This window comes from Scylla paramamosain, chromosome 43, assembly GCF_035594125.1.
Source record: "Scylla paramamosain isolate STU-SP2022 chromosome 43, ASM3559412v1, whole genome shotgun sequence".
In the NCBI taxonomy this organism is placed as follows: domain Eukaryota; kingdom Metazoa; phylum Arthropoda; class Malacostraca; order Decapoda; family Portunidae; genus Scylla; species Scylla paramamosain.
In genome coordinates, this window is record NC_087193.1 from 10,604,784 (window position 1) to 10,709,783 (window position 105,000).

The 105,000-nt window shown below is 41.5% G+C and overlaps 9 protein-coding genes and 2 non-coding genes across 21 annotated transcripts in view; 4 read left to right on the forward strand and 7 right to left on the reverse strand.

Annotated features, from left to right (window-relative positions):
* Nucleotides 1-4,749, reverse strand: part of LOC135093561 (uncharacterized) — a 5,232-nt gene extending 483 nt beyond the window's left edge. Inside the window, exons 1-2 of one of the 2 annotated variants that reach the window (XM_063992920.1) lie at nucleotides 4,590-4,749; nucleotides 1-2,826 (exon numbers count right to left, since the gene is read on the reverse strand). The exon at nucleotides 1-2,826 is cut by the window's left edge and continues 483 nt beyond it. In XM_063992920.1, coding sequence (XP_063848990.1) covers nucleotides 532-2,814 — 2,283 coding nt within the window. In that variant the 5' untranslated portion in view covers nucleotides 2,815-2,826; nucleotides 4,590-4,749 and the 3' untranslated portion in view covers nucleotides 1-531. Of the gene's footprint in view, nucleotides 2,827-4,113; nucleotides 4,494-4,589 lie in introns of those variants that run through there. The other variant, XM_063992922.1, reaches the window with a different exon arrangement.
* Nucleotides 4,750-5,470: 721 nt separating this feature from the next.
* Nucleotides 5,471-15,242, reverse strand: LOC135093748 (ELMO domain-containing protein 3-like). The gene is made up of 8 exons (XM_063993329.1): nucleotides 15,053-15,242; nucleotides 13,717-13,826; nucleotides 13,128-13,380; nucleotides 12,481-12,604; nucleotides 12,145-12,266; nucleotides 11,376-11,584; nucleotides 11,039-11,166; nucleotides 5,471-10,502 (listed from the first exon to the last, which is right to left on the reverse strand). The coding sequence occupies exons 2-8, from the start codon at nucleotides 13,824-13,826 to the stop codon at nucleotides 10,402-10,404; spliced, it is 1,047 nt and encodes a 348-aa protein (XP_063849399.1). The 5' UTR covers nucleotides 15,053-15,242; the 3' UTR covers nucleotides 5,471-10,401.
* A 588-nt stretch (nucleotides 15,243-15,830) lies between these two features.
* On the forward strand, nucleotides 15,831-17,985 carry LOC135093749 (small ribosomal subunit protein bS18m-like). Its single transcript, XM_063993330.1, has 4 exons — nucleotides 15,831-15,985; nucleotides 16,399-16,511; nucleotides 17,204-17,411; nucleotides 17,580-17,985. The coding sequence occupies exons 1-4, from the start codon at nucleotides 15,895-15,897 to the stop codon at nucleotides 17,669-17,671; spliced, it is 504 nt and encodes a 167-aa protein (XP_063849400.1). The 5' UTR covers nucleotides 15,831-15,894; the 3' UTR covers nucleotides 17,672-17,985.
* LOC135093751 (ADP-ribosylation factor-like protein 16) lies at nucleotides 17,983-27,581 on the reverse strand. Of its 7 annotated transcripts, XM_063993333.1 has the most exons (5): nucleotides 27,567-27,581; nucleotides 26,789-26,939; nucleotides 25,407-25,603; nucleotides 25,154-25,302; nucleotides 17,983-18,440 (listed from the first exon to the last, which is right to left on the reverse strand). In XM_063993333.1, the coding sequence occupies exons 3-5, from the start codon at nucleotides 25,573-25,575 to the stop codon at nucleotides 18,258-18,260; spliced, it is 501 nt and encodes a 166-aa protein (XP_063849403.1). In that variant the 5' UTR covers nucleotides 25,576-25,603; nucleotides 26,789-26,939; nucleotides 27,567-27,581; the 3' UTR covers nucleotides 17,983-18,257. The 7 variants fall into 7 exon arrangements, with proteins under 7 accessions (XP_063849403.1, XP_063849408.1, XP_063849406.1 ...); XM_063993338.1 differs by lacking the exon at nucleotides 27,567-27,581 and having other exon boundaries at nucleotides 25,407-25,582; nucleotides 26,789-27,525; XM_063993336.1 differs by lacking the exons at nucleotides 26,789-26,939; nucleotides 27,567-27,581 and adding an exon at nucleotides 26,477-26,521.
* Nucleotides 18,781-24,857, reverse strand: LOC135093747 (peroxisomal ATPase PEX1-like). Of its 2 annotated transcripts, none has more exons than XM_063993328.1 (5): nucleotides 21,889-24,857; nucleotides 21,344-21,582; nucleotides 21,022-21,086; nucleotides 20,452-20,657; nucleotides 18,781-20,105 (listed from the first exon to the last, which is right to left on the reverse strand). In XM_063993328.1, the coding sequence occupies exons 1-5, from the start codon at nucleotides 24,392-24,394 to the stop codon at nucleotides 19,387-19,389; spliced, it is 3,735 nt and encodes a 1,244-aa protein (XP_063849398.1). In that variant the 5' UTR covers nucleotides 24,395-24,857; the 3' UTR covers nucleotides 18,781-19,386. The 2 variants fall into 2 exon arrangements, with proteins under 2 accessions (XP_063849398.1, XP_063849397.1); XM_063993327.1 differs by having other exon boundaries at nucleotides 21,344-21,597.
* Nucleotides 27,582-33,374: 5,793 nt separating the features above from the next.
* Nucleotides 33,375-76,957, forward strand: LOC135093752 (alkaline phosphatase-like). 3 transcript variants are annotated; one of them, XM_063993340.1, is made up of 13 exons: nucleotides 33,375-33,841; nucleotides 48,142-48,249; nucleotides 50,136-50,356; nucleotides 52,540-52,732; nucleotides 58,052-58,206; nucleotides 58,575-58,773; nucleotides 62,838-62,971; nucleotides 66,751-66,852; nucleotides 71,072-71,168; nucleotides 71,271-71,368; nucleotides 73,330-73,453; nucleotides 74,411-74,751; nucleotides 75,416-76,957. In XM_063993340.1, the coding sequence occupies exons 2-13, from the start codon at nucleotides 48,153-48,155 to the stop codon at nucleotides 75,515-75,517; spliced, it is 1,863 nt and encodes a 620-aa protein (XP_063849410.1). In that variant the 5' UTR covers nucleotides 33,375-33,841; nucleotides 48,142-48,152; the 3' UTR covers nucleotides 75,518-76,957. The 3 variants fall into 3 exon arrangements, with proteins under 3 accessions (XP_063849410.1, XP_063849409.1, XP_063849411.1); XM_063993339.1 differs by lacking the exon at nucleotides 33,375-33,841 and adding an exon at nucleotides 34,794-34,904; XM_063993341.1 differs by lacking the exon at nucleotides 33,375-33,841 and adding an exon at nucleotides 44,325-44,561.
* On the reverse strand, nucleotides 33,731-33,810 carry Trnav-cac (transfer RNA valine (anticodon CAC)). The gene has a single exon. It is a non-coding gene; the product is annotated as a tRNA-Val (tRNA).
* Nucleotides 76,958-77,584: 627 nt separating the features above from the next.
* On the reverse strand, nucleotides 77,585-82,343 carry LOC135093754 (uncharacterized). The gene is made up of 3 exons (XM_063993343.1): nucleotides 82,207-82,343; nucleotides 78,966-79,293; nucleotides 77,585-78,384 (listed from the first exon to the last, which is right to left on the reverse strand). The coding sequence occupies exons 1-3, from the start codon at nucleotides 82,210-82,212 to the stop codon at nucleotides 78,224-78,226; spliced, it is 495 nt and encodes a 164-aa protein (XP_063849413.1). The 5' UTR covers nucleotides 82,213-82,343; the 3' UTR covers nucleotides 77,585-78,223.
* Nucleotides 82,344-82,563: 220 nt separating this feature from the next.
* On the forward strand, nucleotides 82,564-94,252 carry LOC135093753 (WD repeat-containing protein 86-like). The gene is made up of 10 exons (XM_063993342.1): nucleotides 82,564-82,895; nucleotides 84,927-85,715; nucleotides 86,016-86,222; nucleotides 88,065-88,186; nucleotides 88,686-88,831; nucleotides 89,515-89,754; nucleotides 90,103-90,228; nucleotides 91,172-91,346; nucleotides 91,685-91,874; nucleotides 92,565-94,252. The coding sequence occupies exons 3-10, from the start codon at nucleotides 86,017-86,019 to the stop codon at nucleotides 92,602-92,604; spliced, it is 1,245 nt and encodes a 414-aa protein (XP_063849412.1). The 5' UTR covers nucleotides 82,564-82,895; nucleotides 84,927-85,715; nucleotide 86,016; the 3' UTR covers nucleotides 92,605-94,252.
* Trnak-uuu (transfer RNA lysine (anticodon UUU)) lies at nucleotides 86,719-86,791 on the forward strand. Its single transcript has one exon. It is a non-coding gene; the product is annotated as a tRNA-Lys (tRNA).
* Nucleotides 94,253-97,164: 2,912 nt separating the features above from the next.
* On the reverse strand, nucleotides 97,165-100,782 carry LOC135093755 (keratin, type I cytoskeletal 9-like). Its single transcript, XM_063993345.1, has 3 exons — nucleotides 100,564-100,782; nucleotides 98,448-99,847; nucleotides 97,165-97,902 (listed from the first exon to the last, which is right to left on the reverse strand). The coding sequence occupies exons 1-3, from the start codon at nucleotides 100,613-100,615 to the stop codon at nucleotides 97,654-97,656; spliced, it is 1,701 nt and encodes a 566-aa protein (XP_063849415.1). The 5' UTR covers nucleotides 100,616-100,782; the 3' UTR covers nucleotides 97,165-97,653.
* Between the last annotated feature and the right edge of the window lie 4,218 nt (nucleotides 100,783-105,000).

Below are 105,000 nucleotides of genomic sequence, written 5' to 3' on the forward strand. Positions count from 1 at the left end.
GTAGTCACGTGATACAGGTAGATAGGTGCGAGATGACTGGATAGATGGGTGGATGGAAGGACGATAGACAGAGGGGGTTTGTATGCAGTGGTTGGTATACAGAATAGATCAGGTGAGGTAGAGAATGTGTGTGTGCAAGAGAGACAGCACAGGCAGGGTTAATACAAGAGGCCTGGGGGCGGACTCGATGGGTGTCCTCAGCAGGGAGGATGGATCACCTGTCTCGTGATGAGCAAGAGAGGACGAGGCGCAACACTCACTGGGAATCCAGCACACCGAGAAAACACTGCAGCTACTGGCATATCAATAAGGATTACTTGAAACTGAAAGAAAATAAATAAGGATAAACGTCTCCGTCCCAGTGGACATACCACCGCACAACGGAAAACTCTCCCTATGCACCGAGCGGACGCTTCCTGTTGTGGCGAAATGTAGGAGACTTAGGCGGTGTTCCCTGCTCTGTGACACGGACGATCCTGGTGGGAAGGAAGCAGCTTCACCGGAACAGTGATAGGCTCAGAAGATGGATTGCTAGCTGTGCCTGGTACCCTGGGAGAGAGTGATCGACGACAAGGGGACTTCAACAGCAGGGCTGATCTGGAAGCACAATAACAGGCTCCCTGGTGCCAGCCGCAACATGGCAGGGGGATTAGTGATGCAGCAGTCATCCCCATCGTCCGACTTCACTGCTAGAGGCAACAATCGGTCAGACAGTAGCTCCTGGAAGGCCTCCCAATAGGTACAGTCCAGGAGTACCTTCACACTCACTGCAGCGCTGCTTGCCGCCAGCCTTCGCCAAATGCGGTACAAGGTGTGATCCAGGATGACAGCAGCAGTGGCCCACACCACAACGGACTTGCTGACCACGTCACAGGTAGTGCGCTCATCCCACGCTCTTTGGCCCTGGCCAGGATGCACATCCGTCACAAAGCGAATGCGTTTGGTCTCTGACGCGTTCTTCACGGGCTGCTTCACCATGATCCGCTGGCAGTGGGCTTCTATCGTGTAACTGGGAGCCATCCCTGCAGTAGTCATTACCATCGTGGAGGCAGAGCGCCAATCCACTTCTGAGAACAAATTTACGTTGGTGAACTCTTGCAAAGCGTCCTCCAAGGCTATGCGGCCCGGCTCTGCCCCATGCACCACCACGTCCACCTCCTCGGGATGACCGCAACAGTTTCCACTCATATCAGATAGAATGGTTGGTAAAGGTATTTGTGTGGACTCATCGTCAGCAGAAATGACCACCCACTGCACACCAAATGGGAGTTCGTCAGGCAGAAGGTCGAAGTCCTGCGTCTCAGGTAAGAGCCAGCCCAGCAGGAGGTCCCCCCGTTTTCTATACAGCTCAAGAGCGGCCTTCACAAAGTCCTCTGCCTCAGAAGTGGAGTTACTAGGTTGATGCAAGCGGAGGTGCATGGGGCGTTGATCTTGCTCCTTGGAGCAGGCAGTCGGGGCCTTGAGTAAACTGGACATGACAGGGCCTGCAGCTGAACAGACTACAGCCTGTGCCAGTAAATCAACAGTCAGTTCTTCCATACATACAACTACGTCTCGTGCAGACCAGCAAGGTGTTTGCTGCACAGCACGGCGGCTGCAACTTAGAAGCACCTGCACAATAAATCGTCTGCCAGGGACACATGCTCTTGCCTGCACCAGTAGCTGGAGCATACGAGCGTCCTCTGTCTCAGGATTCTCTGCCTCATGATCACTGAAGAGGACGACAGCATCATGCTGGCGTGCATTGCTGTACCGTTTGTTATCTGTTCCAGGTAGTAGGTTGGTCAGGTCCTGCTGTAGGTCAGTGCACGATACCACTTTAATGGGCAGCAGACCGGTGAGCTGGAGGTAACAGGGTGTCAACTCAGCAGACGTCAACACAATCACCTCCACATCACTGCCATTATCTCTGCTGACAGCCCTCAGCAGACGGGTCAGGTTTTTGGGATCACTCTCGCTCAGCACAATGATGCGTGGACGGCTCGACTCTGGCGGCGGATAGCGGGCCTCGCGGAAATACTCCTTCATTGCAACACTCATCCTACCAGCGACTGCAACATACCACACAACACCCGCCACCACAGCGATGGTTGCCACCACCTTACCAGCGCTGGTGGAGGGTGTTATCTCTCCGTAGCCAACAGTGGACACGGTCACAACTGTCCAGTACTCGTAGCTCCAGAATGAGCGGATGGGCTGCAGTGTGCCTTGTGCTGTGCTGTGGGTGCCATACAGGGTGTCGTGCTCCTCAGCCACCTGCAGTGCACCGGCCACCACCAGCGTCGCCAGCACTACACCAAACCCTGTACGCACCAGGATGTTCAGGCGACTCCAAGCCATCAGACACTCTGGGTGGAAAAACCTAATCAGCGTCAGGAATGTGAAGGCGTACAGGTTGAGACCCTTGTTTAGGGCGAAGCACGCCTGTGTGAAGAGCCACACGTCCACCACTGTGGCCATCAGCTGGGGCTGGTAAGTGACACAAAAGTTTATCCCAAGGCGCACCATGAAACACAGGTTCACCAAAAAGGTCACCCATTGCAAGCCACTCCAGGGGTCACAAGTCACCAGGCCATGTCGCTCTTTATGGGCATCTGCCAGGAAGGCCACAGCACCCACCAAAGTGAATGCTGGCACCAGCCGAGCCAGATGAGCATGACAGCAGTAGGAGATTGGCATGAGCACATGAACGTTGGTGAGGATCAGGCCTAAGCCATACAGCACACCGTACACCCCTAGGCCCGTCAGCAGCCCGATCTGCCACGCCTCCTGCACTTGATATGGGGATGCCTCACAGAACTTCACATTCTCCATGTCTTGCCAACACTAAAATAAAGAAAATGTGGAAAATTCATGTTCTCATAAAGTCTGCTGAAGTTCATCTGCGTTGTATTGTACTAATTGTATTCACCCAAACATATTTCCTTACACAAAAAAATAAATAATAATAATAATAATGATAATAATAATAATAATAATTCTTAAAGTCTACCATATGCTATCACATGCCATATATGAATTAAAAAATCCTTATAATATATACATATGTGATACCTTGAACATGATGCATCATTCAAACACTCTCACATGGAAGCACTCATTAGTAGATCAGCAGGCTAGCCTCTCTATCACAACACTCACCACCGCTCACCATCAGTTACCATCGTTCACTACAGCCAAAGCACCCTGAGGCTTGATGACCTGAAGACGGTCCACTTTTCATTCATATATTAATGTTTTGTCCCTTACTGCATCTATGATCCTACACCTCTATTCTTCCTTGATTTCACTTACTTTTCTCTTAGGTTTTTTTATTTATTCATATTTTTTTTTTACTAATGGAGATCAAGCCAGATTGTTCACAGCATTCATGCATACATACTCATTTAATTCCTTCCACAAAAGTAACTTGCAACCATCAACAGCACACGTCATGTTTGCCACTAGCAAGTTTTGTAACATTCACACACCTACGAGGCTACAGTAATATGATGTTTGGCATACCAGAAGAGTCAGCTGTAAAAATTAAGCACTACATACTGTCATACTAGAAAAGCGAGTATTTAAAGTGTTTCATTATTCGTATTACAGTGACATATACTTTGATATAAACAATGACACACACACACACACACACACACACACACACACACACACAAAACGGAGTACTTGTAATTGTATTTGGGGTCGTGGTATTGTAATGTAGTCATATTCGTAATCTAGTGCAAAACAATGTACTCAAACACAAGCCTGTATTCTGAACTGACACAATTTTTTTTTTTTTTTCTTTCTTTTGGCTGTAGTACACAAAAGTTGCCATTAGTTGCTCGATACACCAATACGTTCTTTCCTCCTAAATTCGTGTATTATATTTAAGGACTTGAAACCAGCACGAGACACTGGAAGAATTAGTCAGGAATGATAGATCAGACACACTGGGTCAAGTCAACACCAGCACAGACCGTACAAGAGAAGGAAAGTGAATCTTCCTATCTGGCATAACAGACGAGCGTAGTCCAGAAGGTGCCAGACACTGATATTTCTACAATACGTACTTACATCCACTCATAAATAATGGAATATATTTATGTCAACAAAAATGCAAATGCTTACCTATTATTGTCCTCTACAAACTGACAGTACAGCAATTGTTGGTGACTCTCTATTTCCTTAGGTACACCAGTATGTCCACTCCCACCTTTGCATCAGCTGTTAGATGTAAACACAAGTCGACTTTTTTTTTCACTGGTATGTAATCAGCTAGGCTATATAAAGCCCTCTGGAGGAAGTCTTTTTGTTATCTGGTTACTTTGGGGTGGCGTCTCCACCACGATCTTCAGGTCTTCAGTTTCAAAAATTATTTTTTGCTGCGGGCACAAGTCGACGCAAGAGCCCTCATGTATTGTACGGAGTAACGAACCAGAGTCTTTTCTACTTTTACCGTCTTTGTTTTATACCGTCTCTGAACACCAAGCAAGATGCGTTCCTGATCAACACTATATACTCCCTTCCCCTCATCTCCCATCACCACTATTCGCCGTTCACTCTCCACATCACCACCATACATGCTGCACATACTCATTATTCACCTGGTATGGCGTGGAGTCCCGTAAATTGGAGAAAGACCCGTTGCCGTAAACTGGAGAAAGACACAAAATAACACCAGTAACTCCACCTGAAAGTCTCGACTACTCTGCTTGGCAATGGCGGCCGTCGTGCATCACGCTCCGAGCGTCGTACGCGCTCATGCTAACTAGTTTCAAAATAAACTTGAATTATCTTTAAAAAGAATGTTAGAATATAAGTGAAAATATAAAAAATGTCCCTGATGCCAAATATAGATTTCAAAATACATTATAATTACTTAATAATAACAGTAGTAGTAGTAGTAGTAATAATAATAATAATAATAATAATAAAATAATAATAATAATAATAATAATAATAATAATCCCCCAGACTATAAGTGAAACCATAAAAGGAAAATCTGATGCTATCTACAGAAATAAGTTAATTTCTTCTCTGGAGGATGAATAACATGCATGTACCTACTATAGTGTTAAGATAATGGAAAGCTTGAATAACTCTTCACTAATACATTTACGTACCAAATTACGAGCATGTCATCTCAGTAAGCATGAAATTTAACCTGTAGTAGTTTTATAATGCTAATTGATATGCTTTCTTTGTGGTTGTTATTTATTTCTATGGTATCCTTGTTCCAGTGACTACTTTCAATATTCCTGAAGTTAGGAAAGTTTTATGATGATCTGTACATGGCTTGAACCGTAAATGACACATTTCTACCAGGGTGAATGCAATGATATGCTTCTTTTCTTTGCAATACACACACATCCAATGAAAAACAAATAAATAGGTAAGTAAATAAGAGAATAAATGAAATAATGAAATGATCACAGAAGCTATGTCAAGTACTGCCTTCATACAAGAGGAGTAAATCAAACACATGTATTGTGCCTGTGTTTTAATATACAAAGATGAAAATTGACCGATTATACAGGGTGAGCGAGAGGGTTTGAGCAGCTGCCTCCCTCCCAGGCAGTGCTGCAGTGCTTGCCTGGCCGGCCCACACACCACCACACCACCACCACACTGCTGCGGGGCATGACAGTGGCAACCAACACATCACACAGGGCTATACTAACCATCTTCCCCCTCTAACCATTTACTTCAATTCTAACTTTTTAATCTTTACACTCGATCATATTTTTTACAACTACATTCCAGAATTTAATGCATCAACAGGTAAGACCAAGTGTGGAGGCAGAGGGCAGTGAGGAATGGTGTGTGGGCACCCCAGCCAGCCCTGCCGTGGACCAGGGAGGAAGGGCAGGGCAGGGAGGGGTGGAGGGCCAGCCTGTACCACTAAGCTACTGTGGGTAAGTCTTGTCCAACACTTGTCTTGGGGTCACTAGGGGTAGTGTTGGTCATTGCACAGGTCACGTCCCCATCACACATAGCGGGGCGCATACACACTCACACCCACATCCAAACACACACACACACACACCCACACACACACACACACACACACACACACACACACACACAACACTGCCACAGTGTCTCACCACAAGGGTGGATGTCTTTTCTTTCTGCAACAAACATCACATCATTAATACTAAAATAAAACGAAAGAAGTGCACAGGCTAAAAAGCTCTTACAAGTTGACCTAAGAGAAGTACACACCTCTTGTACTAAGTACAAATTCGTCAACACATAAAGCTAGCTAAGAAGCGTGTAGTCAACACTACAGTGGAACTTTGGTATGGGAACAAAGGGAGGCGACCATACTACACACACACACACACACACACACACACACACACACACACACACACACACACACACACACACACACACACACACACACACACACACACACACACACACAGGTGGTGCAGCAGCTGACACACACCTTTAGCCATATGTAACAACCAGACACTAACACTTTAATGAAATACAAACACACTTGAAATCATCAAAACATAATTTCACTTTGGACACAAATTCATAAATATAGTGGGAAATTTCTCCAATTAGCAATCTTAATTCTTTAAGAGACATAAATGAATAGAACTTAATGGAATACTCACAAACAGGTCATAGTCACAACACTGAAGGTAATACAGCACATTTATCTAACACTTTAATTATAGAAATGCTTCATCTCAGCACCTGGATGTCATCACAGACATTTGGAACCTATAACACACACACACACACACACACACACACACACACACACACACACACACACACACACACAAATAAAGATCATTCTCATAAGTATTACAAAAAAAATAAATATAAAACAAGTTTGAGCTATAACAAAGATGAAACAAGACAAAATAGCTCACAATAAAACTTCTCCTTGCACAATACAGTTCATGAGCCAGCAGTGGTAGTGAGAGGGAGGCTCACAGGACTCCAAACACAGACACACTGGAGGAGGAAAGACACTCGATCACAGGACAAAACATTATGCTGTCTGGTGAACCTCAATGACACAGATAAAAAATAAATAAATAAATAGATAAAAAATATATATATAAACTGATTAAATAAACATTGTTGCATACCTAAACTTTTCAACATACTGTAATCTCCCTCAAGCAAGTTTCCCACCAGGCCAACACAACATCCTTTCCTATTATGCAACAATCACCAGACATAAAAAATATAGTACATCAATATTGCAACACGTACAATGACAGCGTCCCGAGAAAGACTCGTGCCCAATGAGTAACCTTCACAACAATAGTGTAGTAAATATTGTACAAACATCAACCCATTTATATTGCAAACATTTATCACGATATATGTATCAGTCCGACCTCTTCTGCTCACAGCTGGAGTAAATTTTTCGGTTTGAATATTCACCGACGTCCTTTGAGTAACTTGTTGTGTCTTTAAGTGAATGTCTTCCTTTGATTTAGTGACGTTTATTTAGTCTTCCTTGGCAGATACTTGAGGGATGCATGGACAGTGACAAGCAATGAAAGCAGAGAACATTTTTTGGTGGGAGGATAAAAGAAAAGGAATAATGAAGGAAAGGTATCATCAACATTTACCTACAAACTCCTTCTTCCTATGACTATGAGATCTTTCGCTATCTCTTAACTAATTGTCTTCGTTTCACAAATTCATTTTTTCTCGTCTTCAGTGAGCATGAGCAGAGGAGGTTAGAGAACGATTACAACTAAGAAGAGAAACATCTGGGGTCTTTTTTAACACTAGTATGCTTAATCTACAACCTTCCAGAACTCAAGATTTCCAAGTTCACAACACCACTAAGGCCAGGTCCAAACCACCACATACAAAATAGATCATCTGATCTTCTCACAACTGATACCTGCATGAAAATGACAACACAATACAATACACCTACTGCAAAAATAAAATACTGAAAAAAAAGATAATAATAACCATAGTAATAATTTAATTCACAAAGCAATTCACAAAAATATATATATATCATCAACTTCCCTTAATAAATATGACGATACTTTTTTTTTACACACATATAGTACTGACAACAGAAACCCTTATCTGACAAGAGAAACAAGACACACACAAAGCCAAGAGAGCCTGAACCTTGACCACCTCAGTGATGCTCCGCGCCGGGAACTTAAAACTAATGCGATTGTTTTTGGTTGAGACACTAGAAAAAGAAAAGCAGCCATTTGCACTAAAAATGGAGACAGGACCTTGACGTAACAGCATAGGTCTGTCCATCCACACAGATTGTACATAAGATACGTTCCTGTTGCGAAAATCAGCAATTGGTTAAGTTGTACCATGATGGGGTTGGGGCAAGGGAGGATGGTCGGGAGAAGGATGCGATAACACGTAAAATACCCCTAAAGAATTGCAGCACACACCCTAACACAACAAAAGGCAAAGGTCTGCGTGACAACATGCCTACAGGAAGCTGGGGAAGGAATGGGAAAGACGTGGGGCTTCAACCTGGGGACACAAAACAGAAATGATTGCCTCACGTATACTGACGGATCCCACAGACTGCTAAGAACATGCCACGAGGAGCCAAGAGGTGCTGCCAGGCTGCTGAGGAACCATAGAGGACACAAGCTACTACAAGGCAACTAACAGACCACACAGGATCGAGTGATGCTGACACACTGACACACCAGATGGGGATGAAACACTACAGCTGACAGTAACAGACCACAGGTAAGGTTATTGGCTAACCTGAAGTCTGGGTTTTCTTTGCCTGCCAGTGAGTTTGTTGGCATGCAACAGTACAAGGCTTGGTGCAGGGTGGTGTTTGGGTTTTCTGAAGCATAACACATGGTGATTGACACTGTATAGTTGTGTAGTAAGCATTTTCTTTACTTGAGCAACAAGGTTATTTGCTAAAAGATGATAAAAAGTCAGTGAAAAATATCGGCATGTCTTAGAAAAGTGCCACAAAATCTGCGAAGGCAAGTGCAAAAGTGCATGATGAGTGAAAAATGCTGGTAAGTACCTTAGAAACACACCACAGAATGCATGGCGAAGATCAATGAAAATGCTGCTTATCACGTAATTGCACAAAAAATGCACAAAAGGTATACATGGAGATAATGTGCCTATGAATATAAACAACAGCTTTGCAGGATGTATACACCGGATGTGTGTGTGTATGAATGTGAACGACCACAGCAGTCAAGTGGGAATACGAGGTAAATATGCACCAATATATAGAAACAACCATAATTTTATAAGGTATACATGGGAAGCATGTTTACAAATGTTATGTGTAAACAACGACAGTTTTAGTGTAGACATGCACAAGGAAAAAGAGTAAGGATGTAAACAGCAGTAGTTTTCAAGATGACAAAGAGAGGAGACTGCACACCCAACATACACATTTCTGAAGATAAGAACCATGAGAAGATTAATATTACTTCACAGCACTCTCCCATATTTCTCTACAGGCACAAAAATAAAAGGCTGTGACACACTCAACACAGCAGCGAATATGGTAAACAATCCTGCACAGCGTAGAAACAACACTCCTGATAAGATTGCACATGCAAGTACTAATGTGTCTGCCAGCACCCACTTTTCATCACCTGGTCCCATGTATTAGCAACAGCTGGCACTCTACAGCAGTCCAGTAAGTAAACGTACTGATCACATGATAAACCTCAAATATACATACATATTATATATATATATATAGACTCTTCAACTCTCAACCTCTATCATATAAAGCCTTCTTTTTTATTTAATCTTATGAAAGTGCTCAGGTCAATCACTGCCTTATGTAATCACACTAATAATCTGGTTCCTGTAACCTAGTCCTGTGCCAATGCAGATATGTCCATTTTGCATCCATCTGGATAGAGTAAGATCTGTGTTTCCCTTCCTACCTATTCTAATACTATTTGACAGGGGGCGCCGAGGCCCCGCCCTGCGCGCCCCCACATGCACTGGAGACACTACCTGCACCCTGTGTACTCAAGTGGGACAATGAGGAAAACAAACATTACAACAAAAACGAGGAGTCAGATACAAAACACTAATTCACCTTCTCAGACTATTAGTTTGCATGCTATTTGTCATGTTTTCCTTGTAAACTATACCTGAAAACTTCCTACGACTGCATTCTAAATGCAAGACTTAAGGCATTTCCCGTACCAGTCTTTCCAACAAAGGTTACCTGGTAAAAATCACAAATGCCATGCAATCACCTGACAAGAACTCACTGTACTTATAAGTGGAAAAATAATATCTATGCACTCCTCAGAGACTCACGTTGGCGAGGGAATAAGACACTGGCAGCCCACGCAACAAAGGACCACACCCACACTGCCCTCCAACACCCCCGTGCAATGAGATCCGTCCCTGGGGTGAGGGGCACCAGCGTGGCCCTCACACCAGCTGGCCCTCCTCTGCGTGGGAATATTTACGTAGCTGAACCTGGAGCTTCTGCAGGACTGTCTTCACGTTACGCTTGCAGTATGCCTCGGCATCTGGCGGAGGAGGAGGCGTCAACATCTCTTCCAACTGAGTGAACAATTGTCTTTCCCCAAATACACAAGTTGGCAAACAAGAAAAACGGAAAGGGAAAATTAACTAAACTAGAAGAAATAGGATATGGAAGTTAAAAGTTGCAAGGTTTCAAAGACTTCAAAAGTGCACAGTAAAACTGGGAAGACAACAATGGAAGTGTTAAATGGATGGAAGTACCTGCAAATTTACTTGATGGTGCAGAGAATCCAAATATTTCCTTTACCCTAATTCATTTATCTACATACCAGGCCAGCAATCCCACACAGGGTAGCCCAAAGCACCACACACTCATACACACATCATTTAAACACTAAGTGCCATCAGCCGCTGGTGGAAAGTGACATTCTCATGGGCCACAGTACAGGGGCTGAGACTACAGCCACTGTATCCATTGCATGTCATAAAAGGCGACTAAAGGAGACAGAGATAGCTAGGAACCCCCTCTCTGTATGGTATCCTATGAAGACAAAGCAAAACATACATACAAGACACACACCTTTAATGATGAAGCCAGAATCCTTTATTGTCTTGGACTCAGTTTTCCAGATCCAGAAGATGTGGAAGAGGACAGCAGTGAAGAACTGGTTGAGGACGTGTCGTACATTGCCTCGGCTGTTGCACTCCCTAGAAGCATCACCGTGAATTAGCAACAATGTACGTACCCAGTGCCAGTGACAGGAATGGTTGCCATATTGTAAAATACACTATGAAATTAGAAAAAACACCAATGAAAATATCCCATGTTTGACTTGGAAACTGAGCAGCAAACACACTGTATTATTTATCATGAAAAGCAACCCATGTTTAACTAAAGAACCAAGTAGCAGACACACTTATTGAGGTATCCTTCCCGCAGCGTCTGCAGGGAAATGCGAGTCACATTGATGGAGAGCACCATGAGGGGGAACTGAGAGTGGTGGTCATGACTCAGCCGGAACACATCACGGGCCAGCGGCAGCAGCGACTCATGGGTGAGGAGGTAGAGTGCTTGGACCAACCCCAGCAGCCCTACACCCCGCAGGTCCGTGGCCGGATCAACCCCCTGGTGGTGATGGTGGGGGTCAGGTGTGGTGAGGTGAGGTGATGGGATGGAGGTGTTGTGTAAATGCAGATAAAAATTGGGAGTGATAAATAGGGATGATGAGGAAGGCAGAGAATTAAGAGAAGAGGAAACCATTAAATTACAACAGGGTAAGATGAAGTACAGACAAATGCTATTATGTGATGTATAGATAGAATAATGGTATGATACAACAAGGTGAGGTAAAGTAAGGTTAAGTTAGGTATAACAAGAAAAATAATGTAAAGATATAGTAAAAATTAGAAAAAAACACAATGATGAAAATATAAGTGGATGCAGTAAGTGACAAAGCTTTCTATATAACCTTTCATCACATTCTCAGCATTCTCAGCCACCAAAACATGAAGGAACATACAAAGAATTCACATCTATGACAGGATAAAAATAACAACACACAAAATAAGGCACAGGAATCACACACATCCCAGTCATGGATTAGAAATAGGCAACATTACAGATTTTGATTAGATAAGCATAGGATTCACTCAGTCCAGCCATGTACACCACTCCATGTCACTCACCTGGAAGCCAATCACATCCCAGTGGCTACCATACCGAGGACAGTCAATTTTGGTGCCAGTGAGGACCTTGTACACTGTCTGCAGGATCTGAAGGTGGATGGGCTCGCTGTTGTCGAACTGACCTGGAGGAAGAGAGATGACGAAAAGTGATAACTGTTTCTGGTTTTAAAGGTTTCATAAAAGACATTCTACTTTATTTACACAGCTTAAGTTTCCCTTCTTTCAATCTGTGGGGAAACTTGTGACTGTTTCTGGTCTTATAGCTTTCATACAAAGCATTCTACTTCATCTGCACAACTTAGACTCCCTTCCCTTCAGTCTGTGGCTTAGACTTACACTGGGCAATGGCAAAGAGTAGATTCCGCTCGTCCACCAGCTCTGCCTTCAGTTTCTTGGGCCCAAACAGTGAGCGGAAGAGCCCGTTGACACCCCTCTGCTCCAGCGTGGGCTTGATGGAACCCTGCAGGAAGACACTAGTAATGAGGCACATGTGACACTTTCTAGTTTTTTTTCTATATGCAAACACTGCATAAGTTTCACAGATATGTTTTAGTTGTTATGAACATTTAATCCTTGCACGTGCTGATGTGTTTATGTAATGAGATAAAAACAGATGTGAAAACCATCCCAATAATTTCAGTTGCTTTAAAAAGGGATTATCAAAATGCCTATGGAGTTACAATGCCCAACTATTTTTACTTTATGAATGTTTGACTCTTGACAGCAAGTTGAGGAGATTTTGCTGTTTCTTCCAATTCTTGTGCTCATTAATAACAGCTTTTTTTTTGAGAGATATGAAAGTAAATTATCCTCTAATTTCAGATATCCCTTCCGACCTCTCTTTTCAAACTAGCACCTCAGTGGGCTTTTTTTTCTTTTTGCTCTTTTTGTTGCTCTCAGCCACTGCCCCTCTTGCATTGATACGTAAATATAAATACACAATCAATACAACTCAAAAACTGCTGTCAAGCCCAGCGACTCACCATGACGTGACTCATATCCTGACGCATGAAGTAGTCCCACACCTCATCAAAGTCAGTGTGTGGGGTGACTCTGACGGTGGGGGGCAGCACTGGCGGGGGCTTGGAGGGGGTCTTGGCAGGGGAGGAGGAGGAGCTGTCGATGTACTTCTTGGGACTTTTGTGGTAGTTCTCCTTGTGGGGGGAGCGGAGGATTGGTTCCACGCACTGCACGGCATCCCACTCCTCCTGTGCCGCGGCGAACTCCTCATCGTGACTGTAGTGCAAGAGATTTTTTTCATAATTAACTAAGCACATATCTATTAAGAATACATACATCTTCATAATACCTAAGCTTTCATTTTTTCAATCTGGTTGATTTTTTCATATGAATTAACTAAGCGTATATCTGTATTTGTACACATTTTTGCATATATATCAAATGATCATCTTCCGAATTCCTTTTTCTTATTTCTTGTCTAACTGATCCCCTTTATTCACAGATACAGAACAGATTCAATCAAATAAGGAGACTCCACATAACTTCACTGTCACATCCACTAGAAGATTCCACATAATACTCCACAGTCACATTCACCTGGCCGCCACTCACCTCAGTCTCCTGTCGGTACGAGTCGCTCCATGGTCCTGGTTCTTGCGGTTCCTCTCGGCTACGTCCACAAACTCAGACAGCGGCTCCTTCTGCTGCAGAGTTTCTAGCATCTGTTTGAAAATGGTGAAGTTATTGCTATTTTTCTTAACTCCATTACTGTCATTTATTTGGTACCATAATCGTTAATATTTTCGTAACATAACCACAGCATTTTGGCATTAAAATTCCTGCCTTCACTTAAGTTCTTGTGTTATGTATCATCTATCTTATTTATTTTTTTTATCATTATTTTCATTATCTCAGCCTGTGATGCTGGGAGGCTATTCAGCTGTAACTCTTCTATTTCAGGGCTTGCTTGGTCATCACCTTCTGCTTTATGGAGGCTTAGAAGACTGGCCCCTGCTTGTCATGGTGCAGGCAGACTTACAGAGCAACATGAGGCTTCAAAACACTTATCCTACAATTCTGGATGGCTGGTTTGACCTTTCATTTGAGGCTGACACCTCAATGGGGCTTTTTTTTTGCAGTTTTTGTTACCCTTCGTCAGTGCTGCTCTTACATAAAAAATAAATAAGTAAATTGTCTCATGCCTTGCCACATCCCCAGAGCTCCTCAGTGCATGCATCACCACAGGGTTTATAGGAAACATGTGGGTGTTCTTTGGCCACCTGGCAATTACTTTAAATATGGCTAGTTTCTGCCAGGACTGTAACTCAGATCACCAGGATTATCCCGCCCAATCACTGACCACTCAGCCACCACCACTCAAGTCTGATTATACTTATTCAAGCATTTTGGTATCTATTTCCAGCCAGAACCAGCATCCATGGCCAAAAACAAGTGAGGAATGCAAAATTTTAGGGGAAGACTAATAAAAGTTAATCCTCCCATTATAAAATACCACGATACATACGTAAATAAATAAAGTTAATCCGAGTACTGCCTATTTTGGTGTGATGAGAATGATAGCCATAACTAAACGACCTAAGAAATATTTCATTCTATCACATATCATACTCCTGCAGAAAATCATCATTCCTGCATACGTAGCCAATAATTACCCTGAAATGATAGACTGTAGCATGGTATTAGTCACTCCAGGACCTAAAACACGACACTTCCCCTACCCTTCCTTCAAACACGACACTTCTCACTCCCCTTTCCTCCAGCATGCATTGGGGGTTCCATGTCTGGGTGTTTCCTCCCTACCCCTCACATCAATACCTGAATAACTCCTATCATCAATACAACACACAAGGCCCAGCAGTCACCGCCCCTCCACCAGCACCTCCACACCCTCTCCATTGCTCCATACACGTCAATCTGCCTCACTCACCTCGCCTCACGTTCTCTCAGGCGTCGCTATTAATTCCATAGTGCCATGTTCGGCTCCTCCGGCCCCTGCGAGGAGGAAACAGGGCGGAAGAAGGGAGCAGTGGGAGTAAATAAGGTCTTAAAGTCACTCCACCACCAGCGTCTAGTTAAATGAACTCCCACCGACACTCTGCAATGCAAGAATAATTTATAGATTCCTGGCCTGCTTCTGTTTCCATTGCGCCAAGATGGTTATTTACGCGTTGTATTGTCGAGAATTTTAGTTTATTATCATTGGTTGCTCATAATGTAATCGGGGGTTGGGGAAATTTAGCGGGTTAGTAAATATTTGATTAGGGAGTTTTGCCGTCTGGTTAGCTTTGTTTTGGTCCGCTTTGTCAAATGAAAAACTAAAGTCATGTATTTAAAACTCATTTAAAATTGCCATAATGTGCAACAGTAATATGTAATTATAGTGGGTGTTTCATGTGTTATATACGAGCATTCACCGCCAGGCATAAGAGTGAGGGATTATTATTACAGACATGTTTGCTGGCCATTTTTTGAACTCACGGGCAGTAATTTGTGATATTACCGCTTCCATTATTGCACTGCTAACAGAAACTGGATATGTTCCTAAAAATGGAGAAGAAATGGACTTTGTGGACAGAAATTTGAACTTAGAATAATTCGTAATGTCAACATCTCTAATGAACATTTCGCCAGTATATCTATTACTTTATCAAAGTATATATATCACGATTTCTTCTTTTTTCCTGTCTTTATATAAGACTTGAGTGGTTAGGTGAGGAGAAATAGTTTAATTCTTTATATTCATACCTTGCACTTTCTTTGTGTTCAGCCATGGCGCTTACCTGTGGCAGACGAATTTTTGTATTGGCCAAGAATTCCTTACTGAGCCATCCTGCCTACCTGCGGCTGCCTGGTGCTGTGTGTGAGTGATCTTTGTAGTGCTGTGTGTGCTGTGGGAGAGTGGGGCGAGGTTTTCAAAGCTGTAATGAGGTGTATGTGACTCTGGCCGGTCAGGCAAGTGAGGGGCACGTGAAATGTCAAGATTTCCCAATAAGATCTGTGGGAACTACACTGCTCTACATAAATCCTGTTACCCGCTTCCATATTTATCTGTTGTGTGTTTGGCATCTCTCTCTCTCTCTCTCTCTCTCTCTCTCTCTCTCTCTCTCTCTCTCTCTCTCTCTCTCTCTCTCTCTCTCTCTCTCTCTCTCTCTCTCTCTCTCTCTCTCTTAACGTAGCCCTTGGATGGAAACTCTAACGTTATTTCAATATTGTAAAAAAAAAAAAAAAAACACTAATCCCAGCCCTTTTCCCTGCTCTCCTCACACCTTGCAGACTCGGGCCGCGCCTCCTGCAGCACCGGCGGGGGACAGGATGGGCCACACACCCCTGAAGACGTGATGAGCTTTGATGCTGAGAAGTTGGAGGAGCTACTCAAAGATGACATAGTTAGTTTATATTGTCAAACTTGGTACTTTTTTTTTTTTTTATGTAAGTACTGGTCAAGGGCAACAAAAAAAAATTAAAAAAAAGCCAATTGAGGTGCTAGTCCCAAAAGGAAGGTCAAAAGGATCATACATAATTGGAGGATAAGTTTCTTGAATCGTCCTTGAAAGAGCCGGAGTCACTGGAAGGAGGGATTACAAAAGCAGGCACAGGGAGTTCCGCAGTGTTGCGTTCCTGTGTTTCCGTGGCATTACTTGTTTTGTGGATTGATGTGTTTGGTAAATTATTGCTTTTTTTTTTTGTTTATTTAAATGATTCATGTTTTTTTTTCCTTTTTCTTTTTTTTTATCTGCCACTTTGTGTTCTTTGTTAGTGGAAGGTGGATAAAAATTTCAGTCTTTTACTGGCATTGTGGAATCTGAATCTCTCTCTCATCACTTACATTAGCACTAAACACTATAGAGTCTTTCACTTCCTTTCAGTCTTTCCATCTTGACTCTCGTCCAAAACTATGACACACTCTCTCTCTCCGTCAGCCTTTAGACAATTAAATATTTCTCTTCCTTTCTGCCTTTATTTCTCTTCTCTTGCTCACTTTCACACCTTCAGCCAGTAGACAGAATATTCCACTTCCATTCTGTCTTTCCTTCTCTCTTCACCCAGCTCCTGACACACCTCCTTCTCTCCCCTTCAGCCTGTGGACATGTCAAACCCATATCAGAAAGAGAAGGTGCAGTGTCTCCTCTGTAAGTACGATGTTAAACTGGACTACAAAAACGTGCGGCTGCTGTCTCAATTTGTCTCCCCCTACACGGGCAAGATGTATGGCAGGAACATCACTCGGCTGTGCAGGAAGAGGCAGGAGGAGCTGAAGAGCACAATAGCAAAGAGCAAGAAAGCAGGTGAGTGGATGGAAAGGATGGATGGTATAAGGAAGGATAGGTTTGGATGGAGAAGCGATTAAACCTCGTAAAATGTATGAATAAATCAAATACACAAATGAAGGTTGCTCTTTCTATTCAAGTTTTTTGCAATTACAGTTTCTTCTATTTTATCTTTTTTTCCCCCAGGCTACATGGCGGTGATGCTCAAGAGTGTGGAGTTTCTGAAGGACCCCAAGCTGTTTGATCCGAACAACCCCATCAGGCCACACAACTTCTAGCCCCCTTGATGCTGTATTCCACCCACCTCCATCCCAATACTATGCCTATTTCTCATCCCAGCCTGAGGATCCTCTTTCACCTGGGCCCTGTTTCCTTATTCCTACCATCATTATTCTCTATCTTAACTTCTTCGTCCTTATCCCATCCAACTTTTCTTATTTCTCTATTCTCATTACCACTACCACTGTCACTACTTCCTGTCCTGTTCCCTTCTTCCCCTCCCATGGGTTGTACATAAGTGTTTTGTATGCCATAAAACCCCATTGTGTGTAGAATCTGCCACAGGAATTTTATAATAAAAGTTGATATATTGTCTGGTAGTTTATTTTGTTAGCAGCAGAAATTAAGTGTTTGAGATACAGAAAAGATAATGTTTCAGGCAGATAACAGTGTTTACTATGTTATGACACACACACACACACACAGGCATTCCCTAAGAGTAGACTAAAATCACATTTAAGTCTCTTAATGGCACAGACACACACAAATGAACAGGAACAATGCAAGACTCATCACACACCACACACCCACCACAATGAAGCCACAAGGACAGACACTCGTCTCATCATCTCTACTTTTCACTCCTCACTTCTCCCCCGTGATCCACTTAAGGAGTGGCCGCAGACCCTTGCCAGCAAGAGCACTGACTTCAAAGGTGACAAGCTTCTGCGGCACCTTTTCCTGCAGTGTGTCATAGCGCATGACAGCCAGCAGTTCATTAGTACCCCGGCTCATGGCTCCATCAATCTTGTTGAGCACAATGGCCACCTGAAGAGAGGGAAAGTTGATGGTGAGAGAGAGAGAGAATTTTAGGTAAATATGATAAAAAGAACAGGATTTACTTTGATATGTAATTGTAAAATAATCTTAAAAAGTTGTGTTACTTTCACAAGTGTGTCAATCACAACCTTCAAGTAAGATGAGATTGAGGTAATTATTGAATGCATATGATTCAGCCTTCTCTTACATGAAGCCTGTTATGTTTTTTTGCACTGTACCAAGTTCAATACTTGCCATCTTCAAGTGTGGAGGAGCAGACAGTGTGGTCAAAGTTCAGTGATAATACAACATTCATGAGTCAATTGACTTGAGGCAAAAATACCAAACATTTCATGATTTGTTTATTTAAACATTCACATCCCACTACCACCGACCAATTCGCTATTACTGAGGAAGCTGCTTTAGAAATTAGTGAAAATAATTAATGTGCTAAGGCTTGAGGGAAAGCAGAAAGCCAGTGCAGAAAATGAAAAAGTGAAGACAGCAAGACATATTCATATACATATCAGACTGACCCAACCCTTACACAGAGTAGCCAGGATGAGACACCAGGTCTTCCCTCACTACAGGTGTAAGAGAACACATAACACACCTCTTAACAATAATGCAGGAACAACAGTTTTGAGCACATGTTAAAGTTTTGTAAACGATTCAATAACAACAGAGAAAACCACTCATCTTAACACCTAACACGTACAAAAACAGATGACAGCACCGAGTTAATAATGTCTTAAATATAAAATCTTTGTGACCCTCAAAAAGTAACACGAAGATATATATGATTATATATTCTATAAAATTATCTCTCCTATTGTCTTTGTGATTTTGGCATATTAAGAATCCAAGTTTATAATACACATTGCACAAGTCCTGAGGCAAGTGAACCCCACACCAGCATCCAGCAGGGAGTTCTCAATCTGCAGACACTCTCACATCACGCCAGTGTTGCTCTCTTCCCTGGTGATGGCTGGCCAAAATTTCCCTCTCTAGATTTATTGAAGCTCCTGTACAGCTGTTCATATTTCTGTCTCTCGGCTGGGGTGACTGAGGGCCTCACCTCCCTAAGTGCGGCAAGAATGTGTCTCTGATAAACCCTGAAGTCTGGGTTCTCAGGGTCTGGAGATGAGGGCTGTGGCTTCCTGACTGTTCTGGAGGGAGGTGAGTTCCCTTTGGCCTCCCTGGAAACTGTCCACTCTTCCCTGGCATTCTTTGGTGAGGCAGAGCCCCCCCGCTCCTTATACACCACTTTCTCTCCCTTCCCTTCAAACACCACCTCCTTGATGCTGTTGTAGGAGTCAGCAGCTGAAAGTTCCCCTTCAGCTTGCATGCAATAGTCCCTCTCTGCTTCCATTAACTCATTCTCCTCTCCAAGGTCTGAGTCTCCTTCAGCACCCGACTCCTGTGCATCCTGCCTCGGCTCACTGGGGATGATACCCTCGTACAGACTGTCCCCCAGGGCCTCTTGACCCACCAGCACCTGGGCGGAGGAGAGGAGGCCCTGCAGATCGGCCCCGGTGAAGCTGTCTGTGAGGTCGGCTATCTCACACCAGGCAACCTCCTCCCCAAGCTCCATGTCTTGGCTCAGGACCTGCAGGATCTCCACCCTGTCACTGTGTGTTGGTATGGGACAGAACACACACTTGTCCAGGCGTCCTTCAGAGAGAGAATAAGTAAAGAAATCTGAAATATTTGTCATATGTCTACATCAACACATATTCAACATAGTTATGAATAAAAATAAAACAGTCATATCCTTTGTCTTGATACACTAATGAAGACTTGACACAACTAAAAATACAGAAGAGCATTAAGTAGAAAAACCTGAAATCTTTAATTGTTCCCCAGTTTCAAAGTTAATCAACAGATGATTCTGAAGGAAGGCAACAAATTCATAAATCCCACTTCATCTACACAACCACACAAAGATAAGCAAACAAATATAGATACTCCAGTACATCCAGCAACACCACACACGCAAGTGACACTACTGCTGCCTCACCTGGCCTAAGCAGTGCTGGGTCAATGAGGTCAGGTCTGGAGGTGGCCGCCAGCACATACACCCCTGACAGGCCCTCCACCCCATCCATCTGTGTGAGGAGCTGGTTCACCACCCGGTCTGTCACCCCAGTGCTGTCGTGGCCTCGTCTTGGTGCGATGGACTCAAACTCGTCAAAGAAGAGGATGCAAGGCTTGGCACTGGCGGCCCTGAGGGAGGAGATGAGGGGTGGAACTGTTAAGGTTGACAGGTGGAAGGGACTCATGTGGGAAATGTTATCGACCAACTAATTTAAGTGAACTAGTAAGTGGAAAATGTAATGTCAAATAAGAATAAAACAATAAAACTTAAATGGGACAGGAAACTTAGTTGATGTCTTTTTTTTTTATTTATTTCTTTTATGCTAGAAGGACACCAGCCAAGGGAAACAAAAATCTAGCACTGGTTTCCATCAATATTACTTTTTTGTAATTTGCTGTTATGAAAAGTTTTTATTTTCATCTTGGGCAATTTGTAATGTTCTTTCATATTTGAGTTTTATGTCTTATGTTTTATCTTTACTACTTTGCATACCTCTCAAAGGCATCCCTGACAGCTTCCTCACTTGCTCCAATATACTTGGAAAGCAGCTCTGGTCCCTGCATGAGTGAAGGCAAATGTCACAGTTAATATACAGAAAGCTGTGCATCAGACAACCTGCTACAAGTCATCTTATGCCACACAGTCAGTACATTCATGCTTGCAGCCTGGCAGTCAAAATTCAATCCCAGAGCAGAAATAGACAGCAACTGTAATCCAGCAGCTCAACCTTCTTGTGTGAATAACCTGCTACAGTTCCTAACATCCAGGCCTTCCCTCTTCCCTGTCTTTCTCTCACATCAAGCAGCAGACTCACCTTGACAGTAATGAAGTTAAGGTGACACTCGGCAGCAATGGAGTGAGCCAGCAGCGTCTTGCCAGAGCCTGGAGGGCCATACAGCAGCACCCCAGACCTCAGGCGCAGCTTTACTTTGCTGAAGAGGATCGGGTGGGCGGCAGGCCAGGTCAAGGTCTCCTCCAGCACAGTCCGGGCCTCTGCCAGCCCCCCCACTCCCAGCCTTCCTGCCCTACTGCTTTTCTCAGACAGACTCAGGCCTGTCAAGGAGTAAACTGGAGGTGAATGATGGACTATGCTCACTACCTTCAGAATCTTTTAAGTTACATTTTCAAGGTGAATTTAAGTGTAATACTGGACACAGTAAAATAACAGAGGGAATTCATCAGGATAGTCTTTACCTTTTATGAAAAATTACTATGACAATGGAAAAATTTATTTGTGCCTTACAAAATTATGTCTATACTATTCTACTTGATACAAATAACCTTCGTTCTTATTTTGTATATGAAAACCAATGATAATAATAATGATAACAAGCATGACACAGGTGCCTGCAGCCTCACCTCTCAGTGCCAGTGGTGTGTATCCTTCCAGTGCTGCTTCCAGGTCACCATCCAGCACCTGTCCTTCCTCCCTCCTGGATGTAGTCTGGCCTGGCCATTCTCTCTCACCACTACCTGCTGGGGCCACTTGGAAGCCTCGGTCAGCCACCTCTCTTGCACCAAGCCTCCACCTGTCACATACACTCAGATATGTCCGCAGCGCCACGTGGCTCAGGTCAGGAAGAGTAAAATTTTCTGTTCGTTTGGCGAGTAACTTGTTTTGAAATGCCAGGCACTTCGAGATGTCACTGTGGCCTTGTGTTGGTCCATCAGTGCCTTGTGTGCCTGTGTGTGGTGGCTCATGCCCAAAATGCCTGGCAAGATGGGAGGCAAGCATGGCACTGAAGGCTGCAACTCTGCCGTCAGGACCAAGGGGAGGGATGCTGAGGGTGCAGGGGAAGTAGTGGCACCCTTGAGGGCTCACCACTAGTGGATGGACACCTGACCTGTTCAAGCACGAGGCTACGACCAAAACACTGCCACTCACTCCATTCTCATCATGCGAAGACCCACCCAGGAACTCCATCAGCTGGTTCAGGAGGAGCTTGAGCACTGTGACCAATTGCATAGAGTGGCTATGGAGGGGCCCAGAGTCCTGCTGGTCCTCAGAGGTAGATGGCACCAGGCTGTCGAGGTCGTCAAGGAACACAACAGCTGGTCTCCGGAAGATGGCTTCTCTGAACACCAACTGCAGCTTCTTCTCTATAGTCTCAGCTTTCTTCCCCCTGAGCACCTTGAGGCTGGTCATGCTGCAGTGGACGTGGTGAGGATGCCGGGAAAGACTCACTATGAGGGATTCCAGGAGACTTGTTTTCCCTGAGCCTTTGCTGCCCTGAAGAAGAGCAAACTGAGGCCCAATACTTGACCAGTTGCTCAGGGAAAAGAGGATGTGCTCCCTAAGTTTCACCAAGACTTCTTGGTCCCCAACGTAAGGATGCCTGGCGTGGAAACAGGGTCTCAATTCATGTGTTGAGGCCAGGATGTGAGGGATGTCTGGGTGCTGCTTCAGTGGGGTGACATCAAGCAGCACGACAGACTCCCTGGAGAGCTTAAGAGGTACGCTATCTCTTGTTCTCAACAGCACGTCAATTCTGCCGTCATCCGTTTCAACTTCCAGCAGCACATTCTCATTGATGACAACAGGACATTCATCAGTTAGGTCTTTCAGCACTGTCTTGATCTTGTGCAGGAGTGTTGGTGAGCGTGACGCATCGCTGTTGCTGGTGATGGCCAGCACGTCAACACACACTGGAGAAGTCTTAGTGGTGACTTCTGAAGTCTGTATCTCAACAACACTGAAATCACTCAGCTTCATGAATCGTCTCCATACATTTGGGATGATGCAATTGCCGTCTTTCACAGCATCACTTATTTCCTTGAAGTGTGGCCCATGTAAGCTTTTTTCAGCAAGGTAATTCTCCCAAACAACAACTGTACACACAAAATTATCTGAGGATTCTCTTGAGGGCTTCTCCTGCTTCTTTTCATTATTAGGCTTCTTCTCTTCTTTGCTCTGGCCTTCTGCAAGATCCTTAGGGGACTTGATGACACGAATGCCAGCAATAAAACTCACTGTGTCACCATACACAGTCCCGGAGACACTGTGTTGACTTATTATCACCAAAGATGGATGGTGCGTGAGGCTTCCTAATGAGTCTATCAGCTCATCCGGCAACCCCACCACTCGTGCACCCAGACGAACATCCTCCCTGATGGGGAAATCATTCTGAGTGGCCCTTCTGTCCCTCAGCTTCCCCATCATGAACTCCAGGATTAGTGTTAGTACATCCCTTGAATGCTCCTCCACCTTACTTTCCTCATTAGTTTCTCCCTTATGAAATTCTTCCTCTAGTGCATTTTCCGCTGAAGGCATCTCAGATGGGACAAAGTTAATGGCCGTGTGGGTCGGGGAGTAGTCACCCTCAGAGGGCGGCAGCACCTCCACCTGGCTCATGGGGTGGAGGGTGAGCTGGGACACAGGAGGCTCTAGACCAATGACCTGGAGGGTGACACAAGCACCACCCTCCAGCCACAGGGGAACACGCTGCCCCAGGCCCATTACACGCACCTGGCTCAGAAACGCTACCTGTGCCAGTTCAGCATTCAGCGCCAGAATTTCCCACTGGTCCAGGGAGCCAACCTTCACACTCACACTGGAGCACTGCGGCGGCACGGCAACCTGCACCAACACCCCGGAGGCCCCATCACTCATGCCGTTCTCCCTCAGCAACTCCCTGCTCACATACACCTCCTCACATATCCCCGCATCACTGATTGAGTGGCCATGACTGTGCACCTCCCCAGCCCAGGACAACAGCAGCCTGTTCTTCTCTGCATCCACAAGACTGAAGGTTGGGGTTTGTACAGGCGTGACCAGGACAGCCAAGGAGCGGGGCAGGGAGAGAAAACAGTGGCGGGCAGAGCTCTCCCTGACCACCACTGGCCGAGAAAATCCTCCCACTGGCATTGTTCCACCAGTAGTTCCAGACAGACTTGCACTAAATGACTGGACTCTTCACTTTCATTCCCTCACAGCCATTCATAATCTCACACACTGTTCTGGTGGACTAATTCAAATTCACTGTCAATAACTTCACAAATTAGTCACTGTTTTCTTTGCAACACTAGGTATAAAATTCCAGCCCTTGATTTGATAGGCAGGATACACTAACCTTACACTGGCTTGACTCTCCAGATTTTCAGCACTCCACAATAAAGTCAATTTCTATCCACCACTAAGTAAAGAAAGCCAGTCACTCTAGATACACCAACTTTACACTGGCTTGCACCAAATTCATTTTACTGTTATTGGGATTAAGATATTTGAGGATGGCTTATATAAGTTGTTCAAAAACTTATAGAGTGATATTATTAATCAATAACTCTCAATACAGCAATTGTGTGCAGTGCAAGAAGCAGCCATAATCACACAGTGCGCTGAAAAAGAGAACACAAAATTGAAGAATCTAGTGAATAAAGACAGAATTCATTTACTGGGTGCATGAAACAACACTGTGCTACAAAGACCAAACATGCAATTCATAGAAAAAAATAGCAATAACAAAAACAAAACACAATACGATAATAATCCTACACAAATCTCCAAAGCCAAAAATAAGAATCAGACTGTGCATCAATAAAATTTCCACAAGGTGTAAATCAAGTTTTAAACAATAATACTAAAGCCTTCACATTACCAGCATGAAACCTGGCCACTGTGGCTCACCTGTGATGCCCTCAGCCTTGGGTGTGACAGGAGGTCCATCAGCAGCAGTGTTGCCTCTCCCAGCTGTGTCATGTTCACAGCATCAATGACATACATGACTTTGGGCACACCTCCAAAATAGCTGTGCCAGATGGGTGCCATGCTCCCCCCTGCAAGATGGAAACCGGATTTGTGGTGCATTTTTTCCCCAGTTACTGTCTTGTGAGTGATAAGATAAAAAATGGGATAGTTTTCATGGAGCTGTAATGCTTACCCAGCTCTCTGATGCTAATGGGAGGCAGTTCAGGGCCCTGAGTGATAGTGGTGATGTTCATGCCAACTGTGGGCACTGTGGTCAGGTTGATGTCTGGTTTCGTTAGGTTGGCAAGCCTCCGCAGCAGCAGTGTCTTGCCTGTGCCTTCTGGACCAATGCACAGCAGCATCTTCCAGCTGTGTGATATTTGTGGGAGCCTGAGATATGAGACACTCGCTTAATAAACCAAAGAATTGCTTCCAAGTGGACAAAATCTAAAGAAAATTATGTATAAGGTGCTGGTGTGGTATGCAAGAGTCAGAAACATTAAATCCGGCCTTAAAAAAAATACAAAATTGCCTCCAAGAGGACAAAATCTGATAAAAATTGTGTGTAAGGCTGTATGCGACATTGCAGAGTTAGAAAGAATAACAAAGGCAACAGCACTCCCATATCTCAGAATATTTGCCAGCTCCTGTTAGTTTTTCTGTCAATGAAATGATGTTACTGATGACACTGTCAGGAAGCACGAATAAAGTGGGTAGTGTGAAGCAGACCTTGCATGGCAGTAAAGAAATAGCTACAAGTCTGTCATAAGGGTGTTAGGAGATTGTATTGACTTGAAGGATGCTCCCTAGAAATCATAGGTACACGCTTTTGATAAGAAACACTTAAATTACTATCTGAATACGTCAAATTTATCACCAAAACAGAGGATGAAGTAAACCGAAAATTTACCCCCCCCCAAAAAAAAAAAAAAATCACGTGAAAGCATCTATAAATCTGCAAATATGCTGAAAATGACAAAATTGGTTCGCATAATCCTTTTAATACTACACAAAGGAGACGAACCATACATATTCACAATCAGGCAGTGTCAGGATGTACAGGTTCACCAAACACCGTAATAACCACAGACAAACTAACCTATATACTCACACACTCAGACAGCAAACCTCGAGGCACTAAAGATCTATAAAAGTCCCTGTGCTGGTGAAAGGAGAGAGAGGAGCGAGAAGAGCGAGAGGAGAGCAGGAGAAAGCCAAGCACAAGAGTAAAACGGCACCAGTCTTGAAGCTACAATGACCTACCAGTTACTAGGCAACTCAACACTAACTAGGCACAGGGCTGCCAACTTGATTTTGCGGATAGTACCAAATCGGAGCATCAAAACGTACCAAATCTGAACAAAACGTACCAAATGTAAAATACACTAGGATATATACTCGTGTATATATATATATATATATATATATATATATATATATATATATATATATATATATATATATATATATATATATATATATATATATATATATATATATATATATATATATATATATATATATATATATATATATATATATATAAACGTATAATAAGAAACATTATTTTCTTACCTTGACTAAAGCTGTAAATCCTCGTCCCCTCTTGTGTTTTCCACATTTGTTCTGCCATATTTAACAGCACTCGCAATTTTTCAGTCTGGGCACACAACATTAGCAATAAACCCTGGCAAATTATCCATTACTGAGACAGGTAAGTTATGTTCTGCAATGAAGGCGCACATCTTAAACTCTGAGGCTACGACTTGTTTTTCAAAACTTGCTGATACACTCGGTTGAAAAAAAAAATTGGTGACTTTCTTAGGCTGGTTACTTGCAATCATTTTTCTTGTGCTTCTCAGTTAAGCGGTGCCTTTCTAGTAATGTTATGCTGCCGGATAATTCACTGTCACATGCAGTGCAGAATGCCTTATTTGGGTTTTTCTTACTCTGAATCATCCATGGTGAAAATTTGGGGTCACTTAACAGTTTCAACTGAAATTTATGATCATATTTGACTTTCTTCTTTGGAGTCTGAGGACCCTCATCATCACTGTCAGTCAAGTGGTCTTACTTGTCTTACATCACTCATGTTTGTATCATGTCATTAACCCCGGATAAAAAAAAAAAAGAATGAATAAATAATATTCGTAACCGTAATGTATGAAATTATCGCGTAGAGCCCATGGCCACTAACACACATAGCTTACTCATCTTTCCCTACATATTAAAATTAATAAAAACATATGCAAACGCCTATGGCTACATTTGTTTCTGGTAAGCTGGTATTAGTATAATACTGTCCTGAATAAAAGCAAACTGTCTACATAATTTGATCCTTCACCGTAATTACAAAACAAACGTGGTTTCACATCACTTTAACGACACACGCTACAAGAGCCTTAAGATAGGGTGATAGAACACCAGACCACTATACGTGTTACACTAGACAGACACTGATGAGTGATGACGGGTAACACTTGCTTCAAATGAAGGGGAAACATACTTGCCAGATACGACAGGATAGCTGGCGCAGCGTAATTATTGACGATTTGATCCCAGCCCGTGGTTTAACTACAATTAAGAGCTTCACCCCATAATAAAGCCAAGAATGTCCCCAACCAAATTAGGTGAAAAATTCTATTGTAAACTACGTGTGAGCAATACAAGAGCTAATTATCTCTTTAATCACGAATCAGTAACCGCATCATTTGAGCCCACCCTTTCCCCTACACGTATGAACGTGTAGGGGAAAGGGTGGTAATATGGAACAGTCAATATCTCGCCTAATCTGCTTTCCATCTGCTGTTAACTAAGTCAACCATATCTATTACTTCCACTTGATGTTACCAGAGTAGGCTGATGAACGAGATATAGGCCTGCTTTATATATATTGGCAACCCTGACTAGGCAACTTCACCGTGTTTATTTGGTTCGTTACCATGGAGACCACGCCGCGCCTCATTTGTGTGGTTTGAACTTCATTTTCATAGTGTTTTAATGTGATTTCTTTTGAGGCCTAGCTATATCAGAAGAAAGGTATGGGAGAGCAAAGTGACAGAGAGAGAGAGAGAGAGAGAGAGAGAGAGAGAGAGAGAGAGAGAGAGAGAGAGAGAATCCCAGCTCGTTTTTATTTATTTATTTATTTATTTGTTTATTTGTTTATTTATCTTTTATTCAAGTAGGACAATATTATATTAAAAAGAAAGATGCAGTTACCTAAAACATCTAAAGTGCGTACAGGTTTCTCGTCTCAGTTCGTTGTTGACCTTTGTGAGGCAATAACAGCACCACGTCTCTGCTAAACTGCCAGTTGTGGAGAATTTTTTTTTTTTTTTTTATGTAGGAGGGACACTGGCCAAGGGCAACAAAAATCTAATAAAAAAAAAATGCCCACTGAAATGCCAGTCCCGTAAAAGAATCAAAGCAGTGGTCAAAAATTGATGAATAAGTGTCTTGAAACCTCCCTCTTGAAGGAATTCAAGTCATGGGAAGGTGGAAATACAGAAGCAGGCAGGGAGTTCCAGAGTTTACCAGAGAAAGGGATGAATGATTGAGAATACTGGTCAACTCTTGCGTTAGAGAGGTGGACAGAATAAGGGTGAGAGAAAGAAGAAAGTCTTGTGCAACGAGGCCGCGGAAGGAGGGGAGGCATGCAGTTAGCAAGATCAGAAGAGCAGTTAGCATGAAAATAGCGGTAGAAGACAGCTAGATATGCAACATTGCGGCGGTGAAAGAGAGGCTGAAGACAGTCAGTTAGAGGAGAGGAGTTGATGAGACGAAAAGCTTTTGATTCCACCCTGTCTAGAAGAGCAGTATGAGTGGAACCTCCCCAGACATGTGAAGCATACTCCATACATGGACGGATAAGGCCCTTGTACAGAGTTAGCAGCTGGGGGGGATGAGAAAAACTGGCGGAGACGTCTCAGAACAGCTAACTTCATAGAAGCTGTTTTAGCTAGAGATGAGATGTGAAGTTTCCAGTTCAGATTATAAGTAAAGGACAGACCGAGGATGTTCAGTGTAGAAGAGGGGGACAGTTGAGTGTCATTGAAGAAGAGGGGATAGTTGTCTGGAAGGTTGTGTCGAGTTGATAGATGGAAGAATTGAGTTTTTGAAGCATTGAACAATACCAAGTTTGCTCTGCCCCAATCAGAAATTTTAGAAAGATCAGAAGTCAAGCGTTCTTTTAATAGGTGGCATGAAGTAGTCAGAGGGTGGAGGAGAGGGAGGAACAAGCCCAGAATCGTCCAAGGTAGAGTTTTTAGCAAAGATTTGAGCGAAGAGTTCAGCTTTAGAAATAGATGTGATAGCAGTGGTGCCATCTGGTTGAAATAGAGGAGGGAAAGAAGAAGAAGCAAAGTTATTGGAGATATTTTTGGCTAGATGCCAGAAATCACGAGGGGAGTTAGATCTTGAAAGGTTTTGACATTTTCTGTTAATGAAGGAGTTTTTGGCTAATTGGAGAACAGACTTGGCATGGTTCCGGGCAGAAATATAAAGAGGAAATGACGAGAGGATCTAAGTTTTCCCCAAAATTTCTACTTATTTATTTATTTATTTATTTTTTTTTTACCCTTCCTATAATGCCGAGGCAGGGAGGATGAGGGACAGGGAAAGATGAAGGTAAGAGTTTATTTCATAGTTAGCTGTATGTGTTGTAGATATGTGGTGTAGAAGGCCTCTTTTTGTTGTTGTTGTTGTTTGTTTGTTCGTTGGTTCGTTTGTTTGTTGTTACTGCTTATGTTTGTTCATGTAAAATGTCTACTGGTATTTTAGTATTGCTATGTTAAATGTTGTCTTTGTTGTTGTTGTTGTTGTTGCTCTTCTTCTTCATCTGTTCCTCCTCCTCGTCGTCCTCCTCTTCCTCCTCCTCCTCTTCCTCTTCCTCCTCTTTCTCCTCCATCAAATTACACAAGAGACCATAACGTCTTTAGTTTTCAGATGCTTTGAATACACAATCGCTTTTCTTTAGTTACCCCTTTTATCTCCATTTTCTCTCACTCTTTCAGACAAATCGAGTCTTTCACCTGGAGATTATATATATTTTTTTTCCTCAGTCTTCATATTCCTCGCTGGGAGTTATTACCTCACCAGTATAAGGAAGTGTCATAGCTGAAAAATCGACTTAAAGAAAATGAGGTTGGCGTGTAGTGAACCAGGTAACAGCAGAGATTTATGGGTAACTTAAGTAAATAGTTCAATGCTGGAAACTGTCAAATAATCTAAAGGAAGGGAATACTTTACAGAATTATTCTCAGATGCTTGGAAAACAGCAGAATCTAACCTAGATGAAGGGGAAACGTGATAAAATAATGTGGCCGGTGAATGGAAACAGAAATTTATGGATGACTTTGAAAAAAAAAAAATGGTGAGTGGAAATACCATATAATTATAAAATTAACTAAAAGAAGAGAAGATTTGAGCAGACAATTATGTTTATAAAACACTAGAACCTTATCGAAATAGAAGGGAAACATAAGGAAATTATATATTTGGCGAAATAGAAGGGAAACTTAAGGAAATTATATATTTGGCAGCAGAGAACAGCAGAAATTTATGGATAATTTAAGAAAAACATCTGGTAACTGGAACTGTCACAGAGTAACTTAAGGAGGTGAAAACTTGCGCAGATTATCATAATGGTGCTTATAAAACACTTATCGAAATGAAGGGGAAACTTAGGAAAATAATATAGGATGCAACAGGAAACAGCATAAATGTAGGGGTAACTTAAAGTAAATCATTCAGTGGCTGGAAACACACAAAGGTAGCAAAAAGAAGGGAGGACTTAACCAGGTTATATAACACTTATAAAACAGAAGAATAACAATGCGTAAGGTGAATGAAATGTGTCTAGAGGAAGGATATACTAATAAATAAATAAATAATTAAATAAATGTATGCGCTGACTGGAAACACCAAAACCCTACGGAGATACATAAGACGATGCATAGTGCTTAGAAAACATGGAAACTTAACAACACAATACATACAAAGCCTTAAAAACTGATACTTAACAAAACAATACATACAATGCCTGGAAAAACAATGGAATACCTAACAAAACACTGTAAACATAGTCTGGAAAAGCTAGAATTTCAACAAGACAATACATACAGTGCCTGAAACACTCATACGTAAAAAACATTGCATACAGGGCCTCAAGGAAAATTGGATACGTTGTTATTTTTAAGCTGTAACGTTCCTAGTCCTGTGATTGGCTTCTTTGTGGTCTAAGAGTCCTTCAGCCTTTAAGGTCACTCGTGTAAAGGTGTCTGTCTATCCAGTCCCTCAAGTTAATCAGCTCCTTTTGTCCCCAGTAGTGGTAAAGACGAGTGATAAATGAACAGCGTGACTCGTTAATATGTTAATTTGGTTGTTGGAATTATTGATTTATCTTTTATTTTGATGTGTTATTTTTTCCCCCTTTTTTTTTTTTAATTGGTGAATTTTTTTTATGGTTTTCTTTGTTAGCAGAATGGCGTTTACTTGCATGATTCTTCCAATTATTTACTATAGAGCCATAATCCTCTCAGCACACTTCTACGGTGATATATGAATGGTGGAAAAATAAATGAACTGGCTAATTAACTAAAATATAATATAACACAAAATTCGCTGTCAATGTGAAACAAGTATATGCATTTCAATACCTTAGTGAAAGACACGATCTTTTTATTGCCTTATTACCTCATGTTCTTTACCTGTGAAAGGATCCGGCGGGTCATCAAAGGCTCACATCCTCAGAAGTTACAGTCTAACCTCAATTTTAGGTCCCTAGTGAAAGTTACCGGGATTTCCAAGTATGTTAATGAGTCAAGCGGTAGTTTAAAACAAGTATTCTGCCTCGACTGTAGGGAGAAAAAAAAAAAGAAAAGAAAAAGAAAAAAATTGCTAGAAACCTATTAGTCTACTCTGTCGCCCTGAAAATAGTTGTTGGAATGGTGAGCGCACATCATCAAGGCGATCGTTTGTGGAATTTCTTCATCTCCAGAATCAGAGGCAAAAATATTAGATTCTATCCTGACTGTAAACTCATCCCAAGTCTGCCAATAAGGGGGTAAATTTGTCTCTAATTACGATTGTGGTATGACATTTATTGGAGTGAGTTTTTGTGTTCTAGTCAGAAATATCAATGATTTTTTTTCTTATCTTGCACCGTTTATGACAGCAAGATCATTGAACTCGTGTTGATTTCTGCCTCTCAACACTTGTCAGACACGCAGTACATGCTAACTGTCTTTGTTCTGGTATTCACACACGTCGGGACACAAGTGACTACCATTTGACATCACACCTTTTTCTCAAATACTGGCGACGTGAGACCAATGATTACAAATAAATAAATAAATTAATTAATAGATTAAATAAAATAAAATTTTTTTTTTTTTCGTTGATTTTTATTGAGATAACTTTAACCAAGGTTACGCACACGCTATGGGCCTTGACTTTAACGAATGATAAGATGCAAGAGTTGCATTATCCAATCCAGAGAGAAAGAAAGAGAGAGAGAGAAATAAAAGAGAGAAAGATAATAAAAGAAAAAGAAAATGACGGACACTGGTCCTTACCTGCGACGCTTGACCAGAGGGAGACCCCCGGGTCCCTCTATTGTTTCAACTCTGCTTTGTTTCGTTTCATAGTGGTTTGGCCGAAGCCGGGTTTGGGGATCATGGGTTTGCACCCTTCAGCTACACGCCGCGGCAGGTGCCAGGCCGCCACCCCGAGAGGCGGGACACGACCCCCGGCTAACACCCGGTACCCATTTGCTGCTGGGTGAACAGGGGCGCGGGTGTGAGGAGATCGCCCATCTTTCTCCGCTCCGCCCGGGAATCGAACCTGGGATCTTTCGGCTGTGAACCGAGCGTGCTAACCACTGCACTACGGAGTACCCATTACCTGACAGCACACCTTCCCGTACAGATGAGTGCTGGCCTCCTGGTCTTTACCGCTCTGGCTGCTTCCCTGTGGCTCTCCATTACAGTCTTTTACTATGAAAATTGAAAGACACTATAACATTATGAGTTTGGTGTGTGTACGTGTGTGTGTTGAATTTACTCTCGAATTGCTGTCACAAGAAGCTTCAAGAAGCTGCTAGAACTTGACTCGGCTCTGCCTTTTTAGATCAAGTGAAGAGAAAAAGCAAAATTATAAAGCAAAATGATGGTTATAAAGCAAAATGATGGTTTGTCCTGGTCCTTGCCGCGGCGGGGCCGGAGAGAGATCCCCGATCTCTCCAGAACTGACATGTAACTTTCCAGTCACCGTGTCGCACAGAGTACATATTTCTTTGCTCAGAGGCTTTCTCAAGTGGGGCCGTGAGGCCAGCGGGTGAGTACTAGGTTTGACCCTTTCCTCGGGGTTGGGGACCTGGGTGCCTTGCGGCGACCCTTTAGCTCCACCACGGAAGTGCCAGACCACCATCCCGAGAAGCGAGGCACGACCCCCGACTGATACCCGGTACCCATTCACTGCTGGGTGGACAGGGGCGCGGGTGTGAGGAGACCGCCCGTCTGTCTCCGCTCCGCCCGGGGATCGAACCCGGGATCTCTCGGTCGTGAACCGAGTGTGCTAACCACTGCACTACGGAGTACCCGATACCTTCCACCACACCTTTCCCGCCAGGTGAGTCACCGCCTCTCCCTCTGGGAGCAGCATCCTTTGATCTGCTGATGTCACAGAGAATCGCGCGGCACATCAAAAAGTGACCACCACTTCATACTCCCCAAGCACTCTCGCCCTCTTCTCGTCCATGTGAGGTAGCGGCCGTTGCTCGTAGACGCGAAAAAAAAAGAAAAAAAAAGAAAAAATAATATATATATATATATATATATATATATATATATATATATATATATATATATATATATATATATATATATATATATATATATATATATATATATATATATATATATATACACATACACATAATTGAATGTGGTGTGCTGTGGACATTTTGTTGTGGGGAGTATTCTGGCGCCCCTCGCCCCTCACTGGACAGCTAAACAATGCGATACAGTCCACCTTCGTCCTCATATTGTCAATTGGTTTTGTGGCTGGAAATGTACGGTACACTAAAATTGAATAAGATCAAAGGTGGATAATGTGGAGAGAAATAAGAAAAACAAAACAATGGCATTCTGGTCTTTACCGCGGAGGTTAGAGAGAGAATAGTAGTAGTAGTAGTAATAGTAGTAGTAATAGTAGTAATAGTAGTAGTGGTAGTAGTAGTAGCAAGAATATAAACATAAATGCTACAAGTAACAATGACCTCAACATTATAAGAGCGAACTCCCCCTCCCCACCGCCCCCCCCCAAAAAAAAAGAGAGAAAAAAAAAACAGCAGGTAAATCCCAGTAAAATCACTTCCTTATAAGAACAAAACAAAGTAAAAACTAAAAACCAGAAAAGGAAGACCAAACTCGCCTAGCACCTCAAATCAACACAAATACAACACGAAACACAAAATAACCAACCCGTCAAGTCACCGCGTGGCTTGAAACTGAACCTGAGATGAAGCAACTGAACAAACTATTACAACTATGAATGTCTGACGTAAAACAGCCACTCCTGCAACCGACCCGGCGGTGAAGTGTGGGCTATATGGCACGAGGGCGGTGGGGCAGCGAGTCAGTGTGCGTGTGAGCCTCGAAGTGGAAGGTGGTTTGTTGTCGGCCGCTTCAAGGTGAGTGACTGAGTGAAATCTCCCATCTCCTTATACAGTTTCAATTTTTATGCGCGCTGAGTGCAAAATGGAGTGCTAAGGAGATGTATTGCGTGTGTTACTGTTACTATTACACGTTATCATAGTGGGTAATACATCTTAATGGGTTTTAATTTATATCATTAACGTTAAATCACTCGTCCCTTTAACTAATATCTATTTTCATGAGTGCAAAGTGAAATGCCAAGGGGATGTACTGCGTGTGTCACTACTGCACGTTGTCATGGTAGGTAATGCATCTTATTGGGTCTTGATAAGGTGAAAGAGTTAAATCCCTCGTCCATTTAAATAGTATCTTCCCGAGCGATGAGTGCAAGATTCAGTACACGCGTTACTATTACTTCACGGTATCATAGTAAGTAATGCATTTTATTGATTTATTTTAACTCTTTCACTGTAATATGCAACAATCTATAACACCAAAAGCACTGCACACAATCTTGCCAGCCATCTACAGATAATAATAAAAAAAAAGACTACCAAGATATTATATTTTCCATTGCCAAGGTAGCAAAATATTTAAAGGTGACTGTGGAACAAAGGAAATGCCTAAGAGTTTGTAACCGACTGAAGAAAGCTGTGCCGAAAAGCAGTGAAAGGTCCATTGTTATTATTATTATTATTGTTGAATGAGTGAGTTAAAATCTTTGTCCCCTGAATACCGAGTAAACTAATTAATTACACGTGTTATTGTCACTATTAAACATTGTCATAGCACATAATGCATTTTTTTTTCCTTTTTCTCATTTTTATCCATGTGTGTTATTATTCTCGTTTATATTGTCCAACGTGGGATTGTGAGAGCAGCTGAGTTAAGGAGCAAGACAAATTGGATTTTTATATTTATGTGCACGTCTGATAAGGCATTTGTTTGGGTGCAGGGACACGTGTGCAGTGGGGGAAGGAGGAGAGGGAAATAGGACTGTGAGGTGTATGAAAGAGGGAAATTCGTGTGGAAGGTGTGGAAAGAGGTGAGGATGCATTATTGTGAAAGGAGGGAGAAAATAAAAAAAAAAAAAACTCCGTAAATATGCAGACAGGCAAAGAACAACAGCAGCAAATTGACACTGTACCTCCAGCCTCCCTTAACTCTTTTACTGTTATTTGCCACACCTTGCAAACATATTTTTTATATATATATATATTTTTTTTTTCTTTTCGTTCTTCAATGGCCATCGCTGGATAGTATACAAACTACACACTGGGAAGCTTTTTGATTTCCTCGTTTTTCTTTTCTTTTCCGTAGGTGTTTGGAAAAATCGTGTATTTGTGCCTTTAGTATAGAGAAATGTTAGACACTGCAATGAAAAAAAAATAAAGAAGGCACGTGGACAAGGACGAGAAGACACTGGACATGAATAAAGACGAAGTAGAGAGAGAAAAAAAAAAAAAAGAAGAGACAGAGAAGTGAAGAGGTAATGGAACTTGTAGTGAACGATAAAAAAAAAAAAAAAAAACTGTAGACTTAGAGTGATCATAATACCGTCTTGTTCTACTAGATTACCTTGTAGACAGGTGACGGTGGGGTGAGATAGGGAGGGGACGGGATAGAGGCATAGAGACAGTGGTGGGAGGCACACTGGGGGAGCTAGTGGAGGTGGTGGTGGTGGTGGTGGTGGATCTTGATAGAAAATAAGGAAGGGTAGAAATGAGGAAGAGAATTTTAATGTAAGGATGTTTTGCGTGAATAAATGGAGGGATAATGAATGGATAATGGAGGAAAGGGCGAAATGAATGATGGGAGATTTGAATGACTGAAGAAAAGTAATAGGAAGAACTAAAGAAAGTAAATAGTAAGAATGAATAAAGTAAGAAAACTGGATTAAGTGAAACAAATTAAAAAAAAGATAGAATAAGGAATAATATGAAAGGAAAGGAGAAACGGAGGAAATTATAATAGGAATTTCTTAATGACAGATCGAAGGAAACAGGAAGAAAGAACAAAAGAAGGGAAAGAAGGAATTCAAGGAAATAAATACAAAGAAGGGAAATAATTAAGAAACGAAGAAGACAATTATTATTATTATTATTATTATTATTATTATTATTATTATTATTATTATTATTATTATTATTATCATTATTATCACCATTTTACAATTCACTATATCTAGATTCGTTTTATATTTCATTATTTATTTTACTTATTTGCTACTTTATTGATTTTTTGTCCATCATTCACTACATCAAACATTATCCTTTTAGTTTTCCCTCACTCAGCTGTGGTGTTTCCTTCTCTTCCCATGAAAGTGCAAACCAACACCATTTTTTTCCCTCTCACTCGTAGAAACAAGTCAGTAAATACAAGGGGGAAAAATTGTAACCCGATAAACGAAAGACCAAAAATGAGGAAATTAATCGGTAGAAGTTGTTGTTGTTGTTGTTGTTGTTGTTGTTGTTGTTGTACTTATTCTTCTTTTCCTTCTCCTCCTCCTCCTAATGCTGCCGCTCTTCTTATTGTTCCTCTTTTTTCCTTCTTTTTTTTTCATTGTTTCTGTTTTCATTTCTTTTCTGTTGGTAATGTGGCAATATGCTGCTGTGGTGGTGGTGGTGGTGGTGGTGAGTATTGCTATAGTGTGCTCCTGGTTTTGTAGTGAGAGTGTTGTGGTTTGGTTGTAATATTAGAAGTAGTAACGGTAATAGTAGTAGTAATAGTAGTAGTAGTAGTAGTAGTAGTAGTAGTAGTGTGACATGAAAATTTTTACGGGATAGAGTTTCGAAATTGGATTAATATGAAAAATTTGAGCTGGAAACTTAAAATTTCATCATGCATTTCTTCCAGAGAGAGAGAGAGAGAGAGAGAGAGAGAGAGAGAGACATGGGGGCGGAGAGAAAAGCAAAAAAAAAAAAAAAAGAGAAAAAACGAAAAAAAAAAAGTTCAAATGGCCCTGATCCTGCCTTTCGTGACCTGCTTCAGCCTGACCTTCGCCGGCCTGCATTACAAGTGTGTGCTCCTCCCTCTGGGCTTTCATTGTGACCTTCTATTCAGCCTGTAACCTTCTCAGCCTGTAACCTTCCAGCTTGTAACCTTCCAGCCTGTAACCTTCCCAGCCTGTAACCTTCCATGAGCCAGTAACTCATCTATTACATCCTACCATCCAACCTGTACAGCCTTCCAGTGAGCTCCATCCACTCACCCTGTAACCATCCCAGCCTGTAACCACCCCAGCCTGTAACCATCCCCTCTCATGCCCTTCCACCTTCTCCCACCCATTTAAAGAAGACTGACCAACCTGCTTGTACCTATCTACCTGTTTGCTCGTTGCCCACCTGGTCACCTACTCACCTGTTAACTTACTCACCTGTTCTCGTATATTACACAAGTGAGTGACCTGATTGACTGGTATTGAATGTGGTTTCGTTCTTTTGTCTGTGTGTGTGTGTGTGTGTGTGTGTGTGTGGTCAGGTTTTGTACCGTTTGTTTTTTTTGTCTTATGGTTTGATTTGATGTTTGTTTCTCGTTTTCTTTGGTTTATTTATTTGTTTATTTATTAGTGCAGACGAAAGTGAATAATGTGATCTGATTTCTTTTTTTAAATTTCATTGTTTTTTTCTGATTTATTTACTTTCGGTGACTTTCTCTTCCACTCTCTCTCTCTCTCTCTCTCTCTCTCTCTCTCTCTCTCTCTCTCTCTCTCTCTCTCTCTCTCTCTCTCTCTCTCTCTCTCCTTGCTGTTGTTCTTTTATTATTATTATTATTATTATTATTATTATTATTATCATTATTATTATTATTATTATTATTATTAGTAGTAGTAGTAGTAGTAGTAGTAGTAGTAATAATAGTATCATCCACCACCACCACAACCACCACAACCACCACCACCACCACCACCACCACCACCACCACCACCACTGTGACCCTCGGCATTACCTCTCTTATTTTCACCTCGCCCTTATCTTTTTACCGCATCGGCATCTTTCTTAAATATCATAAAAAGCGAAGGACACTAACAAAGGTCTGATTTTCTACCTCTCTCTCTCTCTCTCTCTCTCTCTCTCTGCTGTTCTTTCGTTCCTTCTCTAATTCTCTATCTTCCTTTTTGCCTTTCTTCCTTTCCCTCTCCCCGTATTTCCTTTCTTCTTCTTTTCTTCCTTCGTTTCTTTTGTCTATTTTCTTTCTTTCCTTTCTTTCTTCTTTTCCCGGTTCTTTCCTTCCTTCTTTTCTTCTTCCTTTCTTTCTTTTCTTTTTTATTCTCTATCTCTCTTCCTACGTTTCTTTCTCCTTTCTGTTTTCTTTTTGCTTCCCTCCTTTTTTTCCCTTCTATAATTCCCTATTTCTCTCCTTCCTCCCTCTCTATATTTTTCATCTCCCATCTTTCCTCCTTTCCTTCCTACTCTTCCATCTACCTCATTCCTTTCCTCCACTTCTTATTCCCATTTCCTCCTAACCTTCCTACCTATCTACTTTCCCGTGCAGTTCTCCCATTTCCTCCCTAACCTTCCCTTCCTCCCTCTCCTTCCCGGTGTGTCCTTCCCTGCTTCGCTAACCAGAGCAAGTCGGGTAGGCCAATAGTTGCTCAAGGGCTCAAGGGCCAAGGTTCAACCCCTCCTGACCTTTGTCGTCTGCTGTCACTGCCCTCACAAACTTTAACTGGTAGTATGCAGGGAAGAGCCGGAAGCGTGGTATAGTACTGGTGGTGGTGGTGCTGGTGGTGGTGGGGTGGTGGTGGTGGTGGTAGTAGGAGGAGAACGGATGACAAAATGAAGAATAAGCAGTAGCAGGACCCTAGTATGCAGGACCCTGGAACGCTAGCGAGTCAAAATCTCTTTCTCATTGCTCCTCCTTCCCCTTCTTCAACACACACACACATATCTGGGAGGGAGTGCTAATCCCTTTTAATGATACCTCACCACCACCACCACCACCACCACCAGGACAACTTGGCAACATGGGAAAAAATATTTGCCACGTCATAGAATTTATACAAATAGTAGTTATAATCCTTAACATAGACATTCATTGTACTATGCAACTTCCTTTATTATATACATAGTACGTAACATATACCTTTCAAGTAGCACACGGATGGGAAACAAAAGAGAGGGGCCCATGTACAAAGGTTGATCTGGCAGGATGGCTAGAGATAAGCCGCCATACTAGCCCCACCTTGAAGACTAATTATAGATAGATAGATTGATAGGTAGATACAATGAGAAAAATGGGATAATACCGCTGGAGAGAAAGAAGATAAAAAAGAAGAAAGATGAAAAAGAAAAAGAAGAAAGATAGAAAAAAGAAGAAGAAAGATAAAAAAAGAAGAGAAATAAAGAAGAAGAAGAAGAAACATTACATCACCACAAAACCGAGACCAAAACCACTTTCCCTAGTAACTTTTTTGCCAGCAGCAGTGACCCTTAGCTAACTTGGCAACTGGGTCTGAAGACGGCCACAGCGAGGCCTCTAGGGAACTCCACCCAGACACACGTGGCAGTGGCGGCCATCAGCTGGGCTATCTGTGTGAGTTTACTTGTATCGAAGGTGTAAGAAGTTGGAAGGACAGGAGGAAAGGGTAGAAAAATTAGCGATGGACGAAAGGGAAGTAGTAGATGGGATGATAAAAGAGGGGATAAGAAGATTGAAAGGTGAACGAAGTAGAAGGGGAAGAGAAGGAAGATGAAGAATATGGAGAGAAAATGAAAAAAAAAAAACAGGTGAAAGAAGAGGGTTTAGACGAAAGGGAAGTGGTAAATGAGAGGATAAAAGGAGAGACAGGAAGTGAACGAGGTAGAAGAGGAGAAAAAGAAAAGGATGGAAAAAATGAAGAAACAAGAAGAGAAAAATAAAGGTGTAAATGAAAAGTAGAGGTGAAAGAAGGAATTAGAAGAGTCAGAAGACGAGAAGAAAAATGAAGAAAAAGGAAGATGAAGAGATGAAGGAGGAAGAAGAAAAGGAAGAAAATGTAAAGGAAGAGGCGAAGGAGGAAGAGGAAAAAGAAGAGTGGTAGGAGTAGGTGGTTAATGTTACAACCATGAGAAGGAAAGGGAAGAGGAGGAGGAGGAGGAGGAGGAGGAGGAGGAGGGGAAGAGAACGGGATTAGGAATGTGGGTGAGGGAGAGATGGAGGAAACGAATAAAGGAGGAGGAAAGGACAAACGTAGTAGTAGTAGTAGTAGTAGTAGTAGTAGTAGTAGTAGTAGTAGTAGTAGTGGTAGCAATAGTAATAGAAGCACGAGTGGGAAGAGAAGATGGAATAAAGAAACAGAATAAGAAAGAGAGAAGAACCGAAGATGTGAAGAAGAAAAACAAAACAAAGAGAAGAGGAGAGTAAAGAGGGAGGCAGACAATGAAAGAGGGGAGAGAGTAAAAAATAAAAAAAAGGACATAGAATAAAGGTCATGATAAGAGGAACATGAAGAGCAACCTAAGAAAAAAGAAAAAAAAAAAGAAAGGAAAACGGAGGCAGAGGAGATAAAGGAAGAAAAAAATAATGAGGAGAAAGAAGAGGAGGAGGAGGAGGAGGAGAAATCAAGGGAAATTAATGAATGGAAAAAGAAGAATAGAAATAGAAATAACAAATAAAAGAAAAATGGACAGGCGTATAGGAGGAAAAGAAGAAGGAAGAAATATGAAGAGGAGATAAGGAAGTGAAAATTAAGAAGTTAAGGAAAACTAATCAAAGGGAAAAAAGAATAAAAAAAAGATAAATAACAAAGAAAAAGAAAATGATAACTGCATACGAACAAAAGAAGGAAAAGGAGGAGGAAAAAAATAAAGGAAATTAACGAACGAATAAAAAATAAATAAATAACAAAGAAAAAAAAATAGACACACAGAAGGAAAAGGAAAAGAAGAAATGGAGGAAAAAAATAATAGCAAGCAGATCAAGAGGCACAAGAGAGACCCACAAAGTACAAGGAAGAGGAAGGAAAAGTGTCCTAAAGCTACATATACGTTGATGTTTAATGAGACCCGCTGTGGTCAAAGCATGGCAAGTTTTTCCTGCTTATTCTTTTTACTTGTAGTTGACTTTGTTTGTGGATACGTGTAACTTGAAGGGACGAGAGGGGTGTGCGTGCGTTCGTCTGTATGTGTGTGTGTGAGAGAGAGAGAGAGAGAGACTAGACAAAACAAATTAGCAAGAACAGTATAACAAGACGCAATAAGGAACTAAAAGACAAGGAAGAAAACAAAACAAAGAAAACGGGGAAATGAGAAGTGAACAAGAGAGAGACAAACAGACAGACAGACAGAGGAGGAGGAGGAACAGGTGGGAAGTAGACAGTGGCGGGCGGCGGCAGCGTGGGAGGCGTGGGGACAAGGCTCGGTGTGTTGTAGATCTGGAAATGTCGAGCACGGAGTCAAGGCCGCGAGGTGTTAGTTACCCCAGCCACGGGCATCATACCCTCACCTCTTTATAACTGAGTCGTTTTTGCTTGACATTCGCCGGGGACTTCCCTGATCCCAGTACCCCTCAGCCGTACAGTTCACTGGCGCAGGATACGTTACATCATGGTATTGTGACATTATTTTCATTTTCTCTGTTTGCCTCTGTGTTTGTATCTCTATCTCTCCTCACTAGCTCAGGTTACATTGCTACATATGTTGTTTCATTAGCCTATCTGTCTATTTGTCTGTTTGTTTGTATGTGTCTGCTTGCCTGTGTATCTGTCAGTCTCTCTCTCTCTCTCTCTCTCTCTCTCTCTCTCTCTCTCTCTCTCTCTCTCTCTCTCTCTCTCTCTCTCTCTCTCTGTCTTTATTTATTTATTATTGATTGGGGATAAAGGAAATATTGTCTTAAATTTTCATATGCATTTCATTCTTTCCTTTTCCTGTTTTCTGGTTTATTTATTTGAATTTTCTTATTCTCTCTCTCTCTCTCTCTCTCTCTCTCTCTCTCTCTCTCTCTCTCTCTCTCTCTCTCTCTCTCTCTCTCTCTCTCTCTCCCCAAGTACGAAAAAAAAAAAAAACGGGAGGGAATGAAAGTAACAGGACAATGCGCTCCGAGGGAAGAGTGAGTCAGTGAGGACAGGAACAGGGCAGCGAGGACAGGCTCAAGACGCAGATAGTGTAATGCAGCGCCCCTCCACCCTGTCACCCTGTACAGTCCGTTGGATGTAGGGGTCGTCTGTGTTAGGGATACAGGGCTTTGTCTTCACCCTGTCACCCTTCATAGACCTGGCAGAGGGTAGTGTAGGGTGGGATGTGTCAGGTCTTGTCCTCACCTTGTCAGCCTGCACGCCCTTCACCACGCACGTGTAAAGGACTGCTGGGGAGAATGCAGGGTCGTCTTTTAGGGATGCAGGGCCTTGTCTTCATCCTACACAGACACGCCTTCTTCTCCCTGACACTTCCTGGTGCCCCTACTCGCCCTTGGCACCCAACCCCTGCCGCTGGTCCTAAAAAATGACCCCTGACAGCCAGGTGCACGCCCCCCACACACCTTTCCTCACGCCGGAGAGAGAGAGAGAGGAAAGGAAAAAAAAATAAAGTAAGAGAGAGAGAGAAAAAAATAAAATAGATAAGTCAGTCCCTTCTCGTAAATAGGAAGTGGACATGGAAGTCACGTGGGGTTGAAATGGGCGTTTTTTGTAGAGGCGGTGAGAAAAAGTGTTGGAATTATAGGGCAGAGGCGGGGAGAGGGAGGCGGCGAACCTTAAAACAACTGACATTTGCTATGTCGAGCAGCGGTGGTGGCCGTGAAATGGGTCCGCTGGGTGCTGCTTTGTGTGTGTGTGTGTGTGTGTGTGTGTGTGTGTGTGTGTGTGTGTGTGTGTGTGTGTGTGTGTATGTGTGTGTGTGTGTGTGTGTGTGTGTGTGTGTGTGTGTGTGTGTGTGTGTGTGTGTGTGTGTGTGTGTGTGTGTGTGTGTGTGTGTGTCCATTTTATTATTATCAAGTAGTATTTTTTTCTAGTTTTGTGTGTGAGGGTTTGTTATCTTTCTTATCGCTTTGTTGCTCCTGTATGTATTACCTTTAATCTTTATATTTTTTTCCTCTTTCATTTTTTTTTGTATGTATCAGTCTTAACAATCACTTTTATTATATATATATGTATATTTCACTATTTCGTATATTCACCCCACGTGTACCTTGGCCAGCCAGTCCTTTCTCCACCTCTCAAGGGAATTTCACACCCATTTCTAGTCGAGAGGGATTACCAGCGTACACATGTTCGTCTTCCCTCCTGGTAATTTCTCCTCCTTTCTTAATCTAAAGGGGACCTCACACCCCACTTCGCTCTTAGGGACATCTGCGTTCGTTCCCCTTTCCCTACCTCTCAAGGGAATTTCACACCCACTTCCAGTCTTTAGCTGGTCAGTTCATCAGGCAGCTCAGATCAGTTGGAGCTGAGTCCCAGTCAGAGACACAGTCAGAGTCACCAAGTCACGAGCAATCTTGGTCTCACTCAGTTCCGCTCCATCACAGTCAGCCGTGAGAGACGCTGCTGACATATAAATCATATTACTTCAGAGAGAGAGACAATACAATCAACCGTCTTGAGTCCAGTGTGTACAAATCCGTCACCATTAAATCAAGAACTCTCGTCATCGTGCTTTTTATTCGCACATCATACATACACAATCACCGCCACACTCCTGTTCTCCACGCTGCCAACACTCCAAGCATCTTCATCGACTGGCCAAGTAACAAACATCATCAGCTCCAGAACAACAGAGGTGACTAATCAACTCATCAACACAAATGGCGCACACAACCAGAACTAGTGGTAGCAAAGAACGTGTGTGTGTGTGTGTGTGTGTGTGTGTGTGTGTGTGTGTGTACATCAGTTTTATTATTATCAAGTAGTATTTTTTCCTAGTTTTGTGTGTGGGGTTTGTTATCTTTCTTATCGCTGTTGTTATTGTTGTACATATTACATTTAAACTTTATCATTTTTTCCTCTTTATTTTTTTTGTTTTGTGTGTGTGTGTGTGTGTGTGTGTGTGTGTGTGTGTGTGTGTGTGTGTGTGATTCTTTGCACGTCCCAGTAAAAGGTGCCTGGAATTCTTTACTTCATTGGATATCGTTATTGATCCCTGTTTTACTATAATAGATGTTACCAGCTCCTTACTACCAGGTGGCCGAGGAGTCTCAATAATATTTTTCCCTTTGGCTTCCTATTCCACGCAGCTCACCAAAGATAAATACCACAGTTTGTTGCTGTTTCGTTACCCGCTGTATGTGATGAAAACAAAGGAGTCTTATGGTGAAACTGTGTATGAGAGGGACATAGACAGCTAGAGAAGGAAAGATTAAGTGGAGATCAAATACCAAAGTCATTGTATAGTGTTAAGTTACCGTACGTGATCAGAAAAGTGTCAGATAATGGTATTGTGTAACTGAATAAATGACAGTGAGAAAGTGAGGAGAGAGGGAAAGAGGAGGAAGAGGAGGAGGAGAAGGGAGGGGCAGGGAGGGGCAGGGAGGGCACGCGTGTTTTAAGAAGGCCGGAGGGTAGGAGGTAGGGAGAGGGAGGGAGGGCGTGTAATTGGGTGGGTAGTGGGTATGTGTGTTTTTGTTACGAGTGATGCAGGTAATGGAGGAAGTAAAGGAGAAGGAATGGAGAGATGGAAGAAGGAAGAGAGGAAAGAAGGGATGGAAGGAGAGGCGTGGATGAATGAGTGAGGAGGAACATGTAAAAAGAAGAGAGAGAACGAAGATAAGAGAAAAGGCAGGAAGCAGAGAGAGAGAGAGAGAGAGAAGAGGAATACCCAATCAAAAATATAATCGACAAATAAAGATAAAAAAAATAAACTAGACATTAAACACGAAAACGGAAGAGATAAAATAAAAAAAAACATAGAAAAGAAGAGAGGAGTGAGAGAATAGGCGATACACAGACACAGAGAGAAGGAGAGAGAAAAACTGAGAGGGAGAGTGGGGGAGAGCCCGCGTGCGAGCCGAGGGTGAGAAACTGGCAGGAGAAAGTGATTTGCTCAAGGTCAGGAAGCGAACGAGCGGAGCGGAGCAGTGAACCAACACGCGGACAGACACAAGAACACCAGGACGGAGACTCAGAAGCAAGCGATAGTAGGAGTCAGTGTGATGGTATTTTGTGTGGAGCGGCGGTGAGGGAGTGGCGGTGACATTTGCCCGATGCACCTTATCTACCTTGCCTTCTTGGGGGTGGTGGTGGTGGTGGCGGTGGTGGTGGTTGTGTGTCAGCTTTTGGTTGTAAGATGCTGGGGTTCCGGTTGGGGTTGGTGTGGGTTTGTTTTGTTTGTTGTTGTTGTTGTTGCTGTTGTTGTTGTTGTTTTCCATTTTCGAATTTGCGACGTAAAAGATCAACTCAATATTTTTAACTTCTTTCACATTTCATTCATTTTCTCTCTCTCTCTCTCTCTCTCTCTCTCTCTCTCTCTCTCTCTCTCTCTCTCTCTCTCTCTCTCTCTCTCTCTCTCTCTCTCTCTCTCTCTCTGCTGAGCTTGGATGCAACAGGTTTTTTTTTCACTCACTTTTTTCTTTTACAGTTCATTGCCTTTTATCAGTTCATAAGCTCAAATGAGAGAAAATTATACACACGCATGCACGCACATTGATTATTTTCCTCCCCCTCCTCCTTCTTCTTCTTCTTCTTCTTCTTCTTTCGTTGTGTCTCTTTACACCCTAACAAGACTTTATTAAATTTTCGTAAAGTTATGATATTGTTAGAGACACAAGATACAATTTTCTCAAGTGACAGTGGTAAAAAAAAAAAAAAAACTGAACTGTTTCCTAATCAACAAGATACTTTTTTCTATTTTTTTATGTTGTGTTAAGTTTCCAAGCACCTTGGCATACTCTCCCCCTTTTTTTTGTTATTTACCTCGTTTTCATATTACAAAATTTTGATTATTATTATTATTATTCTTTGTACCTATCTTCTCCCAAATGTCCTTTTTTTTATCATTACTCTGCTTTTTTTCATATTATAACGTTTTATTTATTATTACTCCTTGTATCTATTATTCCCTTAATCATTATTTTTTTTATATGTTATTTGACTTCTTTCCATATCACAGTTTCATTCAAAGTTATTTTTTTGTACGTTTATTTACCCAGATGCCCTTTTCTTTGTATAATTTGCTTTGTTTTCATGTAAGTTTTGTCTATTTATTTCCTTTCAAGTGTCTCCTCAAATACTATATTCATAACTGACTTTGTTTTTTTATTACGTCTTTTTTTATGTTATTCTTAGTACTTACCACTCCCTCTGATGCTCCTTTTCCAATAATTTTCCTTGTTTTCATATTATTTCATTCTTTTTTTAATTCTTGGTAATTATTATTGCTTAAAATATCTCTTTTCTTTATGTTATTTGCCTTGTCTTCATATTACGTTTCACTCATCGCTATTCCTATACCTATTACTTACCATTCCCTCTAATAATAATTTTCCCATAATTTATCTCGCTTTAATATAATCTTTTTTTTTTGTATTCATTATCCCTTCAAATATCTCCTTTCTTTATCTTTTTGCCTTGTTTTCATATTACATTTTATTTATCGCCATTCCTTGTGCTACCCCTTTTTCCCTCAAGTACTAATGTGTACCATGCTTTAAACCCTTCCCTGACTGGTTTGTCTTCCCTGGAAACCGTTCTAAAAACCCGCTACAGATTTGGGGTATGATGTCGTAAGTGACTGACACCAAAAGAAGTGACCGAGAAGTAGAAAGCTTTTAGTGTCACAGGCTCCGTTGCTGCACTGGAAGATGATGCATCGCTCAAGTGAAATGGGAAATGTTTCTCTCATGCATTACTCACTTAAGCAGGAAAGGAATTGCATTAATCCTTTCATTCCTCCTCAAATTTGACCCTCCTTTACCTGTATTACTTTTTAGACGCTATATATTTTTTTTTTTTTGGTAAACTTTCTCTTGTCAGTATTCCTGTAGCATAAAATGACAAAATTAACCAACCGTTTTCTCTCTTTTCCCTCCCGTGTCTCCGTGCAAACAGTTCTTAGAGTGCTAGGAAGGTCAGCGAAAGACGACCCAAGTAGGAAAGAATTGCATGAAGTGAAGGTAATCTAATCTAACCTAACCTAACCTAACCTTACATAACCTAACCTAATCTAACCTAACCTAACCTAACCTTACATAACCTATCCTCAAAAAAAAAAAAAATACCTGACATTTACCAAACCCACAATATCTGACACACAACAAATCTCCCTTACCAAACACCCACAAAAGCCGCTTTCTTCCCCTTCAAAGACCAACACCCGTTTTCTTCCCTCATGCTCCCTGATAATCCCGCCTTTGTTATGCCGCCAGACGCTGATGAAATGGCAGAATCACGCAGACTCAGCTGGTCATCACCACGGTCAATCCTGCTGCTGGTGGTGCTAGGTGTGACCTGTAGGACCGGGAGCGGCTTGGAAGGTGAGGCGGGGTGACCTGGCAATGGGGTGAGGGTGAGGGAGTGAGGGAGGGGTGAGAGGAACAATGGGTAAGGGATGAAGAGGTGAGGGAGGTATAGTGAGGGGTGAAGCAACGTGAGGTGGATGAATGCATGATAATGTGATAGAAGTGAATGTTTGTGTAGGGAGGAGAGAGAGAGAGAGAGAGAGAGAGAGAGAGAGAGAGAGAGAGAGAGAGAGAGAGAGGAGAATGAGATGAAACCAAAAAAACAAAGCGAAGATGAGGGAGAACAGAAAAAGACAGGAGGATGTAACAGTTAAATACCAACAAAAGAATTAAAGAGAGAGAAAAAATAATAACTAAACAAGAAACATTAGACAAAAACTCATTAATACGACACAAAGAGAGAAAGTGAAAGTGGAGAAAAATAATCACAATAATTTTCCTCCCAGTTTCTCCTCCTCAATGGTAATTTCTCTCTCATCAAGTCAGAGTTAAAGATTTGTGTTAATTAGGACTGAATGTACACAATGCCACCTTTGCGCCTCACCTGACATTACTACACCTTACTGAGTCGCTTCCAAAAAAGGTTCGAAGTTCAAGAATACAAGTGAAGCCTAAAAAGATAAAGGGTTGGTGAGATTCGAACCCTTGACAGTGATTTCGAAGCGGTATCAAAAGGCTTCACTTGACTGATTCATCTCTGTCATTTTCTATCGTGTAGTTCCCCTATCTTTTATTTATTTATTTTTCTTTTCTTTATCAACAATGTGGATTGTGTCTATATTATTACCTGTTTTCTTTGTCTTTCGTCTTTTATTTTGTTCTTTATCCATTATCTTCCTTTCGTCTGCTTCATTTATCTTCTTTTCCTCTAAATTTCTTCATCTCTCATTATCTGCATTCTTTGTTTTATTCCTCTGTTCTTCCAAATTTTGTCATCTTTCATCCTCTCTCCTCCTTTTCACTTTCTTCTCGTATCTTGTTTTCCTCCTCTCTCCTGACTTCCTTCATCTCTCAATATACACATCCAGCGTTTTATTCTTCTGCTTTTCTTCATTCCATCATTTATCATCTCTCCTTTTCTCTTGCCTCTTTTATCTTCTTTCTCTCCTCTCTTAACTTCATAATTCTTTCATTTTATCTCATTTTCCTCCTCGCCTAATTTCATCTCACAACACCTGCATTTCTTTTTTTCCCCTCGTATTTTTTTTTTCTTCCATACCTTCAGCTTTCATAGTTTCTCATGAGCCTTCTGTACTATCTTTTATCATCTACACGATCATGCCTCCTCCGTCCTTACATCCTCCCTACATCCTCCCTACATCCTCCCTTCTACCCACCTTACAAACCTATTTACATCCTTGATTTCCCTTTACAACCCTTTATCATCTGCGCGATCACTCCTTCCATGGCTTCCCTCCCTCCTCCTACTCCTGGCTACCTCCTTATCTCCTTTCTTGCTTCCTTCCATGTCTCTCCCTCTCTCTCTCTCTCTCTCTCTCTCTCTTTGTCTTCTTTCTTTTATTTTTTGTCTACTGCTTCTTTCTTTTTTCATTCACTTCATTTAACTTTACTTTCATCTCTTTCAACTTATCTCTCAACTCTTTCATCTCACCATCCTTCCCTTCTACTCGCTTCCTACATCCCTCCCATGTTTCCAATCCTTCATCTCTCCTTCCTACCTTCCATCACCTTTTTTCATCCCAGCACCCTCTCCTTATGGCTTCCTACATCTTTCCCATTCCTGCAATCCTCATCTCTTCCTTCCACTACCTCGTCCGTGTCTCCCTCACTTCCTAATCTCCAATCTGACATCATATTACTACTACTCATCCCACGTGGAGAGATTTTATCACCGCACCAACTAATCCTTTCCTCCCTCCCTTCCCTCCTTCCCTCCCCAGGCCGTCAGCATTGGTGGAACGTCGCCAGGAGGGAACTAAGGGAGGCTCTGAACACTCGGGATAACTGGAATGTAGCCAAGAACGTGATATTGTTCTTGGGAGATGGGATGGGCATCACAACGAACACTGCAGCAAGGATCTTTAAGGGACAGAAGCTTGGAATGAACGGCGAGGAAGGATATCTATCTTGGGAGAGGTTTCCAAATGCTGCTTTAATGAAGGTAGGTGTCTCTGTGTGTGTGTGTGTGTGTGTGTTAGGTGATGCGGAAGTTTGCTCTCTCTGATGGGTTATATAGGCAAGAATGTTTATATAATGCATTGGAAGGGAGGTTTAGTTGTGTATTATAATTTTTTAAGAGATAATCTTTTCACTGTACTATTTTTTTTCTATTTCTTTGATATTTATTTCTTAGTGTTTTTTTTTTTTCTCCTCGTTGTTCGTGTTCGTGTCCTCCTCCTCCTCCTCCTCCTCCTCCGGGCAGTGGGCGTGGCGGCGGGGTATAGGTCGCGGTTGACTCGTAATAGTCTTGGTCTTGGTGTCAATGGCGTGGAAAGATTGTGGTAGATAGTATGGGCGTGAGTGTCAGTGGCGGTTAGGAAGGGAGAACACTGATATATGATTGAGTCAAAGTAGTAAAAGTGTTGGTAGTAGTGGTAGTAGTAGTAGTAGTAGTAGTGCGAGTGGGATTAACATGTGCAGCAGTTTGGGTTAGGTTAGGTTACGTTAGGTTCTTGGAGTATTGATATCTGGGTTAGTTAAAGTAGTATTAGTAGTAGTAGTGGTGGTGGTGGTTGTAGTTGTGGTGGTGGTGGTTGTAGTTGTGGGAGTAGCAGATGTGCAGTAATGTGGGTGAAGGCGAGCAGGTGTGGGCGTTACGGGAAGTGTAGGACAAAGACATCTGTGAGTTTTAAGTAAGAGTAGACGTTTAAGTTATTCAGGAAACTGGGTCATCCTATGAAAAGGTAAAAAAAAAAAAAAAAAAAAAATAGGAGTCCTGGAAGTAAGATAACTAGCTGATGAAAAAAAAAGAAAAAAAAAAAAGAAAAAGAAAACATCTCAAGGATACGCGGTTGTTGTTGATTAACGAAACAAAGAAAACTCTTAAGAAAATTCAGTGACATAAGTTCCCGAGTCTTGATTACTACATGCCGTTAATTACCTGTTGTTTAATTAGCAACTTGTGACCTTAATCTGAAACACTTCGCCACACCACAATATTCGAAAGGCTCTGTTGAAGTGGCACAGGTAATTTTTTTAAGGGTGTTTTTACGTTTCTAGTGATAGATTAACAAGATTTCTACATTATGAACGGAAGAAACACTCTCGAGAACCTTGCCAATCATCACTTTGTGCTTGAGAAAGAGATGAGGTGAAAGAGCAGTGTTTATGAATACCGAGCCTGCTGGTCATCATTCTCTCTCTCTCTCTCTCTCTCTCTCTCTCTACTGCAAGAATCAGTGCGTGGGTTCACAAATCCTGAGTCCTCACACGTAACTAGCTGAGTCGAATGCTAGTGAACTATAGAAAGGCTAGTTTTTGACCGCATGTGTGTGTGTGTGTTTAGCTTAATATAGAGTCAAAGGGTGTGTGTGTGTGTGTGTGTGTGTGTGTGTGTGTGTGTGTGTGTGTGTCGTGTACCATTGTTCTCCTTTTTCGCAACTTCTCTCTCTCTCTCTCTCTCTCTCTCTCTCTCTCTCTCTCTCTCTCTCTCTCTCTTGCTCGTTCGCTCTTCTTCTTCTTCTTCTTCTTCTTCTTCTTCTTCTTCTTCTTCTTCTTCTTCTTCTTCTTCTCTTCTTCTTCTTTTTCATCATTATCATCATCATCATCATCATCATCATCTTCTTCTTCTTCTTCTTCTTCTTCTTCTTCTTCTTCTTCTTCTTCTTCTTCTTCTTCGTCTTCGTCTTCTCCCCTTCCCTTGCCACCTCACTTCACCTCGTCTCTCTTCTCTTCTCTTCTCTTCTCTCAGCAGGGAGTGGTAGGAGGGGAGGTGCCTTCAACTTTACTATCCTGCCGCTTTACTTAACGCAAGATCTTGAAGCTAACCACACACAACTTAGTCAATGCGAACAGAACTCTCTCTCTCTCTCTCTCTCTCTCTCTCTCTCTCTCTCTCTCTCTCTCTCTCTCTCTCTCTCTCTCTCTCTCTCTCTCTCTGTTATTGATAGGACTTTGAATGTCAGTTTTTTTTTTTTCTGGACAGATCTTTTAATTGTGAGTCCTTTGTCCTTTAATTGTGAGTCCTTTTCTTGCTTTATTGACATGTTGCTTTACCGTTTTTAAATATTTTGTTTTGAAAATACTACATAGATAAACCATAATGATTTAAACACTCTCTGTAGGAAGCAGTACGATCACCTTTACTCTCCCATACATAAACACTTTTTTTTTTCTCCCTGCCAGACGTACAATGAGGACAAGCAAGTGCCAGACAGCGCCGCCACCGCCACTGCCTTCCTCTGCGGCGTGAAGACTAACTTCTTCACCATCGGCCTCGACTCCTCCGTGAAGCTGGACGACTGCACAGCCAGCAAGAATAAGGCCACCCACACGCCCTCCATCCTGCAGTGGGCGCAGGAGGCAGGGAAGCATACAGGTGAGAGAGAGAGAGAGAGAGTGTGTGTGTCCAAATATGCCAACATTCTTTACAGTCTAGGGGACATGTTTGAGATAAGAGGGACGGAGGCGAAAAATATTGGAATGCTGTTGGTGGTGAGAAGAGAAACGGGGGGAAGAAAAAAATGGAGAAAAGAAATGAGCTCAAGGTGCATTTATTTTCTTCCTCTACTTTAATATCTGAAGGGACTGGAGGCTCCTTCCTTGTCCCGCTTAGGAGTTAGGAACCAAGAGAGAAGGGAGAGTGAGGGTCAGGGAGGAGGGGACACAACATGGCCTTGGTGTGTTAGGGAGCACCGATGAGGAAGTGAGTTACATTAGTCACATTTGATTTGATTCGGTGAAGGTACAGATAAATAAAAAGTGAGTCGTGATAATTTGGGTTACTATGGGTACTTTTATTTTGTCTGTCTGTCTGTCTGTCTGTCTGTCTGTCTTGTATTTTCACAGCAACGGTTTAGAATTTAGGGATAAAACTGATTTCGGGGGCTTTGTCTGTCTGTCTATCTTTATTTATTTATTTGTATTTCTATCTGTCTGTCTGTCTGTCTGTCTGTCTCGGATTTTCTCATTGATTTAGACTTATGGATAGAACCTTTTCTCCTTTGTTTTCTTGGCCTTTACAGTCTTTTAAGTTCTTGCTCCGTTGAATCCTTCTTTTAAATCTTTTATCCCTTGTTTTTTTTCATCTTTCAGTCTTTAGTGTTCCGTTTCAAGTATTTTTTCCTTTCATTCTTTTCTTCTTTAATTTTTGTTTCCTTTGTTTGCTTCATCTTTCATTCTCTAGTGTTCTATCTCAACTCTTATCTCCTTCCATTCTTTTCTGCTTTAATTTTTACATTCTTTGTTTTCTTCATCGTTCAGTCTACAGTATTCTCCTTCAAGTTCCTTCTTATTTGCTTTCCTGACCGCTGAGTCTTGGACGGATGACTCTTTTCTCTAACAAGATTTAACACATTCCCTCAAATTTCGTTTCCTCGCTCCCTGGTGCACGAGAAATGAGTTCATTAGCCAGGTGTTGTCCTCGCCTCGGGTGTCCTAACAGGTACAGAAAAGACACTGGTAAGGCAATACAGTGACCCTTGCTGCGCCTCGCCCCGCCTTGTGGTGCGCACCGCTCTGTAGGAATGCATATTTAGTTGCAGATTGCACTGACCACAAAAAATACGAAGACTAAAGACATTGAGTAGAGTTTAGGCTATGGTCCATGTATTAAAAGGCATAAGGGTAACATTTAAAATAATGGATGATTTAATACAACATATACTCGTACAATAAGAAATAAAACACACTAAAATAATAAATAGCTTTTTAGCCTAGAAATTTCAAAAGTAACTCTTTATTTCCAGGTAAAAAAATGATATAAATATTTTTAAATGATGATCTACACAATGAAGGGATGAGCAATAAGATTAATGAACTAAATTAATCTGAACCTAACCTTACTTTACCTAACCCAGCCCTCAGATAGAAACGCTGATGTTATTTCAATTCAATCCAAACAATTTCAATTCAATCCAAATAGATGCAATAAACAGATACCTTTCGTGGGCAGCCAGGTAGTGTCTCACAGAAGTCAGGTGATTAATGATTGGTCAGTAAACTACCTTAAAAGCCCAGATGGACGTTAATCACTCTCCTTTTTTTTTCTCCTTTCTCATTAATATTTCATCTGTCTTACTCTTCTCTCTCCTCATCTTCCATTTCTCAGTGTTTTTTTTTCTCTTATATCTTACTCTGTTTTGCTTCCTTCTTTCATCTCTTTTCATTTCTCCTCACCTCTCGTGTGCTCCCCTCATCTTCCTTTCCTCTGTCTCTTTATCTCCTCTCATTTATCTTATCATCTGCTTTTCTCCTTTCTTTCATCTCACCTCTATTCACTTCTCATCTCTTTTACTCTCCACTTGTCTTATTTTCTCTCTCTTCCATCTCTTTTTTTCTTCTTTTCATCTCTCCTCACTTCCCCTTTCATCATCTTTCATCTCTCATCACAACCGCCTCTTATTCCTCGTTCTCCTTACCCTTTATCCTCTCCTGTCCCTCCTTTCCTTCCCTTCTTTCATCCTCTCGTCTCTTTTCATCTCTCTTCTTTGATTTTTCTTCCTCTCTGCTTTCCTCTTCCTTTCTTCTTTTTTTCTATCGTTGTCTCTCTTTCCTGATACATCTCCTTATTGCCTTCTTTTTCTTTTCTTTTTTCTTTTTCTACTCTGCTCATTAGAAAAAGCAAGTGTTGGATGCTGCACTTGTGTTATCACCTTTCACACCTGGATAAGTTAATTAGTGATAGACTTGGACATTGGGGGATGAACTGGCGATTCAAAGAAGACTGAGAGAGAGGGAGAGCAAAAAAAAAAAAAAAACTAAAAAAAAATGAACACCAATAACAGTAATAATAATAATAATAATAATAATAATAAATCCATGAATTGAAAGTTGCATAGATTCGTCTTTAGAAAATTAGCTCAATTCACTTTTCATTAGGGTCACCTGCGTCACCTGTGAGGCGGAAGATGACCACGTGTGTGTGTGTATGTGTGTGTGTGTGTGTGTGTTGCTACGCGCGTGTGACCCCATAGCCAGTGACCCCATAGCGTGCGTGACCTTACAGAGTGACAATTAAAAGCGCGGCAGGTGTTTTTCAGGGCCGCCTTTCGTTGCTCAAGGAGGGGAGAGAAGGTGACCCGACGGCCGCCATGGGTAAACTGACGCTGGCTGAGACTGAGACTGACAAGGTGAAGGGCGTGTAGACTGTGAAGGGATGTGAGTAGATAGTGACAGAGGGAACAGACTGTAACAAGAGAGACTAAGTGTGGGAAGACTGAGATTGACTGAAACTGACTGAGGAAGTGGAGTGCATGTAGGCCGTCATGGGATGTGGATAGACTGATGTGAATAAGATACTGGATACAAGAATTCTGGTGCTTAGTACTGACTAAAAGAGAGAGAGAGAGAGAGAGAGAGAGAGAGTGCAGTACATTGAAGAGACTATGATAGAATGCGAACAGACTGTGATAAGGAGAAATAAGAGACTGGATACAGAAATACTCATGCTGACTAATGCTAACTAATGCTGACTTGTGTGGCAGGATGCAAATGAATATAATACGATAGGAAGCATACAGAATATAAACTAAAAAATTACCATGTTTGTCTTGTCTTTTTTTTATGAGTGACCACAAGACCAATAATTTTAGACCATGAGTGACCTGTTATAGATGGATGGTTGTAGTGAAATGAGTAATAGGAAAGGTATAAGAATGAATGGTCGTCTAATGGATGAATTTGGACCTGTGAATGGGTGCGTGAAATAGGGAAGGCTGAGGGGAACTGGGGAACTGTGGAAAGCGTATAGAATGAATGAAGGTGATGGGGGAAGTTAAAGTCCTTGAATGGGTGTGAATGGGAATGAATGGGGTTGTGCGGTAAGGTAGTTAAACATAAATAACCCTTATCTCTGTGAATGGGTGAGCTGAGACGATCTAATGGGTGAACGCGTGAATGGGTGTGAATAGGAAGAAAAAATGGGACGAATGCGTGAGCTCAGAAGGTTTTATGGGTAAATATGAATGGCGTGAAAGGTTATTTGGAGTAGTAATGGGCTGGTAAGATTTCTTTTGTCTGAATGAATGGGTGAGTGCATGACTGAGAAATAGGGGTGTTCTTGAAAGGGTGTAAGGGAGGCAATGGGGGATGGGGGATGGGGAGATGTATCCGGGATGTTCTATATATTATTTGGAGTTTTTATCTGTTATTAAATTGAGCTGTATATATTTTCATGCCTTATTTCTGTTTTAATCTTCCTGTTTTTCTTTTTTCTTTTTTTTTTTCTTCTTTTTGTTTAGTGTTATTTTTCCTCCTTATTACCCTTTTTCCCTTCCTCCTTTTTCCCTTTCCTCACGTTTTCCTTCTTCATTTTCTCCCACTCGGATTTTTTTTTGCCGTTTTTATTATTCTTGTTTCTTGTTTCAACCTTTAGTCCTTCTCCACCCTCTCTCTCTCTCTTTCTCCTTTTCTCTCTCTTTTTCTCCGTCCTTACCTTTCCTTCCCTCTTTCATCATTCTCTTCCTCTCATTTTATCTTCATTACCTTCCTGTCTTTATCTTCTCCCTCCCTTCTATCACTCTTCCTCTCACTTCGGCTTACTCCTCACCTCCCTTTATTCACCTTTTCTCTCCCCCATTTCTCTTATTTGGTCTTATCCACACTTACACTCCCCTGTTCCTCCCTCCCTCTCCCCTCCAACGTTCTATTCTCCCTCCTCTCACCTTTGCTCCGCCCTCACCTCTCACCTCATTTTTTTCCCCTTATTGCCATCCATCTCCCCTCCCCTCCCTCACCTCCTAACCCTTTCTTATATATTTTCCCTTTTCCCCTTGCGTCTCACTTTCCCCCCTCCCTTTCCTACCTTCACCTGCTCTCACCTGTTCTCACCTTGGCCTCTCAGGTATTGTGACCACCTCTCCCAATTAACATTAACATTTACTTTCCTTTGTATTTCATTTCCCTTTCTCTTTTTTTCACTTGTTTTCTTGTTACCTTGTTTTCTTGTGTATTGTGGATATTCTTGTTAATTTGTTTCTAATATCACCTTATTTTTTTTCTTTATATTTCGTGTTTTCTTGTGTTTTCTCTCCGCCATGAACTTTTCCTTAATTTAACATATTGAAAACACTATTCTCACCTTCAAGATTGTTCTAATGTTTCCTTTTTCTCTGTTTTTTTTTCTATTTTTCTGTCTTTTTTTTATTCACTCATCAGTTCTTTTCTTTCTTTTAACGTTCTTTAGTATATATCTTCTTTCTCTCTAAATTTCACTTTCCTTGTTCTTCACCTGCCCTCACTTTCATCTAACTCTTTATAACCCTTTATCTTCCTTTATATTCCACTCTCCTCTTCCTTTTTCCTCTCTCACCTGTTCTCACCTTGCTGCCTCTTATACTGTGATGGCTATTTTCACCAAACATTTTAATTCTTCCTTCTTTTTCTTTGTATTTCAACTTTTCTTTCGTCTTTTCATCCCCTCATTAATCTATCAGGTATTATGATCTATTCTCACCTGACACTTCACTTTTCTTTGCATTTTACTTTTCCTCGTCATTATCACCCATTTATCAACTTTTCTTTCCTTTTTTAAGCTTGTAACCTATCCTTCTTTTCTCGCTATTTCACTTTTCCTTCATTTTTCCCTCACCTTACCTGCATCTCTACCTATGTCTATCTCTAACACTCCATCATCCTTCATTTCCCACTCTCTTCTTCCCTTCCCTACCTCAAATCCTTCTTTATCTTTCGTCAACAGGTATTGTGACCACCACCCGCATCACCCACGCCACGCCCGCCGCCACCTACGCCCACGTCGCTCATCGCAACTGGGAGTGTGAGTCTGAAGTGAAGGGAAGCTGTACGGACATTGCCCATCAGCTCGTCCACGATAACCCAGGCAGGAATGTGAAGGTGAGGGAGGGGGGGGGGGAGGCTGGTACAGTGATTTCCATTGGGCTTGTCTTGTGGTATATTGGTTGGGTTGGTCTTTTGTAGCTTGGTGGTGGTGGTGGTGGTCAAGGTGGTGAAGGTGGTGGTGTTCCGACCCTCATTTTTTTTTTAACTCTTTGCTACCACCACCACTACTACTACTACTACTACTACTACTACTACTACTACTATTGGTGTTTGTTTTCTACTGCTACTACTTCTACCGATACTATTTATGATTTTTATGTGCTTTTTTTTTTCTTAATCTTTACTACTACTACTAATACTACTTCCACCACCACCATCACCACCACCATGCTAACCCATCACCCACCTGCCGTTTTCTTCAGGTAATCCTCGGCGGCGGGCGACAGACAATGGGGGTGAAATCTACTGTAGTGGATGATATGACCTGTCAGCGTAACGACAGCCGTGACCTGACGAAGGAGTGGCTGCGCTCCAAGATGGTGAAGGGTCACAAAGCACGCTACGTCACCACTGCGAGGGCTTTGGCACAAGTTGATCCTGAGAAGACTGACTTTTTGTTGGGTGAGTGTGTGTGTGTGTGTGTGTGTGTGTGTGTGTGGGGGGGGGGGGGGGGGGGAGGGACGGGGGGAGGAGGAGAAGGTGTTTGTTTGTTCGGTTGGTTAGTTAATTTGTTGTTGTTGTTGTTGTTGTTGTTTCTTTTTTTTCTTTTTTTCTTTTCTTTCTTTTCTTTCTTTTCTTTTTTTGTTTGTTTTGCTCTCTTTGTGTTTTCTTTCTTTTTTTCTTTCTTTTCCTCTTTTCTTCTCCTTCTACTACTACTACTACTACTACTACTACTACTACTACTACTACTACTACTACTACTACTACTATTGTTACTATTATTATTATTATTATTATTATTATTATTATTATTATTATTATTATTATTATTATTATTATTACACTATTGTTATTTCTTTCATCATCATCATCATCATCATCATTACTTATTATTTTCACTACAATTACGAAAGCAATCTAGAACGGGAAGTGAGCTAATATGAAAATGGATCGATGCTTTCCTGTCTCTCTCTCTCTCTCTCTCTCTCTCTCTCTCTCTCTCTCTCTCTCTCTCTCTCTCTCTCTCTCTCTCTCTCTCTCTCTCTCTCTCTTTCTCGCCCTCTCCCCTTCGTTCCTCCTCTTCCTTCATCTATATATCTTTCTCTCACCCTATTTCTTTCTTGTTATCACTCATGAGGTCACGTTTCCCCACCGAGGTCACACTGCCGGCATAGGTCACGAGGTCATCAGCGTTAAACTTTCCGTCCAACTTTGCTATTTTACGAGGCCCAGCAGTGGGAACCGAAGGGGGCATAACTTTGGCTCTCTGACCTGCTATATTTTGTCTTAAAACTCCAAAAATGTATCCAAGTTTGAAGTATAAATTTTTACTTTTTTTTTTCTTGCTTGCTGTTTTGTTTGCTTTTTTCTTGTTCTTCTTCCTTTTACTACTACTACTACTACTACTACTACTATTACTACTACTACTGAAAAAAAAAATGGTTAGTTCACTTATTTTAGAGCCTCTAGGTTTAGTTCCACTCATTAAAGTTACCTTCACATTTCGTTCCTCAATCACTAACAACTCTTTCCATTCTACTCCTTTCTCTTCCACAACTATATACTGGTTATTCCCGCTATGGCTTCTAAAACCCCAAAACTGATCTGAGTTTGAAGTGCACACCTGCTTCCTTAGACTCATTGCTCCTTCACACATCATAACTCAGTCACAAACTACGCTGAGACATTTCTTTTCAATCCTGCAATTATCTCAAAGTTAGTCATTGGAAAACCTGTCTTTTCAACCCCATTTTCTTTGTATGTTCCTGTGAAGACCGTGCAGTGCTTTCAATGTCGCGCATGTTGCAGTGAAACGGTTAAATGTTGAGACGTATGTGAATGGAACAGCCTAAGGAATCAGGTTGTTGGTACCGAGTCAACAGGGAGAATTAAAAGAAGATTAGATAGATTTATAAACGAGGATGATTAGTGGAAACAGTTAGATATGTTATACACTGGGACAGCCACGTGTACGCTAGATGGCTTCTTGCAAATTCCGTTTTTTTTTGTGTGTGTGTCTTTATGTTCAAGATCGATGATGTTAGAATTTAAATGAGTCGAATAGAGTGGAGGATGACTGGAATAGACGAAAAATTTGCAGAGAGAGAGAGAGAGAGAGAGAGAGAGAGAGAGAGAGAGAGAGAGAGAGAGAGAGAGAGAGAGAGAGAGAGAATGAACTATAGCCCTTTGCGGAACACGAGTCTCAATTGTTTGTTCTTCGCATTTAACAGGTCATGAACTCTTTAAATTCCAGCTTTCCTTTTACGGATCACCGCTGTGTCTATATTTGGCGTTCGCTTCCCATTTTCTTTGCTTTGCTCATTTTCTTATCCACTGAATTTTTGACCTTCCTTTTGGGGTGAACTTACTTAATGTGGTTCTTATCTTTCGTGAACCTGATATAGATTAGTGATATTAGGAGAGGAGAAAGAGGAGAAGGAGGAGGAGGTGGAGGAGGAGACAGATGGGGTACGTAGGAAAAGGAGGAAGGAAAGGAGGAAAGAAAACAGAGATGCTAACTAAAGCCGGAGATAAATAACAACAGCAACAGCAACAACAGTAATAATAATAATAATAATAATAATAATAATAATAATAATGATAATAATAATAATAATAATAATAATAATGAAAGCCTGAGCATAAATGTAAGAAAGATGCGGAAGAACAAGAATAACAAGATAAAAGTGGAAATAGTGAAAGGGAAAAGGAAAAGGAAGGAGGAGAAACAGAAAAGAGGTTAACGAAAGAGACGCAAAGAGATAAGAAAGAAGAATGAGAATAAGGAACAAGAATAACAAGATAAAGATAGAAAGAGTAAGAGATTATGAAAGAAAAGGAGGGAGGAAGAAAATAGAAAAAAATATTTATGGAAGAGGGGGCATGGAGATAAGGAGAGAAACATGAGGAGAAGGAGAAAGTGTGATAAAAACCGAAATACTGAGAATAAATGAATAAGCAGGAAAAATAGAGAGAATGGAAGGTGAAATAAGCTGATGAAAGACAAATATATAGATGAAAAGAAGAACAGGAACAAGGAACAAGAATAAGAACAGGGTAAGAAGGGAAATCGCGAAACGAAAGAGGAAAAGGGTGAAAAAAATAGAAAAGCTAGTATGAATGTACACAGAGATAAGAGAAATAAAGACGAAAGAAAAATAAGAATAAGATTAAGAAAAGACAGTTAACCCAAGTAGTTCGTTCATAAGGTCAGTGGTTCGTGAATCGCTTCGAACGTTATTGCTTCGAACACTGTCTCGTGGCATTTATCGCGGTTCGTTTTGCTCTCTCTCTCTCTCTCTCTCTCTCTCTCTCTCTCTCTCTCTCTCGTTCCGTTCCTTACTGCTTTCTGTACCGTTCACTAATTTCAGACCGTTTTCTGTACCGTTTCGTGAGGTTTCAAAGTGCTTCCTGTACCGTTCCGCCGAGTTTCAGAGTGCTTGTACCGTTTCAAGTTTCAAAGTGGTTGTTGTACCGTTTTGTGGAGTTTTATGATGGTGACTGTACCATTTTGTGTGTATCTTAGTGGTTCGCTGTGTACCTTTAGTGGCTGCCTGAGTAGCCTTAGTGTTTCCCTGGGTACCGTTCTTTGGTGGCTCCTTTAGTGCTTTGCTTGGTACCTTTAGTGTTTTGCTGAGTACCCTTAGTGCTTCCCTGGTACCGTTGGGCGGGGTTCAATAGAGCGCCATAGTGTTTGGTTGGGTGTAGCGGCCCGCCTATAAGTGTGCGGTCAGCTGGAATAAAGTCATGGTCTTTTAACCTATTGAATAAAAGGTTTAAGAAATACATTACAGTGAGGGGCGGTCTCTCTCTCTCTCTCTCTCTCTCTCTCTCTCTCTCTCTCTCTCTCTCTCTCTCTCTCTCTCTCTCTCTCTCTCTCAAATGGTTTAATTCGCCTTTCCATTGCCTCTTCCTCTTCCTCTTACAGTCTGGCCTCTCCTCCCTCCCTCCATCCTTTCTTCCCTCCCTCCCTCCCTCCCTCCTTCCCTCCCACTCATCAGTAAACATCACCATGACCACCACGGCCCATTTTCTCCCTTCCCTCTCTGTCTCCCTCCCTCCTTCCCGCCCTTCCATCTATACACATCACCACCACCACCACCACCACCTATTATATTTTTTTCTCTCCCTCTCTTCCTTCCTTCTTTCCTTCATTAGTAAGCATCACGATCACTGTGGCTCATTTTTCTCCTTCTTACCTTCCTTCCTTCCTTCCTTCCTTCATCAGTAACCAATACCACCACCATCTGCAATATTTTCTCTCTGCCTTCCTTCCTTCCTTCTTTCCTTCATCAGTAAGCATCCTTCCTTCCTTCATCTGTAAATATCGTCACCATCATTCCTTCCCTCCTCCTTTCTTTCCTTCCTTCATTCCTTACCTCCCAACGTCACGTCCTTCCTTCCTTACCTCCTTCATTTCTTCCTTCCTTACCTCCTCCCTTCTTTCTTTCCTCCCTGACCTCCTTTGTTCCTTACCTTCCACCTATCACCAATACCACTACCACTCTCTCTCTCTCTCTCCTCAGGCCTCTTCGCGGAGTCACACTTGCCCTTCGAGGTTGACCGGCGCCCTGGGTCTATCGGCACGCCCTCCCTCAAGGAAATGACCGTGAAGGCTCTGCGCTTCCTTAAGAAAAGTGACGAGGGCTTCTTCCTCCTGGTGAGTATGTGAATGAGTATAGGGTAGTGCCAAGGTGGTGTTCGACTCTCTCTCTCTCTCTCTCTCTCTCTCTCTCTCTCTCTCTCTCTCTCTCTCTCTCTCTGACGTGTCCAGTGAGTTGTTGCTGTAGTTAGTGCAATAGTTAGTTAGTTTCTTCACAGTTTGGGGATTTCCAAGGTGTTTTGTTGAAATTCTTTCCTTGTTCGTTTATTGTATTTATTTGTTTGTTTTGTTTGTTTGGTTTTGTGTATTCTCGACTCGTGACGGAGGTGGGACAAGGGTACAAAACGGTTCATGCTTTATTTATTTGTTCATTTATTCATTTATTCTTTATGTATCAGGAAGTGTCTAGAACGAACAACGAGTGAAAAGTGCACTCAAGTTTTCAGTTTATTTATTTATTTACGCATTCATACATTCACTTCTTAGGATTATTTTCCACATTTTCTTCGTATTATTATTCTTTCTTACTCTTACTCTTATTCTTATTCTTATTCTTATTATATTTGATTCCTCATCTTCGATCAAATGGCGGTGCAAGTCTGTAGTACATCTCAGAGCAGTACATCTTAGGTGGCAGGGGCAGGAGTGACTGGACAGAGCAACCCTTTGATAATTCTGCTCTATAAAACCACCAAGACTTGCTCACATGAAGGATTAAGCGCCATATTATATAAAAAGAAAAAAAAAACTACCCTTAAACCAGATAAACTCACCTTTTTATTTTCTATTTATTTATTTATTATTATTATTTTTATTACCTCTTTTTTTGCCTCGTCCCATTAAAGGTGTTACGGGATCTTTTGTTTCGAGTATAAGTGACCAGAAGGTTAAGCACTCCGTAGTTTTTAAGGTGAAGGAGATCGTTTCTACAGTGCGGATATAATCAACGAGTGAACTACTAATAAAGGGACCGTATGTTTGTGTACCCAGTGTTCATCTTGAGTACGAGTATAGTGAATAATATAGAAACTGGTACGTATCTTTCATGACAAGTATAATTTTTAGGGTATATTGTTATTTCTTTTTTCTATTTAGTTGTTATCCTCAGATTTAACTCGTTACACATACGTACCTATTCAATTTTCATCTTTTTTTAGTAATTTTCCTCTTTTCCCCTTCTTTTCCTTCCTCGTTTACTCTTTCCTTAGTTTCCCTCCTTCATTTCTCTCTCACTACATTTTTTTTTCCCTTCCCGTTATCTTTTTACAATTCTCTCTCACCTTCAGCTTCAGCCACCCGTCCCTTCCTCTCCCTGCCCCCTTCGCTGGCTATCTATTCCTCTCTAGACCTCATTAAAATCCTAGAACATGAGAAAGTAATACCACCACGAAGGCTGTCTCAAGGTAATATCAAGAGGAAGCAATTTACACCTTTTTTTTACCCCTTAGTGTGTAGAATAGAGTGAGGCGAGGGCGGAGAAATGTAAAGCACAAAAAGTTAGCAATATGGCGAATTGAAAACAATAGGTAAAGGTGAAAGATCAAAATTTGTCTGACTCGGGTACCGCATAGAATTGAATCCCTGTAATCTGTTTTTCTATTTCTGCTTTACTTATTCATTCAATCATTTATCCTTCGTCTGATTCACGTATCGTATGCAATCGAGTACTTTCATTTATTCTTTTCTTTGACTCATACATTTATTTATCGTTTGTTTGATTTGAGTGTTATATAAAATTGAGCGCTTTAATCTATTATTCTATTTTTATTTAATTTATTCTTTCATTTATTCTTTGTGTGACTCATGTATTATACAGAATCGAGACATTTAATCTTTTCTTCGAAGTGTACTTAATATATTAATTCATTCATTTATCCTTTTTTAAGTAAAGATAAAGAGAAGATGAAATAGTAAAAGGAGAAAGAGAAGGATGGAAGTTTGTTGAATTTTTCTTATTTACTCATTTATTTGCGTTCTGTTTCTTTATTCATTCATTCATCCTTCTGGCAACTGAGGGCAACATGCTCAAGCTGAAGAGAAGATGAAAATATTTATGTTAACGAGGAAAAGAGGAGGATGAAAGTGAATCCATGAAACTGCCCTAAATAAATAATGGCAGGGCAGCGAAAGAAATAAAAATAAATAAATAAAATAAATGAATTACTTAAAAGAGGAAAAGAGAAATGAAAGTGAGTCTGGCACGGTCCTTTTAAATTAGAAATGGCAGAGTGATGAAAAAAAAAATAAGTAACTGATGAAATAAATAAACTTAAAAAGAAAAAAAAAAGAAAGAGAGAAGAATGAAAACGAATCCATGCCACTGTCCTTTTAAATCAGAAATTACTAAATGAAGAAATGAACTAGATAACCAAAAGGGAAAGGGAAGGACGAGAGTGAGTCCCTGGTAGTGTCCTTTTCGGCAGAGTAATGAAAAAGAATGAAATAAATCAAAGAAACTCATAACATTTTAACGGGAGGGCGTCAAACAGGTTCTGCCAGGCGTACTGTGGCCTTGTCTCTCACTTCCTTCCCGTTTTTTGTTTGTTTGTTTGTTTGTCTGCACTCGTTGTTGCTCCTTCATTACTTGCACTGCTTGTTTGTGTGTATGTGTGTGTGTATGCTTGGTTAGTTGGTTACTTTGTTTTTGTTGCTATTTTCATTTATATTATTTTCTGTTTTATTATTTTTTTTTTATCTTTTTGTCTTTATTTCCTTGTTCTTTCTCTTATTCTTCTTCTCATTTCGTCTATGTAGTTACTCTAGTCCATCATCATCTTGCTTCCTTCCTCTCCTTCTTTCTCTTCTTATTCTAACTCTTCTTTTGTCACTTTCCATTACTCTGTTACCTTTTACAACCTTCATTCATTCATCCATCTCTCTTTTTCTGTATGTGTCTATTCTTTCATCTTCCTTCACTGTCTGTCACTTCCTATAACCTCTCATTCATCTCTCTTTCCCTGTATGCGTGTGTTCTTCCATCTTCCTTCACTGTCTGTCACTTCCCATAACCTTTCATTAATTTGTCTTCCTTATATGTGACTGTTCTCCCCTCAGTGACTCCTATCATTCATATAACTTTCATTCATCAATCTCTCTTCCCTGTATATGCCATCTTTTTCATCTTCCATCACTGTCTATCAACTTCTAAAACCTCCATTCATTTACTTCTCTTCCCCTGAGCCAGTTCGTTTCCTGCATCTGGTCGGTGTAAGAAAATGACATCATATTTCACTTTCCTCGTGAGCTGTGGCGGGGAGGACCGGTTTCTGATCTTTACCTTTGCTCTTATTCAGTATTATCATTTTTCGATGTGGGTGTGTATTAAGCCATGACAAATATAGGTCAGACTGGGTATATTGTGGCAGTGTTTCCTCACCTGGGCTGTAAAATAAATACCCTACATGCAGGACCTTTAAACAAACACACACACACACACACACACACACACACACACGTGTACCAACCAAAAGAGATAGATAGATAGATAGATAGATAGACAGATAGATAGACAGATAGATAGACAAACACACACACACACACACAGAGAGAGAGAGAGAGAGAGAGAGAGAGAGAGAGAGAGAGAGAGAGAGAGAGAGAGAGAGAGAGAGAGAGAGTGAAAAAAGAAAAGTAAGAGAACATGGTTTGAAAGGTTGCCAGTCTTCGGAAACGCCTTATCTCTCTCTCTCTCTCTCTCTCTCTCTCTCTCTCTCTCTCTCTCTCTCTCTCTCTCTCTCTCTCTCTCTCTCTCTCTCTTTCTCTCCATCCACTCCCAAATACATTCATCCATCCATCCATCCTTTTTCCTTCATTCCTGACGAGGCGTGTTCCTTCCCCAGGTGGAGGGAGGCAGGATCGACCACGCCCTTCACGACAACCTCGCCCATCGTGCCTTCGAGGAGGTGGTGGCCATGGACGCCGCCGTGTCAGCAGCACTGAAGGTAAGGTCCACCCGGGAGTGCATTACTGAAGTTTACTGAAGTTTGAGAAGTTTGCCCTCCAATACTTCTATAGAAAACGAGGTATTTTTTATTATTTTTATTTATTTTTTATTTTTACTGAGTTTATCCTCCAATATTTCTAAAGAAAACGGGTCATAGGATATTTTTTTCTCTTACTAAGTTTACCTTCCATTACTTCTACAGAAAACGAACAATTACTTTCTTTTTTCTCTTTTCTTTATTTTTATTTTGTATTTAGTCAGTTTATTCTGCAACAGTTCTAAAGAAAAATGGGCATAGCATTTTTTTTTCCTCTCACTTATCAAGTTTACTTTCCATTACCTCTACTGAAAATGAATAATTATTTGTTTTGTTTCGCTTTATCTTTTATTGCATTGACTGAACCTTACAGCGCCTCTACAGAAAACAAGCCCTTACCTTTATTTTCTATTACGTTTTCTTCCAATATCTCTACAGAAAACAAGTAATTATTTTCATTTTACTGCCTTTACCGTCTAATACCTCTACAGATATGAGCCATTGCTTCTTTTCTCTGGAATTTGCCCTCCAAAACTCTACAGAAAACGAGCTATTGCTTTTTTTCTATTGCCTTTACTATAAACATCTCTATCACCATTTTTTATTAAGTTTACCCTTCATTAACTACAGAAAACTCGCTATTACGTCTTTTTTTTTCTTCGCCGCGAGGTATTTGTAGAGAAAACGAGAACTTGAAGGCCAGGCTTGTATATTTCATCTCTTGGCATTTTGAATTGTGGCCCGTCATTTGTTTTTTACCTGTCACGGGATGGATCTAGACCGCTCACTGCCGTTCTTTTCAACCAGGAAGGAGCGTTACGTGTAAACCTTCACTGTTACATAACGGAGAGGCGACTATGTACTGGCAGACTGTAAATATTAGAAAAAAAAAAAAAAATGTGTGAAACTTAGAACTGAAACACTTCTGCATGGGACCTCCACTGCATTCAGAAGGCTCTAGTTGAAGTGCCACTATTGTTTAAGAGTGTTTCTATGGTTTTGATGACAGATTGACAACATTTCTACATTACTAACAAGGAAAAAAAAAAAAAAAACTCTTGAGAATCCGGGTAATCATCTCTGTGGCCTTTGAAAATAGTCGTGATGAAAGAGCAGGGCGTTAGATGGGGTGTGGAACTGAAGGGTGGAAGAACTGAAGGCTAGACTAAGAGGGAGGTACTGAAGATAGAGAGAGGGGCGAAGAAGTAAAGGTTAAGGTGGAAGAATATGTTAAATGACGAAGATGATGTGGTGAAAAAGAGGTGTGAGATAAGAGAGAGAGAGAGAGAGAGAGAGAGAGAGAGAGAGAGAGAGAGAGAGAGAGAGAGAGAGAGAGAGAGAGAGAGAGAATTTATGACGAAGCGGAAAAAAACGAAGGCAAAATAGAAAAAAAGGAGAGGAATGAGACGATGACAAAGAAGAAAAGAAGAAGGCAAGGTAAAAATATGATGATGAAGCGGAGAGAAAAAACAAAAATATACAAGGAAAGAAAGACGAAGACGAACAACAACAACAATAATAATAATAATAATAATAATAATAATAATAGGAAGAAGAAGAAGGAAAAGAAGAAGAGAAGAAACGAGGAAAAAAGAAAAGAAAAGGTGAAGAGAAGGAAGAAAAAGAGGGAAGAAGAGAGGGAAGAGGAGAAGGAAGAGGAGAAGATGAAGAACAAGAGCGAGAATAAGAACAAGAAGAAACAAAAAAGAGAAGCCGATAACGAGGAAGAAGAAAAAGGCGAAGATGAGACGAAGAAGAAGAAGAAGAAAGAAAGAACACAAACCATCAAAAAAACAAAGAAAAGAAAGAGAAAAAGAAACAACAACAACAACAACAACAACAACAACAACAACAACAACCACTTACAACCCCCCCCCACCAAACACTGACGCACTTCCATCCAACACGTGACACGGAACTCACAACCAAAAGTTTCCAGATTCCACAGCGATACTTATTTTTTCCCCTCCCAGCACTGCTAAGCGAGACGAGATGCGTGTGTGTGAGGCGGGACCAAGGCTGGATCTCAATGCTTCGTTTCATAATCCGAGGCGGTGCAGCGATACATTTTTTCCCCTGAGTGTGTGGCATTTCGTAAGGCATGGCAGTGGTGGTGATGGTGGTGGTGATGGTGATGCAGTGCCACACTTCCCGCCTTTCACGTACGGTACGCCTAGTCACTGTCCCAAAGGCCGTCCAGTTTAGGCATTGCTGCGTCACTGCCTAGACAAGAGCAGGGAGGAGTGTAGGAGTAAGAGGAGGAGGAGGAAGCAGTCTGCGGTTAGAGAGGTGATGGGATGGGAGGAGTAGTAGGAAGAGAAGGGGGAGGTGGAGGAAGCAGTCAGACAGTTTTAGAGGTGTCGGATTAGAAGCAGGAGGAGAAGGAAGCAGACAGGCTGTTAGAAAGATGCTGGAGGACGGACAGGAAGAGGAGGAGGAAGAAGGAGTCATTTGAATAATAATGAAGGCAACAGGAATGGTATCAATATGCATACTGATCGTCTCCCACAAAAGGCGTTTGCATCAGAATTTCATGATAGCTTAAATGTCAATCGCCCTTTGTTTTGTTTCAATGAGAGAGAGAGAGAGAGAGAGAGAGAGAGAGAGAGAGAGAGAGAGAGAGAGAGAGAGAGAGAGAGAGAGAGAGAGCACCACTAACAATCTCAACGACCACAACAATAAAGATAACAATAACAACAATACGAGGAAGACGAGTGAAAATAAGAACAACAGCAGCAATAATAATAAGAATTGGACGGATCCGGATAAGAATAACAACAATAATAATAGAGGGGAAAGGAAGAAAAAGTGGGGAACGGGCGTACAGTTATCTGGAAAGGTGACATACTTCCCTCAATAAACTTTTTCCATCCCAGGAGGCACAAAAAAGCATACCACAGTGTCCCCTTGCTCCACATCTAAGCTCTGACCATAAATATGACTTAAATACCACACAACGTTATATAAACATAATACTGGACATTTTTTTTATAGTGTGTGTGTGTGTGTGTGGTGGCCGTAAGGTGTGTAGCAGTGTGTGTGTGTGTGTGTGTGTGTATAACGGGGCATATGTTGAGTATTATTTTTGTTTTCTGTATTTTTTTCCTTTTTTTTTTCCCTCGCACTTTAATTCAGGTATCGCATCCCAAATGTCGCCTCAGGACCCCAAAGTGTGAAGGTAATGAGGGTTAACAGGGAAAAAATGTGCCCTAATTGTAGTCCCGCAGTGATCCTTAAAGGTTGGAGCAAGGACACACACACACACATACACACACACACACACACACACACACATTGTTCAGTACATGCGTAAGCTTACTTGATTAAATCTTACCTTACTTTTCCTTAAGTTTAATTCTTACATTCCATAGATTATATTTCTGCATATTTTCCTTTCTTTTCCTATTGATTTTACTTTTTTTTTTTTTCAGTTGCCATATAAATATACTACTACTACTACTACGACTATTACTACTACTACTACTACAACCAGTACTATCACACACAATACAATATTATATAACTCACGTCTAACAACAACAACAACAACAACAACAACAACAACGATAATTATAATGATTAGACCACATAACATTAACCTTTCAGTCACTCCCTAATCACACTACTCGTCACGCAAGGCACCTCACGCTTGACAGTAAAAAAAAAAAAAAAAAAATCTAGCGTTCAGAATATCCGTAGGAGGTCCTGGTTATATTTAATAGAGAATATTTAAACACGTGTGATGTAAAGATAAGGACAGTCTCTCTCTCTCTCTCTCTCTCTCTCTCTCTCTCTCTCTCTCTCTCTCTCTCTCTCTCTCTCTCTCTCTCTCTCTCTCTCTCTCTGTACAATTTTACTCTAAGTGCGTAGATTTTTTCTCTTTCAATTTGTACATTTTTTGCTCTTTCCGTCTATACATTGTACTCTTAGTCTGTCCAGTTTTATTCCTTTAATCTGTACAGTTTTATTCTTTTTTCGTCTGTACAATTTTTCTCTTTCAGTGTGTACAATTTTACTCTTATTCCATAGATTTTTACTCTTTGAATCTGTATATTTTTTGTTCTTTCAGTCTATACATTGTACTCTTAGCCTGTACAGTTTTCTTTCAATCTAAACAGCGTTATCCTTAATTTGTACAGTTTACCCCTTTAGTCTGAACAGTTTTCCTCTTCTCCTGCAGGAGGTGGACTTGGAGGAGACGCTGATAGTGGTGACGGCTGATCATTCCCACGTGATGACCATAAATGGTTACCCTACGCGAGGCAACGATATTCTAGGTTAGTTTACCCTTAAATAATTATCATAGAAAACGTTTATATTTTATGGATAACCTTTGTATTCTTGGAGTATCGCACGGGTGACTCATGTTTGTGTTCCAGGGTTGGTCGGCGAGAAGGGAATGGTAGATGACTTGCACTACACCACGCTGATGTTCACCAATGGTCCAGGATACAACTACACGGTGAAGAATGACACGGTAAGCTGTTTAATTTAAGATAATTTAATTTAAGCTGCCATGCGATTTTTTTTTACTTTGATCAACAAGATTAGACACTTTCGTACTAAATTCGCTTAAGTATCTTTGCAGTATGAAACAAAAGACAAACTTAGCATCTCATTATCTCTTTTGTCTCCTCTGTCTGCATGCAAGCAAATTTTGTACTGCTGTATCGGGTAATGAAAGACTCCCATAGCAGTAAGTGACACAGTAAGTTGTTTTAAGTAAAATGACACGGTAAGCTATGTTAAGTTGTGGGACTTCTCCAATTTTAGATAATGGTTTTGGACCTTTTTTTTTTTTCTTTATAGGCTGGCACCTCAGTGGGCCTTCTTGTATAAAATTTTGTTGCCTTTGTCCGGTACGCCTCTTACATAAATAAGACTGATTGTTTTATGTAAAATAGTGTAAAGAGAAAAAGAAAAATAAGAAAGGAGTTAGAAATTAAGGAAAAAATATCAAGGAGAGAGTCTGAAGGGGAAAAAAGAGAGATAAACAAGATATTAACTTAGTAATAGTAAATGGAAAAATACATAAAAAGAAAAATAAGAAAAGTGAGAAATGAAGACCCAAATATCAAAGAGAGAGATTCAAGGCAGGAAAAAAAAAAAAAAGGAAAAGGGAAATAACCTGACCGCCGCCTCCACGTGTCGGGACAAAACAGTGACAAAAACCGTCCTTAGTGATGTGCTGGAGCTGAACCACGATGCTGTTTTGTTTCCCTGCATCAACTCTGATCTTTGTCACCTCACCCTTTAGTTTTGTTACCTGACCCTCTGTTTCTGTTACCCCTATTTTTATTTATTTTTTTTTCTGTGTATTTTTTTGTGTGTTCGTCATTTGTTTCACTCAGTTTTCTCTTATTCTCTATTTCTCCACGTATGTTCTGTGCATTTGTTTCTGTGTATTTACTTCACCTTTTATTTCAGTTACTCTTTATTTTTCAATGCATTTTCTGTGTGTCAAAAGAAAAGTTATGTTCACCGAGGCCAAGTAACACACACACACGCACACACACACACAGGAAGAAAAAGAAAATCATAAACGAACACTCAGTTATTTGTCTGCACCTGCCTTCATATTATCTTTAGCATTTAATCTTGCAGTTTTTTTCTAATAACAACAGGCAGGGACAAGCAACAGTAATAAAACAGGTAGGTTTGCTCAGGTGCGCTCAGGAATCCTTAATAGGTAACTAGATAAAGAAAAAAAAGACTTTAATATCAAAAGCCTTGTGTGTGTGTGTGTGTGTGTGTCAAGGTGCATCAGGTTGTAAAGGTAAACCGGATATTTGCACCTGAGTGGGAGGGGACAGGTACAGTTAACTTCAGAGGCACATCTACAGATAAACGATCTTATGTCTTAACACACAATTAGGAGGGAAAGGTGACACAGGTAAATTCTGGCACAAATAATCCTTTTACTCGTTGTAGTTTCTCCGTAAGCTACAACGAGTAAAGGGATTCATTATTAGTAAGATCGTTTAAGTCCAGTGAAGAAATCCCACTCTGTCATTAGCTATCAAAGGGTTCACGCTGTCATCATCATCATCATCATCATCATCATCATCATTCTCTACAATTTTACCCAGCCTCCTTCACTCATCTCCGTCTGCTTCACTCTACCGCAGCAAAACAATGACAACCTCACACTATATTTCACGGATGCACTCCAGGTAACAAGACACAAATAAGTGAAAGGACAAAGGGACACAGGTAACAGGTATCCACACTAATTTAAAGGCTAATCTACCCAGGTAATATATATGCACACTAATTTACAAGCTAATCTATCCAAGTAACAGGTATTCATGCTAATTCACAAGGTAATTTATTCAGGTAACAGGTATTCAGGTAATTAATTCAAGTAACAACTAATTCACATGTTAATTTACCCAGGTAGAGTGACACAGTAATTACAGGTGTGTCATTTACCTACAGGTGATGCGCCACGACCCATCAACAGTTGACACAACGGACGTGGATTACCGGTACCAGGCCGCCGTGCCCATGCCGCCCATCAAGGAGACCCACGGAGGAGAGGACGTGGGCTTGTGGGCAATAGGTAACAGATAGGTTTCATTAGTGTTACCTGAGACATTCCCTAACCCTTTGACTGCCGCTTGGTACACCTTTCCCTAATTACCAATCACTCTGAGACATCTTTACTTGTTCTATTGTCACTTCTAATCTTTGAACTGGGAAGAAATTGCGAAATGGATTTTTTTTTTCATGTATAAATTCTTTGTAGATGTTTATAAAGGCTTCATGCATTGCTTCTGGTGATGCTAATTGTCTCCTGTCGCAGTTTTTTCTTTTTTTTTTTCTCTCTGTTATCTTTTTTTTGATTTGTTTTATTTTCTTCTCTTTTTTTACTTCTTTTCTGTGGCCATTTCCTATTTTTTTATCCTTTTCTCTTTTTTTTCTGTTTACATTTGCTCTGTTCTGTTCTGTGACGTTCTCTTCTCTTTTGTTTTGTTCTGTTCTGTCCTCTACTGTTATTCCCTATTCCGTTCCGTTCTACTATCTTCTATTTTGTTCTCTTCTGTTCGGTTCTGTTACCTTCTTTTCTATTCTGTTCGGTTATGTTCTGTTTTCTTCTCTTCTCTTCTGATCTCTTCTCTTCTCTCCTTTTTTGTTACCTTCTTTTCTGTTCTGTTCTATTCTGCTATGTTATGTTCTGTTTTCTGCTCTTCTCTTCTGCTCTCTTCTCTATTCTCCTTTTTTGTTCTGTTCTCTTCCTTTTTGGTGGATTTGAATTGGTATTACTTGAGTCAGCCCCAAATTTTTCCTTTCATTTTTCTAGATTGCCTTATTTTCTTTGTAATCCCTTTGGTGAACTATTGACATTGCTTTCCCTTCCCCCTCACGCTGTTTTCTCTTTGTAATCCCTTTGGTGAGCTCCTCCTAGCATTTTTTTCCCTCTCCCCTCAAGCTGTCTTTTCATTGTAACCCCTTGTGAAATTCTTTCCTTTTCCTCTCCCCTTTGCGACCTCCTAACATTCTTCTCCCTCCCCCGCAGGCCCGATGTCCCACCTCTTCCACAGGACACACGAACAACACTACATTGCCCACGCCATGGCCTACGCAGCTTGTATTGGTCCGAGCCTTGATGACTGCAAGCGGCCCTCTCACAGCACTTCCTCCTCTGGCCGCTCCCTCCGCCACTACTATGAAGATCTGGCTATCGGCACGCCCCGCAAGAGCCCCCAGGACACGAAAGTCACCCACACTGAGGTCTTCAAGTCCCCAGTAGATGGTTCAGAGCAATCAGCAAGCGCCCCGTCAGAAGTTGTAGAGAATCCGAAGTTTCCTACTCTGTCCCCGGTCCTGCAGCAACTCCTGGACAATAATAAAAAGAAGGTGAGATAAGTGTGACCCAGTGTGAGTGACCCAGAGTGACCTAGTGTGATTTAGATTTGTTGTTCTTCGTGTATGTGTTCTCTGTCTTTTAAATAGTGACTTTTTTTCTCTCTCTCTCTTTCTTCTTTTGTTTTTGTTTTTTCTTTCTTTTCTTTTAGAGGTTATTGTTGCTTTGTTGTTGTGTGATCGAGAGTAACCCAGTGTGACCTAGATTTGTTGTCTTTCGTAAAAATATATTGACCTTTTTTCTCTTTTTTTTTATTATTTTCTTTAAGATATGATTGTTGTATTGTTGTTGGAAAGTCTCAATATCTCATGCCAGTGTGTTTTAGTGAACTCATTGCTTAATTAGAGTTCCTAAAGAGCATATTATTTATTATCATTTCGACCTTTAATTTATATAGATTTGTGCAGTTTATAGTTGGGTCTATCATCAATATCTACCTACCATACCCCTTAGACATGCATTTGCAGCAGTTACCCTCTTCAAAGACACGTTTTCTTTGGTTGTTTGTCATCGATGTCACTTTTCCTTGGCGTCATTGTTCGAGCTGCACTCTTCCTCACTCTCACGTTTCTCAGTTATTTCATTCCCTTCAACACGGTGTCACTGTCCTCCACTCTTTGTCCCTCACACTTCTTTCAATTCTCTCCCTCCCTCAAGATCCTGACGGCGGAGGGACCTCAGACAGTCAACAGCTTCACCAATGGAGCGAACGTGGAGCAGCTGTTAGGGAGGAGCGTGACCAATGCCCGCAGCGCCTAGACCTTCCTTTGGTACCCGCACACTCGTTAATTAAGCCCCGTATTTTGAAACACCTCGCTCTCTCACCAAGACTATTTTCTAAGCCCACTGAGATGACTAGCCGGTTTGTCAAGAGTGCTTCTCCTCTTAATATTGTAGAAATCTTGTTAATCTCTCACTAAAACCGTAGAAACAACTTAAAAACCTGAAATAGAGGCTTTGGATGTAGGGGAGGTGCGGCACAGAAGTGTTTCAAAATATGGTTTAAAGTCCCTCAGTGGTTCGAGATATCCATTCATACCCTCTCTCTCTCTCTCTCTCTCTCTCTCTCTCTCTCTCTCTCTATTCTTTTTATTTTTCGCTGCATCAGGAACTGGATGTGTTGTAGCCTTGTATTGAGTCTAGAGTGAGTGATGTAAAAGATGCTGGATGTTTGTAAAGGCATTTTTTTTTTTTTTCTTATTTCTTACTGCTTGACTGTGTTGTTTCGTGTCCCGTGTTTCTTGTGTTGGTGTTCAAGAGTCGTGTAATATTGTGTACATAGTTTGTGGTCGTGCCTTCGTCCTTGCTGTCCCGCGTCTCTTCTTGTAGGTCAGAGTAAAGTTTCTAGCAGGCAGACTTAAGGGCCAATAAGTCTGATGCTGTTTGTTCTTCCTTTGTGTTATGTAAGTTTCCCATGAAATTGTTATGGTTTTTCTATGTGAGTTTTTTGTATATATTCTTTTTTTTTATTTTATATGTAGATGATTCAGTTAATTGGAGAATTGCAAATGAGAACTTTTAAGAAACATATTCCTTGTGCGTGTTATTGAATCTAGAAATCCAGATATTTTGAAGTTTACATCTTTGAATAGGGTCCAAATCTGTGGTGCATTTTCTGTAAAGGGACTTGAAGCAGTAACTTAAATAAACTGTGATTCATCTGTCGAAAAAAATAAATAAATAAAAATAATAATAATAATATACTGAACGTTGTGTACAGACTTCGTGACAAATATACTGAGATGTTTGTATTTGTAGTTACCAGATTTAATTAAAACCAGGTGCTCGTATGGGACTCTGATGGTGATAGCAGTGTTACCTTTGCTTTTCCTTTCCTTTCCTTTCTTTTCCTTTTTTCTTAACATTTTATCTATTACATTTACCATTTTTGTGCACATCTTACGAACAAACATCAGGATTATTAGTATGCATTCTCAATGTTCTTTTATTTTACATTCTCTCTCTCTCTCTCTCTCTCTCTCTCAAGGGCTTCCCAGCATTTAGAGTCATGCACGAGTGTGTTTAGTGGGACTGACGTGTCTCCCTCAAGTACAACCAACAGCAGGTGATGCATTTTTTGGTGAACTGAAAAGAGCAACTCCATAAAGTACAATAATAAATATTTTAATACAAGTTCCTCTGTGATTTCAGTTAATGCAAGTTCCTCTGATTTTAATACAAATTTATCTGTGATTTTAACGATATTTTTTTTCACTCCTTACCTTCTTTCAACCACACCCACGACCTACACCCATCACTGTACAGCCACTCCACATTCATACCCATGACCCACACCAGTCACTATACAGCCACACCCACACCCATACATCGCGTCCTCCATCACCCACCCCGCCACCTACGAGTACCTTTGTAAAGCCGCACCCACACTCTGTTGACCACACCTTCGATATTAATCTCAGACTTTAAATGCCAAATTGCCTCATTGTCGTACTGCACACACACACACACACACACACACACACACACACACACAGTACAATGCTACAACTTGCCGCCTAAGAGTGAGTTGAGTGTATTTCAGTCATTTTGCTCTGATAATATAATTGTGTCTAACTAGAGATCAGTGCCTACTTATGCTTAATGAACCACGAGAAGGTTAACTGATACACTGAAGGGTGACACAAGAGAAACTTCATGATGGAGTGGTGAAATAAGCGAAGGAAGTTAAATTTGTGCGTTTATGTGTTGCCAGCAAAATAGCGACATATTTCATTAAATCTACTGACAAAAGAGCAATTTTATGGTAGTGAATGGGTGCGGTAAAGAAGGAAGTTAGATTTATGTGTTGCAAATGAAAGAACGACATTTTTCATTCAATTTATTTCTTGAACAACGTGGAGACTCGGGTGCTTGAGATGAGTCCCGAAGCAGGTATCGAAACACCACAATGAGTCCCAGCGTGTCACCGATACAGTGATCCACAGGACCTAAGCAATGCAGGGGGCTGAAGCTGTGTCGGCTTTTTCAAATGAACCTTTGAAATATTTTGAAAACTTGATTCTTAACTCTAAGAATCGACCCTTATGAACCAATCATCGTAGTGAACTTCAAAGAAACGTTGAAGATCCCAACTTAGAAAGATTAGATTACAATCCTCAGTGTCAATAATCAGGATTGCACAAGAGATAATAGGTTTAAGCTTGATAAAAGTTAGATTTTAATTCAACAAAGAAATAAGAAGGGATTGGTTCGCATACACAGTGGTAGATGAATGGAATAGACTCAGTAACCAGATTACTAGTGGCGAGTCATCAGGGAGCTTTAAAAGAAAGACAAAATTATGAATCTAAATTATAGGTGGAAGTAAATAGGCAGGATTCATAATAAGGATGACAACGCGTAGACCTAACAGCTTCTTGCAGCTTCCCTAGGTACATCAGGCTGGGGTGATGGCGCAGGGAGTGGGAGGAGGGGAAAGCCAGTGGTGGGAGGCAGGGCAGGTGTTTAGGCGGAAGGTTTACACACGGGATGGTCAAGGCAGGCGTCACAGCAACACTTGTCAGAGATGCCCGGACAGTCAGTGTCGAGCGTGCACTGAATGGGCGGCCCGAACCTGGTGGCAAGAGGGCACTCGGCACGGAGGGGCGGGCACCGGTAGGCTGGCTCTGTTGGGGGAGGCAGGCAAGGAGAAAAAGAGGGTAAGTAAATGTTTTCTTAATGTTTACGATTTAGGCCTTATTCAGAAACGCCTTGCTCTCTCACCACGACTATTTTAAAAGGCCACATAAATGATTAGCTGGGTTCTCATGACTGACTTTCCTGTTAATAATGCAGAAATCTTGTCAATGTGTCACTAGAATCATAAAAAAAAGCACAATGAAAGAGACGTGTCCCTTTTGAAAGTAGATGAGAAGCATTTCAGTACATGGTGCTTTGTATGACACGTTCTGACTGAGTGATTGCGGCATAATTTTGTGATGGAGATTCAAATTCAGATACGTTTATTTTTCCCACAGGGTAACCGTTAGTACACAACTGATTGCTGGACGTAATACTACACGACAAAATCTAACATTAACAACAGTAATAAAAGTTAATAATAAAATCAAATAAGACTAATAATGAGACGCTAATAGAATCAAAACAAGACCAAGACATAAATGAGTAAAAAGATAAGAGAGAGAGAGAGAGAGAGAGAGAGAGAGAGAGAGAGAGAGAGAGAGAGCGCCACTTCAAAGTCACTTACTCTGGTTCCTGTCACACACGTACTGTCCGTAGAGGTTTCTAGTGAACAGCTTGCAGCCAGTGGTGATGTGCGTGGGGACATTCACACCGCACTGCCGCCCATGCACTACACCCCCGTGACCCCCGTGGCCTCCACCGTGAATGCCTCCGTGTATTCCCCCTTGTCCTCCATGTATGCTCCCAGTAAGTCCGTCTACAATGGTATCCAGAATGCCACTGCCAGGTCTCCCAGGCCTTCCGGGTCTGCCAAAACCACCGCCGTGGAAGCCCCCCCTGGTGTCATCTCCCGCCACAGCCACGACACACGCAGCGGCCACGAGGCACAGGACCTGACGGAGAGAGAGAGAGAGAGATTAGTATCATCGTTTTAGGTGACAAAATTTAAACCTGATGATAACAATAATAATAATAATAATAATAACGATAATCAGATGGTGATAATTGCAATGGTAGTAGTAGTAGTAGTAGTAGTAGTAGTAGTAGTAGTAGTAGTAGTAGTAGTAGTAGTAGTAATGGAAACAATAACAACAAAAACAACAACAATAACAACAGCTACAACAATGATAATAATAATAATAATAATAATGATAATAATAATAATCCCCCTACACAGTGGGTTTTCGCAGCGGAGTTAAGAAAAATGCAAAGCTACTGTACACGAGGGAGTATGGGCAGGGGGTGGAGGGGTGGAGGAGTGGAAGGATACAGGGGTGGAGGAGTGGGGGGAGTGGAGGGGTGGAGAGGTGGAGGACGGCGCGGAAAGGAGGAGATATCCTGACAAACACACCTACTTGTTTTACTCTTTTTGCAGAAACGGACACGAAAAATCGCTTAAAATCCGTATCCCAGAGAGAGAGAGAGAGAGAGAGAGAGAGAGAGAGAGAGAGAGAGAGAGAGAGAGATGTGGGAAAATCTTGCTTTGGTTAGATATTTTTCCATCAGTCTATATAATAACTGTGGTGTGCTTATTTTCTCCTTATTCACCCGTCTACTCCATTTCTTCGCTGTACTCTTTCATTATTTTGCTCCTCTTCTTTTCTTCTTTTCCTTCTTTTCTTGTTCCATCTTGCGCCACGCAGTACTTAATGAAGGGTCACCAACATCTCGGGTCACGACACTGGCCAGAATTCAGAAACGCTTCGCTCTCTCACCACGACTATTTTCAAAAGCCACCGAGATGATCAGGCAGGTTCTCAAGACTGCATCTCCTATTAATAATATAGAAACCTAGTTAATCTCTCACTAGAACCATGAGAACACCGTAGAAACCATTCATTTAGCTTCAACTAGAGCCTTTTCAAATTAGTGGAGATGTGGCGCAGAAATGTTTCAAAATAACCTTCAAGAGAAAAACGCCTTCAACTTGTAATAATATCAAACCACATAACCTCAGACTGGCTTAGGAGGCCCGGGCGGAATTCTTAATGAGTCCTGCCTGTCTGGTTATGTGGTTGCCTGATTGTTGTGTTCCAAGGTCTTCACTCGCCTTCCCTCCCCGCTGCACAGGTGAGGCGTGTCCGCAGTCACCACCCAGCCAGTGTGTTTTACTTAACGGGGATTAGCGATGTGTGTTTTTGTTTTGTTTTGTTTTTATGTCTAATGTTGATTTGCTCCTCTGCTTGATACGTACAGTTGAGAGGGACAGTTTGTTGTTGTTGTTGTTGTTGTTGTTGCTGTTGTTGTTGTTGCTGTTGTCAAGTCCACGGAGATATTCGAGAAAGGCTGTGTGTATCCGGGTCTTAACTGTTGCTAGCATGGAAATCCCGCACAGTTTATGGAGGCGCCCGCGGCTGTACAGTAATGCGAGGTGGTGGTGGTGCTGGTGGTGGTGGTGGTGGCGTTCAGTGGGCTGCGTGTTGTGTTGTATAAGTTTCATTAACCTCTTCTCTTTTTTATGCGAGAGGATTTCTGGGTAAAGGCAACGAAGACACAGGAACGTTTTGCTCTCTCTCACCACGACTATTTCTTACGGCTACAGAAATGACTAGCCAGGTTCTCAAGAGTGTTTCTTCTGTTACTAGCGTACAAATGTTATTAATCTGTCACTAGAAGCATAAAAACACCTTTAAAAATCCGTGTATCTTCAACTAGACCCATCTGAAAGTAATGATGATACGCAACGCAGAAGTGTTTCATAATATGGTCCTAAGAATCAAGTTAGTGCCGGGAAAACCCACAGTACCTCAGAGGGCAGACCTGTTCATTCCCTGGGCGTATCGGTAACGGTAGAAGAGAAGTGGGTCGAACACACGTGTGGCGCTGACCTGTACTGCTGCACGGGTCAAGATTAATGGGGCGGAGGACTGCATTCCCAAGCGTCTGGGCGTCTTGTCTCCATTACTTATGGTTGCAGTCAGAGTTTAGGTTTTCAAGAGTTCTTTTTATGATTCTGTACTCTAGGCAGGCTGTTGTGGGAATGATTAAAGTTTTCAGGAGTGTTTTTGTGATGATTCTATATTTTTGGACAATCAGTCAATCTACCAGTCAGTCAGTCAGTTAATCAAGCAATCACCACCCAATGAATCAATCAACCAAGTCTTTCTTTGGGAATGACTGCATAGTTGGACTTTTTTTTATAGTTGTTGTTGTTGTTGTTGTTGTTGTTGTTGTTGTTGTTGTTGTTGTTGTTGTTGTTGTTGTTGTTGTTGTTGTTGTTGCCCTTGACCAGTGTCGTCTTACATAAAAAAAATCTCTCCTTTCTGAGACGCAACACAACAAAGGCTTGCAAGGCTCGCCCTTTGTTATTTGCTGCAATAGACTTCACCCGCGTTACTGTGAAGTTGGCACGGTAAAAATGTAGAGGGTTAACTACCCTACTTACTTTATAATAGACAGGCTACTTTTTTTTATGTATAAGGAGCTCTGACCAAAGGAAACAAAAGGAAGGAAAAGAAAAATGATCAGAACCGCCAATGATGTCTCGCACGCGTTGCAAATGATTTTGATGGGTATTTTGGGCGTCAACAAACCGACTGTGAAACCTGGCTAGTGTTGGTGATTATATAACACACACACACACACACACACACACAAACACACACACACCACTATCATCACTATCATAATCACTCGCAATATTACTGAAAGAAAACAGATGAAAAGGTAGAAAACATACATTAAATAACAATAACACCCCTACCTCACCCCCCCACACACACACACACACACACAAATAAAAAAAAAACATTAAACACACAAAACACAAAGGAACATTTCTACCACAAGGCGAAAATCCAGCTTACCTTCATTTTTAGGCAAGTATCAATCTGCGTGCTGTCCGCTCTCAGGACCCACGCGACCTTCCTTTATATACACGCAGCGCACCACTCCGCGGCGTCACCAGGGCAGTGCCAGACGCCCTCGGTGATCCCAAAAATACATGCGTTTCCCACCAATCAGAACCCATTTTCTTTACACGTGTGGAAAGAAATTGAGGTACACGTGTTTGTTTTTTTACCTGCACGGGTGATGTGGTGGTAGAGTGGCGGTAGAATGCGGTAGAGTGACATTTGTGGTGCTCGCTGGCAGGTAGTGTGGTGCTATGGCCAGGCCTGAAACGTGTCTTCCTTTTTTTCTTTTTTTATTCTTTATTTTGTATCATCGTCAGTGGGGTTCGCTCAGACCAGTTTTTACACGAGGCAAAAACATCCACTAGCCACGATTTATATTTCCTCTTAAGACTTCCCTCTACTCTGTCCTCCTCCTCAATATTCACCGATTACTTTTCTCGGAACATCTGTCTCTTTAATCCCTGAGCCTTCCCCTTAGTGCTTCCTTGGTAGATCTCCCATGCATACTCGAGGGTTGGTGGGCAGGTGGGCTGGTGGTGGCAACACTGTCGTACCTGCCTGGTGAGGAGATGGGGCTCGGGCACCATCCTCGTTTCGCAAGGGAATTTTCACTCGCTGGGAAAAAACGAGGGACGTGCGAGGTAGATACGTACAGTGAACCGGACTTGTAACCCATCCAACCGGTGTTAGTGGAGAGAATATGGAAGTTAAGACCAGTGGTGGTATTAGTGAAGAAAATGAAGTAGAGATTAGTGCTGTAGTTGTGGGAATGTTTGTCAGTAACCGCCAGAATGAAGGAGAGGAATAGTATTGTGAGAAGAAGAAGAAAAAAGAAGAAAAGGAAAATAAATCAGGAAGACGAGTGAGAAGGAGGAGAAGAACATTAACAAGAAAAAAAAACAAAGAAAAAAAGAAGATAGTATTACACCAATAGATATCAACAAATAAACAAACAACATCATCATTTACATAACTTTCATCATCTATCATTTTATTCTCATTTATTTACCCACGTAAGCATCAAGTTTTCGAGAGGACCGCCACAACGGACAACAAACCAGGTACTCACCTTCGCCACAGGTGCATCCAGGTTAATTAGAACAGAGTGACTTGCTGAAACCGTCCCTTTATTCTCGTATATTTCGTTCAATAGGAAAACAATGGCGAGAGAGGCCTGGCTGGTGCACTGAGGATACTGGAATGTTGAGCGAAGGAGGAGGGAGGGAGGGAAGCTGGGAGGGATGGAGGGAGGGAAGTAGGGAGGGAAGAAGCTCAAGGCAGTGGGATTTTACGCTCATATATATTGCAGACTTTCCAATGACATCACAAGTTAAGATGACGTCACGCACAGACCTCCAGTATTTAGTGGATTCCTCACACACACACCCACACACTCACACACACACACACACATACACACACATACTACGAGTACAAAAGTGACAAAGCCCAGTATTTACAAAGGCTTTGCTCTCTCACCTTGGCTAATTTGAAAGGCCACAGGGATGAATAGCAGGGTTCTTAAGAGTGTTTCTCCAGTTAGTAATGTAGAAGCCTTGTTAATCTGTTACTGGAATAATAAAAAAAACATACTTGAAAACCCGTGTAATTTGAACTAGTCTTGAATGTAGTGGAGATGCGGCGCAGATGTGTTTCAAAATGTAGTTCGTATTATTTTTTTTTCTCTCTTTCTCTCTTACTTGATTTTCGCATCTAGTTGGCGAATAGTCTGCAGAAAAGGCCGTAAAATTTAAAGAGAAAAGTTAATGTATGCTTTGATTTAGTCCTTGTGCTTCATATTACTGTTTATTTACGTCTTGACAACATTTTCAGCTACATAATTTTTCGCCATATTCACTTACAAGCATTTTGACATCTTTGTGCTGCAGTCTTTTAAAATAACTGTGTAGCATAGAAGAGAAAAAAAATCAGCTATTCTCTCTCTCTCTCTCTCTCTACAATGTTCTAAATGCTAAGGGTTCATCTGCTCATAGCTCTTTGGTAGATGGCGCACACACACACACACACACACACACACACACACACACACCTGGAATCACGTGCTGGTTATCCTCAGGCAGATGTTTTACGTAAGTTTTCTCTTTTTTCGCTCTTTCTATTTTTTCTCTCTTTTCTTTTACAGTCGTTAACGTTTTTCCTCGTGTTCTGCCGTAATAGTGAATCCCAATGACGGGGAAGGATGCAGAGAGAGAGAGAGAGAGAGAGAGAGAGAGAGAGAGAGAGAGGGAAACCAGACACAGCTAAAGAGAGACAGACAGACAGATGGACAAACATACAGTCAGACAAACAGACAAACAAACAGCTAAACAAACATAGACAGACATAAAAATAAAAAAAAAAGTTAAACAGAAGCAGATAGACAGACAGACAGACAAATCTAAACAAACATACGCAGCTAAACAGAGACAGACGGACAGACGGAGGAAAAAAGAGAGAGCAACAGAAAAATGTGCTCAGGTATTCATCAGCTGCAGTGACTTGGCTCTTTGCATTTTAATTGACAAAAAAATTCCCACCCTTCCTTCGTCTCCCGCTGAAAGAAACGCGGATATGATCAAAATAACAATCAGAAAAACACCGCGCGTAATTTGAATAATGTCTCGACCTTGTTTTTGTTTATTGATCTCGATTGTTTTTTTCATCTATTTCAGGTTATTTTGTGTGTAAACAGTGAATGCTACTAGAGACAGGGCCAGAGATAGAGACAGAGTGTGTGTCAAAAAGAAAAAAAAAGGAAGGAAGGAACATAACGCAAAATTAGAGGGATGAAAAGTTTCCAAGAACGAAAGGAAATGAAGAAACGAAGGAAAATAAACAAAATGAATACAACTGAAGAAAGAAAGACGAAGAAAGAAAGAAAAAAAAACACACAAAAACAGCCCTCCCCCCCCCCCCCCCACACACACACACACATACATGTCCTATACTTACTCTTGTTTACTAATCCGTCTCTTGGCTACATTGATTGCTTTACCTGCCTCTCACCTGCTCCTCATGCATTCACCTGGACGCCGAGCTACGGGAACGGACTGGCTGACCTGCTGACTGTCATTCGCACCTACTGACTTGCTGAGCGGCTTACTAACCTTACTGATTGGATATACGAGTAGTTGCTGATTCGAACCTGCTTGCTGTGACTTACTGATTTATTTTCCTGCTGACTTGCTGACTTGCTGATTTACTGACTCGTTTAGTGACCTGCTGATTTGCTGACTTAGTTTGTGACCTGCTCATTATGATTAACTGATTACTGACTCGCCAGATCTGACCTTGAATGCTGACTTCTTAGACTTACTGACTGTTTGGTTACCTACTGGCTCATCTGGTGAAGACGTTGATCAGTGGTCCCAAATGCTGACCTGGTGCTGACGAGGTGCTGAGTGCTGAGGGACTGTTAATGTGAATCTGCTCAGCTCACTACCTGGAAGCTCATCACACAGGTAAGTGGCTCTACAGGTGATTATTTGGCTCAAACGAGGTTGACTGTGTTGTTGTGTGTTGTTTAAGTTTGTTGTGGTGATGGTGGTGGCGGTGGTGATGGTTGTTGCTGTTGTTGTTGTGAAATCAGCCAGTCAATCTTTTTATCAGTCAATTAATCACCTAGTCAGTCTATTTTATATATCTATCTACCTACCTGCTTATCTATTAATCAATCAATCAATTAACTTTTCTATCTATACACGTATCTATCTATTATTCAACCAGTCAATCAACAAACCATCCATGACTCCCCTCAACAGTATGGGTTGTCAGGGCAGCAAGGGAGACGCGGAGGCGGAGGGCGGCAAGTATCTGCTGGAGACGGTGACGGGGCACACGGATTCTATCAACTGCATGGCGTTGTCTGAGGATGAGTCTGTGTTGGTGACTGGGGACGACAGGGAGGCGAGGCTGTGGGACGTGGATGGAGGACAAGGCGGCCCAACAGAAGAAATGGGGACGTTGAAGTGAGTCGTGTGATTGGTGTGGTAGTGTGGAAGAGGTGGAGCACGAGTATGAGATGTTGGGTGTAGTGGTAGTAGTAGTAGTAGTAGTAGTAGTTGTTGTTGTTGTTGTTGTTGTTTTATGTAGGAGGGACTCTGGTCAAGGGCAACAAAAATCCAATAAAAAAAAAAAATAGGCCCACTGAAATGCCAGTCCCATAAAAGGATCATTTGAATTTTTTGAGTGGAGGGTGTTGTTGTTGTTGTTGTTGTTGTTGTTGTTGTTGTCGTTGTTGTTGTTGTTGTCGTTGTTGTGCTAGGTGCAAGGTAGTGGGTGTAATAGTAATGCTTGTCGCAGTAGAAGTAGTAGTATTAGTAGTAGTAGTAAGGTAACGACAACGACGACAAAAAATGCTGCTACTACTACTACTACTACTACTACTACTACTACTACTACACTATTACTCTTATTACTATTACAAGTATTAGCGGAAACGTAACGTGTAGTACCCCTTTCACAGCCCGGATAGCTCAGTCGGTAGAGCGTTAGGCTTTTAACCTAACGGTCCAGGGTTCGAGTCCCTGTTCGGGCGAGAATTTTCATGCCAGAAACTAATCTTATCATATTCAATTTAAGTAAAAAATGCCATCAGGTTTCACTGTAAGGAAAGATCTTGGGGTTTTAATATCAAGCAACGTGATACCAAGCTGGAGTTGTTTTTAGTTTGATTAAAATAGACAACATATATTTTTTTTTTTTGTGAGTGAGAATAGATCTTGAAGTTTTAATATCAAACAACGTGAAGCTCAGCTAGCATTATTTTGAGGTACCTTTGTACGCGTTCACCTGTATGTGTGCGTGTGTATGTGTGTGTGTGTGTGTGTGTGTGTGTGTGTGTGTTTTACCTGTTTTCATTTACACACCTGTTTCTACATAACCGTATTCAATGATGCGTTATTACCTACGTATTTACATCTACAATATTTGTATTTACTTTTTATATAATTTCACATAAATAGTTGAAGTATCTAAGTCTTTATACACAAATTATCTATTCTTTTACCAAATCACACTGAGATTCAATAATTCTCATACTGAGCACACACTTTAGACCTGCTTACACTGCTGTTCCCTGTACCAAAGAGAAAACACTGAAAAAAAAAGAAAAAAAAACTGAGGAGAGCAAAGAATAATGATAAGAAAAAAAAAGATTTGTTCCAAGACTGAAGAGAGGACGCACGGTGACTTAATGTAGTGAGGAGGAGTCTTTCCCATCACTATCTTTAATCTTTCCACGAGTGATTAATTGATTAGATTGTGAACGAGTCGCTTGTCACAAACATTACTGAAAGTGACGAGTAGATGGTTTGGTTTGTTTGTTCTTTGTATTCCTTTGTGTCCTACAACAACAACAACAACAACTACAACTACAACTACAACTACAACTACTACTACTACTTCAATTACAACAAAACTCATTACAATCATCTACTTTCCCTTTCCTTATCCACCCTCCTCCTCTTCTTCCTCCTCTTCCTCATCCTTCTTGTCCTTCTTTTTCCCTGTGTTTCTCACCACCATCACCACCACCACCACCACTACCGCTATCACCACTAATGCCACTATTATGAAACACTACTCTTACACTACGACTATTTTCAAAAGCCACAGAGGTAATTTACCAAGTTCTCCCGAGTACTTTTCTAAATCATGTAGAAATCTTGTTAATCTGTCACTAGAACCTAAAAAACACCTTCAAAACTCATAGAACTTCAACTGGAGCCTTTTGAAAGTAGTGGAGGTGTGGTGCATAGATGTTTCAGAATATGATCCCAAGTTAGTCTTCCGTCCTCGTCTTTTCCCAGAGGACACACCAGCTACGTGACATCCGTGGACGTCTCCGGGGTCTACGTGGTGACGGGCTCCAGTGACTGCACCGTCAAGAAATGGGACATGACCACGTGCGAGTGTTGCTTCACTTACGAGGGTGAGGAGGGAGAGAGCAGCAGGGAGAGGGAGGGAGGGTGGATGATGGGAGGAGGATGGAAAGAGGGAGTAATAATCGTAGTAGTAGTAGTAGTTGTTGTTGTTGTTGGTGGTGGTGTTGATGTAGTAGTAGTATAAGTAATAGTAGTAGTAGTAGTAGTAGTAGTGTGTGTGTGTGTGTGTGTGTGTGTGTCAGTCATTTATAATTAGACACACCTTCCCTTCCTCTCTCACCTGTACACCTTCCCTTCCTCTCTCAACCGTACACCTCTCTCTCTCTCTCTCTCTCTCTCTCTCTCTCTCTCTCTCTCTCTCTCTCTCTCTCTCTCTCTCTCTCTCTCTCTCTCTCTCACACATATTTAGTTAGTTTATTGACCACAAATAAGCAGTACATATCAAAATACACTTAATAATACGAGGTTTGTAGGCAAAAAAAAAAAAAAACATCGTCCATTTCTCTTAGTTGATTTGCATTATCTTCCCTTCCTCTCACCTGCCAGGTCATAAGGGGAAGGTGATGCGGGTGATCTGCACAGGTGAGTACATCATTAGCTCCTCCGTCGACAAGACTGCCAAGGTGTGGATCTTTGACACCTCGGATATCACACCTGAAGCGAAGCAGAGGTGTTGCGTGCGCACTTTCGAGGTTTGTGTGTGTGTGTGTGTGTGTGTGTGTTTACCTTTCATTATTTTCATCTGCTTCTGTTTATCTGAATTTAGTTTTTTTTTAATTATCTATGTTTATTTTCGCCTCTTTTGTGTTTATTTATCTTTTCGTGTCTATCTGTTTAGCTGTGTTTAGCCAAGTGTGTTTACTTACCTATCTATCGCTACTCAACAGTGTTTAAATTAGTACTGTCATCTTTTTTTTGTTTCATTATTAGTATTTACCATTTTGTGCCCATCTGTTGATATTATTTTGCAGGGTTCATCAATGTTCTTCTGTCAATATAGTTTATCTCTTCTCTCAACATGTATAATTGTTCACACCACTTCCTTTGTTAATACATTCCACTCGTCTCTTGCTCTTTTTTCTTAACACCGTATTTCTGTGTGTGTGTGTGTGTGTGTGTGTGTCCCCAGCTGTGTTAATAAGAAAAGTGCATCAAGACAAACTTAATTATCAAATTCCCGTCTCATTTCCCTTCCCTTCCCTTTACCAATGCACTTGTTGGCTGTTCTACTCGCAAACTCTACTACTACTACTACTACTACTACTACTGCTGCTGCTACTGTTTCTGCTGCTACTACTAAACTAATTTTTTTTTTCTTCTTCCTCTTCTACTACTACTACTACTACTACTACTACTATTACTACTGCTGCGTTAGGGGCACACAATGGGCGTGCACCCGATCATGTACATCCCGGCGAATGAGTCCAGCAAGGGCGGCGGGGGGAAGAGGAAGGAGAAAAAAGAGGAGGAGGAGGAGGAGGAGGAGGAGGAGGAGGAGGAGGAGGAGGACAAGGAGGACGAGATGACCGATGTGCTGAACGAAGAGCTGGTGGTGACTGGCAGCGCTGACAACACCGCTCGTCTCTGGGCCATCAGCACTGGGGCTTGTTTAGTGGTGAGTATTGCTGCTACTACTGCTACTACTACTACTTCTACTACCACTACTACTACTACTACTACTGTACTAATTCGTCTTCCTCTACTACTACTACTACTGCTACTATTATACTACTTATAATTTGTTTTTCTTCTTCTACTACTACTACTACTAATTCGTCTTCTTGTTCTTGTTCTTGTTCTTCTTCGTCTTCTTTTTTTTTTCTTCTACTACTACTACTACTACTACTACTACTACTACTACTACTAAAATAACTCCTCTTCCTTCTCCTCCTCCTCTTCCTCTACATCCTCCATCTCCCCCTTCTTCTCCTGCTCCTGCTCTCCTTCCTCCTCCTCCCCACAGACGTACAGAGACCACAGGGGAGCCATCATGACCATGGCCACAGACGGGGAGGCCAGGATCCTTTTCACCGGCAGCGCAGACAATACCATACGATCCTACGAGATCCGCACAGGGCGTCCACTCAAGGTGATCCGGTGGGGGTGGAGGGGGAGTGATGGGTGGGTGGGTAGGTTGGGTGGGCGGGGCTGGTGGGGACACGAGAGTTTGGGGTGGGTATTAATTTCTTCCTTCCTTTTGTCTATTATTATTTTATTCTTTAATTTCTTCCTTCTACCTTTCTTTCTCCAGCTATGTTTGTTTCTTCCATTTTCTTGTTGTCATTTATTCTTTCATTCGTGTTTCGTGTTTTGTATTTCTTCCTTCTTTCTCCTTTCTCGTATTATTATTGTATATTTTTCTTCCTTCGTGTTTCGTCTCATCTTGCTATTTTCCTTGTTTGCCGACAGAAGGAAGAGGGAAGAGGGAGGAGAAAGGGAAGGGAGATGGGAGGGAAGAAGACTCAAATGGAGAGGGAAGAGTGAGGAGAAAGGAAGATGAGTAATAAACACGACAGGGAGAAAGAAAGAAAGAAAATGGAGAAGGGAGAGGAGAAAACAAAACAAAACAAAAAAAATAAATAAATAAACATCTGATTCATACATTCATAAATCAAACGAGATAAACAACAAATTCTAATTCTGCATTTCTTACTCTCTCACTCGTATTGCATAACTTGAATCAGCTGTTTCCTGCCTGACTCACGTTACAGCTGCGTCACCCAACCCAAAACCTTCTGTCACCTGCCCACCTGCTCGTCTGTCCCACCTGTCCTCACCTGACCTTCAAATCTGGTCTTCGTTTGTTACTCTTGTTTGGTCTTCCTCTGTGTGTGTGTGTGTGTGTGTGTGTGTGTGTGTGTGTGTGTGTGTGTGTCTATCCATTTGTCTCTTATCCTTCCTTCCATTTCCATATCCCTTGTTCCGTGGATCTCCCGCTCTCCATCAACACACACACACACACACACACACACACACACACACGTAAACACCCTCACCTGTGCATGTACTAATAATTATCCTTCTAATCACAGGTGTACTACGGCCACAACAGCCCCATCATCTGCATGACCGTGGTGAACCAGCTGATGTACACGGGGGACACCGGGGGCAAGGCCAAGAGCTGGGTGTGGCGGTACGGGGACAGCACATGTGAATACAAGGGGCACAATAACACAGTCACCTGCCTCAAGTTTCATCAGGGGATACGTGAGTGTTTGCAGCATCAGAGTGTAGTAGTAGTAGTAGTAGAAGTAGTAGTAGTAGTAGTAGAAGTAGTAGTAGTAGTAGTAGCAGTAGTTATAGTAATAGTTGAAAAGCAATTAATCACATATGCACACACACTGTTATTTCACTATTTAAAGTAATTTCATGACTTTTCTCTTTTTTTCTTCTATTCCTGTCGTTTTATTTTCCTAATTTTTTCCTCCTACTTTTCTTCCATCTACTTCCTTTACTTTTTTTTGTATTCTCGTCTAAGCTTTCGTTTCCTTTCCTCATTTTTTTTTTCATTTATCTCTCTTGCATAACAAACACGCCCTCTGCAGTGTACACAGGCTGCGGGGACGGGCTGATCCGTGCCTTTGACGCCAAGACGGGAGTGCTGCGGCAGACCTTCAGGCGGAAACAGAGTGAAGGCGCCGGAGCTGGAGTGGTGAACTGTCTGACGGTCTGTGGAAACAAGCTGTATTCTGGCAGCCACGACGGGATGCTTAGGGTGTGGGACGTGAGCTCCTGGTAAGAGAAAGAGGGATAGAGATAGAGAGAAGGGGAAGGTAGTAAGGTATGGCGGTGTGAAATTATGCATTCAGACAAAACTCATAAAATCAGGGGGGAAAAATGCAGGAATTATGATTACGGTGTATTAATTAAGTTCATTTGATCAAGTTGTGTTCACCTACTTGTGTTTACTAGTTGTATTAATGTAGATCTTTTTTGACCTAGTTGTATTAACCTATAGTTGTGATTGCCCTGGGATGTACTTTCAAACTAGTCATCGTCTTACCTTAACTGTCTTCACCTGCTCTCGTGGAAGTTACTGGGGTCTAATAATAATAGTTTAATGCTCACTGACAGATTTTCTCTCTCATAATCACAACTATCTTTGCCTATTCTTTGCATTACTGCCACTTGGTTTTGTTGCTTAGAAGACAAAATTGAACTCTCTCTCTCTCTCTCTCTCTCTCTCTCTCTCTCTCTCTCTCTCTCTCTCTCTCTCTCTCTCTCTCTCTCTCTCTCTCTGCAATTATCGGGTAAATAATCATCTAGACAGATAAATTAACAGGTATTCTTTAATCAGTACCTGTTCTGAGCTCTCCTAAGGTAGCTAATCCTCTTCTTCTCCTTCCCCCTTCTCCCCCTCCTCCTCCTCCTCCTCCTTCTCCTCCTCCTCCTCCTCCTTTTCCTCTTCCTTTTCCTCTTCCTCAGGGTCAATGGAGGAAAAAATGGGAAGGAAAAAGCAACGTGAAGATTAAAAGTGAAGAAGAAATAACATTAGAAGGTTTGAGATAATCTGGAACGAAAGAGGGAACAGTAGAAAAGGAATAAATAGAAGAAGAGGAGAAAAATTTGGGAAGATGAGAGAATAGAAGAATGTGGAAGAACGATAAAAGAATAAAAGAGAATAAGAGAGAGAGGAGAATGGAAGAGGTGGACCCCAAGAACCAGAGAACCAACGTCTCAAACTTCTGAGCAAACTTGGCGAAGACATTTGATTGGAGGTAGTAATGTAGGACGTGGAATTGATCAAGTTCCCCCTCAAAGAGAAGCGAGGGAGAAAACGACTCCAGTTTTATGGTAATCTTACTTAATTTTACGTCCCTCCTCTATTATGGACTGTAATGCTTTCTCTCTTGCCTCCTTTGTTTTTAAGTAATGAGTGTGACTTGATTTTTGTTATTAGAAGAGTATGTGATATGAAGGAGAATTTTTAGTCTTTTATTTATTTGTTTATTTATTTATTTTTTACAATGTTTACTCTCGCGTTACTTGTTTTAGAAATAGTGATGTATTTTTTTATTAATAGTTTGTAGTATGAGAAGAAAATGTATAAGAAAAAAAGTAGTACCAGTAGTTATGATTGTACTCTTATTTATTTATTTATTTACTGTCTTTCTACAATATATAAGCAAAAGCTACACAAGGAATCTAATACAATTATTAATTATTATTATTATTTTCGTCTCTGCTGTTTTGTAATTCTCACAGTGCGTACTTTAATTAAGTAACGGGTGACATGCTGTGATTGAGAGAGTATGTGTGTTCTGTGTATTCCTTTGTGTTGTGTAAGGAACCAAAGAGACCTCGCAATGTTGTCATTTAACTGTTCATATAAAGGACAGTTTCACGAATGGAATGTCTACTTTTAAGGTTTGGAAAGCACTAACAACAGCTTATATTTTTTCTTCTTTTCCTTCTTTCATTGATTCTTCTGTTACTTTTTCTTGTTGATGATTGATGATGTTGCTGTTGTTGTTGTTGTTGTTGTTGTTGCTGTCCTTTTTTTTCTTTCTTTTTTTTTTCTTCATCAGCAATAACTTGTATTTGTTCTTCTCTTCCTTCTTTTACTGATTCTTCTATTTCTCTTTCATGTTGATGTTGTTGTTATTGTTGTCCTTCTTTTTCTTTCATTTTTTCCTTCTTCAACAACAACAACAACTTGTACTTCTTCTTCTCTTCCTTCTTTCATTGATTCTTCTATTTCTCTTTCTTTCTTTCTTTTTGATGTTGATGTTGTTGCTGCTGTTGCTGTTCCTTTTCTTTTTTCTTTCTACTTTTCTTCAAGCCTTCGTATCTTGCCTTCAGTTTCCATGTTAAAGGACACAAACTTATGAAAAAGGTACTTGGGTATTTGTGTTTGAAGTCTTGCATGCGTGAGTCAGTTACCCTTTTGCTGTCTCCTTAATTGCTTAAGTTCTTATGATCTTATTGATTTTGGGATCGTAATTTCTGTAGATGTTTGAATCTTCTTAACTCTCCTCACCTTGAATGGGAATCTGGGTCATAATAAGGATGGATGCCTGTAAAAATCGCCATGTGCTTTCTTTACGTATGTGCAGTATGGTAGTAAACAGAAAAGACAGATAAATAGATGAATAAAAGGAAAATAAAAGTCATTCTTTATTACGAGCCTTAGAAATAAAAGGAAGAACTGAAGAAAGGGAGGGGGAGATGGAGGAGGAAACATGTAATAGGACGAAAGAGAAAGAGGCGGAAGTGGAGAGAGAGAGAGAGAGAGAGAGAGAGAGGACGTACGGTAAAGTGAAACGAAGTGGAACAGAGCTGAGGATGATGACGGTATTGCTGAGGAGAAGGAAGAACAGGAGGAGGATGGGGAAGAGGAGGAGGAAGAGGAAGTGGGGAAGCATGACAGTCTCAGTTGGCTTGTCGGTCACTAGGAGGCGTGGCGTGTTGCAATCAAGGAAGCTGGAGAGTCTGAAGCTTCCATGTGAGCCTTGTTTTCGTGGGTTGTGATGGTCAGCCAGTGGTCGTGGCCTGAGCGTGAAGCAACAGACACACACACACACACACACACACACAAATGACTGTATTCTGAAACACTTCCGCGTCGCATTCCCACTATGAAAAGACTCTAGTTGAAGCTACACTGGTTTTTAAGGATGATTTTAGCGTCCCAGTGACATATTAACAGGATTTCTACAATATCAACAGGAAAAATAGTCTTGAGAAACCGGTTAATAATTTTTGTGGCCTTAGAAAATAGTTGTGGTGAGAGAGCTTTCTGTGCCTGATAAATACACACGGATTGGCCAGTGGAAGGGCGTGTGGATACGAGAATACAAGACAACGATGCCAGAATGAAGCTAATAAGGATATCTGTTTATTTATTACTTCATGTGAACTACGTGTGGAGGAAAAGGATAGATTCAGAATAAGGCTCTCTCCCCACCCACATGAACATTGGAAGTACAGTTAAAGAAAGTGTGGTTTCAGCTAAAAAGTCCTACCACTCCAGCCTGTTGAAGTAGTTGAAACGAGGCTCCGAAGCGTTTAAGAATCCGGAACTTTGAAGCGAAACCATGACAGTCAAAACGTTACGAGCAGAACAATACATGAAACAAGGAGAGAGAGAGAGAGAGAGAGAGAGAGAGAGAGAGAGAGAGAGAGAGAGCAATACATGAAGCAATACAAAAAAAAAAAAAAAATAGCGTGCAACATCACCTGTGAGAAGCGTCCTCTTGCCTCGTCACTCACCTGGTCCAGTAATTCAAGTGAGTGAGTCCCTACCTGTGCTTTTAGTGTGCAGGTGTGCCTCAGATAGTGTGAAGGGCGGAGGGCGGAACGGAAGGTAAGACAAGGGGAGAAAGTGAAGAAAAAGGAAAGCGAATGATAATAGGAGAAGAATGGGAGGAAAAAGGAGAGATATATGAGGAGAGATGGTATGAGAGAGAAAGAGAGGAAAAATAAAAAAGAAGGGTGAGATATGTAAAGAAAAGACGATATGGGGATAAGGAATAAGTGTTGATGTATAGAGGGGAAGGATGAGAAGATAAAAAAATGAAACAAAAAAGAGGAGAAAAGATGGAAGAGTGAAAAAAAAGTGTAAATAGTAAAGATTAAAGATAAAAGAATGAATGGATGAAAATATAAAAAAAAAAGATGTAAAGAAGGAAAAAAAAAGGTGACTAAGAATAGGAAAACGATAGGAAGGGAAGAACAAATGAAGAGAAAAAATTAATAAAAAAGTTAATAGATGCTTAGTATACCATCTATTAGTGGACGAAAGGAAAAAAAATAAAAATGGGGAAAGGAAAAATTAAGGGAGAGAAATGACAAGGTATGAAAGAGATAGAGAGAGAGAAAAAAAAGGACAAGGAAAGAGAGAGAGAGAGAGAGAGAGAGAGAGAGAGAGAGAGAGAGAGAGAGAGAGAGAGAGAGGGTGATAACATGAAGATAGAAGACAAGAAAAAAATTGGAATAAAACACTGAGAATGGAAAGAAAGGAAAAAGAGGAGGTGAAAGAAAGGCAAGGAGAGAGAGAGAGAGAGAGAGAGAGAGAGAGAGAGAGAGAGAGAGAGAGAGAGAGAGAGAGAGAGAGAGAGAGAGAGAGAATGTACAGATCCCTCTTACTTTTTCTGTTCTTGTTAGTTTTTTGTTCCTTCTTTCTATCTTTCCTCGTCTTCTTCCTCCTCTTCCTCCTCCTCTTCCTCCTCCTCCTTGCAGTTCTTCCTTACCACAGTCATGCTTTCCGATCTTTTTGTTCTTGTTCTTCCCAAGGGACCTTCCGAGCGACACGTGCAGGCAGTCACGGAGCAGACACAGCCTTGCCCTCAGCTCAACTTCTAATCACCCATGAAGGAAATTACCACGTTGTCTGTGTAATGGAAAGCTTTTGAGGGAAACTTCTGCAGGTAAAAATCTCTCCCTTGATGTTTTTTGAGAGGCGAGCAGGGCAGGAAAGAATTAATTTGAATGTTGTTGTGTTTGTCTTTTTTTTATTCTTTTTTTCCTTGGAGTCTCTCTCTCTCTCTCTCTCTCTCTCTCTCTCTCTCTCTCTCTCTCTCTCTCTCTCTCTCTCTCTCTCTCTATTTACCTATATTCCTTCTTTTTTTTTCTTTTTCTTCAGTTATCATATTCAGATGTAAAAATTGCATCCTCCTCCTATTTTTCTTCTCTCTTTCATCCCCTTTTCTTTTATTATTTTCTTTTTAATGCATATGTAATTTGAATTCCAACGTGTGTGTGTGTGTGTGTGTGTGTGTGTGTTTAGGTATACAAGCCTCATGCACTCGGATCTCTTATAATCTTTGTCTCCTTTTGTCATTCTTTTATCTTTTGGGAGTCTTTCTGTAATCTAACATTAAAAATTGGCGAGGTTGTTAAAAAAAATATGTTGAGGTTGAAACTGTAACCATAATGCTGATACTAGGCTTCCTATTGTTAGTGTTTAGCATCATCAGGCAATGCTTAAAATAATAAAAGAGCACTGAAGGTTAATGTAGCAGGAAGATTATACGTATTTTGGGTATGCTGTGAGTGAAACTGTACCATAATATTGATACCTGGCTTCGTTTTGTTAGTGTGTTTAATAATACGTGCTTAACATTACACTATGCTTCATATTAGAACACTGAAAGCTAAGAGTGGCAAGACTGTCCAGCAGACTTTGCTTAACAACTACGAAATACAATAATACACGTGCTGCCGCGAAGGAAACAGTTACCCGTTTAAATAGCAAAGAAAAATATCATCGTTATAAGGACAAACACTTTAAAGGGCTTTCATGTTTACGTGACAATACATCTCACAATATTTTCCGAAGTTATGAATGAAATGAGGTATACATGATAATCTAATTTACCCTTTTCATTTAGTGGTGCGTAACAAGTGCTAGGGAAGATAAAAGGAAAAGAGAAGCAAAAACGAGAGACGCGGAACAAAGACATGCGAAGGAAAACCAAACAAGTCGACGAGATGCGGTTTGTTTACATTCAGTGAGCGGCGTAGGAGGCGATAAGCAAAGTTAACACATTTACACTTATTTCCACGCCCCTGCTCACTTCCCGGGGACACCGTAGGCTGTGGAGGGGCGCTGGGGACCCTTGACGTAGGGCACCTCGCCAGACACGCCAGGGGAGGTGAAGAAAGTGGTAAATAGGTCATCGTTGAGGGAGTAGAAGGAGGAGGCGGCGGCGCAGTTCACGTTGAACCACCAGTCACACACGAAGTACTGTTGATTGAAGAGCGTTCCTATGGGGCAGAGGAAGGTGTCCTGCCGCCCGTCCCCCTGGCACACGTGAAACACCTGGCAGAGGGAGTGGTGAGTATCAGAGAGAGAGAGAGAGAGAGAGAGAGAGAGAGAGGATTAGTTGGCGCGTTCTCGTGTGGTATCAGTTTTCCTATTCAATATCTCCTTTCTTTGTGTTTTGTTATTGTTGTTATTTTGGTGATGATTAAATGCAGTAATTGGTCGCTGTCTTCTTGACTAGTAATCAGTCTACTTGTAATGATGCTTCTGGTATTGTTTGTTTTGTTGTTGTTGTTGTTGTTGTTGTTGTTGTTGTTGTCATCGGTATTTCCCTATCGTTGTTTCTTCGTTTTTAGTGATATTTCTAAGGGATTGGAATGTTTTTTACTAATCTTTCGTTTTATTTACTCTTCCCTCCTCCTCCTCCTCCTCCTCCTCCTCCTCCTCCTCCTCCTCCTCCTCCTCCTCCTCCTCCTCCTCCTCCTTTTCATCCTCCTATTGAATGGCGATCGTCTCATACATTACCATCTTCCTTTTCCTCTTCCTGATCTTACATCACCACCACCACCACCACCACCACCACCTCCTGCGGGAAGACCCACCTGACAGCCTGCCTCCTGGGCGTCGTCAGCGTAATAGCCACGGAGGGACCCACAAGAAAATCCCGTAGGAGGCGCTGACGAGAATGCTGGGTAGTCCACGCCGGGGGTTCCTGGGATGGTGTCCTCCAGACTGCCGGTCCCAAAGTCTCCTCCGAAGTATCCTCCTCCTCCTCCTCCTCCTCCTCCTCCTTCTCCTCCTCCTCCGCCTACATTCCCCCTCCTTGTCACACCAAATCCACCACCACCACTTGTTCTGAATGGTGTGACATTTTTCCTTCCTCCTCCTCCTCCCCCTCCTCCTCCTCCTCCTCCTACTCCACCTTGGGTATAAACTCCACTTGCGCTGGTATCCAATCCCTTGGCGCCATCACCAACTCCACTGTAACCACTGCTGCCACCACCACTACCACCACCAATACCCTTTCTTCCACCTGTTCCACTACCAAAGGCATCACTGGCAACACTGCTATAAGTACTACCACCACCTCCACCACCACCACCACTACCACCTCTACTCCCGGTACCAGTAATACCACTAACTCCTAATTTAATACCAACACCACCACTGCCCCCTCCACCACCTCCACCAACACCTGTACTGTAACTATTAACACCTCGACCACCAGTAGCACCACCGCCGAAGCCACTGGTGTAGCTGCCCCCTCCACCAGTACCACCACCAGTACTTATTGCACCTCTGCCGCTAAAACCACCAGTATTTGTATCTGCTGAACCTCCACCAGTTCCTCGTCCACCAAATCCACTTGTATAACTGCTACCACCACCACTTACTCCACCAAAGCCACCAGTATTTGCACTACCTATTCCACCTCCACCACCACCACCGCCAGGAACCGTGCTGTAACTGGATAGATGCTGTGTGGAGGCCTGAATCAAGAGGCCATTGGAATTACTAGTGTTGTCTCTCTTCATCCTCTTAATGTCCTCTTGGAATAAAGCCTGAAGTTCCTCTTGGTTCAGGGCTTTAGTGTCCCTTTGACTGAGTTTCCTATTGTCCCATTGGTCTGTTCTCTTGTTGTCCTCTTGGTTCATCCTCTTGGTGTCCTCTTTACTCAGCCTCCTCGTGTCCTCTTGGCTTTTGCTCTTGGTGTCGTGATGAAACCTTCTGTTCCCCCACTGGCTTCTCGTCTCGGTGTCCTCTTGATTCTTAGCTTCATCTTGGTTCAACCTCTTGGTGTCCTCTTTATTTAGTCTCCTCGTGTCCTCTTGGCTTATGCTCTTGATGTCGTGATAAAACCTTCTGTTCCCCCACTGGCTTCTCGTCCCAGTGCCCTCTTGATTCTTAGTTTCATCTTGGTTCACTCTCTTGGTGTCCCACGGGATTACCTTGGAGTCCTCTTGCCCTAGCCTCCTGGTGCCTCCCTCCTCGCTACACTCCGCTGCAAAACAAAGCAGAAGGACGTTTCTTGAGTTTAGCAACACTGTTAATATGAGATACTCTAATTTCTGTGTATTGCATTATTTTATTCCCTTCCCCTCTATAAAAACGTGCGGCAAATTCACCTTGTATTCATACCAACCGACAGCCTGGTATCTTAGAAATATTATGGTATGGTAGGAATTCAAATATTTTTTTCCCGCGCGTTTCCAAAGAGCGTGTGAGTGCGTGAGCCAATCAGGGGGATGAGAGCAACGCCCAGTGGCAGTGTTGACATGTTCGCGTGTAAGAGTCAGCGCCATCTTGAATAAATAGATAATTCTCAAACACTGTTTTCATCAGCACTGATTTCAAAAGCTACAGAGATGATTGTTCAAGTTCTCTTTGGTGTTTTCTCATTGTTAATGCAGAATTTTAAACTATTACCAGAATAATAAAAACACCTTGGAAAATCCCAGTTATTTCCATTAGAACCTGATGAAACTATAGACAGAAGACGCTGAAACATTTGAGAATACAATAAATAGAAAAGGAATATTTGATAACACCTTGTTCAATCTTTAAAGGCGACCCAAATCCATCACCTTAGAATACAAACCCTCAAATATTGGGGACCTGATTAGGCCTGACCATATCTGATTTAATAGCTTCTCGCAGCTTTCCTTATTACCTTACGTTCGTCTTAGTATTCAAACCTCTCTACCACACTCCTCTTACCTATTGCTGTCACCACTACCACCACCACCACCACAACTGCCAGCCTCGCCATGGTGTCTGCGGTGTCCTGTGGAGAGTCCGCGGTGAGGTGTGGGACTAAGCTTGCATGTGGGGTCTTTATATGGGTCTTGCTTGCCTTGGTCTCCTGAGTGTTGGGCTGCTAGATGTCGCCGCTGCAGTAACGAGGCAGAAAACGAAAGGGAAAAGAAATTTGAAAGATATATTTTTTTGATGAATCGTTTGATTTTTTTTTTTTTTTTTTTGTGGTTGGTTGTTGTTGTTGTTATTATTTATTATTATTATTATTATTATTATTATTATTATTATTATTATTATTATTATTATTATTATTATCATCATCATCATCATCAGCAGCAGCAGCATAATCATACCTATTGTTTTCGTTTTCATCGTTTTCTTCTTCTTCTTCCTCTTCTTCTTCTTCTTCTTCTTCTTCTTCTTCTTCTTCTTCTTCTTCTTCTTCTTCTTCTTCTCCTCCTCTCCTCCTCCTCCTCCTCCTCCTCCTCCTCCTCCTCCTCCTCCTCCTCCTCCTCCTCCTCCTCCTCCTCCTCCTCCTCCTCCTCCTCCTACTACTACTACTACTACTACTACTACTACTACTACTACTACTACTACTACTACTACTATTACATTTTACTTTCCTTCGCTAATGCTCGTCCTTGCTCTTCACATTCCTTCGCAATAGCAGAGTGGAAAGTCAAAGGGAGAAAGGGAGAGGGAGAGGGGAGGGAGGGGAAATGGTTCGAAGAAAATTGTGACTAGAACGCTGATGCTTTTTTTCTTCTTTTCTTTCTTTTTTTTTTTTTCTCTTTCTCTCGTGATGTGCGTGGGTGAGTGTCATGCCATGTCTGTCTGTCACACACACACACACACACACACACACACACACACACACACACACACACACACACACACACACACACACACACACACACACACAAGGAATACACAACAGGGAAAAGAAAGAAAGAAAATGAAAAGAGAGAGAAAAGACATGGAAATGAAATACAACAAAAACAATAACACTGTACTTTACTTTCACAACATACGAAAATAGTAACAACTTTGTACCATTAGTAAAATAACACCTTTGTATGTCCATAACACTTGCATAGTAGTTATTGGCACCTAAACCTAGTGCAACACCTTCCTCTACAACATTAACAACTCTACTACAACACGTATTAGTGGACAAGTGGAGGCGGATGTGGAGGTGAACGTGGAGAGGGTGGAATGAGGTGGAGACAGTCAATATTTGTTAATTAACCCATTCAGTACTTTTTTTTATGTAAGAGTCTGGCCTAGGGGAACGAAAAGCTTAAAAAATCGCCCTTTTAAGCTACCAGACTCTAGAGGGTGAAGAGAAAAAAGGAATATTCATATTTTGAGGAGTGTCTTGAAACTGCCAGCAGCTTCTTACCTTCGTGGAGTCACCAGGAGTTATAACATAGTAAATATTCAAGATACAATTGTGTTGAATGATTAACTATATAAATCTGAGTCACGTAGTTAAAAGAAATATCATCCTTAACTCTTATATAAAGGAAAAAACCCTGAAATCGTTTAAAAATATAGACATTTTGTTTATGACTGACAAATTGGACAAAATCAGGAAGGAAAACATCAGAAGCTTAATGCATGTATGTACGTCGGTTCGAGGGCAAGGCTAAGGAGGCGAGACTAAGATGCTCTGAACGTGTCAAGAGAAGACGAGGAGTGTGTAGGGAGGAGGATGCCAAAGATGGATCTACCCGGCAGGAGAAAGAAATGAAGGCGTGAGAGAAGGTTCATGAATGCTGTGAAAGAGTAAAAGAAGAAATGTGATGAATGTAACTGTTTAAAAAAAATCTCTATGTAGTTAAAGTTATACGGGTTTTTAAGTGTTTTTTTGCTATTCAAGTGACAGATTAACACCTACATCATTAAAAGTGAAAACAATCTTGAGAACCTTGCTAATCATCTCTGTGCCCTTTGAAAACAGTCGTGGTGAGGGAGCGGAGCGTTTCTGAAAGCCTGAGGAAGGAGCAGAAGGGGAGCACGTTGGAGAAGGCTGACCCACTGTGACTGCAGCAACCCAAAGGAGTTTATAAAGACGACTGGTACATTACGTAAGAAGATGAAGAGAAAGATTGATGAAATAACATATGGTAGATAGTGAAAGAGAAGTAGACAGGAATAAGCGGATAATATGACGAAAAATTACAAATGCACAATGATGGATTAAGAGAAAGAAAGGGAGGTGGGTGACAAATAAAGGGAAACATGAATAGAAGAGGGAAGATTAATGATAATAGAGTTACAAGGGAAAGAAGTGGAATGGAGTGAGGTAGTGAGTGTGGTGCAAGGTGTGGCTCAGGGAGTGGATTAGCCTGAGGATACCTCGTATGAATGTCCTGGTGGTTTGAGTCCTATAATGTGGTTGCCTCCTCCTCCTCCTCCTCCTCCTCCTCCTCCTCCTCCTCCTCCTCCTCCTCCCCCCACAAAACTGACTCCTGTGATACCTTTCCATCCAGAGCTGCTTCCCACACTGCCTCCAAAAATGTCTCTTGTGTTAGTTTTGTTTCCACTGGTGTTTCCCCCTCCTCTTCCTCCTCCTCCTCCTCCTCCTCCTCCAAATGGGTTTCCTCCGGTGCTTCCTCCTACAAAGGTGTTTCCTCCAAAAGTGTTTCCTCCAATCCCATTTCCTCCAAATGTGTTTCCTCCAACACCGCCACCTCCAAAAGTGTTTCCTCCAGTATTTAAGACGTTTACTCCAAATGTGTTTCCTCCAGTGCTTTTCCCTCCAAAGGTGCTCCCTCCGAAGGTGTTTCCTCCTAAGGTGTTTCCTCCAAAGGTGTTTCCTCCTGCACCTTTTCCTCCAAAGGTGTTTCCTTCAAAGGTGTTTCCTCCAGCACTTCCTCCTCTGAAACTGTTTCCTCCAAAGGTGTTTCCTCCTGCACCTTTTCCTCCAAAGGTGTTTCCTTCAAAGGTGTTTCCTCCAGCACTTCCTCCTCTGAAACTGTTTCCTCCAAAGGTGTTTCCTCCAAAGGTGTTTCCTCCTGCACCTTTTCCTCCAAAGGTGTTTCCTCCAAAGGTGTTTCCTCCAGCACCTTTTCCTCCAAAGGTGTTTCCTCCAAAGGTGTTTCCTCCAGCACCTTTTCCTCCAAAGGTGTTTCCGCCAAAGGTGTTTCCTCCAGCACCTTTTCCTACAAAAGAGTTTCCTCCAAAGGAGTTTCCTCCAAAGGAATTTCCTCCAAAAGTGTTTTCTCCATTACCTTTTCCTCCAAAGGTGTTTCCTTCAAAGGTGTTTTCTTCAAAGGTGTTTCCTCCAGTACCTTTTCCTCCAGAGGTGTTTCCCACAAAGGTGTTTCCTACAGTACCCTTTCCTCCTAAGGTGTTTCCTCCAACGGTGTTTCCTTCAAAGATGTTTCCTCCAAATGAGTTTCCTCCAAGGGTGTTTCCCCCAAAGGTGTTTCCCTCAAAGGTGTTTCCTCCAGAACCTTTTCCTCCTAAGGTGTTTCCTTCAAATGTGTTTCCTCCAAAGATGTTTCCTTCAAAAGTGTTTCCTCCAGTACCTTTTCCTCCAAAGGTGTTTCCTACAGGACTTTTTCCTCCAAAGGTGTTTCCTCCAAATGTGGTTCCTCCAGTACCCTTTCCTCCAAAGGTGTTTCCTCCAAAGGTGTTTCCTCCAATGGCATTTCCTCCAGTACCTTTTCCTGCAAATGCGTTTCCTCCAAAAGTGTTTCCTCCAAAAGTGTTTCCTTCAGCACCTTTTCCTCCAAAGGTGTTTCCTCCAAAGGTGTTTCCTCCATAGGTATTTCCTTCAGCCCCTTTTCCTCCAAAGGTGCTTCCTCCAAAGGTGTTTCCTCCATAGGTATTTCCTCCACTACCTTTTCCTCCTAAGATGCTTCCTCCAAAGGTGCTTCCTCCAATGGCGTTTCCTTCAGTACCTTTTCCTCCAAACGGTGTTTCCTCCAATAGTCGTTTCCTCCAAAAGTGTTTCCTCCAGTATCTTTTTCCTCCAAAGGTGTTTCCTCCAAAGGTATTTCCTCCAAAAGTATTTCCTTCATTACCTTTTCCTCCAAAGGTGTTTCCTTCAAAGGTGTTTCCTTCGATGGTGTTTCCTCCAGTATCTTTTTCACCAAAGGCGTTTCCTCCAATGGCGTTTCCTTCAGTACCTTTTCCTCCAAACGTGTTTCCTCCAAAGTCGTTTCCTCCAAAAGTGTTTCCTCCAGTATCTTTTCCTCCAAAGGTGTTTCCTCCAAAGGTATTTCCTCCAAAAGTATTTCCTTCAGTACCTTTTCCTCCAAAGGTGTTACCTCCAAAGGTGTTTCCTCCAAAGGTGTTTCCTCCAATGGCGTTTCCTTCAGTACCTTTTCCTCCAAAAGTGTTTCCTCCAAAGGTGTTTCCTTCAAAGGTGTTTCCTCCAGAACCTTT

Coding starts and splice junctions, on each gene's coding strand:
- LOC135093748 (XM_063993329.1), bottom strand. CDS start 13,826: ATGCTAGAAACTCTGCAGCAGAAGGAGCCGCTGTCTGAGTTTGTGGAC. Junction 13,381..13,716: donor CGTACCGACAGGAGACTGAG/GTGAGTGGCGGC, acceptor CTTGCACTACAG/TCACGATGAGGAGTTCGCCG. Junction 11,167..11,375: donor CGGGAAGGATACCTCAATAA/GTGTGTCTGCTA, acceptor TGATGCTTCTAG/GGAGTGCAACAGCCGAGGCA.
- LOC135093749 (XM_063993330.1), top strand. CDS start 15,895: ATGGCGCTTACCTGTGGCAGACGAATTTTTGTATTGGCCAAGAATTCC. Junction 16,512..17,203: donor AGCTACTCAAAGATGACATA/GTTAGTTTATAT, acceptor TCTCCCCTTCAG/CCTGTGGACATGTCAAACCC. Junction 17,412..17,579: donor AGCAAAGAGCAAGAAAGCAG/GTGAGTGGATGG, acceptor TTTTTCCCCCAG/GCTACATGGCGGTGATGCTC.
- LOC135093747 (XM_063993327.1), bottom strand. CDS start 24,394: ATGCCAGTGGGAGGATTTTCTCGGCCAGTGGTGGTCAGGGAGAGCTCT. Junction 21,087..21,343: donor TTAACTTCATTACTGTCAAG/GTGAGTCTGCTG, acceptor TCACTCATGCAG/GGACCAGAGCTGCTTTCCAA. Junction 20,106..20,451: donor CCCAGCACTGCTTAGGCCAG/GTGAGGCAGCAG, acceptor CTCTCTCTGAAG/GACGCCTGGACAAGTGTGTG.
- LOC135093751 (XM_063993333.1), bottom strand. CDS start 25,575: ATGCTGCTGTGCATTGGTCCAGAAGGCACAGGCAAGACACTGCTGCTG. Junction 25,303..25,406: donor CATTAGCATCAGAGAGCTGG/GTAAGCATTACA, acceptor TCCATCTTGCAG/GGGGGAGCATGGCACCCATC. Junction 18,441..25,153: donor CAAGGCTGAGGGCATCACAG/GTGAGCCACAGT, acceptor CCCTCTCTTCAG/GTGGCCATTGTGCTCAACAA.
- LOC135093752 (XM_063993340.1), top strand. CDS start 48,153: ATGGCAGAATCACGCAGACTCAGCTGGTCATCACCACGGTCAATCCTG. Junction 50,357..52,539: donor CAAATGCTGCTTTAATGAAG/GTAGGTGTCTCT, acceptor TCTCCCTGCCAG/ACGTACAATGAGGACAAGCA. Junction 66,853..71,071: donor CCGTGTCAGCAGCACTGAAG/GTAAGGTCCACC, acceptor CTTCTCCTGCAG/GAGGTGGACTTGGAGGAGAC.
- LOC135093754 (XM_063993343.1), bottom strand. Junction 78,385..78,965: donor CGTGTGTGACAGGAACCAGA/GTAAGTGACTTT, acceptor CTCCCCCAACAG/AGCCAGCCTACCGGTGCCCG.
- LOC135093753 (XM_063993342.1), top strand. CDS start 86,017: ATGGGTTGTCAGGGCAGCAAGGGAGACGCGGAGGCGGAGGGCGGCAAG. Junction 86,223..88,064: donor GAAGAAATGGGGACGTTGAA/GTGAGTCGTGTG, acceptor GTCTTTTCCCAG/AGGACACACCAGCTACGTGA. Junction 89,755..90,102: donor GCACTGGGGCTTGTTTAGTG/GTGAGTATTGCT, acceptor TCCTCCCCACAG/ACGTACAGAGACCACAGGGG.
- LOC135093755 (XM_063993345.1), bottom strand. CDS start 100,615: ATGGCGAGGCTGGCAGTTGTGGTGGTGGTGGTGGTAGTGGTGACAGCA. Junction 99,848..100,563: donor GGTAGTGGTGACAGCAATAG/GTAAGAGGAGTG, acceptor TTTGTTTTGCAG/CGGAGTGTAGCGAGGAGGGA. Junction 97,903..98,447: donor CCCAGGAGGCAGGCTGTCAG/GTGGGTCTTCCC, acceptor TCCCTCTGCCAG/GTGTTTCACGTGTGCCAGGG.